This window comes from Lepidochelys kempii, chromosome 22, assembly GCF_965140285.1.
Source record: "Lepidochelys kempii isolate rLepKem1 chromosome 22, rLepKem1.hap1, whole genome shotgun sequence".
In the NCBI taxonomy this organism is placed as follows: domain Eukaryota; kingdom Metazoa; phylum Chordata; order Testudines; family Cheloniidae; genus Lepidochelys; species Lepidochelys kempii.
The window spans coordinates 4,214,501-4,358,679 of NC_136401.1; the positions used below are offsets into that span (position 1 = coordinate 4,214,501).

General features: G+C 48.9%; 2 protein-coding genes and 1 long non-coding RNA gene across 3 annotated transcripts; all 3 read right to left on the bottom strand.

The window, feature by feature from the left end:
- Positions 1 to 16,803: 16,803 nt before the first annotated feature.
- On the bottom strand, positions 16,804 to 53,087 carry LOC140901673 (uncharacterized). The gene is made up of 4 exons (XM_073320917.2): positions 52,918 to 53,087; positions 45,802 to 45,919; positions 22,851 to 22,956; positions 16,804 to 22,479 (listed from the first exon to the last, which is right to left on the bottom strand). The coding sequence occupies exons 3-4, from the start codon at positions 22,933 to 22,935 to the stop codon at positions 21,371 to 21,373; spliced, it is 1,194 nt and encodes a 397-aa protein (XP_073177018.1). The 5' UTR covers positions 22,936 to 22,956; positions 45,802 to 45,919; positions 52,918 to 53,087; the 3' UTR covers positions 16,804 to 21,370.
- A 13,638-nt stretch (positions 53,088 to 66,725) lies between these two features.
- Positions 66,726 to 110,710, bottom strand: LOC140901671 (uncharacterized). Its single transcript, XM_073320916.1, has 6 exons — positions 110,629 to 110,710; positions 105,798 to 105,937; positions 104,266 to 104,354; positions 103,434 to 103,560; positions 70,531 to 70,644; positions 66,726 to 68,067 (listed from the first exon to the last, which is right to left on the bottom strand). Exons 3-6 carry the CDS (start codon positions 104,335 to 104,337, stop codon positions 67,106 to 67,108), a joined length of 1,275 nt encoding a protein of 424 aa, XP_073177017.1. The 5' UTR covers positions 104,338 to 104,354; positions 105,798 to 105,937; positions 110,629 to 110,710; the 3' UTR covers positions 66,726 to 67,105.
- Positions 90,358 to 102,050, bottom strand: LOC140901674 (uncharacterized). Its single transcript, XR_012155925.2, has 2 exons — positions 98,085 to 102,050; positions 90,358 to 90,761 (listed from the first exon to the last, which is right to left on the bottom strand). It is a non-coding gene; the product is annotated as an uncharacterized LOC140901674 (long non-coding RNA).
- Positions 110,711 to 144,179: the final 33,469 nt, after the last annotated feature.

Genomic DNA, 144,179 nt, shown 5'->3' on the forward strand with positions numbered 1-144,179 from the left:
CCTGGAGTTGAGAGCAGGCTTCCCCCAGGCCCTGTCCAGTGTTTCTGGCCTCAGCAGTCTGGGAGCGGCATAAGGGGCCGTGTGTGCTGGGGTCTGAGCAGAGGCCTGAGGGCAGGGAGTTGCTGGGTGGCTTAGCCAAGTCCCTGCCCTGCTCTGGCCTCTGCAGCCCATTTCCGGGCTGGACTTGGCAATGGGTCCCCAGTGTCTGGGCTTTGCAGCGCCTTCGCCAAGGAAAGACCAAGCCCCTGTTTGCCTGGGTCTGAGCTCTGAGAGCCGGGGGGCAGGGCCCTGCCCCTGAGCTGCCTGCACATGGGGGTGGGGGTAGATTTCCCCACCTACCTGCTCCTTGTCATGCCCCCATGAGATCCCTAGGGAGGGTCCGGCTAAGAGCAGGGTAAGTTTTGTCCCTGCCCAGGGATCATGGTGGGGCTGTCTGCTGCCTGTCTGGGAGAGCTCACCTGCACCCAGTGCAGGCAGGCCAGGGTGGGTACCCACCAATCCCTGGGTAAGGCCAGCTCTCCAGCTCTCAGGCAGCTGCTGTCTCCTGCCCCTGGCACTGCAGCCCTTGGGGGAACAGCACAGGGCTCCCGTCACAGAACATGGCTCAGAAATTCATACAGCATGGGACAACACAGCCCCTGTGAGTGTATCCCTGCTACTGCCACTGGGGGGATCCCCCATGCAGACTCTGCCCCCTGTACTACCACGGGGGGGACCCACTGTACTGACACCAGAGGAGGGACAGGACCCTTGTGCAGACCCCACTCCCCTGCACTCACACTGGGAAGGGGATGGTATGCCCATGCAAAATCCCAGAGGGCAGGAGATGGAATCTCAGGTGCAGGGTGGAGTATGCTGGGAACTCCTTGCTGCTTTGTTTCCAGTGACACAGAGCAACTCATCGGACCAGCGCTCCCAGCATGGCCCCACTGCAGAGCTCCCCCTAGACACACCCTGGCAGAATGGCACAAAGCACTCTGGGAGCCATAGGGGTTGGGGACTCTCTGAGACCCGCAATCTAGTTCCAGTTCTGCCTCTCCACCCCCGCCCACCTTTGTCTAGGTCTCCCCCTCGGGAGGTTCTTGCCCTGTGATTGGTCTGTGGCAATTTTCTGGTGAATGTTTGTAAAGGGCTCATGGATGAAAGCCACACTGTGATTGGCATGGATCAATAACAGGGTCTCAGTTCATTGCCCAGTGGTGACAGTTTACAGGGCACTGCCCGGCTGTTGCAGCGTCCCTGATCTTGTGTCTTAGCCTGGTAGGGACGCTGGCACCAGTGTTAACTCTGGCACTACCTGATTGAGCTTCCCATTACAACCTGGGACCTGAGCCCCACCCCTGCACCCGGTGAGGGGTCAAACGTTACTGGATCCATTTGCCCCAGGGTAAGAGCTTCTGGGTTATGGAGGATCGGGTCCTTGGGCTCGGGCCCAGCCCCCTGCCTCATGTGGGGCTTCAACAGTCCCATCTGGGCAGGCTGCCACCTTCAGCCCCATTTCTCTAGGGTACTGGTCTGTGCTGCTGCCCGCTGGCCTCATGCACTCGGGCTTGGGGCCCTCTCAATCTCCATGGCACAGGATGATGGACAGTCATTCCTCATCCCTGCCCTTGGGCCTGAAATCAAGAAACGGCAGAGCAGGCTTCACGTGGCAGGGAGCCAGTGACACACAATGCTGGCTGGGCCAGGCGCAGGGCAGCCAGGGCCTGAGTGAGCTGAACATGCACCTAGACCTGCCGATTCCCCTCAATCCCGACCCACCGTCACCGTGTTATCCCAGCCCTGCCGATGCCCCTGAATCCTGACCCGCAGTCCCTCCCTCCCTGATAACATCTATTAACCAGCTTTCCATCTCTGGACAGTCATTCGTTCTGGACCATTCAGCTGGGATCCGAGTCAAATCCTGTGTTGGGAGCCAGAGATGCTTTGGGAGGCCACAGATCCTGCAGGGGATGGTTTTGGTCTGATAGAACTGGATAACCCAGGGATCTGTGGTGCCCCTTTGGTATGGGGCTAATTATGGCAAATACCAAAGGGTCGGCCCTGCTCTCCATTCCAGGAGGGGCTGAAGGGGAGGTGAATCTCCCCAGAGCCTCCACTGCCTCTGGCTACTGGAACAGCCTTCCCTGGTGCTGCAAGCCCCAGATGCCCCTCCCGCAGTGCCCAGCTCCCATCTTCCCCCAATAGCTCCTATAAGGCAGCTGCCCCTCAGTTGTGACATGCATCCAGCGCCCAGCACAACAGGGCCCTGATCCCTGTGTGAGGCCCAGTTGTGCCCCTGCAATTCCCATAACAAGGATACCCACCACACCAAGCATCATGGCACTTGGGGGCAGCGCAAAAGAAATCAAATCTACTGTCACCCTGCAGTTACCCAGCACTGATGTCCCCAGACCTGCTCCCTCTTCCCCCCAGTTTATCTGCTAGGTGGTATAAAAGTGCCGCCTAGAACACCTGATCTGAGGAAATCATTTCACCCACTCCCACAATGCAGCCACCTTTGGGGTAGAAGACAGCAGCTGCTTCCCAGAACATGACAACATGTCGCAGCAAGTTAGAACAGAGGAGGAAGGGGAATCCCACGAAGCTGCCGGGGGTGGTTATGGAGGCTGAATGTATTTGGCTGAGCTGGACCCATGGCCTGGACCCAGTAGCTAATGCTCCCGCTGTTATGGAAAGGACCCTGCCCATGAGCACAAGTGGTCCAGAAGCCCTCTCTCTTCAAAGAGACAGCACCCCTAGTGGCAGGCTGGGAAGCTGCACTCAGCACAACATGGGTCGCGGAAGCTACTAGATCGCACGCCCTGGTTCTCATGGGTGACTTTAATTTTCCTGATATCTGCTAGGAGAGCAATACAGCGGTGCACAGACAATCCAGGAAGTTTTTGGAAACTGTAGGGGACAATTTCCTGGTGCAAGTGCTAGAGGAGCCAACTAGGGGGGGCGCTTTTCTTGACCTGCTGCTCACAAACCGGGTAGAATTAGTGGGGGAAGCAAAAGTGGATGGAAATCTGGGAGGCAGTGACCATGAGTTGGTTGAGTTCAGGATCCTGACACAGGGAAGAAAGGTAAGCAGCAGGATACGGACCCTGGACTTCAGGAAAGCAGACTTCGACTCCCTCAGGGAACGGATGGGTAGGATCCCCTGGGGGACTAACATGAAGGGGAAAGGAGTCCAGGAGAGCTGTCTGTATTTCAAGGAATCCCTGTTGATGTTACAGGGACAAACCATCCCGATGTGTCAAAAGAATAATAAATATGGCAGGCGACCAGCTTGGCTTAACGGTGAAATCCTAGCGGATCTTAAGCATAAAAAAGAAGCTTACAAGAAGTGGAAGGTTGGACATATGACCAGGGAAGAGTATAAAAATATTGCTCGAGCACGTAGGAATGAAATTAGGAGGGCCAAATCGCACCTGGAGCTGCAGCTAGCCAGAGATGTTAAGAGTAACAAGAAGGGTTTCTTCAGGTATGTTGGCAACAAGAAGAAAGCCAAGGAAAGTGTGGGCCCCTTAATGAATGAGGGAGGCAACCTAGTGAGAGAGGATGTGGAAAAAGCTAATGTACTCAATGCTTTTTTTGCCTCTGTCTTCACAAACAAGGTCAGCTCCCAGACTGCTGCGCTGGGCATCACAACATGGGGAATAGGTGGCCAGCCCTCTGTGGAGAAAGAGGTGGTTAGGGACTATTTAGAAAAGCTGGACGTGCACAAGTCCATGGGGCCAGACGAGTTGCATCCGAGCGTGCTAAAGGAACTGGCAGCTGTGATTGCAGAGCCATTGGCCATTATCTTTGAAAACTCGTGGCGAACGGGGGAAGTCCCGGATGACTGGAAAAAGGCTAATGTAGTGCCAATCTTTAAAAAAGGGAAGAAGGAGGATCCTGGGAACTACAGACCAGTCAGCCTCACTTCAGTCCCTGGAAAAATCATGGAGCAGGTCCTCAAAGAATCAATCCTGAAGCACTTACATGAGAGGAAAGTGATCAGGAACAGTCAGCATGGATTCACCAAGGGAAGGTCATGCCTGACTAATCTAATCGCCTTCTATGATGAGATTACTGGTTCTGTGGATGAAGGGAAAGCAGTGGATGTACTGTTTCTTGACTTTAGCAAAGCTTTTGAAACGGTCTCCCACAGTATTCTTGTCAGCAAGTTAAAGAAGTATGGGCTGGATGATTGCACTATAAGGTGGGTAGAAAGTTGGCTAGATTGTCGGGCTCAACGGGTAGTGATCAATGGCTCCATGTCTAGTTGGCAGCCGGTGTCAAGTGGAGTGCCCCAAGGGTCGGTCCTGGGGCCGGTTTTGTTCAATATCTTCATAAATGATCTGGAGGATGGTGTGGACTGCACTCTCAGCACATTTGTGGATGATACTAAACTGGGAGGAGTGGTAGATACGCTGGAGGGCAGGGATAGGATACAGAGGGACCTAGACAAATTGGAGGATTGGGCCAAAAGAAATCTGATGAGGTTCAATAAGGATAAGTGCAGGGTCCTGCACTTAGGACGGAAGAACCCAATGCACAGCTACAGACTAGGGACCGAATGGCTAGGCAGCAGTTCTGCGGAAAAGGACCTAGGGGTGACAGTGGACGAGAAGCTGGATATGAGTCAGCAGTGTGCCCTTGTTGCCAAGAAGGCCAATGGCATTTTGGGATGTATAAGTAGGGGCATAGCGAGCAGATCGAGGGACGTGATCGTCCCCCTCTATTCGACATTGGTGAGGCCTCATCTGGAGTACTGTGTCCAGTTTTGGGCCCCACACTACAAGAAGGATGTGGATAAATTGGAGAGAGTCCAGCGAAGGGCAACAAAAATGATTAGGGGTCTGGAACACATGACTTATGAGGAGAGGCTGAGGGAACTGGGATTGTTTAGTCTGCAGAAGAGAAGAATGAGGGGGGATTTCATAGCTGCTTTCAACTACCTGAGAGGTGGTTCCAGAGAGGATGGTTCTAGACTATTCTCAGTGGTAGAAGAGGACAGGACAAGGAGTAATGGTCTCAAGTTACAGTGTGGGAGGTTTAGGTTGGATATTAGGAAAAACTTTTTCACTAGGAGGGTGGTGAAACACTGGAATGTGATACCTAGGGAGGTGGTAGAATCTCCTTCCTTAGAAGTTTTTAAGGTCAGGCTTGACAAAGCCCTGGCTGGGATGATTTAATTGGGGATTGGTCCTGCTTTGAGCAGGGGGTTGGACTAGATGACCTCCTGAGGTCCCTTCCAACCCTGATATTCTATGATTCTATGACTCTATGATTCTCAGCAATGGAACACCTTGCTGATCCCCCCATATCCAGAGGAAGTCCAGCATGCCATCCCATCACCCAGACAAAAAAATCACAAGGCTCCAGGCCCAGATGGCATGCCAGCTGAGGTTTTTAAAGCTGGTAGAACTATGCTCCAGCACAAACTTTGCCAACTCCTCAAAAAATCTGGACCTGCAAAGAAATTCCACCTGACTTTAAGAACACTAACATTATTACAATATTCAAGAAAGGGGACAAATCTTTGTGCAGGAACTATAGAGATATAGCTCTCCTCTCCATCGCAGGGAAGATTCTTGCCCGGATCCTACAAAACCACCTCCTCTCCTTTGCTGAGGAACTCCTCCCTGAATCACAGGGTGGCTTCAGGCCATCCATGGCACAACTGACATGATCTTTGTGGCGTGACAGATTCAGGAGAAATGCAGAGAGCAACACCAGGAATTGTTCATGGTATTCATAGACCTAACCAAGGCCTTTGACTCTTATCAATCATGATGTCCTATGGAAGGTGTTGTATCTGTCCACAGAAATTCATTTCCATCATCAGATGACTCCATGATGGGATGACTGCCACCATTTTGTGCAACTGCTCAGAGACAGAATCATTCACCGTTTGAACCAGTGTCAAGCAGGGCTGTGTCACTGCTCCAACACTCTTCTCCATTTACCTTGCCACAACCCTGATTCTCATCCGTGACCGCCTTCCTGACGGAATTGGGATTGAGTGTCATATGGATGGTCAACTCCTCAATCTCCGTCTCTTATGAACAAACTCTAAGACCATGAGAATTAGATCACATTGTCATTCTTGCACAGTCAGTGGCCAACCTGCAAACCCCCCTAAATCTTTGTGCAGATGCCTATCACAGCCTGGGTCTCTCTCTCAACATCAGGAAAACCAAGGTACTCTACAAGCCCTCACCTGCACAAAGTACTCATCATACTCCAAAATCACTATCAGTGGAGAACCCTTGTAAAATGTGGACCATTTTCCATACCTTGGCAGCCACCTCTCCCAAACAACCAGCATTGACACAGAAATTGAATACAGGATCTGCTGTGCCAGGACATCTTTTGGAAGTTATTCAAACGAGTCTTCAATGATAGGGACCTACAAACAGGTATCAAGATTTTGGTTCACAAGGCAGTTGTCATCCCCACCCTTCCCCATGGCTGTGACACCTACAGACGTCATCTGAAGCAGCTGGAGTGGTTCCAGCAGCGCTGCCTTAGGAGGCTTCTCAGGATCAGCTGGGGAGACCAATGAACTAACATCAGCGTTATCTCTGCAGCCAACATCAGCAATATAGAAGCGCAGGTCATGAAAGACCAACTCTGCTGGGCTGGCCACTGTGTACATAGGCCTGGCACTCAGCCCCCGAAGCAAGTAGTATTCTCTCAGTTAAGTCAGACTCAGTTAGGTGGAGGTGGGAAGGGAATGAAACATGCCTGGTGGAAAGTTTTACGCTCAGCCTTGAGGATTAAGCCCGAGCCTCCAGCATGGGTGCTGGTTTTCTCACTCTCATGCAGCACACTCTTCAGGCCTTAGCTGAAACCACTGATTCCAAGGGGGATGGTTTTGAGGTTCTCATCAGGTTCTGAGGAACAAGAGGTTACCACCATCCCTGGGAGGGCTCAAACCACCATCTTTTTTGGTTAACAGCCAAATGCACTGACCCATTGCACCACAGAGATACAAGTCCACTGTTACCAAGGCTGCTCCCCAGCAGCCTGGGGCTAGAGCTTGCAAGGCACTAGTGTGGATGCTGGAGACTGGGTGCTGGATGCTGTAGGGGAAGAGCCAGCAGCGTGGTGCAGCAGAAGCATGCTGGGCCCAGAGGTCGGTGGATCGAAACCATCTTCCGCTATGCATGTGATCTTTTCTTTTTGCTTTGGGCCTTCAAGTGAGGCGGCAACCAGCAGAGCACCAAGAGCCTAAGCCAGTCGTTCCCAACGCAGTGCCTGAGGGTGCCTTTTTGTGCGTCTGCAGGACACCCCGCCACCGAAATGCCACCAAGAAGCATTGCTGTTTCTCAGTGGTATTTTGGCAGCAACACTTCTTCCTGCTGCAGCTTTTGGCAGCACTCGGCAGTGGCATTTTGCCAGCAGGGTGTCCAGTGCCCACCACAGTCTTCCGAGAATAGCAATATGCTATTTCCACAGAAAGGTTGGGGACCACTGGCCTAAGCCAAGAGGTGGCTGAGGTGTCAGACTGCCAGGAAGCTCCCCGGGACATCTGGCTGCCTGGGCTGAAGGAAGAGGCAGGCCCATGTGTGATGAGGGCCTCCTGTCCTGGCTTTAGGCAGCAGTGCTTCCTCGTCTCCTTTTCCCACCCACACCAGCAGGCGGCTGCTGCGGGAGAACACGAGGGAGGCTTTCGGGACACTAGGCATCTCTGTGTAGCTGTCAGGGGAAAGAGCCGAGGTTCCTGACTCGACCTGCCGTTGACTTGCGTGGCTCTGCGCTCCATCATCAGGGGCGGGCCAGGCTGCAGACGTGACTCAGGTTTGGGCAGCATGGCCGCACTTCCCTGATGATGCATGAGGCAAGCCAAGAGCTTTGCGCAGCTGTAACGTTGCTGCCTTTGTTGGGACACTTCTGAGAATATCAATTCAGGACAAATTGCTTAAAGCAGGGCAGTTACAGCCCAAGGCTGGGGTTTCTATGCACACCATGGCAAACCAAACCAGCCAAACAGAGAAGACTTAGGTTTTACCCCACTGGCTAACCACAAGTCACACAAGCAATTTCCTTAGACACTCCAGTTTCCCAGTATCACCACCAGTGCCACTCGTTATGGGGATGACTGGTTATGAAAACCAATACCCCAATAAAAGAAAAAAAAGATTCTCCCAATCCCAAAGGACCAAGCCAGGTCAATGTACAAGTCAGATCTCACCCACAAATCATGCTGATGCCAATCCCTTAGAATCTAAAATCTAAAGGTTTATTCATAAAAGGAAAAAGATATAGAGGAGAGCTAAAATGTGTTAAATGGAATCAATTACATACAGTAATGACAAAGTTCTTGGTTCAGGCTTGTCGCAGTGATGGAATGAACTGCAAGTTCAAATCAAGTCTCTGGAGTACATCCACAGCTGGGATGGGTCATTCAGACCATTGTTTACATGTTAGTTTGAATGTTCCCAGGAAAGCTCAGCTGTGGTTTGGCATCTCCCAAAGTCTAATGTCAGTTAAGTGTTTCTTGATTGGGCACCTACTGAGAATAGTCCTTTCTCAAGAAGCTGACCAAATGCATCAAGGAGGCTACTTGGAATAAAATAAATTTGAGATACAAGTACATAGCCCATATTCATAACTTCAAATTCAAAAATGGTACACACTTACAGGCAGCATAATTATAACCAGCAAATCATAACCTTGTCATCGACACCTCACACGACAACCTTTGTACAATATTTGCTGCAAATATATAACGGTGGTGTCAACAATGATATATACTGTTCCAGTTCATATTAATAACATCACAGCAGCCTACAGAGACGTCGTATGGAGGCAGTCTTCAAGCCCGTGTGTCTCGTCTGTTTCTCCCTTGTCACTTGGGCAGAGGTGGGAAGGGAGTGAAACGTGCCCAACTGAATATTTTGCACTTGGATTAAGCCGAAGTCCCCAGCGTGACTGCTCAGAAACGGGGTTTTGTGGCACGGCCCCCACACTCTTTCAGCCAGCACATGAACCCACTGGGTCCAAGAGGGAGCCTTTGAGGTGGCAAAAGGTGGACTTCATGGCTCCCAGCAGACTTTGAGGAACCCGCCTTCAGTGGCATCCCTGGGGGAGCATAAACCACCCTCCTTTCGATTAACAGCCAAACTCACTGATCCATGATACCACAGAGACACCTACCAGGGGCTGGTTTGCCAGGGCCACTGCCCAGCACCCTGCACCACTTCCTGCCAGTGCCAGAGTTCACAAGGCACTAGCCTGGACCCAGGGCTGCTAGGTGCTGCTTACAAAAAGCCAGCAGAGTGACACAGTGGAAGTGTGCTGTGCCCATAACATAGAGATTAATGAATCAAAACCCTCTTCTGCTAGCACCGGGCCTCCTTCTTCTTACACTGGGCCTTCAAGCGAGGGGGCGGCTGGAAGAACCGCAAGAATCTAACCTGTGAGGTAGGAGGTGGCTGACGCCCGCAGCCTGCTGGGGAGCTCCAGGAAGTTATTAAGGGACAGAGACTCCTAAATGCCCTGAGTAACAAGGGTCTGGGGTTCACCGAGGCAAGTAAGGGGTTCACTATTTCAGCCTTATAACCCTGGGTGTCAGGTTGCTGTGCAGCTTTGATCTAGAGTTCAGATCCCAACAACCAACCAGCAGCCCACAGCCTCACCCTGGGTATGACCCACATAGTTACTTCTTACAGGCTTACCTTACCTGCCTTCCAGCCCTGGATTCGCCCCCTAATCATCCTACTGCCACTCAGAGCCACAGTCGTGGAGGTGCTGCAGGAGGGAGGTGTGACTCTAGGGTGGGATTCTTCTCTAAAGATGGCTGGCAGAAATGTGGTGCTCAGCTCTGTCAGCGACCTGTCCAGTTGCCTCGCTGACAGGGGATGCAGACAGTTATGTAAAGCACATAAAGGGGGTATTTAGATTCCAGGTGAATGTGAGCAATGTGCAATTATGAGAGGAAATTTCCATCCCTCCACCAGTTGAACAGCAGGGCCCCAGTGGACTAATGGATAAGGCATTGGCTTCCGGATTCTGGGTTCAAGTCCCACCTGGGGTGAAAAACTACTTTCCTCCTGTATATTGAAAGGAAATCGTGGTCTTATTTTCACCAAGGAAGCTGGGAGATGTTTGAACACAAAGTACCGGATCTTGGGAACAATCCCCCAGCAATGTCATCTTCCACTTGAAAAATACTTTCTAAATCCATCAGAATCAAAAAGTTAATACTAGTGTTTGTTTGAGAATAGAGTGAAGGGGAGTGTTTACTCCGATATGTCAATGAGTGAAACAGACAGAAAGAGCAAGGCGGTTCTGAAAGAGAATGGATCTGTCTGGAGACAAAGCAGACCCTGAGAATGAGCAACGGTGTGAAAAGAACAGCTTCAAATGTGTTAGATGTTAGTTAGTTTGGTCTGGCAAATTTAAAGAAAATACCAGTGTCCTTAACATGATGCAAACATTGGCTGTTTTTGATCTTTTATTGAGGGTTCATTGAGAAATATTTTCCTTAATTATGTTATGGAATAAAGGGTGGGCTATGAAGGCACCATTCTTCCTGCTTTCACCCTTCGAGACAACATGGCTACATGGCATTGTACACTTCCCAGTCAATTGTACACTTCCCAATGCACACTTCCCAGTCAACCGCTAGAGAAGACAACAGCAACATAGCCAGGGATGGCAGCAGGGCAGTTTGGAGCTCCAGGAATACGGTGGTACCAGGTCTCATCAATGGGGAGATGGCCACCCCAGCATGCACCAGGATGAGCCAGCAAGTGTGGTGTGTGCTGCAGTGAGCCACTACTCACTTTTGCAACTGTGTTGCCCTGAGGACACTCATATGTCTCCTCGTTCTGTCATCTGCTACCACTGAGAACAGTCTAGATCCATACTCTTTGGAACCCCCTTTCACGTAGTTGAAAGCAGCTATCAAATCCCCCCTCATTCTTCTCTTCTGCAGACTAAACAATCCCAGTTCCCTCAGCCTCTCCTCAAAAGTCATGTGTTCCAGTCCCCTAACCATTTTTGTTGCCCCCTGCTGGATGCTTTCCAATTTTTCCACCTCCTTCTTGTAGTGTGGGACCCAAAACTGGACACAGTACTCCAGATGAGGCCTCACCAATGACAAATAGAGGGGAACGATCACGTCCCTCGATCTGCTGGCAATGCCCCTACTTATACATCCCAAAATGCCATTGGCCTTCTTGGCAACAAGGGCACACTGTTGACTCATATCCAGCTTCTCATCCACTGCAACCCCTAGATCCTTTTCTGCAGAACTGCTGCCTAGCCATTCGGTCCCCAGTCTGTAGCGATACATTGGGTTCTTCCATCCTAAGTGCAGGACTCTGCACTTGTCCTTGTTGATCCACACCAGAATTCTCTTGGCCCAATCCTCTAATTTGTCTAGGTCCCTCTGTAACCTATCCCTACCCTCCAGCGTATCTATCTCTCCTCCCAGTTTAGTGTCATCTGCAAACTTGCTGAGGGTGCAATCCATGCCATCCTCCAGATCATTAATGAAGATGTTGAACAAAACTGGCCCAAGGACCGACCCTTGGGGCACTCCACTTGATGCCAGCTGCCAACTAGACATGGAGCCATTGATCACTACCCATTGAGTCCAACAATCTAGCCAGCTTTCTATCCACCTTATAGTCCATTCATCCAGCCCATACTTCTTTCACTTGCTGGCAAGAATAGTGTGGGAGACCGTGTCAAAAGCTTTGCTAAAGTCAAGGAACAACACGTCCACTGCTTTCCCACTTAGAGGAGAGGAAAGTGATCAGGAACAGTCAGCATGGATTCACCAAGGGCATCATAGAACCATAGAATCATATTCTATGATTCTATGATTCCGCTCATCCACAGAGCCAGTTATCTCATCATAGAAGGCAATTAGATTAGTCAGGCATGACTTGCCCTTGATGAATCCATGCTGACTGTTCCTGATCACTTTCCTTTCCTCTAAGTGCTTCAGAATTGATTCCTTGGCTGGGATGATTTAGTTGGGGATTGGTTCTGCTTTGAGCAGGGGGTTGGACTAGATGACCTCCTGAGGTCCCTTCCAACCCTGCAAGTCCTCAATAAATCAATTTAAGTGGTAAAACACTGGAATGCATTATCTAGGGAGGTGGTGGAATCTCCTTCCTTAGAAGTTTTTAAGGTCAGGCTTGACAAAGCCCTGGCTGGGATGGTTTAGTTGGGGATTGGTCCTGCTTTGAGCAGGGGATTGGACTAGATGACCTCCTGAGGTCCCTTCCAACCCTTATAGTTTATGATTCCCAGATCCATGAGGGGGATGCCGTCCTCTGCCAGAAGTCAGGTGACATGCTTCTTAGCCCCCACCACCACCCTCTTTTTCTCCAGGGCGTAGAAGAAGCAGGAGCCGTGGTCCATCTCCCAAAGGAGGTGGATGCAGGATTGAACAAAGGCACCCCGGACCCAATGGTTCTCAAGGGCCCGGAGCTCCTCCCACTTCTTCCAGCATGCTCCACCAAAGGATGGATCCACAGGGCTGGTGGCCAGATGCCTCTTCTACTCTAAGACCTCCCATTCCAACTGTTCTATCACCGTATCCCTCCACCGGCTGGTGTGCCAGGTGTAGTCATGACAGAAGAGCAGGCGTTCACCTTCCCCACATCCCACCACCACTGCGCCAAGGGAAAGGCACACCTCTGCCCTCACCAGGCCAGCCAGAACTCCTGGAGGGAATCCACAAAGCCCACATCCTCCAACAAGCTGTTATTAAAGTGCCAATAGGCTGGCCCCTGCCTCTCTGCGCTAAGAGAGGCCGTCACAGTTGCCAGATGGAGATCTGAGAATGGGGTTGGCTGGATGCTGGAGGAGTGGGCCTGTGAAAGGTGACAGCATGATAAATAAATAAAATAAATAAAACTTTTTCACTAAGAGGGTGGTGAAACACTGGAATGCGTTACCTAGGGAGGTGGTAGAATCTCCTTCCTTAGAGGTTTTTAAGGTCAGGCTTGACAAAGCCCTGGCTGGGATGATTTAACTGGGAATTGGTCCTGCTTTGAGCAGGGGGTTGGACTAGATGACCTTCTGGGGTCCCTTCCAACCCTGATATTCTATGATTCTATGATTCTATGAAATGTGGTCCCACCAGGAGTGGCATGACTGATGGGCCTCCACCCGGACAAAGGTGAACGTCAACCCGTCATCCAGGTGGTGGTCGCGCCAGACATCCACCAGGGAGTGATGGTCCACAATTTCCCAGAAGATGTCCACAAGAGCCGGGAACTGCTTGGTCCCCAAGCAGTCCTGTTCCTCGAGGACGGTGTTAAGTCCCTGTTCAGGACCAGGCACTCGTGAGGATCCAAGGAGCTGAGGAGGGCAGACGCCAGTTAAAAAAGGTGTACCTGCACTGGGCCCGATGTTGGGGCATAAACATTGATGAGATTGACCACCAGGCCTTCCATGCAGACCCAGAGGTGCAGCAGGTGGTCCGGCACAGCCTCAGTAACCCCCAGTATCTCGGGCCATAGGTCAGGGGAGAACAGGGTAACCACTCTAGCTGTATGAGCTGTGAGATGGCTAAAATGAACCCTGTCCCCCCACTCCAGCCACCAACTTGCTTCAGCTGTTGGATCCATATGGGTCTCCTGCAGGAAAACCACAGAGTACCCCCCCCCAAAAAAGGAGAGCATCTGGCACCCACCCTACAGCCCCAGGTGTTTAATGTAGTGAAGGTAATGGGCATCATAGGGAGGGCTGCGGGGGAATCCTTGCTGGCAGGGACACTGTTGGGCCATGCAGTAATAAGTGACCAATCCCTTATGTAAGCTGGGAGTCACAGAAGCAGTGGGCCCTCTGGTAGGCCGAAGCAGCCAGCCTCTCTGTCCCTTTACTCTCCCCCAAAATGGTCCTCATGGCCTGGAGGATTTGATAAAATTCCCCTCAGAGCTGGAGAGCAAGCTGCACCTTGTTCCAGGACTGACAGGCATCCTGAGAAACTCTTGCAGCTCCTCTCGCAACCTATCAGGGGGTGGGGTCACAGGCCCCTGGCTGTCCTCTGGTGGGGCCCCTGTCAAAGCCCCATGGCCTACCACAATGGGCAGGCAGGGAGAAGACCTCCAGCATGGTGCCCAACGGGCCGGCCCCACACAGCCCTCCTCAGACCCTGGCTCAGTGGGCAGGAGGGAAAATAGCAGCCCTTAGGAGATCAGGACCAGGGAACATGAAGGCCATGCCCTGGGGGTCATCCACTGGTCAACCCCAGGGGCAGCAGCAGCTCGGGAGATGGAGGGGGACAGGATCAGCATCAGGGGTCGGGGCAGAGATCAGGAACGGGGTCAGGGAGAGGGGTGGAAATGGGACCATGAGCCCCAGCAGCCGGGCAACCCAGGGAGGCATCTCTTGGCTGGGCTCAGGTGTTAGGGGAATGGGAATGGGGCCCTCGGTGATGCCAGGCTCTTTCTCCATGGTGGGTGCTGCAGCCATGGCATCGATGGATGGAGAATTGGCAGCGGGGTCCCCACCCAGAAAGGAGGTTGGTTGCCCTGCAACAGCAAGAGGTGCCCCTGGTGACTCAGGGCCTGGCCACATGGCATGGGCTGTTGCCTCGATGGGCTTGGTGGCCTTCAGTGAGGTGTGCACGACTGGGCAGGTGGAAGGGTCCAGGGGCTCCCCAGAAGTGAGAGTGGGAGCAGTGGTCATGGGGAGGGGAGGGTGGTGTAAAGTTACCAAGAGCGAGGCCTGCTGGCAGAGAATCATTCTTCCCCTGTGTGACTAGGGTCAGACCCTGGGCCTCAATCTCCTTGAATATGGAGGAGACGTCTCCCACCTCCCCAGGGACCTCCCCACCGGCACTTGAAGCGATACTTGCCTTGGAGCTTGCAGGGGGCTTAGGTAGCAAGAGGGTGGGAGGGGGACCACCAGAGGTCCCCTCAAGGAGGGACCCCAAAGGAGGAGCAGCGCTGCCCCCTATTGCTGCCACATCTTCCCCAGCCAGCTCCGGTGGAAGGAGGGCAAGGCAGAAGGTTTGGCATCTATGGCCTCCTTCCTGTTCTTACAGGAGCAGCAGAGGGGAGGAACTGAGCCTGAACCTTCCATTTGCCCTGCTTCCCCTGTACAAGGGCCCCAGCCCTCCATGTGTCATCTGTGGGCTGGCTAGCAGTGGCCAGGCCGGGGACAAGGGCGATGGCACAGGGACTCGGGGAGCTAGCAGTGGGATGGCACGAGGGAGGGAAAACTCTTCCTGGGGCAGGCCTTCTCTCATGCCCAGCTGCACCCTCACCGCACCCTCCTTCACAGGCCCTGCCAGACTGCACGCAGCAGAGGCAGGGCTCTCCCACTCATCTGGCAAGATTTTCCACTCCTCAGCTGGACAAAGACACCCCTCCTGAGGCCTCTCTTTTATGCACTGATATTAACAAGTTACAGATTGCCCTTCTCATGTGGTCAGTTACCACCCTTTACCTTGTACATGTTGGTTCAATCAAAACATCTCTATCCATCACGCTATCACCCTGACCTTTTCTTTAAGAGGGGCCAAATGTGTCTCTGTATCATCTTCGGGGAGTGTGTTTACACCATAACTTTGCATCAGCGTATTCTGATACTACACCTCTGGAACATTTATGTGAATACTTAGGCTCGGAGTCCTTGTGTTTTTGCAATACCAGCCCTGTTTCTGCTGTAGGCCAAAAGCCTAATGGGAAGAAATTGTCTCATGTAAAATTGTACTCCATTTTGCTAATTTTGCTAAAATAAATTGTCACCTTGAATTAGTAAGAAGAAATTGTTTTGAGTTTATTTTTTGCTGATTGGGTTAACATCTGTTCTTAGATGGATAGAAGTTTTATGGCTGTAATTGCCTTATCTATTGTTTGGTGTGAGTAAAAAATGTAAGGTAATTAACTAAGAAAGAACAACTGGGTCAGATGATCAAGAAGGGAGTGGAGGAGTCAAGAGACACCATCTTTATTATCAATCACCCGGATGGCAAATTGACAACCCTAAAGGCATACACCCCAAGGACAAGAGAAGGAGTTGAGCCATAAGGACAAGATAAGAAACAGTTGTGGATCTTCCTGGTAACAACTCAAAATAATGCTAATTAAGAGCAACCTTGAATACCTCATGATTGACAGCTCTGGTATGACACAGCAAGGTCCAGAGACTTGTATGGGAACTTATCACCATAAAAGAAAGGTGTATTGCTGTGGGACTTTGGGTTCATTCTGCATCAACATTGGAGCTTTGAATGTGTTTGACAGAAGTCCAGCTCCCCTCCCTCGTGTGCAGTTTCAGCTGGCCACTGGAACTGACCAAGCAACACTATGGACTGGTAACTATAAGATCCAGTTGCAGAACCTTTTGGTGTGTGTGCATGTATGAAAGCATATGCTGATTTTAATGCTTAAACTGTACTCTCAATAAATGTGGCATATTGCCTTACCCTCTTTTTAAAAAATTGTGTATGCTTCTTATAAGCATAACACTGCTAGGTCCTGTGAACTTCCACATAAGCATGTTTTGTAACAGGGCCTGACTGCTGCTCATACCTTGACTCTTGCTAACTTTGCTTTCTCTCAGCAGGGCCTGAATTTAGTAGCAGCCTTAGGCCTTACACCAGGCCCCTTTTACCACACCTCATGTCTTAGGCTCTCTTTCTACTACACTTTATAGTGAGCCCTAACACACACACCCCAGTCCCAGATTTTCCCCAGAAATGTATGTCTTGTACTGCCCAGTACTCTCCTGGACACTACAAAATATTTGAAGTCCAATATACCTTTAAAAGAATAATATACCATCTTATTATTTCAAATAGCTATTCAGAAACTTCAGTTTAAACACACTGTATTTAACACAGAAAACAAGTTTAACAACTACAAAGATTTTATGAGAGTACAGGTAATGTGGCTTAAAAGTCATAAATGGTTACAAAAAATAAAGATAAAATGCTTCCTAACACATACTTAAGAAATTCTTAGTTTCAAAGCAAATTTTTCTCAGCATGTGCTTCAGTAGTCTTACTCCTGAAGCACGTGCTGAGTAGAACACCTCAATCAAAGCTTAAGGGCTGTGTCATTTTGTCTTCACAGGTGCAGAGAATCCAATGAGCAGGGAGAGAAAAGGGGTGTTGGGGGGGGGGTCTGCCCCTTTGTTTTATAGTCCTGCTCCCACTTTGAGAAGCATTCCCAGCTGGGAGCAAGACTACAGGTAATCTGTGTGAACAGGAACTCCATGTTTCTTTGCTAAAATGTAGAATTTTTTTGCCCAGCCCCTTTCCTGGCAAAGAATGGTCAATTCGCAGGCAATGGTCCATCACCCTTGTTTACACTTGGGTGAGGCATCAGCTGCCCTTTGCCTCTGAGGAATTGGTTTTGGCCACTCCCCAGCTTTATATGGATAACATACTATTAGTCATGATTGCAGCTTGTGTTTACTACTTCACATATAACACTGCAGTTGTCAGATGTCTACATGTGTGTGTTCTCTCTGTGTTGCACTGGCTCTGGCCAGATAGCCCATACATCAGGTTCTGATCAAACTGCCCCATCACCACAGACCTGTTTAGTAGCAAAGGCACCCAGCCAACTTTATTAATGAAGCACAGTCCTAGTATCCTGTAGACTCTACAGGACCACTACCACATGTATGCTTGTCACAATGGACCAGCTCAGTCAGTGGTGGGACTTTCCACTTCCCCTAGGCTAGCCAAAGACACTTCCTCCAAGACTCTATTTTGTACACTGATACAAACAAATTTCATATTGCCCCTCTGATATGGTCAGTAACCACCCTTTACCTTGTACATGTTGGTATGATCAAAACATCTCTATCCATCACACTGTCATCCTGACCCCATCTTTAAGAGAAGCCAGGGGGTTCTGATACCATCCTTCTGGAATGTGTTTCTGTGAATGTCCTGAGCCTAACACTTCTCAGGAATGTGAATGTTTTTGCAATATGAGCCCTGTTGACAGATTCTGTGAGCCTGCATGCAGGCAGAGCTTGACTTCTGCTCACAGCCTGTCTTTTGCAAGGTTTCACCACTGTGACACTGCACCCCATATTCATCATACTGGTATCATTATGATATGATTATGACATAGCTATAATGCATCTTGTACAAATGTGTCATGTAAGGTGTCCATTGAAAAGTTATGATTTGCTAAATATGATTATCCTATTTGTATGCATGTATCATTTTTGTATCTGGAGGTATGAATATTGACTAGGTATCTGTATTTCAAATGTGCTTACTCTGGGTAACATCCAGAACTAGCCTTTCAGGTACAACAATGTAGAAGCTAGACAAGTGGTGATGGCTCATCAACAAAGACAATGGAGCATGGAAGAGCTCAGCCTTCTTGAGAACGCACCAGACAATCTGAGTAATGGCTGCTATGACTCAGCAAGGCAGGCAAGGGCATGTGACCAGACCACATGACACTGAGCTCCAGTTTGGTACCTAGATCTTTCCACAAACTGGGCTGTGAACTTAGCTTGAAACAAAGGGTTCCCATCACATGGAAAAACTACATAAAATGAGGAGTGACATCATCTCTGGGCCTCACTCCCCACCCAAGAGAACTCCTAGAAATATCTGAGGAACAAAGACTGAACTGGGGAAGTGCTGGTCCCAGGCTAAAGAGATTTCGAACCTGTGTATGGAAACTTGGTGGACTGCTTGTATTATCAGTCAGGGTGAGAAATTGCTAATTCAAATCCTATTTACCTAGTATAGTAGGCTTAGTTTGCAGTTTCTTGTTTATTTGTTAGATCATAGCAGATTACCTGTTTGCTATCACTTAGTCACTTTATTAACTACAGAAAAATTGTGAGTATAAAACAGATCAAAGCAGATTACTAAGCAAATAAAACAAAACACACAAACTAAGCTTGATTCACTAAAGATACAGAATACCGAATGTAGTTTCTTACCCTAAATGTTGAATTAGGCAGAATGAAGAGTTTCTGTTGCTCGAAGTCCCAGTTATTTCTTCTTGCAGACCAGAACCCTGCCTCGGTCTGGACTCTCCCCTGCCTTTCCCTTCAGGTTAGTTCCTCTGTTCCTCCAGGTACTTTCAGCAGTCCTTCTTCTTGGGAAGACAATGGAGGAAAGTCTCGATTGCCCTCCTCCCCACCCTTCCCTAAGATTTACATAAGCTAGGAATCTTTTGCTTCCCAAACTTGACACTCCTTCTCCTTGTAGTGGAAAGTTACAAGAAGTCCAAGATAATGTTTAGTATCAGGAGACAAGACCACCTGATGTAGCTGTGACACTGCTAGATCCCAGGAAGGAGAGAGATTAGTATCTTTCCAGTCTTGTTGTGTCTTTCTGATAGGCCATCAGATTTGATGGCCTATCATCTGGTGGGTATCTTCCCAATACACTCCGAGTTGTAATTGTTACATAGTTGATATTCCAACTTTAGCTAAAGAAATTATACATGCAAATACATTGGATAATCACATTCAGTAAATCATAACCTGTCCAATGATATCTTACATGAGCCATCTTGCAGAAAGGATTTCTATTATGTCATATCCATACCATAAGCATATTTTCATAAAGGATATGGAGTGTAATCTCTCAATGCCTTGCACTAAAATTACTGCAAATGTGTGTAGGGTGTGAACACTGGAATATCGTCTGTCACAAGAGTCTGGGTCACAATTGCCTTGGGAAACAAACACATGCACCTTTTGCTTAGTTCCTAGTCACTTACTGTGGAATTCTCTCCCTGGATCATGTGATACAATATTGACCTAAACAACTGAACAACACTCTGATTGATTATCCAGTTTATTTCAGTTAGTTGTGCAATTTGGGGTGGGCTGCTGTTGACCATTTCAGATGCGAGACGTAAAAACAGTAACTTTGGAGTATTCTCTCCTGTTTGATTAAACTGCACTTGAAGTTTCTCCATCTCATCATGGAGGGGGCACGGAAAAGCAAAAATAAAATATGAAAAGACTAACTAGAACGGGGTCCCCAACGCCCGCAGGACACTATGCTGCTGAAATGCCACCGCCGGGCACAGCCACCTGAGAATGGCCTGCCGAAATGCCATCGAGAAGCATTGCCATTTCTCGGCGGTGAGGCTTCTTTCCACTGCCACTTCTCAGCAGCATTTCGGAGGTGGGGTGTTTGCTATTCCCAACAGACTGTGGCGGGCGCCAATGTGCTATTCCCACAGAAAGGTTGGGGACCGCTGAACTAGAAATTCCAGAGCAAGTTAAAGGTGATGACTCAGAATCAAAACAAGATATTCTCCCATTATGTTCTCTTCTGACTCATTGAAACCTGCTTCACTCATTACTATTGAGTGGTATCATTTACAAAACTTCTAGCATCATCGTAACTGGAAAAAATCCCAGCCTCTCCATCTCCAAACAATCCCATCTCAATAGGAAAAATCCTAGAAAAGGCTTTCCAATAGTTGGAAACTGAGATTTGAACTCCAAATTATTATACTGCAGTTGAGATTAATTAAATTCCCCTTCCAGGTATTTGACACTTTCATCTCAGGCCCTGAATTACTATGGTTTAGGATCAAATCCAAGTGTTATTCCCACGCAGAGGGCTGATAACACTGAATCATAAGACAACAGTGAGAGATGGAGGTATAGAAAGTGGAAAACTAATTCTACATAAATTCTGGATCAAAGAGAGAAACACTGCTGGAGTAATCCCTGTGACTCACCACTTCTTTTTCAGGTGTCACAGAGGTTGAAAAAACTTGTATTTTCCTATCCCTAATCCTGCTCCTTCTCTTTGTTATCTTTATATGTATTTAAAATGGTATAAAAACATTCAGCAGAACCCAGTGCAATGTGAAAACAACTGGGAATGAGACAATCTGTCCATAGCGAGGGAATGTGGTAACCAACAATTGCTTTGCAGTGGGAGGAAAAGTATAAATGTGATGCTCTGAATTTGTTTACACTAGGAAAAATGATGGATGTTATCTCAGGTCTTCACAAAATTTGATAGTCCATTGATAGTGGCCATGGTAATTTTTTTTTTTAAATTGAAAAAAACCTTGTCTTTACATCAAGATCGCTAATTGAAGCTAGGTAAATCCTAGTGGAATCAAGGCTCAAGTACATTAAACCTCTGGAGTTGATGGACATTCTTGTTTGAGAGACACACTTCCATGACATAGAACAAAGCAGTTGATCATAAAGACTCTGGGATTCTCCCTAAGGGAAGATGTGCTACAGAAGGGAAAAGCAGACAACTCATCTAGGGGAACTGAAATATCACAGGGACACAAATGATGCCTTTAATTTCATTATGTGGGAATTAGCAAAAGGAAAACATTCTTTTCTAGACAGGGTTTGTATGGTCTCTAACTCCCTTGCAGCATCTCTAATGATAAAGAAAGGCTGAGTTCGGATATAAGAACTTGCCATATTCATAAAATTCATAGGGTCACTCTCTTGTGTGGATCTTCTGATGTCTAATAAGTTTTGAGCTCTGAGCAAAGGTTTTCCCGCACTCACAACATGCATAGGGTTTCTCCCCTGTGTGGATTCTTTGATGTTGAATAAGGGCTGAGCTCTGAGAAAAGGTTTTCCTGCACTCACAGCATTCATAGGGTTTCTCCCCTGTGTGGATTCTCTGATGTTGAATAAGAGCTGAGCTCCAAGAGAAAGTTTTCCCACATTCACAGCATCGATAGGGTTTCTCTCTGGTGTGGATTCTCTGGTGACTAATAAGGGTTGAGCTATCAGTGAACGTTTTCCCACACTCACAGCATTCATAGGGTTTTTCCCCTGTGTGGATTCTCTGATGGCTAATAAGGTTTGAACTACCAGTGAAGGTTTTCCCGCATTCACAGCATTCATAGGGTTTCTCCCCTGTGTGGATCCGCTGATGTCTAATAAGCTGTGAGCTCTGAGCGAAGGTTTGCCCGCATTCACAGCATTCATAGGGTTTCTCCCCTGTGTGGATTCTCTGATGCTGAATAAGGTGTAAGCTCCGAGAGAAGCATTTCCCACAGTCACAGCATTCATAGGGTTTCTCCCCTGTGTGGATTCTCTGGTGACTAATAAGGGTTGAGTGATCAGTGAAGGATTTTCGACACTCACAGCATTCATAGGGTTTCTCTCCTGTGTGGATTCTCTGATGCGTAGTAAGGTTTGATCTCTGAGCGAAGGTTTTCCCACACTCACAGCATTCATAGGGTTTATCCCCTGTGTGGCTTCTCTGATGGATAATAAGGTGTGCTCGCTTACTGAACTTTTTCCCACACTCAATGCATGTTTTATTTCTTTCTCCCATGAGGATAATCTGCTGGGCCATGGTTTTCTTGTTGTCTTTCTGAGTTCCCTGATAATTAACAGATTGACCAGCTTTCTGTGTTGGCTGGTTTCTCTGCTGCTTCTCTGGCCTGTACTGATTCTCACAGGCTTTTTCCTGCTCACTACTCCTGGACACACTCCCTTTGCATCTTTGCAGTAACACCCCATGTGGTTCCACTTCCTCATCACCTTCCTGCTGAGGATCCTGCGCCATGGTCTCATTCACCATCCCATCACCTGGTGGTACAGAGAAAGAAAAACCCTCAGAAACCAGAATGGGAAAGGGGAGAACAAACCAAAAGAAGAGCTGGAGATGGGAAAAAATCAGGGACTGAATTTCCCCAAACTCTTCCCTAAATGGGAGAGAGTAGGGGATCAATTCTGCATCCAGCTCCCATCCAAACACTCAGGGAGAAGGAAGTTCAGGGAGGGAGCTACTGCCATGAGTTAGTCAGGGTGGGTAGGAAGCCATGAGCAATATTTGCCCTGAGCATAGGACACCTGCTGGGGACATTCCTGAATTCAGACAGCTCACAGGTCTTTGTTGGGAATCCCAGCTGTTTCCTTCAGGAACTGACAGTATTTGAATTGGTTTAATGATCACTCACCCGTACAGCAGCCTCTCAGAATCTCACTTTCCTCTGAGATCTGGCGAAAACGGCTCTTCCCTTTGCTCCTTCTGGGAGATGACATCAGGTTTGGAAACTGGAAACCCTGATCAAGTGAGACAAGTGAGATAAGGTAAATTCATGGGACATTTTGTCACACACACAAAAACTTCTGTTATTTTAACCCCAGCCCATTTTCAAGCAGTAAAATCATGGGGCCAGCTCCCAGTGTTCTCAAAGGTGCAGACACTCTTCTTATGAGGGGTTCAACTGTGCCCATGCCTACTGGGAACACACAGCCAGACAGTCACGATCAAAGAGCACCTAACTCCATGTCACAGAAAGGGAAGACTCCAGGCAGAGGGTAAATCCCCCTGGAACTGCTTTTTTCTGACAGAGAGAAGCCCAGAGACAGTGCAGGAGGAGGAAAGGCACAAGGCCTGACAGCTGAGGGGAGACAGAGAGACAAAGAAGGGCACAGAGAAGGAGCTAGCCCTGCCAATCACTAGGACCTCCACGCACCATTCTCCAATTAATTTTGCCCTTCGCTGCCTCCTGGGACCCAAGGAACAGCCACTCCTTATGTTCTCCTCCCCTCCCATTACGCACAGCCCTCCTTGTTATCAGTACTCCCAAAGTCTCTGCTCCCCAACCATTTTCACCCCATAATCCCACTGTCTCAATTGTTCCATGGTCCTGATTCCCAAGAGATCCTGCCAAAAATGTGTACCATTTCTCCCTCCCGTTGCTAGCACCCCTTTTTCCTGGAGCACCCACTACCCAGCACCCATGCTCCCATTACTCTAATCAGCAGCAACCCTTCCAGATCCTTGAGTTCCATTTCTTCCAGCCCTCCATAGCATCCTAACTCCCTACAGCAGCTGTTCCATGGGATCTCCACCACTACCCCCTCCAGCACTCCTGGCTCACAGGAGCTCTTTGCCCAAAGCCTTCCTCTCCCTACTTTCTGACACACACACCACTAACCACAACCTCCCCATTATTATCATTTATGATTTCTATTATCATAATACCTAGTAGTGCAAATAATGGACCAGGATCTTCTGGACATTCTACAAACACAGAACAAAAAACTCTTTGCCCCAAAATATGAGAATCTAAGAACAAGACAAGAGAAGGATGGATACAAATAGACATGGGTTTGACAGTGATGACAATTTTCTGCAATATCCTGGACTATCATTACTGAATTAACTCAAACCTTATTGAATTAAGTTTTCAGTATCCTAGCAGTTTATTGTATTAAAAATAAGAGTGTGTATGTATTACTGTAGGATGGTCTGTAACATCTCTGGGGAGGGGACCTGGCTAACAAAAGTCCAAGAAAGTGTATGAGCTTCAAAGGACTCTTTGAAACAATGTGCTAGACAAAGTTAAGTGGCATAGATCCCTAGGAAATACACAGTGGGAGAAGGCGGCAATGTCTCACCTCCACATCAAACCTATGGAAGCTTCACCCTGAGGAGAAACCATTGCCTGCTGATCACCTGTTACATGAACGTAAGTTCTACTCCTGGGAGCATTCTGTGCCAAAAAATTAAAAATTCTGCTCACAATATTTTAGAATTCTTTATATTTTATTTGTCAAAATAACACATTATAATCACACCAGTTTCAATTATTTTGGTAATTTATTTCAAAATACCTGTCAACAAGTATTTCTGTATCAATACAGAGCACAAAAAAGATTAAGGAAATGGTTTTTGACAAAAAGATTCATTACCGGGGATATTAATATAAAACTGAGTAATAATACATTTAAACTACAATACAGAACTGTATTTCCAGCATGCCCAAAGCAGTGCAAAGGCTTGTGCGAGTCAGGGGTAACAGAGGAGAGGATGGAAGTAATTGCTGGGAAGGGGGCTGGATGTTAATCTGGAGGGTTTTTGGGGGTGGGTGGGAGAAGTATAGAACAGTTGTTGATGGGGAGGGCTGTTAGGGAGCCTCCCCAATGCAGACTCCGGCTGACCCCTAGCCTCTCTCTCATTCAGTCAGGCACATCTGCCTCTGTCCCCATGGGTCTCTGCACCCCCACTCAGCCACCCTCTCCCACACAGCCACCCTCTCCTTTACCCTAGGTGTCCCTGCACTCCCTCCCCCTTCCCCATATAGCCCCACTCAGCAACCCCATCCTCCCATCCCCACGTGTCCCTACACCCCCACTCAGCTACCCCTTCTCCTCCATTCCTATATGTCCCTGCAACCCCTCTGCCCTGTCCCCATGTGTCCCTAAACCCCTTCTCCCATTGAGACCCCACACCAATCTGTCCCTCCCCACTAGCTCTTCTGAACCTCAGTCTGACCACCCAGCAGCCCCATGTGCCCATGCTGTCCATCCCCTCATAGCCAGTGCCTCCTGACCTGGTCCCATGGTTAGGGCAGCATGATGAAACCAGCCTCTTCTCTTCCTTATCTGCAGCAGGAGCCGGTCGTGCCTGAGAGCAGCTGCTCTCTGTTCTGGCACCACAACAGACCCAGGTGGGCAAAAGGTACAACTGCAGCACATCTCTGGCAGAATGCATTTTCTGCCGAGAAAAAAAATTCTGCACAGCACATGAATTCTGCACGTCTGCAGAATTCATCCAGGAGTAAAGTTTAGAGGCCCAAACTGGACAAAAGAGTGACTCTTAGATGCATGGGCATGTTTGTTCTGAGCTAAGAATTATTAGCTTGCGACCACAGAAAAAAAACAACCTCTTGGTGGGGTTTGAAGTCTGTTCACCTGCCTCAGCCCTTGGTGGGGCTGGGGTGATCTCTGGTAAGCTTATTAGCATGCATATAGGTTCTATAATTCTTTTTAAAATATTTGTTCTGTAATCTTTTAACTTGAGAATCATTGTTTGCTGGGAAATGGCTGTGTGGTAAGTTAAGCAAGGGCAGTTACACTGTTCATAGCCTCTGAGGAAGAAAGGCAAAGCAGGCCTGCTGAGGGGATCTGCCTTGCTGGGAAATTCACAGGATAGGCAGGGAGCTGTACAGCCTGGATATACATCTCTCTCCCTCCTGACTGCTGTGGGTTTCTACCCAATAGAGGTACCGGCTGGGCAGCCTGAGAGGACAGCCTTGCTGGACTATAGAGGGGGAATACAGGTCCAATGAATACAGGACCTGAATAGTGACGGGGGAGCACAAGGAAACAATAAGACAGAATTTGTCACCCTGATAAACGGTGGGCTCAGCTCAACAGCAGCCTAACCATTGTCATATGTTTGAAGGCTTCATGGAACAGGGGAGTTGTACGGAGGGATGGGAAGGATGATAACGAGATAGGTCTGGGGATGCTTATGGGGAGTTCCTCCAAAAAGCAAGCAGCAGCATGAAGAAAGCACAGAACCATAGAAATGTCAGGCTGGAAGGGAGCTCAAGAAGTCATCAAGTCCAGACCCATGTACTATGACAGGACCCAGTAAACCTAGACCATCCCGCACAAACATTTATTTGTCCAATCTGTTTTTTAAAATTTTCAATTATTATTAGCCTTATTAAAATAAAGCTATGTCACATCTACTGCTTCCCCCCATCCACTAGGCCAGTAACCCATTCAAAGACTGAAGTTAGGTTGGGTTGGCATGATTTCTTCTTGACAAATCCATGTTGACTATAACTTATGACACTATTATTCTCTAGATGCTAACAAACTGATTTTTTAATAATTTGTTTCAGAATCCTTCCAGGTATTGAAGTAAGGGTGGACTAGTCACAAAGTCCTTTTTGTTCCTGTTTTTAAAGACAGGTACTAAGTTTTCCTCCTCCGGGAGTACTTAGAGATAATTGCTAACAATTCCCAGATTGCTTCAGCAAGTTTCTTAAGTATCCTAAGATGAATTTCATCACATCTGATAAGTTGAATGTATTCAAGTCATCTAAATATTCTTTAATCTGTTCTTTCCCTATTTTGGCTTGTCTTCCTTCCTCTTCATTGTTAATATTCATTGTGTTAAGTATCTGCTCACCATTTACCTTTTTAGTAAAGATGGAAGCAAAACAGGAATGAAATACCTGAGCTTTCTTGATGTTATTAGTTTTTCTTCCCTGCTAAGCAGAGGAGCTACACCTTCCTCCGTCTTTCTCTAGCTCAGTGGTTCTCAAACTTTTGTACTGGTGACCCCTTTCACATAGCAAGCCTCTGACAGCGACCCCGCCTTATAAATTAAAAACACTTTTTAATATATTTAACACCATTATAAATGCTGGAGGCAACGTGGGGTTTAGGGTGAAGGCTGACAGCTCGTGACTTCCCTGTAATAACTTTGTGACCCCCCTAAAGTGTCCCGACCCCCAGTTTGAGAACCCCTGCTCTAGCTCCTAATGTATTTATAAAACCTTTTCTTGTTGCCTTTTCTATCCCTTGCTAGTTCCTTACCCTTTCTGATTTGTCCCTACATGTTTGTGCCCTCCTCCTATACTCGTCCCCACAATTTGTCCATGTTTCTATTTTTTGTAGGGTTCCATTTTGATATTCAGGTCATTAAAACACTCCTGTGGTACTATCTTGGCCTCTTACTATTCTCCCTTTCTTTCCTTCTGTAACGAGGCTGGTTCTGGTGGGACCCAACTGAGAGTGCCAATTCAGGACAAATTGCATAAAGCAGGGCAGTTACAGCCCAAGGCTGGGGTTTCTATGCACACCAAGGCAAACCAAACCAGCCAAACCAGAGAAGACTTTGGTTTTACCCCACTGGCTAACCACAAGTAACACAAGCAATTCCCTTAGACACTCCAGTTTCCCAGTATCACCACCAGTGCCCCTCATTATGGGGACAAATGGTTATGAAAATCAATACCCCAGAAAAAGAAAAAAGGTTCTCTCAATCCCAAAGGACCAAGCCCCAGACCCAGGTCAATATACAAATCAGATCTTACCCACAAATCACGCTGTTGCCAATCCTTTAAAATCTAAAAGTTTATTCATAAAAGGAAAGAAATATAGATGAGAGCTAGAATTGGTTAAATGGAATTAATTACACACAGTAAAGGCAAGTTCTTGGTTCAGGCTTGCAGCAGTGATAGAATAAACTGCAGGTTCAAATAAAGTCTCTGGAGTATATCCACAGCTGGGATGGGTCGTTCAGTCCTTTGTTCAAAGCTTCAGTGTAGCAAAGTTCTTCCAGAGGTAGGAAGCAGATTGAAGACAAGATGGAGAAGCTACAGCAGCTTTTTATACTCTCTTGCCAGGTGGTCTGTCTGTCTTTGTTCCAAAGACAAGCTGCCCATCACAGGGCCTGGAAAAACCTCAGAGTTCTGTCCCTAGGCATGTCCCTGCATACCTTGCTGAGTCCCAAGGCATGTCTGCCTTCTCTTAATGGGTCAGTTGTATAGCTGATGATCCTTAACGGGCCATCAAGCAGGCTAGGCAGAGCTGACACCAATTTATCTGGCGTGTCCCCCAGAAGCATAGCACAGGTTTGAACTACAGACAGTATAGAGCCAATATTCATAACTTCAACTACAAAATTATACGCACATATAGACAGCATAATCATAATCAGCAAATCACCACCTTGTCTTAGACACCTCATTTGACCCCCTTTATATAAAGATTTGGTGCCACTACAGGACTTTGGTTGCAACAATGATCTATACGGTCCTAGATTATGTCAATAACGGCACACCTTCATATCAGGTTAGTTTGCAGTTATGCCGTGTTTCCTTGACAAACTGTCAGCTCTCCTGTACTCATTTTTCCCTTAGATTTTCTTCCCATGACTGTAGTTACCAGTTCTCTTAGTTTGTTGAAGTCTGAAGTCCTTATTCTGCTGCTCTCACTTTTTTTTTTCCCTCAGAATCACAAAAATTTATCATTTCATGTTCACTTTCACCCAATTGCCTTCCACCTTCAGATTCGCTGCCAATTCCTTCATCTTGGCTATAAACAAATCTGAAATGGCTATCCTTCTGGTTACTTCTGCCATTTTTTGGAATAAAAGGGTTGTCCCCAAATCACTCCAAGAACTTATTGGACATTTTGTGTTTTGCTGTATTACTTGTCCAACAGATGTTGGGGTAGTTAAAATCAGGCATGGCTACTAGGTCTTGTCTTTTGATAGTTCTTTTATTTGCTCTAGAAATGCCTTGTCCACATTCTCTTCCTGATATCATGATCTATAGTAGACTCTGACCAGGAGCTCACCCCTATTTTTTTCTCCTGTTATCTTTATCTAATGAACTTCATTTGGTCTGCCTCCCACTTTGTTCTGGACCTGAGAACAAGAATATATATATTTTTGATCTAGAATGCAACATCTCCTCCCTTTTTACCCTGCTTGTCCTGCCTGAACAAGCTAGACTCCTCTATACCAATATTCCAGTTATGAGACTTGTTCAACCAAATCTTTGTGATGCTAATTAAGTCATAATTTAGGTTATGTATTAATTCTTCCATCTTTTCCTCCTTCTTCCCCATACTCCTTGCATTTGTGTACAGATAACCAAGATGTTGAGCAGATTTCCCCATTGATTTTCCTCTTGTTGCTCCTTTGACTTTACTGTAATTTTCCTGTCCATGAAAAGGCTTGTCTGAAAACTTAGCATGATGGGCTGATCAAAAGTGGGATGAGAATGAGAGGTGACTGTGGCATTATCAGATTAAAATATGACCAAAATCATTGTTGCCTCCACTGTTATATAATTGTAACAAATCCTATAAAAAGTATGTCAAGTAAGATGTCATTAGAAAAGTTATAATTTGCTGAATATGATCCTGCTATTTGTATATATGTATCATTTTTGTATCTGAAGTTATTAATATTAACTGTGTACCTGTATTTCAAATGTTTGCTCATGTGGTAACACCCACAAGGTATTTAGCCTGCACATCCTGAAGGGACTATTCATGTTAAATGGCCCATCCAGGAACTCAAAATGGACCATGGGATGTGCCTATCTATACTTAAAGGACTTTCCTGTGAACATTCTAACTAGAGTATGGGTGATGGCCTGTCCTATGACTAAGCAAAGCATGCATAGACATGTGACTTGCTCATGTGACTCCAAACACCATCTTGTTACCTGTAATTTTCCTCAATGAGAACAATGAGTTTCACTTCACTTGGCAAAAGCTATAAAAAGGACCTGGAAATATCTCCATTTGGCCTCTTTCCTGCTCAAACCTCTGCACTATGGACTTATACTAATGGGAGCATTCTAACCAAGGGTCTCAGGCCCTTCCAATGATTTGAAAGCAACCAGAGACTTAACAAGCCAGAAGTTTATTCCATCACTGCTACAAGCCTCATCTAAGAACTTTGCATTTATTGTATGTATTTGATTCCTTTAACCAATTTTAACTCTCACGTGCCTTTCTTTTTATAAATAAACCTTTAGATATTGGATACTAAAGGATTGGCAATAGCATGATTATTGGGTAAGATCTGAGTTATATATTGACCTTGGTATGTGACTGGTCCTTTAGGATCAGAAGAAAGATGAAACTGGTTTTAAATAACCACTCCTCATTAAGTCTAGCATCTGGGTGTTGAATCCAGGACTGGAATACCTAAGGAGGCTGCATTTCTGACTTCTTGTTAGCCAGTGTGGTGAGACAGAAGTTTACTTTTGTTGCTGGATTGGTATATCTCATGGAAGAATAACCACCAGTTTTGGGGTGTGTCTGCACTTTTTCCCAGCAGCTTGTCCTGAATTTGGTATTCTATGTTGTGATGCACGGAGACAGTGACATGTAAGGTAGTGATAGGCCATGAAAGACCTCGACAGTGAAGATAAGCGGCTTACACTTGATATGATGGAGATGGGGGATACAGGCTCTCCTGGCTCCACTCCTGTTAGAGTATGTCTGCACAACATCAGCCGGGGTCCACACACTTGTTGTAGGCATGGCCGGCCGAGGTTGGTCACTCTCCGGGCCGGCGGGGAACCAGACCGCCTCGCTACTTCTGTCAGGTGTGTCAGGGAATTAGCCTGTCTGAGCAAAGAGTTCAATAGCAAGGCCCAGGCTCTGAGTCAGGGCAGGGCAACAAACAGTCAGTAGCTCAGGGCCCTCAGGCAGGGGCTGAGCAAAGGCAGAGCTCAATAGCAAACCCAGGCTTCTGGCTCCTAGTAGCCTGGGAGAGGGGGAGACTGCCACCTGCAAGGTGGGTGGCAGGGGGGACGCAGGCCCTCTCACTCCCCTGCATCCCAGCCTGGGGCCCTAGCAGCAGCAGAAGACCCGCTGCTGGGTCAGTGGGGATCCTGGCCTCAACATACTGACATTGGCTCTGGCAGTGTTGCAGCCTGACTACGGTCGGCTGCCCCAGGCTACTTCCTACCTCTCCCTCTAAAGGTACCTTGGTCTGGCCGGCATCCTCCAAGGGGTCACACACCATGGGCTCCTCAGGTAACTGGCACTCGGTTGGCTTGGAGGCTCCTCGGGGTAACTAGTGAACAGCAAGCTTGGCAGCATCTCTGGGCTCGGGCTAGCATCAGGCATTGGCTGGTCTGACCAGTCCTCGGGTTGGCCGTCGTGGTCTCATGGCTGGGAGCTCTGCCACAGGCGTCTGGCCTCTCCGGTGGCTGTGTTTCAACTGAGCTCTGGGGTGGGGCTTTTATACTTCCGGTCCTACACCTTGACCTCTGAGGGGCGGGTGCAGGGTTTGCTGGCTCTGCCCACTTTGGCATCCAGAGAGGCTCGTCCCTCTCCGGGGTGGCGGGAAACCAGACCACCTCGCTACACTTGTGTTAATGATGCTCAGGCTAGCACATTAAAAATAGCTGTGTAGACATTGCAGCTCAGACTGGAGGCTCAGGCTCCCAAGCCTACCCCTGGTTTGAGAGACCAAGCTCAGCCCAACATCTACACAGTTACAAAAAGCCCATGAGCACAAGTGTGCAGACCCAGCCTGGGAGGATCTCTCCCAGAGGCAGTGTAGACATACCCATCATGTGCTACTTAGAGTAGTGGAGCTGTGGGGATCAGCCTTGGTAAAAGCAGAGCCTGAGACAGACCTTCTGGAGACAGTACCCCTTTGTGTCATGATGGCACTTCAGTGAATCCAAATGATTTGAGACTCCTCCTAAACACCATCTCCTCTGGGGTGCTGAAGCCATAAAAAATGGTTACCTAGCTTTCGTAACTATTGTTCTTCAAGATGAATTGCTCATGTCCATTCCATTTTAGGTGTGCATGGTTGGAGATTATTGCCTTAGTGGTACCTGTAGAGTCAGCTGTAGTGCCCTCTGGAGTGCCGCACTCATGCAGCGGAATCAGGCGCAATCAGCCCTATGCCCTCTGAGTTCCTTCTTGCCGACAACTCCGACAGAGGGGCAGGAGGGAGGGTAATGGAATGGACATGAGGTACATATCTCGAAGAACAGTTATGAAAGGTAGGTAACCATTTTTCTTCTTTGAGTGCTTATTCAGATCGATTCCACTCTTGGTGACTCATGAGAAGTATCCTCAGAGGCAGGCTTGGAGTTCACAGTCTTGCAGCTTTCAGTATTGCCCTGCCACGCTTGCTGGGTAAGAGCGTAATGAAATGCAAACATGTAGACATACAACCAGGTTGCAGCTAGACAGATTTCTTGGATCAGCACATGCGCCAGGAAGGCTGCTGATGACACCTGTGCCCTAGTAGAGTGAGCTATCATGATAGTCGGCAGGGGCATCTTTGCCAGTTCATAAGATTAGTGGATGCAGGCCGTGATCCAAGACAAGATTCTCTGGGCAGACACTGGGCAACCCTTCATCCTGTCTGTTACAGCAACCAACAACTGCGTTGACTTTCAGAACTGCTTTGTTCTATCTATGTAGAAGGCCTGAGCCCATCTGACGTCCAGGGTATGCAGCCTGCATTCCTCATCCATCGCATGAGGCTTTGGACAAAAGACCGGTAAGTATATGTCTTGACCAGTATGAAACCGGGAGATGACCTTGGGCAGAAAAGCTGGGTGCGGATGCAGCTGGACCTTGTCTTTATAGAAGACTGTATAAGCTGCCTCCCACGTGAGCATGCTGATCTTAGACACCCTACGGGCCAAAGTTATAGCAACCAAGAAGGAGACCTTCCAGGAGAGAACCAGGAGTGAGCAGGAAGCAAAAGGTTCAAAAGCGGACCCATGAGCCTTGACAGCACAAGATTCAGGTCCCAAGGGGAGACCGGATCCCAGACATGAGGGTAGAGGTGCTCCAAACTTTTCAAGAACTGTGCCATCATGGTATGGGCGAAGACCGTCCTGCTTTGAAATGGAGGGTGGAACGATAAAATGGCCACCAGGTGTACCCTGAACAAAAGATAGCGACAGACCCTGGAGCTTAAGATGCAGCAAAAAGTCCAGGATGTGCTGCAGTGAGGCCTCTTCAGCAAAAATGTGTTGATCAAGACCCAACACGTGAACCGCTTCCACTTTGCCACGTAGGTAGCCATGGTGGAGGGTTTCCTGCTGCCCAGCGGGACCTGCTAGACACCAGCAGAGCACTCCCATTCATCCGTACTTAACCACACAGAAGCCAAGCTTTCAGGTGCAGTGTTGCCAGGTACAGATGCAGCAGATTGCCATGGTTCTGGGACAGCAGATCTAGCTGAAGAGGCAGTTGCAGCGGGATGGCTGCCAAAAGAGTCAACAGCATGCCAAAACAGTGTTGGCAAGGCTATGCGGGGGATACGAGGATGACATTCACTTTGTCTTGCCTCCTCTTTAGCAGGACCTTGTGGATTAAAGGCACCAACGTGAAGGCATACATCAGCGCTCCTGACCACTGAATCGAGACGGCGTCTCACAGGGAGCTTTTATCCCTTCCCTGCAGGGAACAGAACACGTGGTACTTTCTGTTCTGCCTGGATGCAAACAGGTCCACCTGCAGCATCCCCCACCTGTGGGGGATTAGGTTGTCCACCTCTGGATGGAGTGACCATTCATGGTGAGATGAGAAGGTCCTGCTGAGGTGATCTGCCAGGACTTTCTTGGTTCCAGGCAGGTGGGCGGCTACCAGATGAATGGCACGCCACACACAAAAGTCCCAGAGGCTGAGTGTCTCCCAACAAAGGGCTGAAGACCTGGCACTTCCCTGCCTGTTGATGTAATATATTGCAATGGTATTGTCCATCAGGACCTGCATGTCCGAGACCAGGATGAGTGACGGGGACAGGGTGATTAAGGGAACTCCTTGCAGCACCAATTTGGGATCCAGTCACCAGTCCAGGGATAAGAGGATGTGGCTCGGCACCATGACCACTCGGTCCAGGGCATGCCTGCTGGGGATATAGACTGAGGCCAGCCACGCTTGCAGAGGCCACAGATGAAATAGAGTATGGCTGACCACGTAAGTGCATGTGGCCATGTGGCCCATAGAATCATAGAATATCAGGGTTGGAAGGGACCCCAGAAGGTCATCTAGTCCAACCCCCTGCTCGAAGCAGGACCAATTCCCAGTTAAATCATCCCAGCCAGGGCTTTGTCAAGCCTGACCTTAAAAACCTCTAAGGAAGGAGATTCTACCACCTCCCTAGGTAACGCATTCCAGTGTTTCACCACCCTCTTAGTGAAAAAGTTTTTCCTAATATCCAATCTAAACCTCCCCCACTGCAACTTGAGACCATTACTCCTCGTTCTGTCATCTGCTACCATTGAGAACAGTCTAGAGCCATCCTCTTTGGAACCCCCTTTCAGGTAGTTGAAAGCAGCTATCAAATCCCCCCTCATTCTTCTCTTCTGCAGGCTAAACAATCCCAGCTCCCTCAGCCTCTCCTCATAACTCATGTGTTCCAGACCCCTAATCATTTTTGTTGCCCTTCGCTGGACTCTCTCCAATTTATCCACATCCTTCTTGAAGTGTGGGGCCCAAAACTGGACACAGTACTCCAGATGAGGCCTCACCAATGTCGAATAGAGGGGAACGATCACGTCCCTCGATCTGCTCGCTATGCCCCTACTTATACATCCCAAAATGCCATTGGCCTTCTTGGCAACAAGGGCACACTGCTGACTCATATCCAGCTTCTCGTCCACTGTCACCCCTAGGTCCTTTTCCGCAGAACTGCTGCTGAGCCATTCGGTCCCTAGTCTGTAGCTGTGCATTGGGTTCTTCCGTCCTAAGTGCAGGACCCTGCACTTATCCTTATTGAACCTCATCAGATTCCTTTTGGCCCAATCTTCCAATTGGTCTAGGTCCTTCTGTATCCTATCCCTCCCCTCCAGCGTATCTACCACTCCTCCCAGTTTAGTATCATCCGCAAATTTGCTGAGAGTGCAATCCACACCATCCTCCAGATCATTTATGAAGATATTGAATAAAACCGGCCCCAGGACCGACCCTTGGGGCACTCCACTTGATACCGGCTGCCAACTAGACATGGAGCCATTGATCACTACCCGTTGAGCCCAACAATCTAGCCAGCTTTCTACCCACCTTATAGTGCATTCATCCAGCCCATACTTCCTTAACTTGCTGACAAGAATACTTTGGGAGACCGTGTCAAAAGCTTTGCTAAAGTCAAGAAACAATACATCCACTGCTTTCCCTTCATCCACAGAACCAGTAATCTCATCATAAAAGGCGATTAGATTAGTCAGGCATGACCTTCCCTTGGTGAATCCATGCTGGCTGTTCCTGATCACTTTCCTCTCATGCAAGTGCTTCAGGATTGATTCTTTGAGGACCTGCTCCATGATTTTTCCAGGGACTGAGGTGAGGCTGACTGGCCTGTAGTTCCCAGGATCTTCCTTCTTCCCTTTTTTAAAGATTGGCACTACATTAGCCTTTTTCCAGTCATCCGGGACTTCCCCGGTTCGCCACGAGTTTTCAAAGATAATGGCCAGTGGCTCTGCAATCACAGCCGCCATCAGTCACAGACATGTATTGGCCATGGTGAGCAGATGGTTCTTTATGTGGGAAATCAGGTCCAACATGGCCCAAAAATGCACCTCCAGAAGGCAGGCCCTGGCCCACAAGGAATCAAGAACTGCTCCAATAAATTCTATGCATTGGATTGGCATCAACATGACTTTTCTGTTTTTATTAGCAGGCCCAGGTCACTGCAGGTGGAGCACACCAGATTGAGGCTCCTTTGCACAAGTCCTGGAGACTTGCCTTTGATGAGCCAGTCGTTGAGACACGGGAAGATCTGGGCTGCTTGACGTGTCAGGTAAGCTGCCACTGGCATCACACCGAAGGGCAGCACTGTGAACTGGAAGTGGCGCCTGGCCACCATGAAACATAGGAAATGCCTGTGTCCCAGGAATATGTGGACATGAAAATCTACATATCCACGCATATGTCTAAGACCTTTTATCTAGACCAACAGACAATGGAAGAATGACATATGGGGGTTTTCAATTTGTACCCACAGACTTAACAGGTACACCACAAGGAAACTTATGTGCAAATATACATGTCATCAATACACACAAACATACTAGCCTATGGAGTAAGCATACCCTAACATTTTGTGGGTGAGGAATGAAATTTGGGCATAGAAGGAAAGATTTCCAGCATTTGTGCCCTATAAAAGAGGTAACCCACCTCACTAGGGTATTCTTTTTCTATTCCTCTTCCATCTCCTATCTACTATTAGTAGGCTACTCTTGTTCTTCTTAAACTTTAAGTTTCAAGGGAACTAGGCTAAGCCTGGTTTCCCTAAGTTTTATTCTTAGTTTGTTCATTAGGTTCTGATTTTAAGTTTGTCAAGTAAACCCTAAGTTAGTTTTGATAGATCTTAGTATTAGTTTTTCTAAGCAAGGCATCCATCACTCAAGAACTGAGAAACCTGAACCACAAGGCTGGTCCTGTATCTGTTACAACCAGGTTATCAAGGAAGGGTGTGAGTATATTAACCAAAGCTTTGTTGCATATAATACGATATTATCATATGTATCTTTTGAATAGCAGTAATGCAATTGTAACTTTGTAACTCTGAGTATTTTACCATTTACTATTATTAATTTTAATAAAAAGTCTTTAAGGCTCTATCTGCCTCAGTGTGAGCTTCCTGTCATACCTCCGAGGGTCCTTTGTTAATTCTGTGGAGCCTGATTCGGGACAAGAACTTTTATCTTCTCAACAGACTGGCAAGTCTAAACCCCATAATATTAATAATTAATTATTAATATTATTAATTAAATTAAAATAACATTAATTTAAATTGATGAATTAAATTAATATTAGTACACCCTAAATCAGGTTACAAAACCCAGGAGACTGCAGAATGCCCCACCTGGGACAAAGTTCCTGCTGGGACCCTAACGACTAACTAACGAACACTTTACTACTAAACTACTTAACCACTATTGTATACAAACTATGGACAAAGGCCTTAAGACACAAAGTTCATAAAAGGAAAAAAATGCTAGCTCTTGCTAAGCAAGGAAGGCACTCCAACTAATCACCACGGGTGGTAAGAAAGAACTGAGAGGCCATAGAGCCAGCAGCACCTGATAGACCGCTGCATGAGTGTGGCCCTCCAGAGGGCATGACAGACGACCCTACGGGTACCGCTAAGGCAAAAATCTCTGACGACCATGCATGTGGGCACGCACACACCTAGAAAGGAATCGACATGAGCAAGCTCTCGAAGAACACAGGATTTACAGATCCCATGGTTAGTTTGGTAAAGCAAAACTGAACTCCGAATTCATTTTGGCAGTCATCTGCCCAGCTTTTCCAAAGCCTCCTGGACTTCATTTCCTTCCCTCTCAGTCTCCTTGTCTAACTCTTTTTGCCCTTTGTCATAAATATAAAGGGAAGGGTAACCACCTTTCTGTCCACAGTGCTATAAAATCCCTCCTGGTCAGAGGAAAACCCTTTCACCTGTAAAGGGTTAAGAAGATAAGATAACCTCGCTGGCACCTGACCAAAATGACCAATGAGGAGACAAGATACTTTCAAAGCTGGAGGGGGGGGGGGGGGGAAAGGGTCTGTCTGTCTGGGTGATGCTTTTGCTGGGAACAGATCAGGAATGCAGCTTAGAACTCCTGTAAAAAGTTAGTAAGTAATCTAGCTAGAAATGTGTTAGATTTCCTTTTGTTTAATGGCTGGTAAAATAGCTGTGCTGAATGGCATGTATATTCCTGTTTGTGTGTCTTTTTGTAATTTAAGGTTTTGCCTAGAGCGATTCTCTATGTTTTGAATCCAATTACCCTGTAAGGTATTTACCATCCTGATTTTTACAGAGGTGATTCTTTTACCTTTTCTTAATAAAATTCTTCTTTTAAGAACCTGATTGATTTTTCATTGTTCTTAAGATCCAAGGGTTTGGGTCTGTGTTCACCTGTACAAATTGGTGAGGATTTTTATCAAGCCTTCCCCAGGAAAGGGGGTGAAGGGCTTGGGGGAATATTTTGGGGGAAGACATCTCCAAGTGGGCTCTTTCCCTGTTCTTTGTTTAACACACTTGGTGGTGGCAGCATAGGGTTCAAGGACAAGGCAAAGTTTGTACCTTGGGGAAGTTTTTAACCAAAACTGGTAAGAATAAGCTCAGGGGGTCTTTCATGCAGGTCCCCACATCTGTACCTTAGAGTTCAGAGTGGGGAAGGAACCTTAACACCCTTGATGACAGCAAACTTATGGCTGACAGATATTTGTCTAACTAGTTTTTTAAAACCTCCAGTGACTGGGATTCCACAACCTCTCTAGTGACCGATTCCAGTATTTATCTATTCTCAAGGTTGGAAAGGTTTTTCTAATATCCAACCTAAGCACCCCTTGCTGTAAATCAAGCCAATTACTTCTCCTACCCCAGTGCACATGGAGAAAAATTTATCACCATCCTCTGTATAGCAGTCTTTAACATAGCTGAAGACCAGCCCCCAAGTCATCTTTTCTCAAAACTAAACATGACCAATTCTTTTAACCTTTCCTCACAGGTCACAATTTAGAATAGTAAGGTAGCTTTGTGGATGTTGATTCTCAATGGATATGAGCAGGGCATGATTGCATTTGTCAAGGGAGAGAAAAGAATGGTGCATTAATTCAGACAGGAGATGATGAGAGCCTGGATAAGGGTTTTAGCTGTGTTGATGGATAGGAAAGCCTGTATCTTAGGGAGGTTATTGCAGAAAGAAAATACAAGATATAAGCTGCACGGGAGGACCTAGAAAGAGTCCTGTGTTGCAGCATATGTGCAGTGTACAGACGTAAGTGACAGAAAGGATGGTGGAGGTGTCTGCAGTGATACAGAAAGGAGGTGCGAGGTGGCTTGGGGGAATATCAAGAGCTGTATTCTGGCCATTTTAGCTTTTGAACTTGAGCTGATAGCCAGACATCTCTGAGGAAGTGTCAGAGAGACAGGCTGAGGTTTCAGTTTGGGGAGAAAGACAGGTCTGGAGCAGAGAGTTACATCTGTGAGTTGCCAGCAGAGATGGTAGCCAAATTTGTGTTTGTGGATGAGATTACCAGAGATCAAGTACACAGGAAAAAGAGAAGCGGACCAAGGACAGAGCTTGTGTAAGGCCTGTACTGGAGTGGGGATGAGGAGGATTGTCCAAGGACACACTGAAGGAGAGATCAGAGAAGTAGGAGGAGAAGCAGAAGAGGATAAGGGAAGATCATATTTCAAGAAGATGACCATGGTCAATAGTGTCAAAGACAGCCGACGGGTCAAGGAGGAGGATGAAGTACTGGCTGAGCTTCATTAGAGACTTTGGCAAAAGCAGCCTCAGTGAAGTGCTACAATCTCCGGCTCCCTGAAACCTGTAGTTCCTACCCCCACCAGACCTTCCTACTTCCTAGACCAACCACTCTCCAACCCCGTCACTCCCCTGTCCCTCTAACTGCAGTGTTCCCCACTCCCAGTTAACCCACTCCCTACCCAACCCTCCCTCAACAACAGCACAACTGCTGGGCCCTCCACCCCCTTTTCCCCATTCCCAGTCCCCCATTTGCCCAGCTCACATCATTACCAGCTCAAGGGAACTCCTCTCCCTGACACCCTCCATCCACCTCCTTCCATTGTGTTGGGATATTTTAGGGTTAAGTATAAAAATAAGCTGCTAATGTGCTAACATGACATTGGGGACAAAGGCATATGTAGGCAGTATTTCTTTGTCTAATACATAAGTTGCAGATTCTTCCCTTCTCTGTTGCTTGTAAGCACTGATAAGGATAGGTTTCAGAGTAACAGCCGTGTTAGTCTGTCTTCGCAAAAAGAAAAGGAGTACTTGTGGCACCTTAGAGACTAACCAATTTATTTGAGCATGAGCTTTCGTGAGCTACGAAGTGAGCTGTAGCTCACGAAAGCTCATGCTCAAATAAATTGGTTAGTCTCTAAGGTGCCACAAGTACTCCTTTTCTTTTTACTGATAAGGATGCAGCTGCAAGAGAAATGTCCTTTGTGTAAATGAAGGTAACATTCCTTTTATCTTCCCCTCCCTCCCTTTCCCAGCTACATAAACAAGCCCTGGCTCATGGCCTCTTCCTCCCTCCCTCTCCTAAGAACTGTTAATTAAGGAAATTTGTAGCAACAATCACTGCAAAGAAATGTATTTTCAAGGTAAAAATGTGTGTATAATATGCGTAATGCTGTAATCAGTCAATGGGGTGGGTATAATCATAGTATGGGTGTTTCTATTACTTAATACGGGTTTTTGGGGTGTTGTAACAGACGTAGGTGTGTATTTACTAACAAACAAAAAGAGTGTGTTGTAACTAATTCAGTGCTTACTGGACAATTGGGTATCACAATAAAGGATTCCATCTACTCAATCCACCTCTGGGGCAACCTGCTCTTTTTCTTCTAACACATTGTACCCAAACATCCCTGATTTTCTCTAATGTTAGTCCTCCACACCCCATTCCCCTTCATCCCCTCTGCTCTCAGCCCTCCCACCTACATGTCACTCCATGAACACCAGCTCCCCATCATCTTTCTCCCCTCCTCATCCTCTCCCTTGTCTCAAAGACTCCTGAATGAGACCCTCACACTGTCTCCAGTCCACAGATGGGTGCACCTGATTGCCACATTCTCCATGCATTTAGAAAGTTATCATAACAGACCACCAGCGGCACTAGATTTAAGGTTCAGCATTACTTTCTGTTTAAAGGCCAACTATTCTAATTTCTCTAAAATGTACATGCTTACTCACATTGGCCTGAAATACACTGCTCATCATGTGGGTGCAGGACAGGGTTAGTATTCCAAAGATGGGGTTAATTGCTCCAGAGGTTCCTGAGCTACAGCCCTCTGAAAACAAGGTTTTGACCAAAATCACCTTGCTCTGATAACATTCTCTTGCACACAACTGAGGCTCAGAACTGTGGTTCTGATTATCCCCCAACTGCTAGACAGTTGGCAACTAGCTCAGCTGGTCTATGGTGCAAAATGCCTGTTTGGGGGAGCAGTACCAAACAAGTTAATAACTATAATGCTTGGAGCTTCAGATCAGCAAAAGCCAAATGGATAAGAACGTAAGAGGCCACACTGGGTCAGAACAATTGCCCATCTAGTACAGTATCCTGTCTTCCGGTAGTAGCCAATGCCAGATGCTTCAGAGGGAATGAACAGAAGGAGCTTTTCAAGTGATCCATCTCCTGTCATCCACTCACAGCACGTGGCAGTTAGAGGCTTAGGGCCACCCAGAGCATAGGGTTGCATCTCTGACCATCTTGGCTAGTAGCAGTCGATGGACCTATCCTGCATGAATTTATCTAACTCTTTTTAACCCAGTTATAATTACAGACTTCACAACATCCCCTGGCAATGAGTTCCACAGGATGACTGTGCACTGTGTGAAGAAATACTTCCTTTTGTTTGTTATCAATCTGCTGCCTATTAACTTCATCACGTGACCCCTGACTCTTGTGCTATGCAAAGGGGTAAATAACACTTCCTTATCCATTTTCTCCACACCATAGTTCCACCCACCCACACCCCATCACATGAGAGCAGACAGGAAGCATCAGGGTGAGGGGAGAAAAAAGCCCCCCCTCCCCCAGCAGAGTGAGGGGGCAGGAGTCTTCACATTCATCACTCATCTACCAGCCAGAGGCTGATACAGGAGATGGAGCCCCCAGCAGGGTCCAGGGACAACTCCCTGGTGTGAATCGCAACACCCTCCTCATTGCCAGCAGCTGGATAGGAGGGGATGGGGTGTCTTCCCTGAGCTTCACTGGTGGGTGCCCCTTTATATCTCACAGCAGCCTCTGGCCAGTAGGCTTCAATACTGGAGCCTGAACCTAGTAAATTTCCCTAACCCAGTCCAGGGGGTTGTTTCCTGCTTGGCCAATTAGGGAATTCCCACCCACAAACCATAGGGGTCTGTTGCCGAGATCTAGGCATCACAGTAAATAAATCTCTGCAGATTTATCATACCGTGTCCCACTCCCTTTCTCCACCCTGTGTATTTCCTGACCCCTCCCACTTCCAGACTAGCCCCCTCAGAAGTGCCCACCTCTTCTGTATTTACTGCCCTTCTCCCTCCAAAGAGAACCCACCAGCAACTCCCTGACAATCCCTACCTCAAATGGCTCCACTGCAGCCATTTCTTTTCCCTGGCCCCCAGGACAGAATGAGCTGGAGCAAAACATGGATGTTACGCTGCAGCCTGCTAGCGCAAAAAGGGCAATTGGGGACACGTCAGAACAGGAAATAATTTCACAGCACAATTCACTCCAGGCTCTTTCCCTGCACAGGGATGGGGCACAGAGCAGGGGCGGGCAAACATTTTGGCCTGAGGGACGCATCAGGTTTCTGAAATTGTATGGAGGGCCGGTTAGGGGAGGCTGTGCCTCCCCAAACAGCCAGGCATGGCATGGCCCCCACCCCCTATCCCCACCTGCTTCTTGACCCCAGATGCCCCCCCGGAACTCCTGCCCTATCCAACCCTCCCTGTTCCTGACGGCCCCCCGGGGACCCCTGCCCCATCCACCCCCACTGCTCTCAGTTCCCTGACCCCCGGCCCACCAGGGACCCCTGCCCCATCCACCCCCACTGCTCTCAGTTCCCTGACCCCCTGCCCCTAACTGCCCCCCCTCCGCCCCATCCAACCCCCTGATACTTCCTGATTGCCCCCCCTGGACCCCTGCCCCATCCAACCACCCCTTCTTCCTTACCGCCCCCAGACCCTTCGCCTCTAACTGCACCCCACCCCTAACTGTCCCCCACCATCCCATTCAACCCCACCTCTCCTTCCTGACTGCCCCCCTGGGACCCCTGCCCCCATTGAACCCCCCTGTTCCCCACCCTCCAACCACCCCATCCCATCCATACCCTTGACCACCCCCTAAATTCCCCTGCCCTCTATCCAAACCCCCCCACTCCCTGCCCCTTACCATACTGCCTGGAGCACCAGTGGCTGGCACCGTGGCTGCACCAGGACAGGTGGCGTGGCTTTGTGGGAGGGGGGACAGCAGGGGAGGGGCCGTGGGCTAGCCACCCAGACCAGGAGCTCAGGGCCCAGGCCAGATGTGGCCTGTGGGCTGTAGTTTGTCCACCTCTGGTCTAGAGTGTCATGCAAATAGAACAATTCAAAACACAGTGGGGGGGGGGGGCTGTTATCTACCCAGACATCTGTTACAAAAGGAATTCAACCAGACATAAAGTGTCCAATAACTTCTTGGAATGTACAGGGGACACCTGTTTTCTTTGAGAGGATGGAAGCAGTAACTGGAGGATGAAGGAATGCGTTAGGAAACTGAAGGGTAAAGTAATATAGGCAAAAGTGATGAGAAAATGATCAATGTCATGGTTCTATGAGAAGGAAGGCATGAGAGCAGCAGAATAAGGACAGTGGACATCCAAAAGGCAGACTACAACCGACACAAAGAACTGGTAGGTGAGGTCCCATGGGAATAAAATCTCAGAGGGAGAAAAGAGTTCAGGAGAGCTGGCTGGCAGTTCCTCAGAGACAATATTAAAGGAGCAGCAGCAAAGGATGTGAAGGAAAGACAGAAAGAGTAAGTGGCCAATATGGTTCTACCATAAGTTCTTTCATGACCAGAAAATAAAAAGGAATCCTATAAAAAGTGGAATCATGGAGAAATTTCTATGGATGAGTACAAAAGAATTGCACAAGCCTGAGGAGACAAAACTGGAAACATTAACTCACAAAATGAGTTAGACCTTGGAAGTGACACAAAGAAAGCAATAAGATAAATGTTCTATGAATATATTAGACAGAGGAAGGAAAATGTAGGTCTTCTACTTACCAGAGAAGAAGAAGAAGAAGAAGAGATGACATCAACAAGATGAAGATGTTTAATGCCTTTTTAAATGTAATTATCTAAAAAATGTAATTGTGACTGGACACTTAATTATTTTTAACCAAGAGGGGGAAGGAACAGAAACCACAATGGGGAAATAAGAGGTTGAAAAAATATGTACATAAGTTAAATTTATTAAAGTCAGCAGGGCCTAATGCAATTCATCCTGGGGTACCTATGGAATTAGCTGAACTAATCTTGGAACAGTTAACAATGAACTTGAACAACTCCAGGAGGATGGTTAGGTCCCACAAGACTGGAAAAGAGCAAGAATGAAGACCTGGGGAATAAAGGCCAGTCAAGCCTAATTAAGATACCCAGAAAGAAAACTGTATTAAACAATCAATGTATAAGCACCTAGAGGATAGTAAAGTGATAAATTATAGCCAGCATAGATTATCAAATACAAACAATGCCAAACCAATCTAATTTCCTGTTTTAACAGGGGTAACAGGCCTTATGAATCTGGGACACACTGTAGACATGACATATCTTTATTTTTGTAAGGCTTTTGATAGAAAATCCCATGACATTCTCATCAGCAAACTAGGGAAATGTAGTGTACTTGAAAGTCTGTACTCAAAGAGTAATTACTAATGGCTCACTGACAAACTGGGAGGAAGTACCTAATGCTGTCCCACAGGAGCCAATCCTCGATCTGGTACTACTCAATATTTTCATTAATGACTTGGATAATGGAGAGGAGAGTGCACTTATTAAATTTTCAGATGACACCAGGCTGGGAAGAGTTGCAAACACTTTGGAGAACAGGATTAGAATTAAAAATGACCTTTATAAATTAGAGAATTGATCTGAATGAAGAAGATGAAATTTAATAAAGACAACTGCAAAGTACTACATTTTAGGAAAGGAAAATCCAATGCATGACTACAAATTGGGGACTAACTGGCTAGGGGGCAATACTACTGAAAAGGATCTGGGGGTTATAATGGATCACAAATTGAATCTGAGCCAGCCATGTGATTCAGTTGTGACAAAGACTAGTTCAGTACTGGAATAGGTTACCGAGGAAGGTTGTGGAATTGCCATCATTGGAGGTTTTTAAGGACAGGTTGATCAAACACCCCAGTGTTGGGGGCTAGAATGGATGATCTCTCATGGTTCATTCCAGCCCTACAGTTCTCTGATTCTATTCCGAGGAAATGTTTGGCCATTTTATTACACCACTGACCCGGCCCACCCCACTAGTACTAAACAGCCAAGACATTTTGAAACCCTCCCAGTAACAAAGTCTAGGAACCAAATACAAGACAAGAGCAGAACAAAAGGAGTGACTGGGGGATTTCCTGACATTGTCCCCAGGGCAGCACACTCCCACAGCAGGGGGCACAGGCAGAGTCAGGAATTGGCTTTTCCTCTCCCTGCACTTCACCTTATTCACTGGAAAGTGAATTTTCCCAGGGATGCTGTGCTAAGTCTGTGTGGGCACTTTAGAGATCTGGGAATCTCTCTCCCCAATTATTTCTCCCACTGCCCCTATCAATCTCTCTCTCCTTTTTCTCTTTGTGTTTCACATCTCCTGTCTCTCCCCCTCTTGCAGACAGACAGCCATTCCTGGGTGTTCACTCTCCTATGGCTTGACCGGCTCCTGAAATTGCTAAGGGGAGGAGAGATGTTGGGTAAGGAGGGGCTGTTTGTGCACAGTCACTTTCATGCCTATCCCCAGCACATTCCCTGAGGTCTCTATCAATCACCTGGAGTCTCCGACTCAGATGTTGGTGTGGGCAGAGCCTAGGGCTGGCCCATGGAGCTAATTACAGCTGGAGAAAGTCCTCACCTTACCTAGGCACAGAGGAAGCTTCACTCCAAGTCATTCCCAAGCCCAGACCCCATCAGGGGAACAGCAGCTGCTCAGTCTGGGCTCCCAGATCACAGTGTGTCTGACCCAGGAAGCTCAACCCTGAGAAGAGGGAGACACACAGTCAGACAGGGCCTGAGGGCTCCCCCCCTCCTTTAGCAACAATTGAACCCCCACCCCCACAGGGACATATCCTGATTTTATTTGCCCCCATGTTAATCTGGAGTCACTCCAGGTTCTTCCTTGAGGTGTCTCTTGATTAACTCTAGTCTCAGTGAGATCAGAAACATGGCTCAGGAGGGATGAAGCCAGAATCCTTTCCTGCTCCCTCATTCCTTCCCCTTCTTCTGAGAAGGATTCATAGCAACAGTTTTCCCTCCAAAACCTGATGTTCCTCCAGTTTTGAAAATGGGGAGAGAAGCAAAGTCTGTCTTGATTTCATATCAGTAATTGATAAATGGATAGGGAGTTATCAGCAGCCCCTGCCAGCCATTCACATGGGGGGGAGCCCTGAGTGAGGCTTCTTTAACAGGAGAATGGATGGCATGGAGGAGCCAGATTTTGTAAGAAATTTCCATGCCCGGTGATTGACAGAAAATGGCCAATAGGAACCCACTCCAGAGACAACTACATCTCAGCACTGGGCGAAGCAACCCGTCATGGAGACCATTTGTCATGGGGGTTTGGGATACTGCTGGTGAACATGATAAGGGGAAAGTGAGAGGCTAATACAGTAGCATGGAGATTTTCAGCCACTCTGGGTACAGCCAGGGCAGCAAGGAGGCAGTCCTAGAGTGAGTGCCCATCATGTGCCCCCTGAGGAAAAGAAGAGGTTCCAACCAACTGTCCTGTGAGCAGCTGGGAGACACCATTCCCCCAAACAGGGGGAGATCTCTGGCTTTGGTGTATATTAAATATGGGGCGAGTCACTTTCATCAGCAAACACTTTAATGAAGATAAAGAGGAAAAGAAATGAGTCTAAAATGAGAGGAGAAAGTTGACCATTTAACTACCCGCAACTGCCAGTATGGAGAATGACTAAGGCAACAAATTCCCTCCAAAACATGAGGACTTGATGCAACTAAACATGGGAACGTCTCCAAACACGAGATGCTTTTTAACAGATATTTAATAATTACATGGAAAATGACAATATCTGACAGCTGATGTCTATGTTAAGTCATTAAAGAGAAAAGGGTGGAAATCTGGGGAATTTTGGATCAATTTTCACAAAGTAGAGCAGAAAGTGGAAAAAAATGTGAAGATTTTATATCGATAGTCAATAGTAGGTAAAGAGGTAAAATGAGAGTGAATTTCATATTGTTACTTGACAAATTGAGAGGAAAATGGGAAACATCTGCAAAACTTTTCTACATAGATTCAAATATTTGAGAAAAGGTCAAAATCTGAGGATATTTTATGTTAATATTTTAATATTAGTGAGACATGGAAAAAATCTCAGGGAATATTAAATTAGAAATAGATAACTAGAGAGAAAGGAGGGCAAGATTTTAGGATATTCTCCGGAAGAAGAGATCTGTGTGTAACTCAGAAATGTATCTCTCTCACCAATTGAAGTGGACCCAATAAAAGATATTACCTCACTCACCTTCTCTTTCTAAATGCAAAGCAATGCACATTGGAGAGAGAAACTAGAGCTACTTATGAACTTGACAGTATCAAATGTAGCCCATATAGCTAGCTTTAGCATTTATTTTATGCAGCAGTAATGCAAGGAACCCACAGACCTGTCTCCTGCACAACATTGGCATCAGCAGTTAGCATAAGGCTTGAGGTCTATGAACTCTGGCACAGATAAATGGCCTAAGGGTCAGCCTTAATGTTTGGGGAACTGGAAATAAGAGTGTTTAAGGGGCAATTTCATCTGTAAAGACACCAGCAGACCAGAGAAACATGAGCTAACACCAGCTTTAGGATAGAACATCCACAGATGTCTGACCACAGGAGAGCCATGGCAACATACTGACACAAATGACACCAAGATAAGATCATTAATACACTAACCTACGGGAGCACACCCCAACATTAGTAGGGAGAGGAAATACAAATGAGGAAGAGAGGAGAAACCCCTACTGAACATGCATTACACCTAGCGACATCAGTAGAACATATTATAGGCTACACAACCCAAGAAAAGGATCTGCATGTTGCTGTAGACAGGTCAATTAAAAGCTCCATTCAATGCACAGCTGCCAGCAAAAAAGCTAACAACATGTTAGGATTCATAAGGAATTGGATGGAGAATAACTCCAAACATTTGTATATAAATCAAGGGAATTAAAACCAATAGTAAAAGGTTCTATAGCCATATGAATAAGAAGAAAACAAAGAAAGAAGAAGTGGGACTGCTAAACACTGAGGATGGAGTGCAGGTTAAGGATAATCTAGGCATGGCCCAATATCTAAACAAATACTTTGCCTCAGTCTTTAATGAGACTAATGAGGAGCTTAGGGATAATTGTAGGATGACAACTGGGAAGGAGGATATGGAGGTAGATATTACCACATCCGAGGAGAAGCGAAACTCGAACAGCTTAATAGGACTGTCATAAATATAAAGGAAAGGGTAAACACCTTTAAAATCCCTCCTGGCCAGAGGAAAAATCCTCTCACCTGTAAAGAGTTAAGAAGCTAGGATAACCTCGCTGGCACCTGACCAAAATGACCAATGAGGAGACAAGATACTTTCAAAAGCTGGGAGGAGGAAGAAAAACAAAGGGTCTGTGGCTGTCTGGGTGATGCTTTTTACCGGGGACAGAACAGGAATGGAGTCTTAGAATTTAGTAAGTAATCTAGCTAGGTATGCGTTAGATTATGATTTCTTTAAATGGCTGAGAAAATAAGCTGTGCTGAATAGAATGGATATTCCTGTCTGTGTGTCTTTTTGTAACTTAAGGTTTTGCCTCGAGGGATTCTCTATGTTTTGAATCTAATTACCCTGTAAGGTATTTACCATCGTGATTTTACAGAGGTGATTCCTTTTTACTGTTTCTTCTATTAAAATTCTTCCTTTCAAGAACTGAATGTTTTTTTCATGGTTCTTAAGATCCAAGGGTTTGAGTCTGTGGTCACCTATGCAAATTGGTGAGGATTTTTACCAAACCTTCCCCAGGAAGTGGGGTACAAGGGTTGGGAGGATTTTGGGGGGAAAAAAGTTTCCAAACAATGCTTTCCTAATAAAATAAACGCGGACAAATGTTTGGTGGTGGCAGCAGAAGTCCAAGGGTAAAATAGTTTGTACCTTGGGGAAATTTTAACCTAAGCTGGTAAAAGTAAGCTTTTAGGAGGTTTTCATGCAGGTCCCCACATCTGTACCCTAGAGTTCAGAGTGGGGAAGGAACCTTGACAGGGACCAAATCCGGGGGCTTAGTAATCTTAATCCAAGAAGATTAAAGGAACTAGCACATGAAATTGCAAGCCCATTAGCAAAGATTTTTAATGAATCTGTATACTGGGGGGTTGTACAGTATGACTGGAGAATTACTAACATAGTTCCTATTTTTAAGAAAAGGGGGGAAAAGTGATCAGGGTAACTACAGGTCTGTTAGTTTGACAAGTAGTATCTGTCTGTAGTATGCAAGGTCTTGGAAAAAATTTTGAAGGAGAAAGTAGTTAAGGACACTGAGGTCAATGGTAATTGGGGGGGAAAAAATACAACATGGTTTTACAAAAGGTAGATCATGCCAAACCAACCTAATCTCCTCCTTTGAGAAGGTAACAGATTTTTTAGACAAAGGAAACACAATGGACCTAATTTACCTCCTTTTCGGGGGGAATTATTAGCTAAGCTGGAAAAGATGGGGATCAATATGAAAATTGAAAGGTGGATAAGGAACTGGTTAAAGGGAAGACTACAACAGGTCACACTGAAAGGAGGTTACTAGTTCCTCAGGGATCGGTTTTGGGACCAATCTTATTTGATCTTTTTATTACTGACCTTGGCACAAAAAGTGGGAATGTGCTAATAAAGTTTGTGGATGACACAAAGCTGGGAGGTATTGCCAATACAGTGAAGGACTTGGGGGGGAGGGATAGCTCAGTGGTTTGAGCTTTGGCCTGCTAAACCCAGGGTTGTGAGTTCAATCCTTGAGGGGGCCATTTAGGGATCAGGGGCAAAAATTGGGGTTGGTCCTGCTTTGAGCAGGGGGTTGGACTAGATGACCTCCTGAGGTCCCTTCCAACCCTGATATTCTATGATTCTATGATCATACAGGAAGATCTGGATAACCCTGTAAACTGGAATAATAGTAACAGTAACAGGATGAAATTTAATAGTGAAAAGTGCAAGGTCATGCATTTAGGGATTAATAACAAGAAGTTTTGTTATAAACTGGGGACACATCACTTGGAAGTAACAGGAGGAGAAGGACCTCAGAGTATTGGTTGATCATGAGATGACTATGAGCTGCCAATGTGAAATGGCTGTGAAAAAAGCGAATGCAGTCTTGGGATGCATCAGGTGAGGTATTTCCAGTAGAGATAAGGAGGTATTAGTACCATTATACAAGGCACAGGTGAGACCTCATCTGGAATATTGTGTGCAGTTCTGGTCTCCCATGTTTAAGAAGGATGAATTCAAACAGGTACAGAGAAGGGCTACTAAGATGATGCGAGGAATGGAAAACCTGTCTTATGAAAGGAGACTCAAAAAGCTTGGCTTGTTTAGCCTAACCAAAAGAAGGCTGAGGGGAGATATGATGCTCCCTATAAACATATCAGAGGGATAAATACCACGGACGGAGAAGAATTATTTAAGCTCAGTACCAATGTGGACACAAGATCAAATGGATATAAACTGGCCATCAAGAAGTTTCGACTTGAAATTAGACAAAGGTTTCTAACCATCAGAGGAGCAAAGTTCTGGAACAGCCTTCCAAGGGAAGCAATGTGGGCAAAAGACCCATCTGGCTTCAAGACTAAGCTTGATAAGTTTATGGAAGGGATGATATGATGGGATAGCCTAATTGTGGCAATTAATTGATCTTCAACTATTAGCGGTAGATATGACCAATAGCCTGTGATGGGATGTTAGATGGGGTGGGATCTGAGTTACTACAGAGACTTCTTTCCTGGGTGTCTGGCTGGTGAGTCTTGCCCACATGTTCAGGGTTTAGCCGATCGCCATATTTGGGATCAGGAAGGAATTTTCCTCCAGGGCAAATTGGCAGAGGCCCTGGTGGTTTTTCGCCTTCCTCCACAGCGTGGGGCACGGGTCACTTGCTGGAGGATTCTCTGCACCTCAAAGTCTTTAAACCACAATTTGAGGACTTCCATAGCTCAGACATAGATTAGAGGTTTGTTACAGGAGTGGGTGGGTGAGATTCTGTGGCCTGCATTGTGCAGGAGGTCAGACTAGATGATCATAATGGTCCTTTCTGACCTTAAAGTCTATGATTCTATGATTCAAAGGGGACAGCCTCTAATATCCTGGGACCACCATGGCTACTACAGCACTGCACACAGAATATTTTATATCTATCTTTGAGAACTGGGGAAGAAATAGGTCTGAAAAGAAATATTTGATAATGAGAGAAAAACACCTGGATCTGAAGAGTTTATAGTAAGTGAGTGAGAGTAGTTGGACAGTTTGACTGGATTGTATATGGAAGCTCAATAAACAGAGAGTAATAATTTCCCCCACACACCCACACCATTCACATGGCAGCAGGGAGCCCCTTGGGGAGGTGCTTTAAGAGAGTATGTGAGGGTAATATGGAGCAGGAAAACTCCCTGGCAGTAGGGAGGAGGCAGCAGCAGGGGCAGGCAGGTGACTGGCTCCTGGGGGGAGCTGTGTTGGGCAGTTGGGGGTAGCAGTAGCCAGAACTGTGTAACCTTGGGCTGGACAGTCTCCACTGGGGACTTTTTCCTCCCATCCCCTTCCTTACCTTGTTGCTGGCAGAGAATGGCCACCCCATCCCACCCCAGAGGCAGCTGTGTCTCAGGGCTCTGCAAGCTGCACCCATTAAGCCCCTTCTCGTTTGGGGAATGATTCAGGACAATTTCCCAAAGAAAGAAAGAAAAATTGCTGCAGGTCATACGGGTGGGAAAATATCCCAAATCTGAGATTGTTAAATTAACATTGGAGAATTAAAGAGAAAATGGGGCAAACTCTGAAAAGGAGAACAGAGAAAGTGTCGATAATTGCTCCATCAGCACTGACCCTTCATGGAGCCATTGCTGCTTTTACACCTGAAAGAAGACTTCCTTTCTCTGACTCCTGCCCATGGGGCCACGGTCGGACGTGGTGACCCAGAGAAGCTGACTGGGGGCTGATGCAAGGTAAGCAAAACCGAACCAGCCTCCCAGGGTATTGGGTTGGAAGCCGAGGGGTGGGGGGGCTGGGTTCCCCTACATGAGTGGTTCTCAACCTGGGGTACACGTACACCTGGGGGTACACAGAGGTCTTCCCGGGGGTCCTTTAACTCATCTAGATAAATGCCTAATTTTACCACAGGCTCCAGAAAAAGCACCCGTGAAGTCAGTACAAACTACATGCCCACACAGACAGCGACTTGGGCGCACGGCTCCATGCTGCGGGCCCTGACAGGGACTCGGGGGGGTTCATTCCCCGTTGATGTATTTGCTAGTTCTCGGGTATAAGGAGACAGGCCCCAGCCAGGCGCAGTCCCAGGGCGCAGGGACACGCGGCTGTTTCTGGGTCGGACCCGCCAGTGGTCCGCTGCCCGACACCAGCCCCTGAAGTCGCCCTTGGGCACGAGAACCCCCCCCCCCGACCCCTCCCTCCGATTGCCCGAGGCGAGAAGGAGGGGGCTGGTCTGGGTCTCCCTGGTTACGGGGAGGGGGGCAGTCGGAGCCGGGGGGCAGTTCCCAGGGACGCTGCCCGGACCACGGGGAGCAGCAGGGCCGGGCCGAGGCTGCCCCGCAGCGCAGCGGCCCGGCCGAGAGGCGGGGCCCCCACGGACCAAGCCGCGGCTCCGGGACACGAGAGTTCGCGTTCGGAGCCCTGGAGGCCGGCGCCGGCCGGGGCGGGGCGCAGGGCCTGGGGGGGTCTCTGGGTGGCAGGGGAGAGGGGACGAGAAGTTGCGTGTGTGGGAGGGGGTGTCAGGCTGACCCCTTACCTGAGCTGGAGACGACGGAAGCGCCCCGGGGCAGGCTGGGACTTGTAGTTCCTGACTCTTCTCGGAGCGGAAGGAAGGAGCCGGTTCCTCAGGCACGGCGCGCGCCCATAGCGCGGGAAGCGGAAGTGGGCCATCTGCCCACGCGCCCCCTGCCTATCCACACCGGGAAGCGCAGTCTCTCTCTCGAGCTCGGCCTTCTATTGGAGGAAGGACCGTAAACGCGTCAATTCGCTGCCCCCTCCCCGCTTCCTGATTGGCGGAGAGACGGCGGGGCAGCGCCGGGCGGGCAGGTCAGAGGTGCCGCCCGGACTCGGGGGCTGCGGGCCTCGCCGCCCTTGGGATCCGCTGCGGGGCGGGGCGGTCTGCGGGTCCTGTCGCGGCGCGCGCTGCGGCCGTTGGGCTGGAGCCGTTGGGCTCCGCGGCGCAGCTTGGAACCCTGCTGGCCCCCGCCCCGCGCCTGGCCCCCGCCCGCGCCCCGCCCCCGCCCCGCGGGCCCCGGGGGGCGGGGACTCGCGCCCCGGCGCTGCTGCGGGTGGCGGCCGACGGCGAAGGGCGGGTCCCAGCTGCACGGACAGCGGGGCAGCCAGCGCCGAGCTCGCAGGGCCGCGGCAGGGCCGGGTCTCGGTGCAGCAGGCGGCGGGGGCGGTGCGTTTGGGATGCTGGTGCTGGCCAGTGGAAATGCTGCGGTCAGTGGGCGGTGAGGGGCAGCCCCGCACAGGGCCGGGGTGTTCAGGCACCCAGTTCTAGGCACCCTGGAGCATGTTAGAGACAAAAGGCAAACAAGGACCCAGCCCCCTGCAATGTCCCTCTCCTGGGATCAGACCCCCTGGGCACACAGGAGCCAAGTTGGGCATGGGGTGGCGGGTCCCACAAGGCCGAGGCAGCTGAAGTCCCTCCCAGTTTTGGAAACTAGGCAATGCGGAGTGAAAGGGCTTCACGCACCACCCAGCTCGGCCTCGGGGGCATCAGCAGCAAGTGGGGTCTGGGACTGAGCTGCATGGGCACCACAAAAGGCAGGCTGTTACCAAGGGGCCTGGGGAATATCTCAACCCCTCTTTTGTAGATACAGTGAATGCAGCCTCCATTCCTGGGTCTTCCCCAGGGACAGAATATTTATTTGAAAACTAAATCTTTTAGTTGTAAGGCAGTGGTCTCCAACCTTTTTATTCAAAAGGCCACTTTTTGAACTTAAGATCAACCCAGGATCTACCTAGCCTCTTCCCCAAGGCCCCGCCCTGCTCACTCCATTCCCGTCTCCCTCTGTCACTTGCTCTCCCGCACCCTCACTCTCTTTCACCAGGCTGGGGCAGAGGTTTGGGGTGCTGGAGTGAGGGGGTGCAGGTGTGACAGATTTTTGTTACCAATCTGCCTGAGGTATCAGGTGATCAGGCTGAGGCCACAGGATCATTGGGGGTGGGGAGAAGATGACGGAGCACATCAAGCAACTGAGTTTTAAAGCTTTATTGATCAAATAATAAAATAACAGCAGAGAGTGCTGGGGGGGGGTGTTCCCCACATCACTCAGAGGAAGGAAAAAAGCCCCAAACCCTAACCCACTTTCATACTCACACACGCACTCCCCAAAGCTGGCCAGGCCTGGGTGTAACGTAAGAAGAAGAGGGGGAAGGGTGGATGGGAGTTCTGTCCTGTGTGCACAAGTCATCCAGGGTTCATTGTGATCTCTGAATTATTCCAGCTCTCAGGAGGGTTTTAAGTCCTGGGGTCCTTTGGGGGTGTTCCATGCCATGACCTCTGTTTCTGGTGCTCTTTGTGCCAGTCCAAACCGGCTTTCTGTGGTCTTCTTCAATTTCCCAAAGCACAACAGCTACAGGGACACGAAACTCTGTTCCCCCCTTGTCATTTTGCCTGTGTTTTCCATCTCTGCAGCCCTGGTTTTCTCTACCCTGGCTGTGGCTAGGTGAGAGAGAAACTTCTTGTCTAGCGCTGTGACCTTGGACTGGGGCCAGCATCTTATCATTGGACTGAGCTTGCTAACTGCAGTGTTGCGTTAACCTGTTCTCTGCTCTCTTTCTCCTTCCCCCTTTGGCCTCTTGCAGCCTGCAAAAGAATTTTCCACTCCCCACTCACACCTTTGACCCTCCTCAAAATGCTTTGCAATGCTTACAACAGTGTTAGCAACATGCAGTGCTGATCTGCCTTTCCCAGGGGAATTCCTGGGGTTGTGACACAGGCTCTGGGAGGGAGTTTGGGTGCAGGCATCATATGGTCACACTACACCTAATCTCACAGCATCCACTGGACATTTAATGAGTTTTACTTTTTATTAGTGTCATCTGTGATTTATAGATACAAAATCCTTCAGGGATTGTCACAAATCAGTGTAACATTCTCAGCTGTGGGTGTGTATTGGCTGAGCCTGGAACAGGGGGTTGGGGTGCAGGAGTGAGGGGTGCAAGTTCTGGGAAGGCGTTTGGTGCAGGAGGGGGCTCTGGGCTGCTGCAGGGGATTGGGGTGCAGGAGGGGATTAGGGGTGCAGGCTCTGAGGGGGAATTTGGATGCAAGAAGGGGATCCAAGCTGGGGCAGAGTGTTGGGGTGTGGGAGGGGATGCAGGGTCTGGGAGGGAGCTCCAGGCTGGGGGTTGGAATAGCTCAGTGGTTTGAGCATTGGCCTGTTAAACCCAGGGTTGTGAGTTCAATCCTTGAAGGGGCCATTTAGGGATCAGGGGCAAAAATTGGGGTTGGTCCTGCTTTGAGCAGGGGGTTGGACTAGATGACCTCCTGAGGTCCCTTCCAACCCTGATGTTCTATGATTCTATAGGCTCTGGCTGGGAGGTGTTTACTACAGGCAGCTCCCAGTCAATGGCTGGCTGTTGGCACATCTGTGCATGCAGCCCCTGGGAGGCAGAGGGGCAGTGGGGACAGTTCTGTGGGTGGGGGAAATACATGGAGCTGCCTCATGCCCCATCCCTTCCCCCAGGGGCCACAGAGATGTGCCAGCAGCCAGCCGCTTCTCAAGTGGCATGGGGCCATGTGAGGCAGACAACCTCTGAGCCCCACTATGCCACTGGACTTTTAGCAGCCCAAAGATCATGATCAACTGGCCAAGGCTCCAGGATAGACCAGTGATCGCAATCGACAAGTTGGTGACCACTGTTGTAAGGAGTAAAATTAAATGGCCACACAATTGTGCCAGAGTCTAGACATGAAAAGCTCCATGATACCTCAGTCCTCATTGACTCTGAAAAGGGATTTATTTCAAATCCATTTATTTCTGTGGCTGGTAAACTATAAGGACCAAGTGATTTCAGTAGTTGTGACACTGGGGTTGTGGATGCTGTAACCATATTTCAGATTGAATAATGATTTTATATCTGATTCAAGGCAGGAGGGCTGTCCCTAGCTATTTTGGTGTCCTCTGCAGCCCCCCCCCCCCGTGGGGGAGCTGTGTGGAGCCCCACCTCAGACCTCCACAGGAGTGGGGGTTGGCCCCAGACCTCTGTGGGGGATGGGGGGGCTGCCCACTTCCTGCAGAAAGTGGAATGACCCAGCCCCAGCCTGCTCTGCTCCCCTGGTTCCCAGGCTTGGGGGAGGGGGGAACCACTCCCCAGCACTCACTGGCAGCGCGGCTGGGAGCAAGGGGAGCAGAGCAGGCTGGGTCCAAGTCGCTCTACTTACCGGTGAGTGCAGGCCCGACCGCTTCTGGAGTCCTCAGGGGAGTGGGGGCAGGGCTGGGGCAGAGCAGGGGTTGAGGCCCTGGGGAAGAGCAGGGGCTGGAGCAGCACACAGCTGTGCAGGGCACCAGGAAATTTGGTGCCAATTTCCTGGTGCCCTACGCAGCTGCGTACTTTGCGTATGGGTAAGGACAGCCCTGCAAGGCAGTTTCCCAAAAGCAATGCTTCTTCCCTAAAATTGGTGAAAATGGGCAGTAGGGGATCTCCTTAATCTGCTTGGGAACCTCTCTGGGTCACATTGTCAGTTCTCCTCTGTTTTCCATTGCTTCAAGTGCTTCTGACTCCTTGAGGAGGTTTTCCTTGCAAGGTCTGTGTGTGAATCTTTGTGTGGATGTAAGCAGAGTCAGGATGAGCTCCACCCTGACATCCGGTGGTGAGGTGTGGCAAGTTGTGGAAAAGAACTTCAGGGGCTGATCTCATTTGCATAGGCACACCCACCCCGCCTAGAATGAGGCCATAACTGCACAAATGGTCACTTTGGCTGTTGTGGGATCCCCAGTGTCTCTGTTATTGGAGCGGGAAGAATAAATTGTTATTACCCTGATTATGGGAACTGTGCTTGGAACTGTACTTATTATGATGGAGGGACTCACCATCAACTTAGTAGCACTCGATAGGCAAGGGACATGGGTTCCAAAACTCTGTGAATTGAGAGAGGCTTGAGACAGGTATTAGTACCTGGTGGTGTGGGTCCGAAACACCAATTGCACCTCTGTCTGTCTCCACTGTGGAACGTCAGAGCTAATTTTGGGTCTATTAAGAGTCTTGCTACAGGTACTGTGCTGAATTCGCTTTGGCCTTATGGTGCACCAGCCCTAAGGCTCCCACTACTATGAGCTGAAATCACTGAGCACTGTGTCAAGTAGTGGGGAGCTGGAAGATCTAATGTGCAGTGGTGCTGTTTGTGGATAGGCTGGCGGAGCGTTCGTGAGATGGCGAGGTGAGCTGTGCAGAGCGGTGCCATTTGTGAGACAGCAGAGCATTCGTAAGATGGCAAGGCGAGCTGTGCAGAGCAGAGCGGAGCTGTTCGTGAGATGGTGGAGTGGAGCATTTGTGAGATGGTGAGCTGTGCAGAGCGGAGCCCTGTGGGGCAGTCAGCTTCAGGACACGTAAGGTGCCCCTTACCTCTTTCCCCACACACAGGCACGTTTTAGCCAGACTGGGGAGTAACACTATGCAGATGAACTTTTGAACTCTGGGGCTGGACTTTTTGGACTTTGCGTGATTTGTGGATTGCTGGACTCAAGAGACGTTTGGATTCTGGGACTCAAGAACCCGAGGGAAAGGATGTGACCCACTATGCTGGAGTGGGTCTTTGCTCATGGTTTGGTTAATGAACACTAGTTGTGGTGTTTCCCCAATTTAATGCTGATGTCGTTTACCTCATGTTATTAAAGATTCTCTGCTACACCGAGACTCTGTGCTTGCGAGAGGGGAAGTATTGCCTCTTTGAGGCGCCCAGGAGGTGTGTAAGATTTTCCCAGGTCACTGTGTAGGGGCTCGAGCCAGTTTTGCATTTGCTTTGAGGAGAGGGAACCCCTGTGTACTGAACCCAGCCCTTGCTGTTATCAACTTGGCCTGGCAGAAGGGTTACATGTAGAAAGGAAAGGGCTGTCCTGAGCTGAAGGAGTGAAATGGTTTGTTGAGAGAGATGGGGGAAGAATAAAATAGTCCCAGAATCAGGGAGGCAGAGAGGCCTGGCCCCCAACTTTTAAAGATGGGGGGACTATGCCCTCCAACTCTCTACCGGCCCTAAGGGCAAGGGATTGTGGGAGAGGAGCAAGCAGGGGGCAGGTTCTTGAGGAGATGGGGCAGTGCAGGGTTGGGATCTTGGGGGAAGGGTGGAAGCTCAGGGTGGTGTGGTGGGGCAGAGCCTCAGGGGGCAGCATGAGGGGAGGGGCCATAGTTTGGGTGCCTGTGGCCCACAACCTTTTAGGGGGCTTCCATCGCTCCTGCCCACAAGGATGAGAAAAGATTAGCAGGCTATTGTTTTAACTACTTGGCCACTTTGTCTGGTGGGCTTGTTGTTACTTAACCGTTTCTAAGGTCTCTGTTGTCTGTAACCTTTTCCTTAGTTCATTGGCTGACTGAGGATGGTGTGGGGATGGTTTGGCTTTTGAAAAAAACTTTCTCTGTGGTATTATAAAGGAAAGCCCCACATCATTCTTGGCGCAGGGAGCCAGGTTTCCTGTTCAAATTCTGTATTTCACAAATGTCCAGGTCTGGAAATGTCCAACAAGGGCAATTCTAATGGGAAGATGGACACAGGGCACTTAACCTACACAGACATCCTATGGAGGTGGGGTGGGAATTAAGAATATTTTGAGGATCTTTGGGGAAAAGAGACTTTACTGACAAGGTTTGTCTCTGTTCCTGTTTCACCTTGTGGTGTTGTGTCAAGGAATCACTATTTATATTTCTATTATATTAATTAAACCCTAAACATTATTTAAATCAATCATAAACATTAGTGTCACTTGAATTTCCCCTCTGCTAGCAAGAATGAACTGAATTTTATGACTTTCTGAGAAGGGCAGAGATATTAAATTGGGGGATTTCAATTGCTGCATTTGTGAGTGGATGTTTTACACTCATATCTCTATCTTCAATCACTTCAATGAGAGAACCTGGATTTGTGCAGGAAATGGCCCACCTTGATTATCATACACACTGTGAAGAGAGTGGTCACTTTGGATGGGCTATTACCAGCAGGAGAGTGAGTTTGTGTGTGGTGGAGCGGAGGGTGAGAAAACCTGGATTTGTGCTGGAAATGGCCCAACTTGATGATCACTTTAGATAAGCTATTACCAGCAGGACAGTGGGGTGGGAGGAGGTATTGTTTCATGGTCTCTGTGTGTATATAATGTCTTCTGCAGTTTCCACGGTATGCATCCGATGAAGTGAGCTGTACCTCACGAAAGCTCATGCTCAAATAAATTGGTTAGTCTCTAAGGTGCCACAAGTACTCCTTTTCTTCTTGAGGGTGAAGAGGCTCTCTCTTTAGCCAGCTGAAGACCAAAATGGAGGGGTCTCCCAGAGGTTTAAATAGACTTTCTCTTATGGGTGGAGACTAGGATTACCACATTCGAACATTCAAAAAAAGAGGACACTCCACAGGGCGGGTATTTGCTCATGCCTCCCAGCCCCGGCCCAACTCCACCCCTTCCCCGCCCCCATTGCAAACCCTTCCCCAAAGTCTCCACCCCAACTCTGCCCCCTCCCTGCCCCATTGGACCCCTTCCCCAAATCCCTGCCCCGGCCCCGCCTCCTCCCCTGAGCATGCCATATTTCCCCTCCCCCCTCCCTCCCAGCCATGCAAAACAGCTGTTTAATGGCGCAAGCACTGGGAGCTAGGAGGAAAGAGTGAGCACTCTCTCGAGTGATCAACATTCACTTCCATAGAATCATAGAATATCAGGGTTGGAAGGGACCTCAGGAGGTCATCTAGTCCAACCCCCTGCTCAAAAGCAGGACCCATCCCCAATTAAATCATCCCAGCCAGGGCTTTGTCAAGACTGACCTTAAAAACTTCTAAGGAAGGAGATTCCACCACCTCCCTAGGCAATGCATTCCAGTGTTTCACCACCCTCCTAGTGAAATAGTTTTTCCTAATATCCAACCTAAACCTCCCCCACTGCAACTTGAGACCATTACTCCTTGTCCTGTCCTCTTCCACCACTGAGAATAGTCTAGAACCATCCTCTCTGGAACCACCTCTCAGGTAGTTGAAAGCAGCTATCAAATCCCCCCTCATTCTTCTCTTCTGCAGACTAAACAATCCCAGTTCCCTCAGCATCTCCTCATAAGTCATGTGTTCCAGACCCCTAATCATTTTTGTTGCCCTTCGCTGGACTCTCTCCAATTTATCCACATCCTTCTTGTAGTGTGGGGCCCAAAACTGGACACAGTACTCCAGATGAGGCCTCACCAATGTCGAATAGAGGGGGACGATCACGTCCCTCGATCTGCTCGCTATGCCCCTACTTATACATCCCAAAATGCCATTGGCCTTCTCAGCAACAAGGGCACACTGCTGACTCATATCCAGCTTCTCGTCCACTGTCACCCCTAGGTCCTTTTCCGCAGAACTGCTGCCTAGCCATTCGGTCCCTAGTCTGTAGCTGTGCATTGGGTTCTTCCGTCCTAAGTGCAGGACCCTGCACTTATCCTTATTGAACCTCATCAGATTTCTTTTGGCCCAATCCTCCAATTTGTCTAGGTCCCTCTGTATCCTATTCCTGCCCTCCAGCGTATCTACCACTCCTCCCAGTTTAGTATCATCCGCAAATTTGCTGAGAGTGCAATCCACACCATCCTCCAGATCATTTATGGAGATATTGAACAAAACCAGCCCCAGGACCGACCCCTGGGGCACTCCACTTGACACCGGCTGCCAACTAGACATGGAGCCATTGATCACTACCCGTTGAGCCCGACAATCTAGCCAACTTTCTACTCACCTTATAGTGCATTCATCCAGCCCATACTTCTTTCATTTGCTGACAAGAATACTGTGGGAGACCATGACAAAAGCTTTGCTAAAGTCAAGATACAATACATCCACTGCTTTCCCTTCATCCACAGAACCAGTAATCTCATCATAGAAGGCGATTAGATTAGTCAGGCATGACCTTCCCTTGGTGAATCCATGCTGACTGTTCTTGATCACTTTCCTCTCACGTAAGTGCTTCAGGATTGATTCTTTGAGGACCTGCTCCATGATTTTTCCGGGGACTGAAGTGAGGCTGACTGACCTGTAGTTCCCAGGATCCTCCTTCTTCCCTTTTTTAAAGATTGGCACTACATTAGCCTTTTTCCAGTCATCCGGGACTTCCCCCGATCGCCACGAGTTTTCAAAGATAATGGCGAATGGCTCTGCAATCACAGCCGCCAGTTCCTTTACTTTCTTTCTCAAATGATCAACATTCACTCTCTTTCTTGAATGATCAACTATTCTTTGGAGAAAAATAATAATGGCAAAATCCCAAACATTTTTAGATATTTAAAAATTCCTCCCGGATGGCGATTTAAGAACCAAAAAGCTGGACATGTCCAGGAAAATTTGGATGTATGGTAACCTTAGTGGAGACCCCCTCCTCTCTCCTATGCAAAGCCCAGCTACAAAATGGAGTTCTGGAGTCACTGGGCAGTCCATGCATGACAGTTCCTTACCAGCCAAGCCACATTCCTGGGAAAGCTCAGATGTGGATTGGCATTTCCAAGTTCATTGTTGGCTTAAGGGCTTCTTGGTTGGTCCCTTACTGAAAATAGTTTTTTCTCAGGAAGCTGACCAACTGTTTCACTAAAACCTACTTAGAATCAGACAAGTATACAGCCAATATTCATAACTTCGAATACAAAAATGATATATGTATGCAAATAGGATGAATAGATTCAGTAGACCATAACCTTTACAGAGATATGTTACATGACACATGTAACATAAAACATATTCCAGTTATGTCATATGCCCATAAAGCATCATGGGTTACAATGTCACAATGTCATATGCAAACTTGCTGAGGGTGCAATCCACACCATCCTCCAAATCATTAATGAAGCTATTGAACAAAACTGGCCCCAGGACCGACCCTTGGGACACTCCACTTGATACCGGTTGCCAACTAGACATGGAGCCATTGATCACTACTCGTTGAGCCCTATGATCTAGCCAGATTTCTATTCACCTTATAGCCCATTCATACAGCCCATATTTCTTTAACTTGCTGGCAAGAATACTGTGGGAGACTGTATCAAAAGCTTTGCTAAAGGTAAGGAATAACACATCCACTGTTTTCCCCTCATCTAGAGCCAGTTATTTCATCACAGAAGGCAATTAGGTTAGCCAGGCATAACTTGCCCTTGGTGAATCCATGCTGACTGTTCCTGATCACTTTCCTGTCCACGAAGTGCTTCAAAATTAATTCCTTGAGGACCTGTTCCATGATTTTTCCAGGGACTGAGTTGAGGCTGACTGGCCTGTAGTTCCCAGGATCCTCCTTCTTCCCTTTTTTAAAGATGGGCACTACATTCACCTTTTTCCAGTCGTCCAGGATCTCCCCCAGTCGCCATGAGTTTTCAAAGATAATGGCCAATGGCTCTGCAAACACATTCGCCAACTCCTTTAGTAACCCTCGGATACAGTGCATCCAGCCCCAGAGACTTGTGCTCATCCAGCTTTTCTAAATAGTCCTGAACCACTTCTTTCTCCACAGAGCGCTGGTCACCTCCTCCCCATGCTGTGCTGCCCAGTGCAGTAGACTGGGAGCTGACCTTGTTTGTGAAGACAAAGGCAAAAAAAAAAGCATTGAGTACATTAGCTTTTTCCACATCCTCTGTCAGTAGGTTGCCTCCCTGTAGCGAGGCAGTGTGATGCCCCACCACCCCGCAGAGGGAAAAACCTCCCCAGATACCAAAGTGGGCAGAGCCAGTGGATCCTGTGCCCGCCCCCCCAAAACTCTAGGCTTAGGACAGGAAGTATAAAAGCCCAACCCCAGAGCTCACTTGGGCAGCAGCTGCTGGAGAGGCCAGACGCCTGTGGCCTGGTTCTGGCTTGGGAGACCCTGGCAATTAATGGCCAACCAGAGGACTGGCCAGACTGGCCAATGCCTAATGCCGACCGGTGAACGGAGGAGCTGCCAAGCCTACCCGTCGCCACTTACCCAGAGGAGCTGCCAAGCTTACCCCTTGCCAGCTACTAGGAGGAACCCATGGTGCTGGAATCCTCTGAGGACACCACGCTGACCCAGGTATCCTACGAGGGGGAGTCCGGAAGTAGCCTGGGGGCAGCTGACCCTCGTCTGGCTGCAGCACCGCCAGAGCCCATGTCAGTGTGTTGCAGCCGGGATCCCACTGACCCAGCAGTAAGTCTTCTGCTGCTGCTAGGATGCAGTGGAGTGGGTGGGCCTGCAGTCCCCCGCCACCCACCTGGCGGATGGCAGTCTCCCCCTCTCCCTGGTTGCTCAAAGCCAAGAGCCTGGGGTTTGCTGTTGAACTATTTGCTCAGTCCCTGCCTGAGCTTCTGATGTTTGCAGGCCTTGCCCTGTCTCAGGGCACAGGCTTCTCTTGAACTATTTGCTCAGTCCCAGTCTCAGGGCCTGAGCCTGTGACTATTTGTTGCTCCCCATTCTGACCCAGAGCATGGTCTTATATTGTACTGCTTTTGGGGCCCTGCCTGAAGGTCTGGGCCAAAGATGAGTATTCCCCAACTCCGCAGAAAGGGTGTAGTGAGGCGGGGTGGTGCCCCACCACCCTGCAGAGGGCCAAGTCCCCTTACACTCTCCCATTCAGTAAGGGGCCCACACTGTCCTTGACCACCTTCTTGTTGCTAATATACCTGTAGAAACCCTTCTTGATACTCTTAACATCCCTTGCTAGCTGCAACTCCAAGTGTGATTTGGCCTTCCTGATTTCACTCCTGCATGCCTGAGCAATATTTATACCCCTCCCTGGTCATTTGGTTGACCTGGTGGCTGGCAGGGACTTAAGCCTGGACCCCAGAGGGCCTGAGAGGGCTTGGCAAGGCAGGTCCTGCCACCCCCTTTCCTCTTCCCTCTTTGGGGCTCTGGGTTGACCTGGTGACCCGGGTGCCTCACCAACAGGTCAACTCATTGTACACTATGGGTTGACCAGGTGGCTGGTTTGCTTTCCAGCTCATGTGTCACCCCCCCCCCTCCAAGGGCAGTGCAGTAGTGACTGTGAGGATCACAGAGGGGTCTTAATAGTAGAGATGGAGCAGGTCTCGGGGAGGCTTAATAGTTGTACCCTGGGCAGTCGGGGGGAGGCTTAATAATTATCCCCTGGGTGATGAGGGGGTCAGTTGTCCCCTGGAAAGTTGGATTGTCAGCGGGAGGGGATCAGGTTTTATAATTAGTGTCCAGAGGGTCCCTGGACCTGCTACTGCCACCGCTGAGAGGCAGCCTCCAAGGCTAGGAACACAGCACTGAGGTCGGGGAGAGAGAAGGAGGAGCAGCTGCTGGGGGGGGGGGGGCACAGGGGGTCCCTGGACCACATCCTGCCACCGGTTAGAAGCTTGTGTCCCAAGCTGAGAAGGGAGCACCCAGGTTGGGTAGAGAGGAGCAGTAGGAGCACCTTTCCACAGTTCTTGTAGGGTTGAAGGATTCCCTCCAGCGACTTGGTCTGGGGCCCCTGCGGAGGAAGCCAGGGAGTGGTGGGGAGTTAGAACATGACTCTCCAGCCCCGGGTGCCTGTCAGGCTCAGCTAGGCATGAGGGGCCGGGCCCTTATGTTCGATTTAGGTTAGGCCTGGCATCAGGTCAAGATCTGGGGAAAAGGACTAGAAATTTTTCTTAGTCCCCACTTGGCCACCAGGTCAACCCCAGTCTAGCAAACAGGTTGACCTGATGCCCGGTAATATTGTGGTACTATCATGGATGTCCACAGGAGGGAAGAACCCAGGCAGGCCTGGCCTGGCGTAGGTGGCCATGGCTGATTCTGGGGTGGTGCCTGCTCCCAGCAGCAAGGTCCAGGGGGGCTGAGCAACACCGGACAAGGCCTCCCCAGGGCTTGGGGCGCCTCCTGCAGTTTTGGGTGCTCTGGGTCCCACATGGAGGAGGCTGCACACTCACTATCCAGGCCAGCCAAGCCAGGCTAGGCCTCACCTGGGTAGCCGCTGGAGGATTTGGGGTGGCTCTGTGGGCCAGCAGCTGGGTGCAGGGGGTTTGAGCAACTCCAGGTGAGTCTGCCCCAGGACAAGAGATGCCTCCTGCAACTTCGGGGGCCATGGGTACCCACTGGAGGAAGCCCAGGGGAGCTGGACACCCAGTGCCCAGCCTGCTAGGCCAGGCCTTGCCTGGGTAGGCGCTGGAGGATTTGGGGTGGTTCTGTGGGCTGGTGGCTCGGTGCAGGGGGGGTCCAAGCAACTGATACTGCTGGATACTGATCAGATCCAGCAGCTCTGAAATGCTCCAAATAGGATAGACTTCCAAGCACGAGGCCCCAGTGGTCAACTGGGAGGATATGATGTGAGCACTTCATGCCAAGCAAACAGGAAGAGGAATTTCAACAATTCCTGGGCCTTTAAAGGGAGGGGGTTTACCTAGCTACAGGGTAGTGGAGTTGAAACTGTTGACCAGAGGGGTCAGGATAGGCATTGTGAGACACCTTCCAAAGCCTAATCACAGCACTAAAATCAAGCACAGTGTCTACACTAGCACTTCGGTGACAAAACTTTTGCGTAAAAACCCTTAGAACTCTCATAGAAGTGGTTTTATTATGTCGGTGAAACAGAGGAGTTCCATTGCCAAAAGTGCCTTTGCAGCATGTATACCTCTCTAGACAAGGCCTTAGGTACAGCATGGGAGAATGATGTTTGTTTTCTGGCCAATAGAGGTCTGAGTTTTATAGCCTAAAAAATTCAGACACCAAGCAGTGTGTAGTGTGGAAATTGGGGGGGGGGTCTTTTGTTTTGTTTTTCTCATTTTAAATGTCCTTGAGCATTTTGATGGGGGAAATGTTTGTACAAAGCCAAGGACACATAAGAAAAATTAAAAATTTCCACAGGAGTGAACAGGTTTCCAAATGCCAAGGCAGGGGCGGAGATTTACATGAAGTGGGTTTAGGGAATAAGTGAGAGGCTTTTGTTGCAGCACAGAGGTTTTGCAGTGTCATTTTTCCCAAGTGACAAGTCCCGCACATTGGCCCCTTGTGCTGCTGCCCCAGATCAGCCCCCACTGTCACGCCTAGCTGTCACACCTCCCGCTGACAAACACCCCTGTACATCAGAGACAAACTCTCTTAATCTGCCCCTTCTCCTAGCTAAACCCCCATCCTGCAGAGCCCCAGAACAACTCCCACCTAGTTGGATCTCCTAGGTCTCTGTGCAGGGGAAGCAGCAAGTTCCTTCCACATTAGTATCATGATATGCCCACTTATCACAGGGGAGATTGGGGCATGATTCCCTGATGGGAAAGCTGCAATTTTGACACTAAGGGTATGTATACACTGCAATTAAAATGGGTGTCTGGTCTAGGCCAGCTGACTTGGGGTTACAGGGCTTGTCTGGAATGGTGGCTGAACATCCAAAATATTTAAATAAATGGTATTCTATTATTAACGGTGTGATTAAAAATGCAATTCATTTTTTTTAATTTCAGGATTAAGTGCAATTAATTTTATTTGATTCACAGCCATAGTTTTTAATATCAGGATAGTGAACTGAAGCTAGCTAACTCCATGGAAAATCCTAGTAGAGTCAAGGTCCAGGTAAATTTAACTTCCATGTACCTAGTTGAAGTCACTCCTAGTTACCCCACCTGGGGCTGATGGACATTCCTATTGGAGAGACACACACCTCCATGACATAGCACAAAGGAGTTGATAAAAAGAGTGTGGGATTCATCCCAAGGAAAGGTGAGCTGCAAAAGGGAAAAGCAGACAACTCAAGTGGAGGAGTTGAGAGACCACAGTGACACAAATGCTGCTTTAAAGTTCAGTATGTGGAAATTAGCAAATGGAAAACAAAATCTTTTCTTAGCCCTAGACAATGTTTTTATGGTCTTTAACTCCCTTGCAGATTCTCTGATGACAAATAAGGGCTGAGCTCTGACGGAAGAATTTCCCACACTTGGAGCATTCATAGGGTCTCTCTCCTGTGTGTATCCTCTGATGTCTAATAAGGTGTGAGCGCCGAGTGAAAGTTTTCCCACACTGGCAGCATTCATAGGGCCGTTCCCCTTTGTGGATTCTCTGATGCTTAATAAGGGTTGAGCACCGAGTGAAGGTTTTCCCACACTCACAACATTCATAGGGTTTCTCCCCTGCATGGATCCTCTGATGTTGAATAAGGTTTGAGCGCTCAGTGAAGGTTTTCCCACACTTACAGCATTCATGAGGTCTCTCCCCTTTGTGGATTCTCTGATGTCTAATAAGATGAGAGCTGTGCGTGAAGGTTTTCCCACATTCACAACATTCATAGGGTTTCTCTCCTGTGTGGATCCTCTGATGTTGAATAAGGTTTGAGCGCTCAGTGAAGGTTTTCCCACACTTACAGCATCCGTAGGGTTTCTCCCCTGTGTGGATCCGCTGATGATTATTAAGGGTTGAGATTCGAGCAAAGGTTTTCCTACACTCACAGCATTCATAGGGTCGCTCCCCTGTGTGGATTTTCTGATGTCTAATAAGGTGTGAGCGCCTACTGAACTTTTTCCCACACTCAACACATGTGGTGTTTCTCTCTCCCATGGGGATTCTCTGCAGGGCCGTAGTTTCCCTGAGACATTTGTGAGTTCCCCGATAATAACCAGATTGACCAACTTTCTGTGTTGGCTGGTTTCCCTGCCACGTCTCTGGAATGTGCTGACTCTCACAGGCTTTTCCCTGATCACAACTCCTGGACACAATCCCTTTGCATCTTTGCAATAATGCACCATGTGATTCCACTTCCTCATCATCTTCCTGCTGAGGATTCTGCTCCACGATCTCACTCCCTAGTCCAGCACCTGTAGGGACAGAGAAAGAAAAACCATCAGAAACAGGAATGGAAAAGGGGAGAAAAAACTGGAAGAACACCTGGAGATGGGGAGGGGAAAAAAAAAAAGGAATAGGCACTGAATTTCCCCAAACTCTTCCCCAAAGGGGAGACAGGAAGGGATGAATTCTTCATCCAGTCCCCACCCAACTACTCAGAGAAGGGAGTGCAGGGAGGGATCTACTGGCAGGAGTTAGTCTGAATGGTAGGAAGTAGGGCTATCAATTCACTGCAGTTAAGTCAAGTGATTAACGCAAAACAAATTAACTAGATTGAAAAAAACAAAAAAAAAAGTCACAATTAATGGCAGTTTTAATCCCGTGGTTAAAAAATAATAGAATACCGATTGAAAATTATAAATATTTTTGGATTTTTCTTCTATATTTTCAAATATATTGATTTCAATTACAATACAGAATATTAAGTGTATAGTGTTCACTTCACATTATTTTTTATTATATTTGAACTGTAATAAAGATCAACAAAAAAGTGTGATGTGAATTGAAAAATACTAGTACTGTATTACAAGCTCTTGATCACACCAGTGCACCTTACAAATGTAGAATTGTGTGTGTGTATTTTGTTAATTATGTGTATTTATTGAAAACCAAAATAATGTAAAATCTTAGAACCTATAAGTCCACTCAGTCCTACCTCTTGTTCAGCCAACCGCTAAGACAAACAAGTTTGTTCACATTTATAGGAAATAATGCTGCCCACTTCTTATTAACAATGTCACCTGAAAGTGAGAATAGGCATTCACACTTTGTTCACACTTATGTTGTAACTGGTGTTGCAAGGTGTGACAGGTTGTCATCCCCAGGGTGCAGTCTGGTAGCTGTGGGAATCACTTTGCCCCCATAACCATTAAGCTGGGCTGGTCTCTCTCACGCTGCTCTGCTGGTGATTCAGCCAGCCTCTCCGGGCCCTGTTATCGCCCAACATGACAGCAGGTGGTGCCACACACTCAACGGAGCTACCTGAGTACTTTACCTGAGCCACTCAAGGATAGACAGAAGACAACAGCCAATTCCCTAGCACTGCACCCTTACTGGAGTATAAATGCAGTATTATACTGTCTTGCACTGCACAGGGATCAATAAAATGTAAGCTCATCAATATAGGTCACTTTCCCCTTGACGTTGGAAAGATATGCAACAGCCTTTGTTTACAGAGCTGAGATTTTTCAGACACTTCACTTAAAACACATTGGGTAAGGTAAGATAAACAAGTTTATTCACTATAGAAAGATAGATTTTAAGTGAGTATGTGTGACAGCAAAGAAATCAAAGCATATTAAACAAAAATGCAAACTAAGCCTAATGTGCCAGATAGATAGGATGCTAATTAGCAATTTCTCACCCTGACTGATGACACAAGCAGGCTTACAGATTCTTAAGGCACAGACTGCAATTGCTGTGCAGCATGGGTTCCCCCTTCCCCATTTTAAGTCCTTTGTCTTTCAGAGCTTGTTTCAGGAGTTGAGTTCTGGGGGAGTGAAGACCAGTCATAATGTCACTCCCTACCTTATATAGTCACTTTATACGGCGGGAACCCTTTGTTTCAAGCTAAATTCCCAGCCCAGTTTGTGGAAAAATACAGGTAACAAAATGAAGTTCAACTCTCATGTGGTCTGGTCACATGCCCTTGCATGCCTTGCTGAGTCACAGCAGTCATTACTCATAGGCTGGCTGAAACATTCACAGGAAGGCTAAGTTATTCCATGGTCCATCCTCTTTGCTGATGTGCCATCAGCACTGTCTAGCTTCTTCATTGTTGTACCTGAAAAGCTAGTTGTGGATGTTACCCAGAGCAAGCACATTTGAAATACAGATACCTAGTCAGTATTCAAAACTCCAGATACAAAATTGATACATGCATACAAATAGGATATTCATATTCAGAAAACCATAACTTTTCCATAGACACCTCACAAGACACATCTTGTACCAGATACACCATAATTATGTCACAATCATATCCTAATTATACCACTACGATGAATATGGGGTGCAGTGTCACACAAGGTATTTAGTGCCAGAGATGCAAAACATTCGTATGCCCCTTCAGGTTTTGACTTTTTATCTATTTTACCATAATAAAAATATAAAGTGAGCAACTGTACACTGTGTTATCATTGAAATCAAAAAGTAGGAAAATGTACAAAAACATCCAAAATATTTATAATAAATTTAAATTGGTATTCTATTATTGTTTAAATGTGATTAAAACAATTGCAACTTTTTTTTAATCCCGCGATTCATTGCAATTATTTTTTTAATCCTTTGAAAGCCCAAGTAGGAAGTCATGAGCAATATCTGCCCTAAGGATATGACACCTGCTGGGGACAATCCTGAACCCAGAGATCTCACAAGGTCTTTGTTGGGAATCCCAGCAGTTTCCTTCAGGGACTAACAGTTTAACAACCCCTCACCTGTGCAGATGCCTCTCAGGATCTCTTTTTCCTCTGAGCCCTGGAGATCTGGGGACAACGGCTCTTTCCCTTGTTCCAGCTGGGAAGTGAAATCAGGTTTGGAAACTGGAAACCCTGCTCAGGGGAAAGAAGACAAGGAAGATCAGGTGAATTAATGGGACTTATGTCCCACACAAAAACTGTTATTTCAATCCCAGCCCATTTTAAATTAATAAAATCTTGGAGTCAGCTCCCCAGATGCTCAAAAGTGCAGGACACTCTTTTTATGAGGGATGTAACTGATCCCATATCTACTGGGAACGCACACAGCCAAACCTTCATGATCAAAGGGACTCCTAAAACCCAGAGCAGCTAACTCCATGTCCCAGAAAGGGAAGACTCTAGACAGAGAGGAAGTCCCCTGGACCTGCTTCTTACTGACAGAGGCAGGCCCACAGACAGTGCAGGAGGGGGAAAGGCATGAGGCCTGACAGCTGAGGGAGTTGGCACTCGAAGAGACGAGGAAGGCCACAGAGAGGCAGCTTGCCCTGCTAATCACTATGACTCCCTACACACCTTCCTTTAGCTGCTCTCACCCTTCCATACCTCTTAGGACCCGAGGAGAAACCACTACTTGTGTTCTCTCCTCCCCTCCCCTCTCACTGTCCATAGCACTCCTTGCTACCAGTTTCCCCAAATTTCCTGCTCCCCAACCATTTCCACCCCATCATCCCAACATCTCAGTTGTTCCTTGGTCCTGATTCCCCAAGAGCTGCTACCAGAAATGTGTCCCTTTGCTCCCTCCCATTGCTAGCACCCCTATTTCCTGGGGCACCTGCTACCCAGCACCCATGCTCCCTTTTCTCTAACCAGCACCAACCCTTCCAGATCCTTGAGTTCCAGTTCTCTCAGCCCTCCACAGCATCCTAACTTCTTATAGCAGCTGTTCAATGGTATCCCAACCCCTTACCACTGCTCTCAGCCGTCCAGGCTCACAGAAGCGCTTTGCCCCAAACCTTCCCATGCCCGGCTTTCTAACACCCTCCCTCCGACTGCCCAGAACCTCCCCATTATTATTTCCTATTACTGTAGTGCCAGTCATGGACCAGTATCCAATTCTGATGGACATTCTACAAACAGAGAACAAAAAACTGTCTCTGTCCCAAAGATCTGACAATCTAGGAAAAAAACAAGGGACAGATGGATACACACAGACACCGGAGCAATTTTCTGGACCATCCTTACTAAATTAAGTCAAACCTTACTGAATAAATTTCACTATCGTAGGAGTTCACTGCATTAACAATATGTGTGCACACTTATTACTGTGGGATAGTCTATAACATCTCCAGGCAGAAGACCTGGCAAACATGAACCCTAGGAAGTGTTATGAGCTTCAAAGGACCATTTGAAATAATGTCCTAGACAAGTTAAGTGGGATACCTAGAAAATCCTTGAGGGGAGGGGAAGGCAACTTCTCACCTCCACATCAAACCGATGGAAGCTGCACCCTCAGGAAGACGAGTTCAGAGGCCCAAACTGGATAAAAGGGTGACTTACAGATGCATGGGCATGCTTGTTCTGAGCTAACAACCAGTACCTTTTGACCACAGAAAACTCTTGGTGAGGTTTGAAGGTCTGTTCACCTGCCTGAGCCATTGATGGGGTTGGGGTGATCTCTGGTAAGCTTATTAGCATGAGTATATGTTCTTTTATTTTTTTTAATATATTCTCTCTGTAATGACTTTGCCTTGACAATCATTGTTTGCTGGGAAAGGGCTGTTTGATAACTTAACTAGGGGTATTTATGCTGTTCATAGCCTCTGAGGAAGGAAGACAAAGCAGGCCTGCTGAGGAAGAGGATCTGCCTTAGTGGGGAATTCACACTGTAGGCAGGGAGCAGTGCAGCCTGGAGATACAACAGTTAGTAGGCAGAGAGATGTGGGTTTCTACCCAAGAAAGGTGCCAGCTGGGCAGCTTGAGAGTGGGTGCCCTTGCTGGATCAGAGAGAGGAAATACAGGTGCGATGGCCCTCAATAGTGAGAGCAGAAGCACAAGGAAACAGTAAGACAACATTTGTAATCCTGATAGTGATCTTAGCACACAACCTGCCAAACCTTTGTTATGTGTTTCTAGGCTTCATAGAACAAGGGAGTTGTATGGAGGGATGGGAAGGAGGATAACCAGGTAGGCTTGGGGATGTTTATGAGGAGTTCCTCCAAAGAGCAAGGAACAGCATGTGAGAAAGCCCTGAACCACAGAAATGTAAGGGTAGAAGGGAGCTCAAGAAGTCATCAACTCCAGCCCCCTGGTCTATGACAGGGTTGTTTCAGATTTGAGGGGTGCATGTACCCCAGAACATGATCATAGAATCATAGAATATCAGGGTTGGAAGGGACCTCAGGAGGTCATCGAGTCCAACCCCCTGCTCAAAAGCAGGACCAATCCCCAATTAAATCATCCCAGCCAGGGCTTTGTCAAGCCTGACCTTAAAAACTTCTAAGGAAGGAGATTCCACCACCTCCCTAGGCAACACATTCCAGTGTTTCACCACCCTCCTAGTGAAAAAGTTTTTCCTAATATCCAACCTAAACCTCCCCCACTGCAACTTGAGACCATTACTCCTTGTCCTGTCCTCTTCTACCACTGAGAATAGTCTAGAACCATCCTCTCTGGAACCACCTCTCAGGTAGTTGAAAGCAGCTATCAAATCCCCCGTCATTCTTCTCTTCTGCAGACTAAACAATACCAATTCCCTCAGCCTCTCCTCATAAGTCATGTGTTCCAGACCCCTAATCATTTTTGTTGCCCTTCGCTGGACTCTTTCCAATTTATCCACATCCTGCTTGTAGTGTGGGGCCCAAAACTGGACACAGTACTCCAGATGAGGCCTCACCAATGTCGAATGGGGGGGACGATCATGTCCCTTGATCTGCTCGCTATGTCCCTACTTATACATCCCAAAATGCCATTGGTCTTCTCAGCAACAAGGGCACACTGCTGACTCATATCCAGCTTCTCATCCACTGTCACCCCTAGGTCCTTTTCCGCAGAACTGCTGCCTAGCCATTCGGTCCCTAGTCTGTAGCTGTGCATTGGGTTCTTCCGTCCTAAGTGCAGGACCCTGCACTTATCCTCATTGAACCTCATCAGATTTCTTTTGGCCCAATCCTCCAATTTGTTTAGGTCCCTCTGTATCCTATCCCTGCCCTCCAGCGTATCTATCACTCCTCCCAGTTTAGTATCATCCGCAAATTTGCTGAGAGTGCAATCCACACCATCCTCCAGATCATTTATGAAGATATTGAAGAAAACTGGCCCCAGGACCGACCCCTGGGGCACTCCACTTGACACCGGCTGCCAACTAGACATGGAGCCATTGATCACTACCCGTTGAGCCCGACAATCTAGCCAACTTTCTACCCACCTTATAGTGCATTCATCCAGCCCGTACTTCTTTAACTTGCTGGCAAGAATACTGTGGGAGACCGTGTCAAAAGCTTTGCTAAAGTCAAGAAACAATACATCCACTGCTTTCCCTTCATCCACAGAACCAGTAATCTCATCATAGAAGGCAATTAGATTAGTCAGGCATGACCTTCCCTTGGTGAATCCATGCTGACTGTTCCTGATCACTTTCCTCTCCTCTAAGTGCTTCAGAATTGATTCCTTGAGGACCTGCTCCATGATTTTTCCAGGGACTGAGGTGAGGCTGACTGGCCTGTAGTTCCCAGGATCCTCCTTCTTCCCTTTTATAAAGATGGGCACTACATTAGCCTTTTTCCAGTTGTCCGGGACTTCCCCTGATCGCCATGAGTTTTCAAAGACAATGGCCAATGGCTCTGCAATCACATCCACCAACTGCTTTAGCAGTCTCGGATGCAGTGCATCCGGCCCCATGGACTTGTGCTTGTCCAACTTTTCTAAATAGTCCCGAACCACTTCTTTCTCCACAGAGGGCTGGTCACCTCCTCCCCATGCTGTGCTGCCCAGTGCAGTAGTCAGGGAGCTGACCTTGTTCGTGAAGACGGAGGCAAAAAAAAGCATTGAGTACATTAGCTTTTTCCACATCCTCTGTCACTAGGTTGCCTCCCTCATTCAGTATGGGGCCAACACTTTCCTTGACTTTCTTCTTGTTGCTAACATACCTGAAGAAACCCTTCTTGTTACTCGTAACATCTCTTGCTAGCTGCAACTCCAGTTGTGATATGGCGTTCCTGATTTCACTCCTGCATGCCTGTGCAATATTTTTATACTCTTCCCTGGTCATTTGTCCAATCTTCCACTTCTTGTAAGCCTCTTTTTTGTGTTTAAGATCAGCAAGGATTTCACTATTAAGCCAAGCTGGTCGCCTGCCATATTTACTATTCTTTCTACACATCGAGATGATTTGTTCCTGCAACCTCAATAAGGATTCTTTAAAATACAGCCAGCTCTCCTGGACTCCTTTTTCCCCTCATGTTATTCTCCCAGGGGATCCTGCCCATCAGTTCCTTGAGGGAGTCAAAGTCTGCTTTTCTGAAGTCCAGGATCCATATTCTGCTGCTCTCCTTTCTTCCCTGTGTCAGGATCCTGAACTCGACCATCTCATGGTCACTGCCTCCCAGGTTCCCATCCACTTTTGCTTCCCCTACTAATTCTTCCCGGTTTGTGAGCAGCACGTCAAGAAGAGCTCTGCCCCTAGTTGGTTCCTCCAGCACTTGCACCAGGAAATTGTCCCCTACACTTTCCAAAAACTTCCTGGATTGTCTGTGCACCGCCATATTGCTCTCCCAGCAGATATCAGGGTGATTGAAGTCTCCCATGAGAACCAGGGCCTGCGATCTAGTAACTTCTGTGAGTTGCCGGAAGAAAGCTTCGTCCACCTCATCCCCCTGGTCCGGTGGTGTATAGCAGACTCCCACCACGACATCACCCTTGTTGCTCACACTTCTAAACTTAATCCAGAGACTCTCAGGTTTTTCTGTAGTTTCATACTTGAAAGTCATACTGCTCCCTTACATACAATGCAACTCCCCCACCTTTTCTGCCCTGCTTGTCCTTCCTGAACAGTTTATATCCATCCATGACAGTACTCCAGTCATGTGAGTTATCCCACCAAGTCTCTGTTATTCTAATCACATCATCTTTCCTTGACTGTGCCAGAACTTCCAGTTCTCCCTGCTTGTTTCCCAGGCTTCTTGCATTTGTGTATAGGCACTTGAGATAACTTGCTGATCGTCCCTCTTTCTCAGTATGAGGCAGGAGCCCTCCCCTCTCACGCGCTCCTGCTCGTGCTTTCTCCCGGTATCCCACTTCCCCACTTAACTCAGGGCTTTGGGCTCCTTCCCCCGGTGAACCTAGTTTAAAGCCCTCCTCACTAGGTTAGCCAGCCTGCTTGCGAAGATGCTCTTCCCTCTCTTTGTTAGGTGGAGCCCGTCTCTGCCTAGTACTCCTCCTTTTCCTGATACCCTTTCTCCCCGGTGGGTGAGCAACTGGCCATTGTGAATCTGCTGTTAATTATTCAATACTGTTCTAGATGTTAGGTGAATATCTGGGATGTTCTAAACTTATTGCTTATGTCTGTGTGTCCTTAAATCTAATAAACTGCAGTGTTAGACAAGAACATGCTTACTTGCATTTAATTCTTGATCAGACAGAATTGCTCTGTTCCTATTGATTTATTACTGACACCACATAGAGTGAAATAGTTAAGTTGCCCCTGCTGTGGGTTCTGAAAAGCCCGGATAACAACGGGACCAAGTAAACCTAGACCATCCCTCACAGGTGTTTGTGAAATCTGCTTTTTAAAACTTCCAATGATGGGGAATCCACATCTTCACTTAGAAGCCTATTCCACAGCATAACTATCCTTATAGATTCAGGTTAGACATTAGGAAAAAGTTTCAATCCCCATTGCTGCATAGTTAGCTCATTAAGGACCCGGCTGAAGAGACAGGAGAAGTAGTAATGGGTTTGAATTGCAGCAAGGGAGATTTAGGCTAGACATTAGTAAAAACTTCCTCACTAAGAGTAGTTAAGCAGTGGACCAAATTACCCCAGCACAGAGGAATGAACTTGATGACCTTCAAGGTCTCTTTCAGTCCTTCATTACTATTAGGGCTGTTGATTAATCACCGATAACTTATGTGATTAACTCAAAAAAACTGTGACTAAAATAATCACGATTAATGGCAGTTTTAATCACACTGTTAAAGAACAGAATACCAATTGAAATTTGTTAAATATTTTGATGTTTTTCTACATTTTCAAATACATTGATTTCAATTACAACACAGAATACGAAATGTACAGTGTTCACTTTATATTATTTTTATTACAAATGTTTGCACTGAAAAAAGGATAAACAAAAGTAGTAATATTTTTAATTCACTTTATACAAGTGCTGTAGTGCAATCTCTTTATCATGAAAGTGCAACTTACAAATATAGATTCTTTTTATTACGTAACAGCACTCACAAACAAAACAATGTAAAACTTTAGAGCCTACAAGTCCACTCAGTCCTACTTCTTGTTCAGCCAATTGCTAAGAAAAACAAGTTTGTTTACATTTATGGGAGATATTACTGCTGGCTTCTTATTTACAATGTCACCTGAAAGTGAGAACAGGCATTTTTGGCAGTTTTGTAGCCGGCATTGCAAGGTATTTATGTGCCAGATATGCTAAACATTTGCATGCCCTTTCAAGCTTCAGCTATCATTCCAGAGGACATGCTTCCATTCTGATGATGCTCATTAAAAAAAATATGTTAATTAAATTTGTGACTGTATTCTTCAGGGGAGAACTATATGTGTTCTGCTCTGTTTTACCCACATTCTGCCATATATTTCATGTTATAGCGCTCTTGGATTATGACCAAGCACATGTTCAACGTTTTAAGAACATTTTCACTGCAGATTGACAAAACGCAAAGAAGGTACTGTGACAGGGTCAGGCCAGATGGCTACAGGGGAGTGATCCTGTTGGTATCCAGGAGGTGAGCGGGCTTCTGCCCACCCACTACTAAAGGACCTCCCCCACAACCTAAGGAGAGGATCCACAAGTCCGGGATTCCAAATAAGTGCGGGAGACAACTAATGAGATAACAGGAACGGGACTGAAGTCATAGGGCTAAATGAATGGAACCTGATGGGGACACCGAGCAGAGAACCCTGGACAGCGCCCACTGCTCCTTGAAGGCGTCCAGAAGCCAGCTGACGCCACCTAGAGGAACTCTGCCCAGATGCATGAATGGACTGAGGAACGGAAATAGGTCCCACAGTCGCAGGAAACCGCATTGGCCAACCTCCTCTCCCTGGTTTTGTAGATGGCCATTTTGGCCAGGGCTAGGAGAAGGTTGTCAAGGAGGTCCCGTGACTTTGTGGAGCCACGGATAGGGAGGGCAGAGATGAACAGATGAGGGGAAAAGTGTAGCCAGAAACATAACAAAATATCTAGGAGGAGCCGGAATGGGGGCTGCAAGCTGGAGCACTCCAAGTAAACGTGCACCAGGGTCTCCCTCACACCGCAGAAGGGACAGGTGTCTGGGACAGGGTAAACTGTGCCAAATACATGCCCGTGCTCATGGCCCCGTAAAGGAGCCACCAACTGATATCCCCACCAGGTCTGGGGACCAGGGTAGAGTATAGGCTGGCCCACCAGGGTTCCTCACCCTCTAAAGGTGGCAGGAGGTCCTGCCATTTTGTGTCAGGGCGAGATACGAGGGTGAGGAAGTGAAGGGTGTGGAGCACGAACGTGTATAGATGTTTTCTTGGTGCAGTCTGGAAACAAACCGGCTGCAAGTTGTGCAGCCAGCTCACAGTGAAGGGGCGGGGGGGGGGGCAGTTGAGTCCATGGGGCTGGGGCCCAATGAAAAGGTCCAGAGGGCCTGGGGTGGAGGGTGGATGGGGGGTGCCCTTTCGCAGGACCTGGTTGAGGTAGGCCTGAGCAGTGGGCAGTAAAGCGGCCCTCACCTCCTGAAGTATGCGCTGGGGAGTATGAGGTCTGGAGAGCCCCATGCGCCAAGCGAGCATCAGGGATCCAGCCTTTCTCCCTGGTCGTAATCCAGGAGGTCTCCAACTCTGGGGACTTCTGTCAGGACCAACCTCTGGTGCACCCAGGGGGACTCTGCCACCTGCACACAGAGCTGGGGGTTGTGTAGCAGGGGCTCTGCAAGATCTGCCCCCTCGGTGGCTGCCACAGACCTGGTCACTGAGAAGAGTTTCCAGGCCTGGTAGAAGACCGGCAGCCCAGAGAAGTCTCGCGGAAGAACTCTCGGATTGAGATAAAGGAGCTCCGATCCTATCGGAGCCCTTGGAAGCGGCGCAGGAAGGCGTGGGCCAGTACTCTCCACACCAGAATACCTGCACCATAAAGGAGCCTCTGCAGGGCCTGGAGGCAGAAGTCATGGACCTGACTGCATAGAAACTTCGGGCTCTGCCCTCCCTCCTCCAGGGGCAAATGGAGGACCCCTGCAGAGACCCAGTGCACTCCTGGCCAAAAGAATTCCAGAATCGATGTCCGGAGGTTGGCCAGGAAGCCCGGGGATGGGACTAGGGTGTTGAGCCGGTACCAGAGCATGGACAGGACTAGTTGATTGAGCACCAATGCCCTCCCTCGAAGGGAAAGGCACCGGAGTAGTCCTGTCCATTTCTGGAGCCGCTCTATCACCCTGCCCTCTAAACCGTGCCAGTTCTCTGGCAGAGACGGATGTGTGGCAGAAAAGTAAATGCCCAGATAGAACAGCAGACCCGCGTTCAGGATGGCCTGAAGCATGGGTGGGAGGGAGCTCGCCTGCCACCCGTCCCCGACCACCCTGACCCAGTTGACCAGGGCAGAGGAGGCTGCCACGTAGACTGCCTGGCAAGCCTCCACCCATGCCAAGTCGCCCAGGTCCTGGACCACGAGGAGCACATTGGCAGCCTATGCCAACAGGACCAGCCACAGCTCCAGCTCTCGCAGCACCAACCCCGTCAACCTCCAATGGAGGAGACAAAGGAAGGGCTCGATCGTCAGAGAGTACAGCTGGCCCGAGAGGGGGCATCCCTGCCATACTCTCTGCCTGAAGCTGACCGGCTCGGTCAGGATCAAGTTGAGCCTGACCAGACACTCTGCAAAGGCATGCAGCACCTGGAGAAAGCCCACAAACTGGGGTCTGAAGCCTAACGCTTGCAGAGTGCCCAGGAGATACCCGTGGTCCACCCTGTCCAACGCCTTCTCCTGATCCAGGGACAGGAGGGCGAATGACAGACCATCCCTACACCCAAGCTCCAAGAGATCCCGGACCAGATACAGGTTATCAAAGATGGTATGGCCCAGGACAGTGTAGGTCTAGTCTGGGTGGACCATGTTCACCAGCACAGACCCCAGCCGCAGCGAGATGGCCTTCGCTATGACTTTGTAGTCCGTGCTGAGGAGCAAGACGGGATGCCAATTCCGTAAGTCGTGGAGGTCCCTTCTTCGGTAATAAGGTGAGCATGGCTCACCTGCATGAGAGAGGGAGGACCCTGCTCTGCAAGGACTCGGCCCAGACGGTGACTAGGTCCGGGCCAAGAACATCCCAGAACACATGGTAGAACTCCATGGTCAGCCCATCCATGCCTGGAGATTTATTGGTGGGCATGCGGCGGAAGGCTTCCAAGAACTCGGCCTGAGTGAGAAGCAGCTCTAGCCGGTCTCGGTCGCCCGCACTGACCATCGGAAGCCTATCCCAGAGCACTCTGCAAGCGTTAGGATCGGTCAGATCCGGGGAGAAAAGGCCTGCATCGAAGGATCTGGCCCTCCCACACATCTCTGCCGCATCCATGAGGGGGGTGCTGTCTTCTACCAGAAGGCAGGTGACATGCTTCTTGACCCCCCTCCTTTTCTCCAAGGCATAGAAGAAGCGGGAGCCGTGATCCATCTCCCAAAGGAGGCAGATGAGGGATCAAACAAAGGCACTCTGGGCCCAATGGTCTTTGAGGGCCTGGAGCTCCTCCTGCTTCTCCCGTCACGCTCCACAGAGGGATGGATCCTCGGGGCTGGCAGCCAGACGCCTCTCCAGCTCTAAGACCTCCCGTTCCAACTGCTCTATGGCCGCATCCCTCCGTTGGCTGGCACCCCGGGTGTAATCGCAGCAGAAGAGCAGGGTGCGCACCTTCCCAATATCCCGCCACTGCCGTGCTGAGGGAAAAGCATGCCTGTGCCCTCACCAGGCCAGCTAGAGCTCCTGGAAGGATGCCACGAAGCCCACATCCTCCAACAAGCTGTTGTTGAAATACCAATAGGTCGGCCCTGGCCTCTCCACGCAGAGAGAGGCTGTCATGGTGGCTAGTTGGTGATCCAAAAACAGGGCTGGCCGGATACTGGAGGAGTGGGCCCATGAAAGGTGGAAGCGTGACAAGTAGATGCAGTCCAACTGGGAGTGGTGCAACTGATGGGCCTCCACCCGGACAAAGGTGAATGTCAAGACGTTGTCCAGGTGGTGGTCGCACCAGATGTCCACCAGGGAGTGATGGTTGACAATCTCCTGGAGGACATCCATGATGGCCAGGCACTGCTCACGAGCGGTCCCGCTCCTCGAGGGTGGTGTTAGAGTCCCCACCCAGGACAAGGCACTCGCAAGGATCCAAGGAGCCGAAGAAGGCAGATGCCTGCTAATAGAAACGCAGCCGCTCCAGTCCTGATGTTCGGGCATAAACATTAATGAGGCTGACCATGAGCCCCTCCATGCAGACCTGGAGTTGCAGCAGGTGGCCCGGCACAGCCTCGGTCACCCCCAGCACCTTGGGCCATAGGTCAGGGGAGAACAGGGTAGACACTCCAGCTGTACGAACCGTGAGATGGCTAAAGTAGACCCTGTCCCCCCACTCCAGCCGCCAGCTATCTTCAGCAGCCAGATCCGTATAGGTCTCCTGCAGGAAAACCACAGAGTAACCCCGTCCTGAAGGAAGGAGAGCACCTGGCACCTGTGGAGACCCATCCTACAGCCTCAGGTGTTCAATGTTGCAAAGATGATGGGTGCTGTGAGGAGGGCTGGGGGGGGGATCCTCGCCTGCAGGGACGCTCATGGTCCCCCTTGGGCTGTGCAGCAAACCGTGACCTACCCTGTAGGTGAGCCAGGAGTCATGGAAGCCGAAGACCCGCTGGTAGGCTGCAGTGGCCTGCTTCCCAGTCCTTTTACCCTCCCCCATAAGGGCCCTTGTGGCCCGAAGGATTTGGTGAAGAGCTGGAGAGCGAGCTGCACCTTGTTGTGGGAGCCACAGACGTCTTCAAGAAACTCCCACAGCTCTTCTCTCAGTGTATGGGGGGCCCCCGGCCTTTCTCCGGAGGGGCAGCCCTGTGGCCCACCAAGACAGGCAGGCAAGGGGCGGACTCCCGACATGGCACCTGATAGGTTGGTGCCACTTAGCCCACCTCAGACCCGGCTCAATTGGGGGCAGCAGAGGGAAGATAGCAGCCCCTAGTGGGTCAGGACAGGGGAACATAAAGGCTGCTCCCTGGGGGCCATCCTCTGGGAAATGGAAGGAGATGGCCCTAGGGGCGGCAATGGCATCACGGGAAGTGGAGAGGATAGGCACAGGTTGGCATCAGAGGCAGGGGAGGGGTGAGGAACAAGTCGGGGAGAGGGGCAGAGGCAGGATCCTGGGCCCAAGTAGTTGGGCCGTTGGGAGGTGGCCCCTCTCGGTCAGGCTCAGGGGTCTGGGGAGTGTGAAGAGGGTCCCCAGTGATGCTGGACTCAGGCTCTGCGGCGGGTGTGATAGCCATGGCATCACGAGGTGGATGATCTTTGGTGGGGCCCCCAACCGGGAAGGAGGTCAGTTGCCCTGCACCAATGAGGGGTGCCCTGGTGACTTGGGTCCTGGCCGCGAGGCACTGGCCGTCGCCTCAGTAGGCTCGGCAGCCATCAGCAGGGCGCTACCTGTGGCTGGGAAGATGGAAGACTCCAGGGGACCCTTGGAGGTTGGACCAGAAGCAGTGGTTAGGAGAAGGGAGCATGGGGAAAGGGAGGGCGGGGTGAGGTTGCCTAGATCGAGGCCTGCTGGCAGATGGTCGTCTTCCCCCTGGGCGACCAGGGTCAGACCCAGGGCCTTGATCTCCTCGTAGATGGAAGGGAGATCAACTTCCACCACCCTAGAGTTCTCCCTGCCAGCGCCTGAAGCGACGCTCGCCTCGAGGCTCCAGAAGTTAAGGGGGCAGGAGGGGCTCCATTGGGAGCCTCCGTAGGAAGGGACTCCAGTGGAGGGGTGACGCTTCTCCCCGGTGCTGCCACATCTTCCCCAGCCAGTGCATGGAATACACCCGTGGGCAAGGCAGAAAGCTCGACATCGGTGCCCCCCTTCCTGGTCTTCCGGGGGGCCTCCGCATCTGATGGAAGGAGCGGAGCTTGAGTCTTCTGCTTGCCCCGCTTCCCCTGTACTAGGGCCCAGCCCTCCATGGCATCATCTAGGGGCTGGCTAACAGGAGTTGGGTCAGGGAGGTAATGGTGAGGCAGCACAAGGGAGGAAAGATTCCCCCTGGGGTGGGCCCTCTCCTATGCCTGCCAGTATCCCCACCGCACCCTCCTCCACAGGTCCCACCAGATTGCAGGCAGCAGAGGTGGGGCGCTCCCACTCATCTGGGCGTACTGGGGGAGGTGCTCCTTGGGCCTGAGGGGGAGCAGCGGTGGGCTGGGAAGGAGGAGGGGTGGCTCCAGGCAGCCAGGGGCACTGGCGATGACGGGGCCAGCGACCTGCCAGGGCTCGGGGGTCCCAGACACTCCTCCATTCCGGGCCAAGGGGCAGTCCCTCTGGATGTGCCCCATTGCCCAGCAGAGGTAGCACTGGGCCTCCCCCATTGAATAATGTACCTGGTAGCTGGCCCCCTAGTAGGGGACCAGGAAGGACCCCTCGAGCGCCTCTCCATCATGCGCCAGCAGCGGCAGTTGAAGCTGCACCTGCCCATGGAACATGAGGATGTGATGGAGAGTGGGGTCTTTGCAGCCCAGTGGGAGAGGGCTAACAATGGAGATCGGTTTCCCAGGGTAGAGAGGGCCGGTAACAGGGCAGCATCGGAAAGGAAGGAAAGGACAGAAGTCAGGACTATTCAGATGCCCAGGTCCTCTAGCGGCTGTAGGGGGATGAACACCCCCCCTCTACCTACCACCAGGCCCTTTTCCACTGCCTCCTGGGAGGCGGCCTCTGATGCTGGGAAGATGACAACCTTTCAGTACATTTTGGAGGCCACCACGATGGCCGTGGACCCCACCACCTCGCCAATGCCCGTATGTAGGTTTCTACATGGAGTGAAGTGGGTACCAGGAGACAACAGACACCGTGCTTCCTGGTCAAGCTGGGGAAGGGGCCCCGGCCGCTATAGATGGTAGCAGAGGTGGTGGTCAGAGATGACGTAGCGGCAGGTGGCTGCCACCACCTGGGCGTATGCCCTGGGGGCAAGGAGAGGGGCACCCACAGAGCTGGTGGAGGGAGCAGCGGGGAGGGACACCGTGGCCAGTGGCAGGGCTGCGGCAGTGGGGGCAGCCCCTGCCATGGAGGGCTTGGTTTTTTTGGTGGGGCCCTTACCCTTCTTTTTGCCCTGGCCCTTCCCGCCAGTTGCGGGGGGCTCCCCTAAGAGTCAGAGGGGGCAAGGGATGTGGCAGCAGCGGAGGTCACCCTGTTGCCCACCGGTGCCCCAGCGGGGGCAATACCAGGAGGTTCGGCAGCTGAGGTAAAGGCTAGGGGGGATGACAGGGGGGCAGGCGGTGGCTGGGTCTGCTGAAGGGGCCCCACCCACCATAATGAATGGTGAGGGAGAACGGAGTAGAAACAAGAAGATGGAGGAGGGATAAGGAGAAGCAGGTCAATACTCCTCCCCAGTAGGCTGCGGGCAGGGGAGGAGGGTGCCAGAAGGGGAGGGCTGGATGCAGTGGGGGCTATCAAGGACTTGGGAGGGAGGGGTGTTAGTCACCGACTCGGAATGGGATTCCAGCTCCTCTAACTGCACTAGGGGATCGGGGAATATAACAGCATGGGGGGAGTGCAGTGAGATAGGGGTCAAACTCAAAACAGGGGAGGGGCATGGGAGGGGGCATGGGCGCACGAAGGGAGGGGCTAATCATGGCAAGGGCAGAGCCACAGGGGGAGGGAAACAACCAGGATGGGAGTGGGGCAGAGAAACCAAGGGGTTAGCTTCAGGACTGGGGCAGGGCAAACAAAGGCTGCAGAGGGAAAAGGGTGAGCTGGCAAACAAACCGGAGCTAGCAGGGGGCTGGGGCAAAAAAAAAAGGGGGGGGGAGGAGCAAATGGCTGCAAGGGGAGAGGGGGAGACTACTGCAGGGGTAGCTGTGGGTAGTCCGGGGAGGGTGCATGTGCGCCTGTACAAAAGAGTCTGTTTAGGCTGGCTACTGCTTCTGGCCCACATGGTGGAAGTAGGGTGTGGCAAGCCAAGCAAGCAGTTGAGTCCCAGAGGCAGGAACCGAGGCAGATAGTAAGCAGCCAGTGGGGAGGAGCGCAGGTGAGGGAAGGGACAGTGGTGATGGCAGGGGTTGGGGGGACACACAGATGGACCAGGGGCAGGCTCCACGCCACACCCCCGAAAGTCCCCACAAATACAGTCAAAACCCCCACCACAAGAGCACAGTTCAAAAGTTACTCAATCCTTGATGGCCCCCTCCACAGTGGTCTGCAGAGTCTCTGCGTGCTTCCCCAACAGCAGAAGATCCTCTTTGTGTTCCTCCTCTAGGGTCCAGCAGCTCCCAGGCAGCAAAGGCAGCAGCAGCTCCAGCAACTCCAGGTAGCAGTCCATTGGACAGGCAGGCAGAAAGGACCCCTCACAGGTGGTGGAGTCCACAGCCGTAGCAATGGCTGGGGCAGGGGTCCCTCACTCCCCTCCTCCGGGGAGCGGGCCAGCAGGTCCTCCCAAGGGACTGCAGCAGGAACAGCAACAGAGGTTTGGGGGGGGGGGGCGCAGGGTCCACCAGCCAGCCAGCAACCAGGTAGCAGAGAAGGGGTGTTGGTGTCTGGCCCAGCCAGGGGAGCAGCTGTAGCAGCAGCTGCAGCAGAGAGAGCTCAGGGTCTAGCAGCATCAAGCCCGAAGGCTAAAGGAGAGTGACAGAAGGTAGGTGTATTAGCCCCAGATTAAGCAGGTCCTTTTCTCTGAGTAAGAAAACAGGCTGTTCCAGAACAATCAGGAAGTTGCTAGAATCAATTAGGACAGGCAGGCTAATCAGGGCACCTGCTTTAAAAAGGACCCCACTTCAGTTGGTGAGGTGCGTGCGAGGAGCTGGGAGCAAGAGGCGCACAAGGAGCTGAGAGCGGGAACGTGTACTGCTGCAGGACAGACGAGTATAAGTGTCATCAGGAGGAAGGTCCTGCAGCGACGACAAAGAACGTGTTCGGAGGCGGCCATGGGGAAGTAGCCCAGGGAGTTGTAGCTGTCACGCAGCTGTTACAGAAAACACTGTAGATAGCTGCGATCCACGGGGCTCTGGGCTGGAACCCGGAGTAGAGGGCGGGCCCGGGTTCCCCCCAACTTCCTATTTGATACAAGAGGAGTTGACCTGGACTGTGAGTCCCACCAGAGGGGAAGGTCCCTGGCCTGTCCCATGACCCACTAGGTGGACCAGTAGAGACTGCAGGGATTGTTCTCCTCTCTTTCCCCATGCTGGCCAGTGATGAGGTTAGCTGAGTGAACGGCAGGTTTGAGCCACTAGCAAAAGTGGCCAAACTGAGGGCTGCCATAAATCTCTGAGGCGAGCAAATCCGCCAATAAGCGCAGGACCCACCAAGGCAGAATAGGAACTTTGTCACAGTACCAATGTGAGATTTCTAAAGATAGCTACAGCACTTGACCCAAGGTTTAAGGATCTGAAGTGCCTTCCAAAATCTGAGAGGGACAAGATGTGGAGCATGCTTTCAGAAGTCTTAAAAGAGCAACACTCCAATGCGGAAACTACAGAACCCAAACCACCAAAAAAAGAAAATCAACCTTCTGCTGGGAGCATCTTACTCATAATGGAAATGAACATGCATTGGTCCTGTCATAAATATAAAGGGAAGGGTAAACACCTTTAAAATCCCTCCTGGCCAGAGGAAAACCCTTTCACCTGTAAAGGGTTAAGAAGCTAGGATAACCTCGCTGGCACCTGACCAAAATGATCAATGAGGAGACAAGACACTTTCAAAGCAGGAGGGGGGAGAAACAAATATTCTCTCTGTCTGTGTGATGCTTTTGCCGGGAACAGAACAGAAATGGAGTCTTAGAACTTAGTAATCTAGCTAGATATATGTTAGATTCTGTTTGTTTAAATGGCTGAGAAAATAAGCTGTGCTAAATGGAATGTATATTCCTGGTTTTGTGTCTTTTTGTAACTTAAGGTTTTGCCTAGAGGGATTCTCTATGTTTTGAATCTAATTACCCTTAAGGTATTTACCATCCTGATTTTACAGAGGTGATTCTTTTTACTTTTTCTTCTATTAAAATTCTTCTTGTAAGAAACTGAATGCTTTTTTTCATCGTTCTTAAGATCCAAGGGTTTGGGTCTGTGGTCACCTATGCAAATTGGTGAGAATATTTATCAAGCCTTCCCCAGGAAAGGGGGTGTAGGGTTTGGGAGGATTTTTTGGGGGAAAGACTTTCCAAGCGGGCTCTTTCCCAGTTATATACCTGTTAGACGCTTGGTAGTGGCAGCAACAAAGTCCAAGGGAAAAAGGAAAATAGTTTGTACCTTGGAAGTTTTAACCTAAGCTGGTAAAAGTAAGCTTAGGAGGTTTTCATGCAGGTCCCCACATCTGTACCCTAGAGTTCAGAGTGCGGAAGGAACCTTGACAGGTCCACACTGCTTTGGATAGTTATTAAGCAGAACACGTCTTCAGCGTGGATGCATGTCCTCTGGAATGGTGGCCGAAGCATGAAGGGACATATGAATCTTCAGCGCTTCTGGTATGTAAATATGTTGCGATGCTGGCTACAACAGTGGCATGTGAATGCCTGTTCTCACTGTCAGGTGACATTGTAAACAAGCAGCAAACGTAAACAAACTTGTTTGTCTGAGCGATTGGCTGAACAAGAAGTAGGACTGAGTGGACTTGTAGGCGCTAAAGTTTTTCATTGTTCTGTACTTGAATGCAGTTATTTTTTGTACATAGTTCTACATTTGTAATTTCAACTTTTATGATAGAGATTGCACTACAGTCAATTAGGTGAATTGAAAAATACTATTTGTTTTTTTACAGTGCAAATATTTGTAATAAAAAATATAAAGTGAGCACTTTACACTTTTTATTCTGTCTTGTAATTTAAATCAATATGTTTGAAAATGTAGAAAACATTCAAAATATTTAAATTGTTTAACAGAGCAATTAATTGTACGATTGCCATTAATTTTTTTAATTTCTTGACAGACCTAATTACTATGATTACTTATTCTACTAACTTCAGTGGACAAAGATCAATTGACCACTGTACTCTTAAGAATTGCCATTAACATATATGAAGACTATTTTCAGGTCCCCCCCTTAGTCTTCTTTCCTCAAGACTAAACGTGCCAGGTTTTTTTAACCTTTCCATTTGTGTAAGGTTCTCTAATCCTTTCATCATTTTTGTTGTTCTCCTTTGGATTATTTTGAATTTCTCCACATCATTCCTAAAGTATGGCACAAAAAATGGACATAGTACTCCAACTGAGGCCTCACCAGGGTTGAGTAGAGTGGGAAAATTACAGTGTCTTACAAATCAAATCACAGTTAGTAGACCCCAGAACACTATCTTTTTTGCAGTTGCATCATATTGTTGACTCGTATTCAGATTGTAATCCACTATAAGACCTACATCCTTTTCAGCAGTTCTACTTAACCAGTTATTCCCCATTTTATAGCTGTGTATTTGATTTTTCCTTCCGAAGTGAAACACTTCTCACTTGCCTTCATTGAAATTAATCTTGTTCATTCAGACCAATTCTCCAATTTGTAAAGGTAATTTTGAATTCTAATTTTGTCCACCGATGTGCTTGCAACCCCTCTCAGCTTGGTGTCATATGCAAACTTTAGAAGCATACTCTCAACTCCAATATCCAGGTCATTAATGAAAACATTGAATAGTACTAGACACAGAACTTATCCTTGTGGGACCCCACAAGATACACCCTCTAAGCTGAACAGTAAACCATTGATAACTAGTTTAAAGACTGTACTGAAAGAGTAGTTGTGATCTACCTAGATCATATTTTTCTAGCTTGCTTAGGAGAATATCACATGGGGCTATGTCAAAGCCTTACTAAAATCAAGATATATCAAATCTACTGCTTTCCCCCCCCATCCACAGACCCACAAAGCACAACCACTAATTGTAACATATAAGTAATGTAATAGAATAGTAAATGTTATGTAATGTTACCACAAAAGTGTAACAGATAACCTTGACCCTATCTTCTTGGGTCCATTATTACAGGGGATCTGAAATACTACTTGAAATATATGTGGTAAGTTTGTATGAGGGAAGGTGCAGGGCACTTATACTGCACAGGGGGCAGTGGGGCAAATGGAGCACCAACACATTTCCTCTTTATGCCTGGCCCTATCAGGAAATGTGCCACAATATGTCCTATGCTTTTCCAGGATTCCAGGACAGGAGGATCCCAAAGAAAAAAAAGGGGTGGAGTGTTAGTCCTGAAATAGGCAAACAAAACCCAAAATTCTGTTTGAATTTTGAGGTCTTTAACATACAATTGTGTCTTATATCTTTGTTCACATATGTGAACAAGGAACAAAGATACTGTGTGTTGCTTCTGCCTACAGCCACATACAGTTTTTTAGTATAATGAGAAAAGATAAGAAATAAAATTAAAGTGTTGCTAGATACGGTGGGAGTTTGATATGTGAGTGTGTAATTGACGGCCGCCCAACTCCTCTCCCATGACAAGGTCAAGCAACCAGTTGGGAGGGGCAACAGGCACTGGGAAGGACAGGGGAACTATAAGACACACAAAAAACCAAAGAAAAGGTAACCCTGGCTGGTACATAACCTCACTCCCTACCCCTCCCACGGGGTACAAAAGAGGTGGTACCAAAGCCCTCAGACTCAAGATCCTTCAAAATGGAACTTGACTGTAGATGGCCAGGGGTGGTGCCAAGGGCGTGCACTACAGGTATAATTAAGCCTACTAAAAAGGAGGGGGGTAGGAAGGGGAAGGAAAAGCTCTTCTGGTGTACAGAACTATGGTTATGCTGCTTTTTAACCCCAATAAACATCACATTGCCTGCACCTTGGACTCTGGCCTTCTGCCTGGGTGACAAGAACCAAGAGGGGGATGGAGGGGAGCCCTAGCATAACCCATTCAAAGAACAAAGTTAGGTTGGCTTGGCATGATTTGTTCTTGACAAATCCATGCTGGCTATAACTTTTGACACTATTATTCTCTAGGTGCTTACATATGGATTGGTTAATATGTTTCAATAGCTATCCAGGTATTGAAGTAGGAGTTGACTGGTCTTGACTTCACTAAGTCCTTTCTGTTCCTGTTTTTAAAGATACATATTAAAGATACGTGTCCTTCTCCGGGCTTTTGGGACCTCATCCCTTCCCCAGGAGTACTTAGAGATAATTGCTAATGGTTCCAAGATTGCTTCAGCTGGTTTCTTAAGGATCCTAAAATGAATTTAATCAGGCCCTATGACTTGAATACATTCAACTTATCTAAATATTCTTTGACCTGTTCTTTCCCTATTTTGGCTTGTCTTCCTTCCCCTTCACGGTTAATATTGTGTTAAGTATCTGGTCAAAATTTACCCTTTTAGTAAAGACTGGAGTAAAATAGGCATTAAATAACTTATGACATCAAGAAAGCTCAGATACTAGTTTTTGCACCCTCCTAAGTAGAGGAGCTACACCTTCCTTTGTCTTTCTCTAGCTCCTAATGTATTTATAGAAATTTTTCTTATTACCTTTCTGTGCTTGCTAGGCATAACTCATTTGTGCCTTAGCCTTTCTGATTTTCTCACTACTTACTTGTGCTCTCCTTCTATACTCCTCCACCACATTTTTGTCCACGTTTCCACTTTTTGTAGGATTCCATTTTGATTTTCAAGTCATTGAAGAGCTAATGTGGTGCTATCTTGGCCTCTTACTATTCTTTCTTTCCCTCACATCAGGTTAGTTTGCAGTTATGACTTTGATATTGACTCCTTGACAAACTGCCAGGCTCCTGAAGACATTTTTCCTTTAGATTTTCTTCCCATAAGATTGTACCTACCAGTTCTCTTAGTTTGTTGAAGTCTGCTTTTTAGAAGTCCTTATTCTGCTGCTCTCACTCCTTTCTTTCCTTGGGATAAAAAAAGCTATCATTTCATGTTCACTGTTAGGATATAGATATTCAGGCCTGTCTGTAAAGGCCTAGACTCTAAGAATTTAGGTGTATTCTTATCACTTGGCTAGTTAGAGGTATAAAAGGAAGAATCAAAATCACTGTCTGCCGGTGTAAGGTCCTTCTCTTACTGTGACAGTCTGAGGCCCTGTTCTTAGGCTGAGGCCTTTGGCTAAGCAACAGAAGCAGCCATAAGCTGGGAAGCAACCGGTCACATCCTCACATCCCAAACTAGTCACTTTGAAAGAAGGTGCTATTGGGCTGTTAGGAATACAATCCTATCCTGATAATGCCTATCACCCCCAGAGAAAGGGAAGTGCCTAGAAGATGTAAAAGGAAACTTCGTTTGATAGCATCCTGTGTGGCAAGAACTCATTGATCAATACCTGGGATGTGAAATCCTCACTTCTGTATTGTTCTGTCATTATAGTTCCCACTTTGCTATTGTTTGTCTGTATAATCTCTGCCTGATTCTGTGATTGTTCCTGTCTGCTGTATAATTAATTTTGCTGGGTGTAAACTAATTAAGGTGGTGGGATATAACTGGTTACATAATCATGTTACAATATGTTAGGATTGGTTACTTAAATTTCAGGAAAATGATCGGTTTCAGAGTAGCAGCCGTGTTAGTCTGTATCGCAAAAAGAAAAGGAGTACTTGTAGCACCTAAAGGTGCCACAAGCACTCCTTTTCTTTTTGAGAAAAATGATTGGTTAAGGTGTAGCTAAGCAGAACTCAAGTTTTACTATAGTCTGTGGTTAATCAGGAAGTGGGTGGGGGAAATGGGAACAGGGAATGGGGGTGGGGAAATTGGAATCATGTTTGGCTAAGGGCAGGAATGGGAACAGGGACATAGGTGTAAGGCTCTGTGGTGGCTGGGAAGGAGGACACTAAGGAAGGAAACTGGAATCATGGTTGCTGGAAGTTCACCCCAATAAACATCAAATTGTTTGCACCTTTGGACTTCGGGTATTGTTGATCTCTGTTCATGCGAGAAGGACCAGGGAAGTAAGTGGGTGAAGGAATGAGCCCCCTAACATTCACTTTCACCCAAATTGCCTTCCACCTTCAGATTTCCTGCCAATTCCTTCCTTCTAGCCCTACAGAAGTCTGAAATAGCTGTCCCCATGGTTACTTCTGCCACTCTCTTGAGCAAAAAGGCTGTCCCCAGTACACTCCAATAACTTACTAGACATTTCGTTTTTTGCTGTATTACTTTTCCAACAGATATTGGGGTAGTTTTAAGTCCCTGTAGCAAGGCGAGACTCACTGGCACAGAACCTCCTGCTGGTTGTCTCAGGAATTAGCTCTTTCCAGCCTTCAGAGCGCCCTCGGCAGGTCAGCGGCTCGCCTGCTACTGGCCCCCCATGTCCCTCCCGGACCCCAGTGCTCTTTTACCTTGGGGCCCTGCCCCCTGGCAATGCCCCCACACTCTGGGTCTCCCCTCCCAGGGGAACCCCCAATCCTCTAAACCCACCTTCCCTCAGTGGCTACTGCCCGTCATCATCTACCCCCACTTATTGGGGCAGACTGCAGTCCATTAAGACCACTCATCATTGGCAAGGAAGTTAAGACCTGCTGCCTTTACCTATCCTCAGGCTGCCCCTCCGCAGCCCCAGTACCTTTTTAGGCCTTTAACAAGGCCTGCAGGCTAGAGCTCCCTGTGCCCTTCCCCAGCACTTCTCCGCTTCAGGAACCTTGCTCCCAGGCAGCTAGCCCTTCCCACTCCAGGGTTAGAATAAGACTCCTACAGTTTCTAGCCCACAGCCCTCTTATAAGGGCCAGCCGGGCCCCAATTAAGCCATCCAGGCCCCAATTAAGCCAGCCACACCTGTGGTCAGCTACATTGTCAGCTTCCCCTAGCTGTTCTCACTCCTCTTCTCCTAGCCAGAGCCCTCTCCAGGGCTGCTTTTACTATTGGCTCCCCAGGGCAGCCCTCTCCCAGGGCTGTTTTAACCCCTTCAGAGCCAGAGCGGGGTGACCACCCCGCTACAGTCCCATTTGACTACCCCAGGTCTTGTGTTTTGGATATTTCTATTACTTGCTTTAGAAATGCCTCATCCACCTTCTCATCCTGATTTCATGATCTATAGTAGACCCCGACCATGAGGTCGCCCCTATTTTTTATTCCTGTTATCTTTACCTAGAAAACTCAGCTGGTCTGCTTCTCACCCTTTTCTGGACCTGAGAACAAGCATATATATATTTTAACATATAATACAGCACCTCCTCCCTTTTTACCCAGCTTCTGCTCTCCTGAATAAGCTAGACTCCTCTATACCAGTGGCTCTCAAGCTTTCCAGACTACTGTACCCCTGTGACAGGGTGTGCATACCCCCACTAGGCAGAAAAGGATTAATCCCACATTATGGGCACAGGAAGTCCTGCCCCTCAGACTGCTATGCTAGTATAAAGGACAGCAACCCAGCTCAGTCTGCACTGACTGCTAAGGAGGAAGGACACTTGGTGGAGGCTCCAGCCCAGAAACTGTTATAGCCCTTGTCTGCAGTAGCCAGAGATCTCTAGACATAGGCTGGAGACCTGCTGCCTACAGCTTAACGTCTGGAGTCAAAGTCCCAGGGAGTTACTTGCTCTGAGGAGCCCAGAGACCCCAACATCATACGGACTGCAGATTCAGGAAACTCGGTAGGAAGTGACCCATGGAGGTAGAGTGAGTGGTATCTCCCACCCATGTAAGGTCAGCATGTTGCGACTGGATTCCACACTGACCCAGTGGTGGACCACACTGCCACTGTTAGGGCTCTGGGCCAGGACTCAGTGCAGTTGGGTGGGCCTGGGTCTCTTCTTTCTCTCTTCCTTCCCCACACAGCTGCCAGTGCAAGTCTGGGGATTCAGGCTGAGAGGATGTCTCCCAGAAGCAGTGCAGTCAAACATAATGTGCTACTGCCAAGGCTTTGCCTTTTGTAGTGTGGTCCCCACAGCTCCACTTCACTGAAACAGGTCCTGCTAGAGGCAGCATCCCTTGTATTATGATGGCACTTCAGTCAGTCCAAATGATTTCAGACTGCTTGTAAACACTATCTCTTCTGGGGTACTGTAGCCAATTGGTATTTGCAGCAACCCAAGACAGACTTTTTAGAACAAGACCGCGTTGCTTTGGCAACTGGAACACAGGATTTACAGATCTCTTCAGTCCAGTAGAACAAAACTGAATTCTATATTCATTTTGGCAGAGTCATCTGCCCAGCTTTTCCAAAGCCTCCTCGATTTCATCTCTCTCTCTGTATCTCCTTGTCTCAGTCTTTTTGCCCTGGATAGCAGCAAGCTTAAAGTCCAGTTGGTTTGTACACTAGTTCCTGTGACCCAAAAGTGCAGTGCAGTTGTGTTCCCAGGTTCTGCTTCCCTTGGATCCCAGTCATTACAAATTAATGCCCAGTCTGAGACTTCCATTATCCAGTGTGCTTCATTCACATGTGGACTGTTCTTGATTAGTGTATCCATATAAATGGAGTCAGGCCTACCGTGACACATGGCCAGCAAGGGTTAAGCCCCTCACAGGCTAACTGACCCAGATTCAATCTTTTGAAACATGTTAGAAAGGGAATGGCCCTAATTACCATGTTAGATAGGCTAGAACTTTGAAATGCAAACCTGTATTGTTAGAGAATTAGAGGCGATACTAATTGTATGTGTTTACTTTTATCTTGTTAGATGTTAGCCATTCAAACAGACAGTTCCTGTCTATTACCATAACTATAGAGTCAGAGATCAAACAGGAATATTAACATTTAGATGAATCTTGAGTGAAATAATGTCATTGTCTGTATGTCTCAAGTTTGATAAACTACACCTTTAACCTGATATAATGCAGTCCTCAGGAGCCAAAAAAATCTTACCGCGTTATAGGTGAAACCATGTTATACCAAACTTGCTTTGGCCTCGAGCATTTCCGTAAATAGTCACTTCCTGCCCCCTGACTGACCCCTCAGAACCCCCGACCCATCCAACTCCCTCCGCTCCTTGTCCCCTGACCGCCCCCTCCAGAGACCCCCCCCCCTTCCTAACCCACCCCGGACCCCACACCATACCCAACCCGCCTGACTGCCCCGACCCCATCCACACCCCCGCCCCGACAGGCCCCCCGGGACTCCCACGCCCTATCCAATGACCCTGTTCCCTATCCCTGACTGCCCTGCCCCCAGAACCTCTGAACAATCCAACCCCCCCTGCTCCCTGTCCCCTGACCACCACCGCGAGACCCTTTGCCCCTTATCCAACCCCTCAGCCCTGGCCCGCCACCCTTAACACACCGCTCAGAGCAGTATGTCTGAGCCAGACATGCTGACGCACTGATCTGCCGGAGTGCGGAGTCCCGCCCCCCAGAGCGCTGCTTTACTGTGTTATAGCTGAATTCATGTTCTATTGGGGCGCATTACCTCAGGGTAGAGGTGTACCTTATGTTAATCCATGTGGTTAGTTACCAGTGATGCTAAGGAAATAGGTTTCTTCAAAGGCCTATTGTTCACCCAGGACTGTATGGTCAAGAGGCTGCCAGAAAACTGTATTTAAAAACTCTTGGGACCTGATATTTTCATCTCAGATCCGCTTGATGCTTTATGTAGGGGAAGCTTGGATCTCCAGTCTTACCTGGATCACCCTGGATATGAACATTGGACTATGGTCTAATTCTGAAAGAACTCTTTGCAACTACAAAGCTCATCATCAAAACTGATCTCAAAACTGTACTCATGTCTTTGTGTATACTGATCTTTTAACCAATAGTCTTTTTCTTTTTTAAATAAATGTTGGTTTACTTCCAAAGAATTGGCTGAGAGTGTATTTGGGCCTGTGGCAGAGCCAGGGGTTGAGCAGCGAGCAGCCTGTTATATTGGAAAGCGGGCACCTACAGCTCCAGCCCCGGAGTCGGTGCCTAGACAAGGAGCCGCGTATTCACCTCTGAAGAGCCGCACGTGGCTCTGGAGCCCCAGGCTGGCCACCCCTGCCCTAAAGAAAGGCCTGTGTTGCAGCTTATGTGCAGTGCATAGACGTGAGTTACAGTAAGGGTGGCGTCTGCAATGATACAGAAAGGGGTCGGGGATGGCTTGGGGGAAATATGAAGAGCTGTGTTTGTGACCGGGATCCCAGGGGAGCCAGATGAGGTCACTCAATTAGGGTGAACTGCAAAGAATGGGGCAGGCAATGGTGGATATTCAATACTTAGATTTACCAGGCCAGCACAAAACAGCTTCTATTATACCTCACTGGTTACTCAGAAGTCAACAACACAGTTCCGTTAAAGTAACCCAGCCTCTGGCCTCCACCTAGACACCCAAGTCAAATATGGTGAGGATTAATGATAATCTTATTCATCATATAAAAAAGTTCTACCAATCCCAAAGAATCTGACACCTAACATCCCAAGTTAATGAATATTCCAGATCTTACCCAAATACACACTTACAGCCAATTCTTACTAACTGAACTAAAAAATTTTTAAAAAGAAAGAGTATAGGTTAAAAGATCAGCATACAAACAAACATGAGTACAATCTTGAAATTCAGATTCATAGAGATGGTGAGCTTTGTGGGTGCAAAATGTTCTTTTATAATTTAGTCAATAGGTTATTGTCAAATATCATATTCAGGGTGTTCCAGCTTAGGACTGGGATCTCAATCCTTATGTTTTAAGCTTCCCCTGAATGAAACCTCAAGCAGATCTGAGATGACAGGATCAGGACCCAAGGGTCTTTTATACAATTTTCTAGCATCCACTTGACCATACAGTCCTGGGTAAACAATAGGCTTTTGATGTAACCTTCTGTTTCCTAATCCACACTGGTAATTAACTACATGGATTAACATAAGAAACTGCTTAATGGATAAGTAGTTATCACAAACTTTAAAAAGACACATCGACAATGACATTATTTCACCCAAGATTCATCTAAACGTTAATATTCCCCTTTGATCTCTGAATCAATAGCTATAGTGATCGACAGGAATTGTCTGTTTACATGGCTAGCATCTATAAGTAAACACACTTAGTATCACTTCTAACAACATAGGTTTGCATTTCAAAGTTCTAGCCTATTTAGCATAGAATGGCCCTAATTACCATTTGCATACTTTCTAACATGTCCTTAAAGGATGGCTCTGGGTTATTTAACCTGCAGCTGTTTAACCCTTTCCGGCCATGTGTGACACTTTGTATAAGATTGGTTGCAATTATTTAACAGTGGTAGCAATAATGATTTGCATGATTATATTTTAATTAGATAATGTCACATGTGTTTTGGCCATTTTAGCTGTTGAGCTTGAGCTGATGGCTAGATGACCATGAGTAGTGTCAGGCTGAGATTTCAGTTTGGAAAGGAAAGACAGGTCGGGACCAGAGAGTTAGACGTGTCAGTCGCCAGCATAGAGATAGTAGCTGAATTTGTGTTTGTCGATGAGATTCCCAGTGATAAGGTACAGAGGAAGAAGAGAAGTGGACCAAGGACACAGCCTGTGTAATCCCCACAGAAAGTTGGAGTGGGGATGAGGAGGATTGTCCAAGGACACACTGAAGGAGAGATTAGAGAAGCAGGAGAGGACAAAAGAACATCAGAATTCAAGAAGACAACCATGGTCAGTGGTGTCAAAGGCAGCTGATAGGTCAAGGAGGAGAATGATAGAGTACTGGCCCTGAGCTTTGCATAGGGAAAGGTCATTAGAGACTTTCACAAAAGCAGCCTCAGTGGAGTGCTCCATATGCCATCTTGAAATCTTCCCACTCCACCAGACCCTTCCTAGAGTAACCACTCCCCTACCCCTTCATTCCACCTGTCCCTCTACCCTAGTATTCCTCACTTCCAGCTAACCCAGATCACCCACCCCTCCCTCCCTCTACAACAGCACCACTGCTGGGCCCTCCACCCCTTTTTCACCATTCCCAGTCCCCCACTTGCCCAGCTCACACCATTACCAGTTCCCAGGAGCTCCTCTCCCTGACTCCCGTCATCCTCCTCCTTCCACTGTACTCAACCATCCCTGATTCCCTCTAATCCTCCACACCTCTCCCTGCCTTGTGGCACCCCACAAACTCCAGCTGTCCATCTTCTCCCCTCCTCATGCTCCCTCCCCTCCTTTGTCTCAAGGACTCCTGAATGAGACTCTCACACTGTCTCCTCGCCTCAGGTGGCTTTACATGATTGCAACACCCTACAGGCATTTAGAAAGTTATCACAGCAGGCCACCAGCTCCACTAGATTTAGGATTCAGCATTACTTTTTGTTTAAAGGCCAACTATTCTAATTTCTCTAAAATGTACATGCTTACTCACATTGCCATGAAATATACTGCTCATCATGTGGGTGCAGGACAGGATTAGTGGCCCAAAGACGGGGTTAATTGCTCCAGAGATTCCTGAAATACAGCCCTTCCAACACAAGCTCTTGACAAAAATCACCTTGTTCTTATAACAGTTTCTTGCACACATCTGAGGCTCAAACTATGGTTTTGATTATCCCCTGACTAAAGTCAGTCACTTGGTATCTATCTCAGCTGGTGTACAGAGCATACTGCCTCTTTGGGAAAGTGGTATTAAATAAGTTAATTATTGTACAACTTTGAACTTCAGATCAGCAAAAGCCAAACTAATAAGAACAACCACACAGGATCAGCACAATGGTCTGTCTATCCCAGTACTGTATTCTGACAGTAATCAATACCAGATGCCTCAGAGGGAATGAACAGAAGGGGGTAATTATCGAGTAATCAATCTGCTGTTGTCCACACACAGCATGTGGCAATCAGAGGCAGAGCATGGGACTGCATTTTTGACCATCTTGGCTAATAGCAGTTGATGGACCTATCCTCCATGAATTTATCAAACTTTTTTTAACCCAGTTATAATTACAGACTTCACAACATCCCCTGGCAATGAGTTCCACAGGATGACTGTTCACTGTGTGAAGTAGTATTTCCTTTTGTTTACTATAAATTTGCTGCCTATTAATTTCATCACGTGATCCCTGGTTCTCCTGTTATGTGAAAGGGGTAAATAGCACTTCCTTATCCACTTCCCCACACCATTCATTTTCTATTCCTGTATCATATCCCCACATTGTTCATCTTGGAAAAGAGATAACTGTCTTATTATTCTCTCCTCCTATGGATGGTATTCCATACCCCAATCATGTATGTATTTATGTATGTTTGTTTGTCCTTCTCTGTACTTTTTCCAATTCTAATATTTTTTTTTGGACAGGGTGACTAGAACTGCATATAGTATTTAAGGTGTAGCATATCATGGATTTATACGGTGGCATTATATTTTCTGTCTTATCACCTATTGCTTTCCCAATGGTTCCTAATATTCTGTTATCTTTTTTGTTTGCCACTGCACATTTTGTGGATTTTTTTTATGAACTATCCACAATGATCCACAATGATTCCAAGATTGCTTTCTTGAATGGCAACAGCTAATTTACACCCCATCATTTTGTATCTATAGTTGGGATATTTTTTCCAATGTCAGGTTTCAGAGTAACAGCCGTGTTAGTCTGTATTCGCAAAAAGAAAAGGAGTACTTGTGGCACCTTGGAGACTAACCAATTTATTTGATGAAGTGAGCTATAGTTCACGAAAGCTTATGCTCAGATAAATTGGTTAGTCTCTAAGGTGCCACAAGTACTCCTTTTCTCTTTTCCAGTGTGTTACTTTGCATTTATCGACACTGAAGTTCATCTGCCATTTTGCTGCCACGTCACCCAGTTTCATGAGATCTCTTTGTAACTCATCACAGTTTGCTTTGGCTTAACTATCTTCAGTAATTTTGCATCATCTCCAAACTTTGCCATCTCGTTTCCATATTTTTCCAGTTCATTTATGAATCTGCTGAACAACACTGTACAGATCCCTTAGGGACCCAACTATTTACCTTTCTCCATTGTGAATACTGACCATATATTCCTACCCGTTGTTTCCTATCTCTTAACCAGTTACTGATCCATGACTTCCCTTTTATCCCATGACTTCTTACTTTCCTTATGAGTAATGCTATGATTTAGTCACGGAATCCATGACTTTCCGAGACCTTCATGACTTCAGTCTGCAGCGGTGGAGAGCTGCGACTGTATGGAGTACCCCACAGCTCCTGGTTGCCGCAAGCAGCGGGAACCCCGGCAGCTCTGACGCAACCCGTGGTGGGGGACCCCTGGAGCTCCTAACCCCCCCACCCAGCTGCCTGATGCAGCCTGTGTGGGCACCCACAGATCCTCACAAATATTTTTAGTAAAACTCAGGGACAGGTCACATTGTCAAAGGCGTTCTGCAAGTCCAAGTACACTATATCTACAGGACTACCCTTGACCACAAGTTTGTTGACCCCCCTCCCCCCCCCCGAGAATTCTAATAGATGTAGCATGATTTCCTTTAACAAAATCCACGTTAACTTCCACAACAAATTGTGTTCATCTAGGTGTCTGATAATTCTGTGCTTTCCTATAGCTTCAACCAATGTCCCTGGTACTAAAGTTAAGTTTACTGGTTGCTAGTTGCCAGGATTGCTGCTGAAGCTTTTTAAAAATAAATTGGTATTACATTAGCTATCCCAAGTCATCTGGTATAAAGACCAATTTAAGTGGTAGGTTACATACCGCAGTAAGTAGTTCTGCACTTTTCATATACGGGTTCCTTCAGTACTATTGGGTGAATGCCATCTAGCCCTGGTGACTTATGTTTAAATTTTCAATTTATTTGAAAACCTCCTTTACTGACATTTGTTTAGCACCTCAATCACCGAGCAGCCCCACCAATTGTCTGGCAGGCTCCCTGCTGCTGATGTACTTCAAACAATTGGTGTTCATGTCAGTGACTTTTCCTAGTTGCTCTTCAAAAGTCTTTTTTTGGACTGCCTAATTATATTTTTACACTTGACTTGGCAGAATTTTCCTCAGTAGGGTTTGACTTTCAATTTTTAAAGGATGCCTTTTTGCCTCTAATTGCCTTATTTACTCTGCTGTTTCATCTTGGTGATATTGTTTTAATCCTCTTACTGTTTGGGGTTTTTTTCCCCTTAGGAGTACACTTATTTTGAGCCTCTGACCGTGTTTTGAATAAGTTTCCATGCAGCTTGCAGGCATTTCACTTTTGTGAGCGTTCCTTTTAATTTCCATGTCACTAGCTTTCTTTTGTGTAGTTCCCCTTTCTCAAATTAAATGCTACCATGATGTTCTTCGTATTCCTACTCTCCCCCCCCCCCGGATTTTAAATTTAATTACATTATGGTCTCTATTACAGAGGTGGGCAAACTACCAGCCCGCGGGACCGTCCTGCCCAGCCCTTGAGCTCCCAGCCAGGAAGGCTAGCCCCTGGCTCCTCCCCTGCTGTCCCTCCTCCCCTGCAGTCTTAGCTCACTATGCCACCAGTGCTCTGGGCGGTGGGGTTGCGAGCTCCTGCGGGGCAGCACGTTGTTGTAAGCAAGACACGAGAAGTAATTCTTCCACTGTACTCTGCGCTGATTAGGCCTCAAGTACAGTATTGTGTCCAGTTCTGGGTGCCACATTTCAGGGAAGATATGACCAAATTGGAGAAAGTCCAGAGCAGAGCAACAAAAATGATTAAAGGTCTAGAAAACATGACCTATGAAGGAAGATTTGAAAAATTGGGTTTGTTTCTTCTGGAGAAGAGAAGAATGAGAGGGAACATAAGTTTAAGTACATAAAAGATTGTTACAAGGAGGAGGGAGAAAAATTGTTCTTAATCTCAGAGGATAGGACAAGAAGCAATGGGTTTAAATTGCAGCAAGGCAGGTTTAGGTTGGTCAGTAGGAAAAACCTCCTAAGTGTTAGGGTGGTTAAGCACTGGAACAAATTGCCTAGGGAGATTGTAGAATCTCCATCATTGGGGATTTTTAAGAGGTTAGACAAACACCTGTTAGGAATGGTCTAGATCAGGGGTCTCAAACTCATGGCCCGCGAACCTCCCCAATGTGGCCTGTGGGGCTCCAGTAGTTTTGGCCCCACCTGCCTCCCCCAGGCAATTTAAAATAGCCTGGGGCCCCAGCAGCACAGCGCAGCTGAGCAGCATCTGCCTGCTTGCCCCACATGTCTGACCCCTCCCACTTCCAGACTAGCCTCCTCCCTGCGGCACCGGGGCAGGGCTATGTTTCCACGCACTGCCCCAACCCCAAGCGTCCCTACGGCCAATGGGAAGCTGTGCGGGTCATGCCTGGGGGCAGCAGTGTGCGGAGGCCCCCCAGCCCACCCTGTCTTGGGAGCCCCAGGTAAGCACCACACCCCAACCCCTCCTCCCACAGCCTGCACCCCCACCCCCTTCCCAATCCCCTACCCTAGACCTCCTCCCCCACTCAAACTCGCTCCCAGAGCCTTAGGCAGGTGGGGGGCAGAGTTTTGGGGGATGTGTTCTAGGTGGCATGAGTGACATTATTGGCCCGCTGGGAGGATGAGAAGACTGGCACTGGCCCTAAGGCAAACTGAGTTTAAGACCCTTGGTCTAGAGAATACTTAGTCCTGCCATGAGTGCAGGGGACTGGACTAGATGACCTCTCAAGATCCCTTCCAGTCCTATGGTTCTATAAACTATATTAAAGCAGAGTTAAGTGTTGCCTCATGCCCTTCCAGCATGTGGAGAGTGGTGAAAGTTAGTACATCTGAAAACCAGTAAATTAAGAACTACACACCACACCTGCAAAACGAAGCTCTGCTCCTACTCCCTAACCTTGGAGCTAGCAAATGTGACTGGGAATAGGTCAGTAAGGAAGGAGCACAGGTTTACCAACTAACCAGGGAAGTGGCAAATTTTCCATCTCTTGAAGTCTTCAACTGAACATTGGATGCTTTTCTGGAAGATATTTTCATCAAAACACAAAGTATTCAGCTCACTTCAATGGTAACTCGAAACTGTATGGCTTGTATGATACAGAAGGTCAGACTAGATGACCTAATAGTATCTCCTGGCCTTAAAATGTATTGATCAATAGAAGGAAAGACTAAGAACATGCCATTGTTTGTGTTGTGTTCGACAGATTTGAATACCACCACTTATCTCCATGCACTTCAGCTATGCACACTGTGTCAGCTGTAGCTTTACATGAACAGTGGAGGGAACAGTTGGAGCAGCTTGGCAGAACTGTGACTGTGATAAGAAGAGAGGTGCATGTGACTCTTGAAGGAACAGGTATTCCTCACATCAGTGCTAAGTGTTGTAGGCTGTGTCAATGAAGGTGCACAAGGGTGTGTTCTTGCCACGAGGGTTGTCAGCAGTCTGGTGGCATATGTGCTAATGGTCTCCAATGCTCAGTGAGGATAAGTGAAGGAATCCAGAGTGCAAGGGTAAAGGGGTGGTGACAATCTGAAAGTTTAAGATGGATAGTGTGCAGTGGACTCAGTGTTTAAGTACAGGCCAGGGGTAGGTAGCTTCTGTTCCCTACACTGCAAAGGCAAAACTTGGTTAGGTCCAAAGAGAAGGTGTTGGACTTTGTGTTATCCTGCTCCCGTCCTCTGTTTCCAAAGTGTTCTGTAGCAGGGGAGGGCAAAGTGCTAATATAAGTGTCATGGGCCTGTTGGAGTGTTGCTGAAACAGGGCACAATTTGAGGTTGCATTGAGGGTGTTGTGAACCTTAGTTCTTCTTTCCCATTCTAATAACCGAGAGGACAGGAATCCTTACCCAGCGAGGTCACATTCTCATAGTTCTCCTGCATGACGTCTCTGTAGAGGGCTCTCTGAGCGGGGTCCAGCAGAGCCCATTCTTCTTCGGTGAAATACACAGCCACCTCCTCGAAAGCCATTGGCCCCTGAAAGAGCAACAGCCCCTCACTCAGTACCTGCTGCCTACTGACAACCCCACTACTCACAGGGGAGGAGGGCCAATCACTTGGGGTGTGGGTGGAACTATGCTGCCTGCCTCCCACAGCTTCCATCACATGACAGCAGCCAGAAAGCATCAAAGGGAAGGGAGGGGAAAAAGCACCCCCACTCCTCCCAGCAGAGAGACGGGGAAGGAGTCTTCACATTCATCACTCACTTACGAGCCAGAGGCTGATACAGGAGATGGAGCCCCCAGCAGGGTCCAGGGACAACCCCCTGATGCAAATTGCAACATCCTCCTCATTGCCAGCAGCTGGATAGGAGGGGAGGGAGTATATTCCCTAGGCCTCACTGGTAGGTGCCCCTTTACTTCTCACAGCAGCCACTGGCTAGTATTGAAGTCTGGTAAGTTTCCCTAGCCCAGTCTGGGGAGGTGGGCGGTTGTTTTCTGCATGCCTAATTAGGGAATTCCCACCCACAAATCACAGGGGTCTGTTGCTGAGATCTAGGCATCACGGTAAACAAATCTTAGCAGGTTTATCACAGCCTGGCCCCCTCCCTTTCTCCACTCTGTGTATTTCCTGACCCCTCCCACTTCCAGACTAGCCCCCTCCAAAGTGCCCACCTCCTCTGTATTTACTGCTCTTCTCCCTCCAAAGAGAACCCACCAGCAACTCCGTGATAATCCCTACCTCAAATGGCTCCACTGCAGCCATTTCCCTTCCCTGGTCCCTGGAAGGACAGAATGAGCTGGAGCAAAACATGGATGTTACGCTGCAGCCTGTTAAGGCAAAAAGGGCAATTGGGGACATGTCAGAACAGGAAATAACTTCACAGCACAATTTCCCCGAGGATCTTTCCCTGCACATGGATGAACAGAACAATTCAAAACAGTGATGGAGGAGGGGGGGCTTTATCTACCTAGATATCTGTTAGAAAAGGAATTCAAGCAAACGCAAAGTGTCCAATAAGTTCTTGGAATGTACAGGGGACACCTGTTTTCTTTGAGAGGATGGAAGCATAATCATAAGTGGTTCACTGACAAACTGGGAGGCTGTATCTAACGTGGTCCCACAGGAACCAATCCTTGATCTGCTACTACTCAATATCTTCCTTAATGACTTGGATAATGGAGGGGAAAGTGTGCTTATTAAATTTTCAGATGACACCCAACTGGGAGAGTTGTAAACATGTTGGAGAACAGGATTAGAATTCAAAATGACCTTTATAAATTAGAGAATCGATCTGAATGAACAAGATGAAATTCAATAAAGGCAAGTGCAAAGTACTACATTTTAGGGAAGGAAAATCCAATGCACGACTACAAAATAGGGGCTAACTGGCTAGGGGGCAGTACTACTCAAAAGGATCTGGAGGTTATAGTGAATCACAAATTGAATCTAAGCCAGCCATGTGACTCAGTTGTGACAAAGGCTAGTTCAGTACTGGAATAGGTTACCAAGGGAGGTTGTGGAATCGCCACCACTGAAGGTTTTTAAGGATTGGTTGGACAAACACTTCAGTGTTGGGGGCTGGACTAGATCATCTCATGGTTCATTTCAGCCCTACAGTTCTCAGATTCTATTCTGAGGAAATGTTTGGTTATTTTACTGACCTGGCCCATCCCACCAGCACTAAACAACAGAGACATTTTGAAATCCTACCAGTAACAAAGTCTGGGAACCAAATACAAGACAAGAGCAGAACAAAAGGAGTGACTTTGGGGGATTTCCCCTGATATTATCCCCAGGGAAGCACACTCCCACAGCCGGGGGCACAGTCAGAGTCAGGAATTGGCTTTTCCTCTCCCTGCATTTCACCTTGTTCACTGGAAAGTGAATCTGCCCAGGGATGCTGCAGTAAGTGTGTGTGGGAAAGTCAGAGATCTGGGAATCTCTCCCTAATTATTTCTCCCACTGCCCCTATCAATCTCTCTCTTTTTCTCCTTGTGTTTCCAATCTCCTGTCCTGCCCCCTCTGGCAGACAGCCAGACAGCCATTCCTGGGTGTTCACTCTCCTGTGGCTGGATTGGCTCCTGCAATTGCTAAGGGGAGGAGAGATGTGGGGTGAGGAGGGGCTGTTTGTACACCGTCACTTTCATACCCATCCCCAGCAGGTTCCCTGAGGTCTCTATCAATCACCTGGAGTCTCTGCTTCAGATGTCTGTGTGGGCAGAGCCTAGGGCTGGCCCGTGGAGCTAATTACAGCTGGAGAAAATCCTCACCTTGCCTGGGTATAGAGGAAGCTTCACTCCAAGTCACTTCCAAGCCCAGACCCCACCAGGGGAGCAGCAGCTGCTCAGTCTGGGCTCCCAGATCACAATGCAGGCAGCAGTGTCTGACCCAGGAAGCTCAACCCCAATATCTTAAGACGAGAGAGAGACACAGTCAGACAGAGACAGAGGGATCTTCCCCCCTCCCACTCCTTTAGAACAACTGATACCCCCACCCCCCAGGGACATATCCTGATTTTATTTGCCCCCATGTTAATCTGGAGTCACTCCATGTTCTTCCTTGAAGTGTCTCTTGATTAACACTGGTCTCAGTGAGACCAGAAACATGGCTCAGGAGGGATGAGGCCAGAGTCCTTTCCTCCTCCCTCATTCCCTCCTCTTCTTCTGAGAACAGCAACAGTTTTCCCTCCAAAACCTGAAATTCCTCCAGTTTTGAAAATGGGGAGAGAAGCAAAGTCTGTCGTGATTTCATATCAGTATTGGATAAATGGATAGGGAGTTATCAGCTGCGCCTCCCAGCCGTTCACAAGGGGTGGGGGGAGCCCTGGGTGAGGCTTCTTTAACAGGAAAATGGATGGCATGGAGGAGCCAAATTTTTTAAGGAATTTCCATGCTCAGTGACTGGCAGATAATGGCCAATAGGTACCTACTCCCGAGATGACTACGTCTCAGCGCTGGGCGAAGCAACCCGTCATGGAGACCATTTGTCATGGGGGTTTGGGATACTGCTGGTGAACATGATGAGGGGAAAGTGAGAGGCTAATACAGTAGCATGGAGATTCTCAGCCACTCTGGGTACAGCCTGGACAACAAGGAGCCAGGCACAGACTGAGCCATCGTCCTGTGCCCACTGAGGAAAAGAAAAGGGTCCAGCCAACTGTTCTGTGAGCAGCTGGGAAACCCCATTCCCCCAAACAGGGGGAGATCTCTGGCTTTGGTGTATATTAAATATGGGATAAGTCACTTTCATCAGCAAACACTGTAATGAAGATAGAGGGGGAAAGAAATGAGTCTCAAATGAGAGGAGAAAGTTGACCATTTAACTCCCTGTAACCGTCAGGATGGAGAATGACTAAGACAGGGGTGGGCAAATTACAGCATGTGGGCCAGATCCGGTCCCTCAGGGCTTTGGAGCCGGCCCACAGGATTGCCACCCCCGTGGCGCCGTGGGCCCCACACTGCTCCCAAAGCAGCCGGCACCACGCCCCTGCGACCCCTGGTGGGCGGGGGAGGGGAGAGGCAGGGGGCTCCAGGCACCACCCCCCACAGCTCCCATTGGCCGGGAACAGGGTACCACAGCCAATGGGAGCTTTTGGGGAGGTGCCTGGAGGCACAGCAAGCGCAACGCATGTGGAGCCCTCTGCCACCCCTCCCCCAGAGATGTGGTGTCGGCCGCTTCCGGAGTGGTGCAGGGAGCCTGCTCTGGCCCCGATGCGCACCGCTGCCAGCCGGCTCCACTCCAGGTAAGTGGCACCAGGCCAGAGCCTGAACCCCTCCTGCATCCCAACCCCGTGCCCTAAGCCCCCTCCCACACCCCTGCCCTGAGCCCCCTTGTGCACCCCAACCCCGTTCCCTGAGGCCCCTCATATGCCCCAAGCCCCTCCACTGTCCCAACCCCTTGCTCTGAGTCCATTCCTGCACACCGCACCCCCTCCCACCCCCTGCACTCCCTCCCGCACCCCAACCCCCTGCCCTGCATGCAAATTCCCCACCCAGATGTGGCCCTCAGGACAAAAAGTTTGTCCACCCCTGGACTAAGGCAACAAATTCCCTCCAAAATAGGAGAACTCGCTGCAACTAAACCTCGGAACGTCTCCTAACATGAGAGGCTTTTTAGCAGACATTTAATAATTACATGGAAAACGACAACATCTGACAGCTGATGTCTATGTTAAGTCATTAAAGAGAAAAGGGTGGAAATCTGGAGAATTTTGGATCAATTTTCACAAAGTAGAGCAAAAAGTGGAAAAATGTGAAGAATTTTATATCAATAGTTATTTGACAAATTGAGAGAAAATGGAAACCTTTTCTAAATATATTCAAAAATTTGAGAAAAGGTCAAAATCTGAGGATATTTTATGTTAATTTATTACTAATGAGACATGGAAAAAATCTCAGGGAATATTAAATTAGAAATAGATAACTAGAGAGAAAGGAGGGCAAGATTTTAGGATATTCTCCGGAAGAAGAGATCTGTGTGTAACTCAGAAATGTATCTCTCTCACCAATTGAAGTGGACCCAATAAAAGATATTACCTCACCCATCTTCTCTTTCTAAATGCAAAGCAATGCACATTGGAGAGAGAAACTAGAGCTACTTATAAACATTATTGCGTGGTAAATTAACTGTCACCTGTAGCCCATATAGCTAGCTTTAGCATTTATTTTATGCAGCAGTAATGCAAGGAACCCACAGGCCTGTCTCCTGTACAACACTGGCATCAGCAGTTAGCATAAGCCTTGAGGTCTATGAACTCTGGCACAGATAAATGGCCTAAAGGTCAGCCCTAAGGTTTGGGGAACTGGAAATAGAGTGTCTAAGGGGGGAATTTCATCAGTAAAGACACCAGCCGACCAAAGGAACATGAGCTAACACCGGCTTTCGGATAGAACATCCACAGACGTCTGACCACAGGAGTGCCATGGCAACGTATTGACATATATGACACTAAGATAAGATCATTAATACACTAACCTACAGGAGCACATCCCAACATTAGTAGGGAGAGGAAATACAAATGAGGAAGAGAGGAGAAACCCCTACTGAACATGCATTACACCTAGCAATGTCAGCATAACATATTCTAGGCTACACAACTCAGGAAAGGGATCTGCATGTTGCTGTAGACAGATCAATTAAAAGGTCCACTTAATGCACAGCTGCCAGCAAAAAAGTTAACACGTTAGGATTCATAAGGAATGGGATGGAGAATACCACCAAACATTTGTATATAAACCAAGGGAGCAACCTCTAATATCCTGGATCACCATGGCTACTACAGCACTGCACACAGGATATTTTATATCAATCTTTCAGAATTGGGGAAGAAATAGGTCTAAAAAGAAACATTTGATAATGAGAAAAACACATGTGGATCTGAAGAGAATTTATATTAAGTAATGACAGGTTTCAGAGTAACAGCCGATGCATCTGAGGAAGTGAGCTGTAGCTCACGAAAGCTTATGCTCTAATAAATTGGTTAGTCTCTAAGGTGCCACAAGTCCTCCTTTTCTTTTTATATTAAGTAAGTGAAAGTAGTTGGACAGTTTGACTGGATTGTATATGGAAGTTCAATAAACAGACAGTAATAATTTTCCCCCCACTCACACCATTCACATGGGCAGCAGGGAGCCCTTTGGGGAGGTGCTTTAAGAGGGTACGTGAGGGTAATATGGAGCAGGAAAACTCCCTGGCAGTAGGGAGGAGGCAGGGGCAGGCAGGTGACTGGCACCTGGCGGGAGCTGTGTTGGGCAGTTGGAAGTAGCAGTAACCTGGACTGTGTAACCTTGGGCTGGACAGTCTCCACTGGGGATTTTTTCCTCCTGTCCCCTTCCTTGCCTTGTTGCTGGCAGAGAATGGCCACCCCATCCCACCCCAGAGGCAGCTGTGTCTCAGGGCTCTGCAAGCTGCACCCATTAAGCCCCTTCTCGTTTGGGGAATGATTCAGGACAATTTCCCAAAGAAAGAAAGGAAGAAAAATTGCTGCAGGTCATACGGGTGGGAAAATATCCCAAATCTGAGATTGTTAAATTAACATTGGAGAATTAAAGAGAAAATGGGGCAAACTCTGAAAAGGAGAACAGAGAAAGTGTTGATAATTGCTCCATCAGCACTGACCCTTCATGGAGCCATTGCTGCTTTTACACCTGAAAGAAGACTTCCTTTCTCTGACTCCTGCCCATGGGGCCACGGTCGGACGTGGTGACCCAGAGAAGCTGACTGGGGGCTGATGCAAGGTAAGCAAAACCGAACCAGCCTCCCAGGGCATTGGGTTGGAAGCCGGTACGGGCAGTGGGCCTGGATTCCCCTACACCAGTGGTTCTCAACAAGGGGTATATGTACACCTGGGAGTACGCAGAGGTCTTCCAAGGGGTCTGTCAACTCATCTAGATAACTGTCTAGTTTTACAACAGGCTACACCAGTGGTTCTCAAATTTTTGTACTAGTGACCCCTTTCACATGGAAAGCCTCTGAGTGTGACCCCTTCTTATAAATTAAAAGCACTTTTTATATCTTTAACACCATTATAAATGCTGGCGGCAAAGCAGGCTTGGGGCGGAGGCTGACAGCTCGCGACCCCCCTCCCCTTGTAAGAGCCCTGCGGGGTCCCAACCCCCAGCTCGAGAACCCCGGGCTCCATAAAAGCACTGGGGAAGTCAGGACAAACTAAACGTCCCCACAGACCAGGGCCTGTCCTGCTCTGCACACCCTGCACTGAAACGCAGGCGCAGCGTGCGCATCCCCGGGGCGTATTTTACAATGAGGTGATAAAAAGGAGGAAGAGGCCAGCCGCGTTCAGCCAGAGCGCGCTGTGACAGGCGGCGATTTCCAGCCCGGAGACCTGGGCTCCGCCCTGGGCTCGCCCCTTCGGCGGGAGACCCCCCCCGCCGCCGCCGCCGCCCCGACTGCCGGGGGTGGGACGCGGCCCCAGGCCCCTGGGCGCAGCCGGGCCCGGCCCGGAGATCTCGGGACACGAGAGGTCGCGTTAGCAGCCTGAGGGCCGGGCGCCGGCCGGCCGGGCCTGGGGGCGGCGGGGGCAGGAGGAGACGCGAGGTTATGGCGGGGGGGGGGGGGCAGGCTGATCGCGAGACCCCTCCTTACCTGGGCTCGAGAGGGCGGAAGAGCCCCGGGGCACGCTGGGAGCTGTAATTCCTGGCTCCTCTCACAGCGGAAGTGACGAGCCAGTTGCTTAGGCAACGCGCGCGCCCCGTCCTGCGGGAAGCGGAAGTGCGCCGTCTGCCCACGCGCCCCCTCCCGATGCACACTGGGAAGCGTAGTTCTCTCTCTCAAGTGGTCAGTTTGGATGAGCCACTGCCAGCAGGAGAGTGAGTTGGGGGGGGCGAGAAAACCTGGATTTGTGCTGGAAATGGCCCGACTTGATTGTCATACGCGTTGTAGGGAGAAAGAACAGGAGGACGTGTGGCACCTTAGAGACTGACCAGTTTATTTGAGCATGAGCTTTCCTGAGCTACAGCTCGCTTTAGATTGGTCAGTCTCTAAGGTGCCACACGTCCGCCTTTTCTCTTTGCGAATACAGACTAACACGGCTGCTGCTCTGAGACCTGTCATGAGGGAGAGTGGTCACTTTGGATGGGCTATTGCCAGCAGGAGAGTGAGTTTGGGGGGGGGGAGGGGAGTGAGAAAACCTGGATTTGTGCTGGAAATGGCCCGACTTGATTATCATACGCATTGTAGGGAGAGTGGTCACTTTGGATGAGCTATTACCAGCAGGAGAGTGGGGCGGGAGGAGGTATTGTTTCATGGTCTCTGTGTGTATATAATGTTTTCTGCAGTTTCCACAGTATGCATCCGATGAAGTGAGCTGTAGCTCAGGAAAGCTCATGCTCAAATAAATGGGTTAGTCTCTAAGGTGCCACAAGTCCTCCTGTTCTTTTTGCGAATACAGACTAACACGGCTGTTACTCTGAAATCTCTCAAGCTCGGCCTTCTATGGGAGGAGAGGCCACATGCGCCGGGCGGGCAGGACAGAGGCTGCGCCTCGCGGCCCCCGGGGATCTGCTTCCGGGCGGAGCGCGCACCTGGGCGGGGCCGGAGCCGCTGCCTTCACGCTAGTGCTGCCGCTGGGGTCAGTCTCCGGCGCCTTTCCGCGAGGCTGTTGCGGGCGCGCGCTGCGGCCGTTGGGCTCCACGGCGCAGCTTGGAACCCTGCTGGCACCCGGAGGCAGCCCCAGCCCCGGGGGGGGGGGGTGCTGATCAGTCCCCGGCCCGAGGGAGAATCGCGCCCCAGCGCTGCTGCAGGTGGCGGCCGACGATGAAGGGAGGGTCCCATCTGCACAGACTCGGTTAATGATTTATTGTTGAGTCCGATTTTGGTGGCTGAAGTGAGGGAGGCCCTGAGAGTGTTTCCTAAAGAACAGGAGGACTTGTGGCACCTTGCAGACTAACCCTCCTGTTCTTTTTGCGAATACAGACTAACACGGCTGCTCCTCTGAAACCTTTCCTAAAGATAGTGCCCCAGGCCCGGTAAGGTTACAGTGAATGATTTATGGGATATTTTTAACTTAGACACTTTAATCCACACTAAGATTTTTAATATATGGTTTTTAAATTGGCAACTCCTGGATATTTTTTAAAGAAAATAGAACTATTTTAATCCCAAAAGTGCAAAAGGAGAAAGAATTTATGAAACTATCCTCATGGAAACGGTGAATAGGACCTGTGTGGAGAAGGCTGTATACGAGTATTTTAGCTAAAAGATTGTCAATTACAGTTAAAATTTGCAAAAAGGGTGCTCCAGGATGTGAAGAAAATATTTCAATTTTAGATAATAAGGGGAGCAAAGTGGAATGGAGATGAATTAGCTATAGTATTTGTTGGTTTGGCTAAGGCTTTTGATTCGGTGGGACATGGGCATATCATGTCTCTAAGGGGGGAGGGATAGCTCAGTGGTTTGAGCATTGGCCTGCTAAACCCAGGATTGTGAGTTCAATCCTTGAGGGGGCCAATTAGGGATCTGGGGCAAAAATTGGGGATTGGTCCTGCTTTGAGCAGGGGGTTGGACTAGATGACCTCCTCAGGTCCCTTCCAACCCTGATACTCTATGACTCTACTCTATGATTCATGTCCGGCCTGAAAAGATTTGGGATTGATGAACACTTTATAGAAATTCTAAGGGACCTATATGATAATTACACTGCTGGGGTTTGAGTGGGTGATAAAAGTACTGAGTCCATTTTAATAAGGAGTGGGGTTGAACAAGCTGACTCTTTATCTCCAATTTTATTTAATATAGCCATGGATCCCTTGTTACCTAAATTGGAATCTGAGGGCTCGAGGTTTTATATTCAAGGGAATAGTGTCACGTCATTGGCATTTGCCGATGATGTGGCAATTTTAAGTGGCTCTTATCGGGATGGCTAAAAATCTAGGGATTTTAGACTGCTTTTTAGAAATACTAATCTATGGCTTAATGTGAAAAAGACTAAAGGGTTTCACGTATTAGCAAAATATAAGAACTATGTGATCAACCCCAAGGATAATTGGAAATTGGGTACTGAAATTATTGACTATGTATATCTAGGAAAATTTTAAAAATACTTGGGGGTGAGGATAGACCCTTGAATAGGGTTTGGAGGAATGTCTCTTAAGGGTAAATTGATTGAATGGAGTGAGAGCTTGATGAAGGCTCCTCTTAAACCCACTCAAAAATTGATGATTTTACAAACATATTTTACCAAGGTTGTTTTGTAATTGAGCCTCCTTCTTATATTTTATGCGAACTTGATGTTTTAGTTAGGAAAGTAGTTAAACAGATTTTACACCTCCCACAGAGTACCACTGATGGGTTATTTTATGCAAGGGGAAGAGATGGAGGGCTTGCACTAACTAAGTTTAGTGTACAAATATCTAATATGCTCATTCATAAATGGAGAAGGCATACTGTGTCTAGGGACGATTGGATAGATTTATCCTTTGTGTATACCTGTGAAATTTAATTTGATAAAATATTGATTCTTAGTGCAGCTACAGCAAATCTTAAGAAGCGGAGAGAGGAGGAATATATTAGATGGTGTAACGAGATGTCAGGGGATAGGTATCATGTATTTTAGAAACAATACAATTAATAATTCAATTTTGAAAAGATCTTGTATGATTAAATCTTCCTCGCTGATTGCCGGATTACAGTTAAGGGCTAATCTTTATCCAACAAGGGAGATATTGGCAAAAGGTAGAGAGGGACTAAATGCCATGTGCAGATGGTGCAGAAAGGTTAGGAAAACAGTACCACATATATCTGGGCAATATTTTAAAACTAAGGATGCTCGGATAAGAAGACACAATAGGGTAGTCTCTGTGGTAATTGATAACATTTGCAAATTAGGGTGGAAATCAATAGTAGAACCTTATTGGAGAAATAGAGAAGGAAATTTGCAAAAGCCAGATATTGTTTTCGTAGAAGGGGATACTGCAGTGGTGGTTGATGTAACAGTTCATTAGGAAGATAATGCCAGGAGTTTGGAAAGAGCCCACAGGGAGAAGGTTGCCTATTACTCCAAGTTGGAGGACGTCATTAAGAAGATATTGGGAGTCAGAAATGTTCACTTCTTTGGCCTTGTAATTGGGGCTCATGGCCAGTGGAGCAAACTAAATGACTTTTATAGATTCATAGATATTAAGGTCAGAAGGGACCATTATGATCATCTATTTTGACCTCCTGCACAATGCAGGCCACAGAATCTCACCCACCCACTCCTGTGATAAACCTCTCACCTATGTCTGAGCTATTGAAGTCCTCAAATCGTGGTTTAAAGACTTCAAGGAGCAGAGAATCCTCCAGCAAGTGACCCGTGCCCCATGCTACAGAAGGAGGCGAAAAACCTCCAGGGCCTCTGCCAATCTGCCCTGGAGGAAAATTCCTTCCCCACCCCAAATATGGTGATCAACTGAACCCTGAGCATATGGGCAAGATTCAACAGCCAGATACCCAGGAAATAATTCTCTGTAGTAACTCAGATCCCACCCCATCTAACATCCCATCACAGGCCATTGGGCATATTTACCATGAATATGTAAAGATCAATTAATTGCCAAAATTATGTTATCCCATCATACCACCTCCTCCATAAACTTATCGAGTTTAATCTTAAAGCCAGATAGGTCATTTGCCCCCACTGCTTCCCTTGGAAGGCTATTCCAAAACTTCACTCCTCTGATGGTTTGCAGACTTGTTTTATATGCCACTGCAGATATGATGGCTATGTTCAGTGACAAGTAGTGATCCTGGAGGTCCATTCGGTGTATCCTACTATTATTTAAACTTTAGTCATTTCTCCATATTTTAATTTTAATGGATTATTGGTTGTCCGTACCTCTATATCCATTTGCTACTTACTCACCAGTTCCTTAATATAAAAAGAAAAGGAGTACTTGTGGCACCTTAAAGACTAACACATTTATTTGAGCATAAGCTTTCGTGAGCTACAGCTCACTTCATCAAATGCATAATTCGATAGCTGTAGCTCACGAAAGCTTATGCTCAAATAAATGTGTTAGTCTCTAAGGTGCCACAAGTCCTCCTTTTCTTTTTGCGAATACAGACTAACACGGCTGCTACTCTGAAACCTTCCTTAATATAGTGGTTTTAATTCATTAATAAATACTGATGCAAGCATAGTCAGGATGAGCTCTACCCTGACATCTGATGGTGAGTTGTGGTAGGTTGTGGAAAATAACTTCAGAGGCTGATCTCATTTGCATAGGCAAACCCACCCTGCCCAGATGGTCACTTTGGCTGCTGTAGGAGCCCCAGTTTCTCTTACTGGGGCAGGAAGAATAAACTGTTATTATCCTGATTGTGTGAATTAAGGACAGTGAAACTGTACTTGGCCTTTTGTTATGGTGGAGGGACTTGCCATCAACTAAGCAGCACTCGCTAGGCAGGGTCATGGGTTCTAAAACCCAGTGAATTGAGAGAGAGAGGTGCAGGTATTGGTATTAATACCTGGTGGTATGGGGCTCTCAGGGAGGGCCTTACATGCCAATTGTACTGTCTCCTCTCTCCACTGTGGAATATCAGAGCTAATTTTGACTCCATTAGGAGTCTGGTTACAGGCTGCTGAGCTGAATTCACTTTGGGCCAATGATGCACCAGCACTGAGGCCCCCTACCACAAGCTGAAATCACTGAGTACTGTGTTAAGTGGGGGTGGGGGCTGAAGCTGTATTGAGGAGCAGTTCGTCGGACAGCTGAGGCAGCTACGGGACAACTGGTGAAGCGGAGCAGTCTGCGGGACGGCTGGAGCGGCTCACGGGATGGCTGGCAGAGCAGAGTGGCTGGCGGAGTGGAGCGGTTTGCGGGATGGTTGGTGGAGCAGAGTAGAGTGGAGCCCCACGGAGAGGCAGGGTAGTTGGCTTTGGACCACGTAAGGTGCCCCTTACCCCCGCCCCTTTCCACCCAGGCTGGGAGGTAAAACTCTGCAAATAAACTAGAACTCTGGGGCTGCCCTGACCAGGGTCAGAGACTTTTGGGTTGTTGGACTTTTGGGACTTTGGGTGACTTTTGGGTTGCTGGACTCCAGAACCAAAGGGAAAGGACACAGCCCAGTTTGCTTGCGGTGGATTATGAACCCTGTTGGTGGTGTTTCCCCAACGTAATGCCACATTGTTTCTCTCTGTTAAAAAAAGGCTTTTGCTACACGCAGACTCTGTGCTTGCAAGAGGGGAAGTATTGCCTCCTAGAGGCACCTGGGGGAGTGAAATATGTATTTGTCCCGGGTCACTGGGTGAGGGCTCGAGCTGGTTTTGCATTGTGTTATTGGAACGGAACCCCTAGATACTGAACCCGGCCCCTGTTGCTGCCAACTCTGATGGGCAGAAGGGTTATACTTATAAATTTGGATTGATATCCTATTTAAAAAATTGTTTTAACTGGATTTGGATACAGACTGGCTGTGTATAGTAACCAGGAAAGGGCAGGTAGTCACACCTGTACATAAGTAGCCAAATGCCTCATCATCTTATTAGTGACACGCATGAATGGATGAACAAGATTCCCACTGTCCCTACCTACTATCTAGCAAAACCACAGCCAAGGGAATGAGCTTGGCAGAATCAGTGGGGAAAGAAGACCCTGTTGAGCTTGACCCTAGTCTGGCACTGTGAAGAGACATGAGAGGTGTAGAATAAGTGGGAGGCCTTTGGTGAAATACCACTACTCTTATCGTTTTTTCACTTACCCAGGGCAGCGAGCCCCAAGGGGCTCTTGCTTCTGGCTCCAAGTGCCCAGCATGTGCCAGTTGCGACCTGCTCCGGGGACAGTGTCAGGTGGGGAGTTTGACTGGGGTGATACACCTGTCAAACCATAATGCAGGTGTCCTAAGGTGAGCTCAGGGAGGACAGAAACCTGTGGAGCAGAAGGGCAAAAGCTCACTTGGTCTTGATTTTCAGTATGAATACAGACCATAAAAGCTTAATAGTCGAGACAGAGCAGGTCCGGGCGGAGGCTTAATAGTCGTCTCCCAGGGGGTCTGGGGGGAGGCCTAGTAGTCATCCCCTGGGGGTAGGCTTACTAGTTGTCCCCTAGAAAGCTGAGAAGGGAGTACCCAGGTCTGGCAGAGAGCGGAAGCACCATCCCACAGTTCTCGTGGGGTCGAAGAGCTCCCTCTGGCAGCTTGGTCTGGGGCCCCTGCAGAGGAAGCCAGGGAGAGGTGGGGAGCCGGAGCCCGACTCCCCAGCCCTGGGTGCCCCTCAGGCTTGGCTAGGCGTGAGTGGCCAAGCCCTGATGGTCAGTCTAGGTCAGGCCAGGCATCGGTTCAAGACCCCAGGGAAAAGGGCTGGAAATTTTTCTAAATCCCCACTTGGCCACCAGGTCGACCCCAGTCTAGCAAACAGGTTGACCTGATGGCTGGAAGTTTTGTGGTACTATCACGGATGTTCACAGGAGGGGAGAACCCCGGCAGCCCTGGCCTGGCTTGGTTGGCCACGGCTGATTCTGGGGTGGTGCCTGCTCCCAGTGGCAAGGCGCAGGGGGGCTGAGTGACACCACGCGAGTCCGCCCCAGGGCCGGGTGTGCCATTTTAGGTGCTGTGGGTCCCCCTTGGAGGAGGCTGCACACCCGCTATCCCGGCCTCGCTTGGGTGGCTGCTGGAGGATTTGTGGTGGTTTTGCAGGCCAGCGGCTGGGTGCAAGAGGGGGCAAGCGACTCCGGGCGAGTCCACCCAGGGCCGGGGAGTCTTCTGCAACTTTGGGAGCTGTGGGTCCCCGGTGGAGGAAGCCGTGGGGAGGGAGCCATACACCCACTGCCCAGACCCATGACCTCCAGCTGTGACCTCTGACTTAGCGGAACCAGGGGCTGAGGAGCGATGAGGAGCTTTCTGGGGCCCCTGTCCTTCCTCCCCAGGCGAATTCACATCCTCTTGGTGAGGCGTTGGCCTTCACTGGGGTGGACCGAGGGGCCAGACGTGTGGGAAGGAACAAAGAAAATGCTGAAACCACAGTGGACAGAAAAAAAGAAAACGAGAGAGCTGGCTCAGATCGGGAAAAGCTGCCTACAGCACCTGGGATTCCCATGCTGTGGTTGGGTGGGGTGGGGTGGGGGTGCTGGGGAAAGTCATGCTTCCAGGGGCCTGATTGTGTCCTGCGGGAGCCACCCCCCATCGCTGCAGCTGGAAATGTTGAGCCCCGGTCGCATTGCCGTGTAGCAGGTCCCCCGTCTCTCATCGGCCCAATCCTTTTTCCCTTTCAGGCTCCGGGGCTGGGCCTGGCTGGGAGGTGGAGATTGGAGCTGCCTTTGGCCACAGAACCTCCTCTGCAAATCCTCCCTGCACAGCCCTCCTCGGAGGCATTGGGGAAATTTCTTTTTCAGACTTCCAGGGGCCCAATCCTGTGCGCGGGGAGGGGGAGAAGCAGTCCCTCGCTGCCGCTGGGGACAGTGAGCCCCGAGCTGCTTGCCTGGCTGCCGGGTCCCAGGCTTGGTGGGCCTGATCCTTTTTTCCCCCACAACGGTTCCAGCGGCTCCCTCAGCTGGTTCGGACCCTGACCGTCGGGCTGAGTCTGGTCTGCCCCGAGGAAACGGTCTAAGTCCCCACCTGGACACCAGGTCAATCCCAGCTCCCAGCGGCCACCTCATTAACCCCGGGACAGTTCAGCCACCTTGTCAACCCTAGCTGTCACCTGGCCACCAGGTCAACTCCGGCTCCTACCCTGCCCCCAGGTCAACGCGGAGCTCCCTTCGGCCATCAGAGCCCCCTCCCTGGGTAGCCTTTCTCAGAGTGGGAGAAAGGAAAAGAAAAATATTTTGGATTTCCGGGGGCCCGATTCTGTCCACGGTGGGGAGCAGCCCCTCGCTGCGGCCAGGGTTGGTGAGCCCTGGGAGACTTGCCTGGCGGCCGGGTCCCAGGCTTGGTGGGCCTGATCCTTTTTTCCCACAATGGTTCCAGCAGTTCCCCAGCCTGGTTCAGACCCTGACCGTAGGGCCAAGTCTGGTCTATCCTGGGAAAATGTTCACCCGGACACCAGGTCAACCCCCGGGAAGGGGCTGGAAATTTTTCTAAGTCCTCACTCGGCCTCCAGGTCAACCCCATTCAAGGGAATGGGGTTGACCTGATGGCCGGTTATTTCACGGATGTCCAGAAGGGGTCGCCCTAAGGCACCTCACCAACCGAGAGAATCAGGAGGTCAGACACAATTCCAGGTTTGTCTTGCTGATGGGGCCGGTGGCTTTTTGACTTTGTCCTTTCAGAAACGTGCGTGGAGATTTGTGAGAACAGGGTTTTCAGGAAGTTTGAGAACGAGAGATGAGCCTAGGGGACCAACCCAAGTGTTGTGCCCGACCTCTTTGCAGGGGGCAAGGCGCATGTTTGAAGGGAGGCACCCAGCCCTCCGAGTCAGCCTCCTTTCCCGGCTCTGAGCCTCTGGGGACCCGGGCATCCCTGGCACCCGCAGCCATGGCACAGGCCCAGTGGCCGGGATGCAAGATCTGACTGTCGGCACCCCCCACAGGAAGGAGGACCCGCTCCTCTCTCACCTTCCAATCAATGTGGCGCTCATGTTCGTGACGGGAAGGGCCCTTCGCAAGCTGGCACCCCAACCGCGGGGGAGTCTGGTGTTAGGCGGATTGCGACCCTTCTCCTTTTCGCGCACCCAGATCCAGGGACCAATTGGGGCTTCCCTTGGGGGCCCGGGCATGTGCCCGACCCTTCCTGTCGGGGCCAGTCTGGTGGAAATCTATGCCAAGCGAGGTCGAGCAGCTCTGTCAGCCCACCCAGGGGTCTGAAAACCCAGAGATCTGCGAGGCTCAGCAGGGCCAAACACGGTCGCGAGAGCAAGCAGGGGCGCGCTGCGGTCCCCACCGCACCTGATGAGCCTACTCCATGCACACACCTGGCGCGGGCCACGGGAGGTGGAGTGCATCAACGTCATCAAAAGCTTCTATTTCAATTTTACGTGCAGCATTGATCACAGTGAGCTCAGTTTTGAAGTCAAAACAGGAGTACTTTGGGGTGTGTCATGTCTGCAATCCTCTTCAACATTGCCATTGATTGGGTAATGTAGCGTGCAACAGAAGACATGCCAAGAGGCATTAAATGGGACACTCTTCTCATCCCTTGAAGACCTGGACTTTGCAGATGCTGCTGCTTCCCTATCACATATCCAACACCATATACAAGAAAAAACAACAACTTGACTCAACGCATTCAGCCAGAAAATTGGACTGAAAATCAACTGCAATAAGACACATATCATGACCTTTAATATTGCCTCACCATCACCAGTACAGATAGAGGATTATGTTCTCACCAATGTAGAAACATTCACATACTTGGGTAGCACCATCAGCCAGGATGGTGGGCTAAGCCAGGACATCTGGAACAAAATCGGTAAAGCCAGGAACACCTTCAGGAGCTTAAATACAGTCTGGAAATCATCAAAATACAAACACCAAAAGCAAACTCAAGATTTATCAGAGTGGTGTACTTTCAACATTACTTTATAGTACAGAATGCTGGGAAATGAGAAAGTATGATATGTCCAAACTGTCTTCATTCCATACAACCTGCCTCAGAAAAATCCTCCATATCTTTTGGCCCAGAACAATCTCAAACCAAGATCTATTGACACAGTGCAGCCAAGAGGATCTGAGCACCATCGTTGCCTGGAGGCATTGGAGATGGATTAGTCATGTGCTTTGGATGGAAACTGATTCCGTCACCAGAGTAGCAATAAGATGGACACCTGAAGGCAAGCAAAAACAAGGCCGCCCGAAGACAACATGGTGAAGAGCTGTGGAAGCCGAGCTGAAAAACCTGGGGCACAGCTGGGGAACCATTGACAGATTTGCCAGAAACAGACAGGAGTGGAGGAGATTTGTCACTGCCCTAAATGCCAGTGGCGTAAAGGAACATGAATGAATGAAATGAATGTAATTGATGCCAATCAATATGGTTTAAGGAAATTAGAGCCTGTCAAACTAACTTGATATCTTTTTTGATGAGATTACAAGTCTGGTTGATAAAGATAATAGTGTTGACATAATAGACGTAGACTTCTGTAAGGTGTTTGATTTAGTTCCACATGATAGTTTGATTTTAAACAAAACAAAACAAAACAAAAACCTAGAACACTATAAATTTAAGAGAGCCAGTTTTTTAGTCCATTTAATGGGTGCTAACTGATAGGTCACAACATGTAACTGTAAATGGGGAATCCTTATCAAGCAGGTGTGTTTCCAGTGGGATCCCCCACAGATCAGTTCTTGGCCCAATGCTATGTAACATTTTTATCAATGACCTGGAAAACCTAAAAATCATCACAGATAAAGCTTGCTGATGACACAAACCCTGGGGAGTGGTAAATGATGAAGTCAGGTCACGGATTCAGAGTCCTCTGGATCCCTTGGTAAACTGGGCGCAAGCAAACAATATGCATTTTAATACAGCTTAAGGTAAATGTATACATCAAGGAACAAAGAATATAGGCCACACTTACAACGTGGGGACTCTCTCCTGGGAAACAACGACTTTGACAAGATTTGGGGGTCACGGTGGATAACCAGCTGAACATGAGCTCCCACTGTGAGGCTGTGCCCAAGAGAGCTGAGGCACTGCTGGGATGCAATAAATGGGAATCTTGCGTGGGAGGGAGCAGAGAGGTTATTTTACCTCTGTGTTTGGCACTGGCGTGGCTGCTACTGGAATCCTGTGTCCAGTTCTGGTGTCCACAATTCAAGAAGGATGTTGATAAATTGGAGAGGATCCCCACAGTTCCTCTGTGCACTGACAGTGGCAAAGGAAGTGAATGATCTCCTTCAGCAGCACACAGGAGAACAGAGGTTCTGCTATAATTAAGCAATCACTTGTTTGTCTTTTGCTGCACTAAGACCTGTCCTGCTGCCATCTGTGCATATCCCAGGACAGCTTCTTGCTCAGGCTGCTCCAGGGGGACATGCACTGTCAGCCATAATTAAACACGACAGTATTCGGCAGTGCTGCCCTAGAACCCAACAGCTCGCAGCAGGCTGTGGGGGTCACAGGAATCCATAGGATTGTTCCGCTTAATAGGGGATGGGGCAGAGCCTGCCATCCTGACAGTTACACTTGTCAGACAGACCTTTGCAAGGAAGGTGGTGTCAGAGCTGGAGAAAGCAGGGGAAGAAGGAAAGGAAACAATGTGAAAGAGCCTGACATGCCCAGAGAAAACAATGTACATGGACCTCCTGTCTTTGCAAAAGCAAGTCTATGGAAACCATTCTGCCTGGCAAGGTAGACCTGACTCCGAAACCCACATGTTCCCCATCCACCACAACTTCCTTTAACCCTTCTCTGACTGCTTTGCACAGGCAGGCACCCCCTGCAGCTGGGTGTATTGCCTCCAGGAGCAGCGGAAGCTTCCTATGGGCGGAGGTGGGGGGGGGGAAATGAGCGCCTGAACCCTGGCCTCACCCCCTGCACTACCCCTACTTCCTGAGACCCCATTCTCACACCACCCCTCTGTAGCCAGACAGCCAGCCCCCCCCCCCACCCTCAGACCAGCATTGCTGGAAACACAAGGAAGCCAAAACAACAGGGCACTTAACATCAATTCCAGCACAGCCTTTGAAGCTGTGAGAAGCACAGGTGTGCTGCTCCAATGTGCCTCTGGGAACATATACAACGATTAGGCTCCCAGCAGACAGAGAAGCTGTGACAGACATGGCTCTTAGCCCCTACTAAATAGCATGATGCACACACCCCAACATCCTCGGTGGGAAAATATTTACCCTAATAAAAGGAATGTCCAGTAGTCGAAACTTATTGTTTCTCTCCCTTGCAAGTGTAAACTACTCTTGAGAAAGCTGGCATTGCCCAGACAGACCAGCCCCAATTTGGCATAAGAAAGGAGAAAGAGAATAAAGGAGTACAGAGGTATAAGTATGGGACCTACAGCACCATGATTTTTGAGTGCTTTACACTATCTATCTGCTGGTCAGATAAGTGACAGCCTCCCAAGGCTTCGGCAGCTAAGAGGGTCCCTAAGCCTTGTCCCTTATTCGTCTTTCCGCGGAATTGAGTGACCGATCCTGGCTTGGCACCGCTGGAATCGAGAGATGCAAGGAGGGTAAGAAGCACCCACACCTGATCTCCTATCTTTAGTGTACACATATTTTGAAATAGAGCTCTATACTTTGTTTTCTTTCTTTGGGATTGTGGCTTCAGTTTTGTAACTTGTTTGTGTGTGTAACATCTCTACATTTAAATAAGTAGGCACTAGCAATTTTGTAACCACATGATTAGAATCTAGTTTAATAAATTTTGGTAACCATTTGTGCATAAGCCTGACTTGATTCTCTGGTTTACTGTAAAGCAGCCAACACAATTAAAGAACCTCAGCCGTTTTGGCTCTAAAGCCTGGCCATTAGGTGAGAGTACTAAGAGCCTAGCGTTGAGTTGTGCCGCCTCCACGGGGCAAACTCTTGGGGCGCCTGTCAGTCAATCCTGACTGCCCACTGCGAAGGAGTTCTGAGCTCTAGCAGTTAAAGTCACGGGTGTTTAGGACCTTGGGGCATCCGTCAGCCTAGCCCGGGCTGCCCGCCGCGAAGGGACAGTGCGTCCTAGCAGTTAAAGTCACGGATGATATAAAACGGGCATAGCTGGCACCTCACCAAACATCCTTGGCCATCAGCTAACAGATTTGGCGTCATGAACAGGATTGTGATATAGGCTGCACTACAGTAACAAAATGAAACCAGTCATGATAAACATCACAGAATTCCCTGAGCTAGAGAAAAGTTTGACCCAAGAGGGATGGGGAAATCCTCTGTGGAGCAAAGAACCGCTGGAGAAATATTGGGGAAAACCAGCAGAGATCTGGCAGCATTTCTGTAACTGGAGAACTGCCTGCAAGATGAAGAAAGGGAAAGGAAAAGGTGCTTGTATATGGCTGCTTACTAACATTTGGCAAGCTGCCTGTAAGGATTATCATAGTCTGGCAATAGAATTTAATAGGCTACAACAGGAAAGGGACACACTGCGCAAGGAATGCCAGAATTTAGATACCAGAGTAAGAACACTGAATAGGGATATGGAACATCTTCAGAAAAGATTACTTCCCTTAATTGAGAAAGAAGGGATAGAACGAAGGGAAAAGCTGGAGACTAAAACATGCAGAATCAACCGAGCTAAAGTTGAGACTGCTCTCTGGCTAGACCCTGAGGAATGGGATGTACACATTTGGGATTCAGCAGATGAGTCCCCCTCCTCTGAGGAGGAAGGTACCTCTGTAAAATTAAGACCAGCTATCACACATCACAAATCAGAAGAACATGAGGGAAATTTGAGTGGGGCAGAGCTGGATGAAGAAGGGGATGACAATGATCCATCCACCTTTTCAAAAACAAAGAAGGGAGGTAAAAAGGGAAAAGGGAGTAAAGCTCCAACTCACTTTACCAAAATTACCACCCGCCAATATACTCCCATGGAGTTAAAAACAATCCAGGGAGATTTTGCTAAAAAGTCTGAGGAAGGTATAATAGAGTGGCTGGTCCGCCTCTGGGACACTGGGGGTGGATATATACGCCTGACAGCCCAAGAAACTGAGCGCCTTAACTTAGGTGCAGGAATATTCCTGGAACATTCAGAGGGGAACACCCCTAAAACACTTTGGTCTCTGGCTTGTCGATGGGCAAGAGGAATTTACCCAGCAGACCGAGATGAACCCACAGTAATGCACTGGACCAACATAGATGAGGTAAAAACAGCTCTATTAACTGTGGCTGTCATTAGCATGCTTGGCCAAAACCCTCAAGAGTTAGCCTATGAAAGTCCATGGGAGGGTCAGGTAGATGTAGATGATCTCAGACCCCTGCTTAAGGGAGTTCCGAGTAACCACAGGGCTATGGCACTGTCCCTTAGATCAGAAGCTGCAGCACATAACAGTACCTTTCGGGCACTGCTAAACCTTCTGGTGTCATACTTTAGAGAATTCGGAGACATCAGAGCAGTGACAGGCAAAACTAAGATGCGTTCCCTTCAGGAAAACAAGGGGGCACCATCTAAAGGACATAAAAACAAGCGAGAGCCAACCCAGGAGGAAAAGGAGCTTAGAGCCAAGTTGTGGAGACAATGTCTGGCTTTAGGTTATCCCAGAGATGTGATAAATGGACTGCCCACAGAGCGGCTAAAATTATTCACCACCTTTAAAAGAGCTGACTGGGAGACAACTAATGCTACTCCCAGTGCACCTCTGCAGCTCTCTCCTCTTCCCCACCTGCAGACACCCGGTATACTCCATTGCTGCGGCAACTGCAAGAGTTACCAGAGCAGGGAAACTAGCTTGCGGAGGTCAATCTCCTTTCCTAATAAACCAGCTTAAATCCAAAGAGGAGAAAACAACAGCAAAAGACCCCCGGATACACGTAACTGTAAATGACAAACACATTATTCCTTTCTTAATGGACACAGGGGCTCAAAGGTCCATGATTAAGCGAGAAAGTTTTCAGGGCTCGCCACCTACTGGCGGAAAGCAGGTACTTGTTACAGGGGTAAATGGCAGTACCATAACTTACCCATTAGTTAAGATAAAACTGGATATCCCCTTGCAACCCCACCATCAGCCCCGAAGATATGAGGTGATTTTGGGCAATGCCAACATACTGGGCATGGACGTTTTAAGAGGAAAGAAGGGAAGGATTAATGGGGAAAGATGGGCTTTTGGAGTCAGTTCTGTTCCTCATGCCACCCACCTGGAAGAGGAAAGCCCTCCCCACTATTCTGTAAACTTACTTAGCAGCGCACCTGCTCTCCCGCCCTCAACAGTAACAAACACAAAGCAGTATAATGTCCCAGCTGAGGCCATAAGCCCTGTTACTGACCTGATCAAAGATTTGGAACAGCGAGGAATGTTAATTCGTACCCACTCTCGCTTTAATTCTCCTGTGTGGCCCATCAAGAAACCAAATGGCAAATGGAGACTCACTATAGACTATAGGAAGCTAAACAGTAACACTGGACCATTAACTGCAGCAGTCCCTAGCATAACAGATATTGTAAACACCATACAAACCTGGGATAAACCCTGGCTAGCAGTATTAGATGTAAAGGATATGTTCTTCATGGTCCCTTTGCAACCAGCTGACCAGGAAAGATTTGCTTTTACTTGGAGAGGTGTACAATAAACTTTTACCCGAATGCCACAAGGGTTTAAACACTCACCCACTATTTGCCATGGGGCACTGGCAAAGGTCCTAGATGACCTTATACTGCCACCCAATGTACAAACTGTGCAATACATTGATGACATCTTAATATGTGGGAAAACCTCAGAAGAGGTACAGGAGGCTATGAATCAAATCAAAGGAGCACTAGAAGCCCTTAATTTAGAGTTACCAGCTGAGAAATGCCAAGGTCCCTCCCAAGAGATAAAATTCTTAGGTACTGTATGGATGGGAGGTAGGAGGTCTGTGCCTAATGACACTGTGCAAGAGCTAAATCAGGCACCCTCCCCTGAAAGTAAAGATCAATTGAGACAGATTTTGGGAACCCTGGGGTTTTGGAGAAAACATGTACCTGGCTTTGCCATTATAGCCAGACCATTGTACAATTTGTTAAAGAAAAGTGCTGCCTGGGAATGGGCTCCTGCCCATGAGGAAGCCCTCAGGCAACTGATAGGGGAGATACACACCTATCAGGCTCTGGGTCCCATACATCCTGAAGCCCCATTCCATTTGTACCTAACTGTGGGAGCCACTGGAATGTCTTATGCTCTCTGGCAAGAAAGTGACAGTGCTCCCAGACGACCAATTCAGTTTGGTTCCAAGTCATGGCAAGGGTCACAGGCTAACTACACGCCTTATGAGAAGGTGCTTCTGGCAGCTTACACAGCCTTGAGAGAAACTGAGGAATTAACTCAGGATAAGGACATCACAATTCACACTCCTCTTCCAATCATTACACCTATATTGGAAGGGAAAGAGTTACCACCTGGTGTAGCACAAAAGATGACTATCCAAAGATGGGCACTTTACATACACCACAGGGTAGGGAGTGCAGACACTGCACAGAACCCCACTATGATTCAGGAATCCCTATGGAAAGTAGGAATGCCTGATGAATACCGCCTACCTCCACAGCAGTCTCCCATTAAGGATGCTGCCCCATTTGATCCTTCTAAGCCTGAGGGAGTATGGTTCACTGATGGCAGTGCCAGGCTGGTTAAAGGAAAATGGAAGGGAAAAGCTGCAGCAGTGCCTGCAGACACCTCTGAAGCACCCCTAACTGCTGAAATTGATGGGTCAGCACAACTTGCAGAATTAGCTGCAATTAAACTGGCCTGTGAAGCAGGAGCCACCGCAGTATATACGGACTCCTATGCAGTATGGGCAGGTGCCACTCAGTGGATCGCTAACTGGAAAAATAACCACTGGGAAATAGGAGGTAAACCAGTCTGGGGACTGGAATACTGGAAGTGGTTATATCAGTATGGCCTGCAACAACCCCTGTCTATAGGACATGTCTCAGCTCATCAGAGGAATAATACCCCAGCTGCACAGTTAAACGATTTAGCCGATGCAGCTGCCCAGCTCTTTACCACACAAGTAGAATGGGAACGCTTATATTCATGGTTACATGATAATTTAGGACACACAGGAAGTGATGAGTTAGTGCGGCAAGCACATATCAGGGGGTGGCCTATCACCCACAGACAGGCTAGAGACCTGGTGCAAGCCTGCACTATTTGTGCTGAGACTAGAAAACATATAGCAGAAGGACAAAGGTTTGCCAGGCTAAGAGATGGAAAAACACTATGGGCAACCTGGCAGGTCGACTATGTCGGACCACTGCCCACTACAAGGCAGAGGTGGAAATACATCTTGACTGGGGTAGAAATTGTTTCAGGGATTGGTTTTGCATATCCAACCCGATTGGCAACAGGATTGTCCACAGCTATGGGACTAAACCGCTTAACAGCAATTGTCCCAATGCCTCAAGAAATCCAATCAGATAATGGTTCGCATTTTAAGAATAAACTTGTAAGGGAATGAACCCTTAACCATGGAGTCCAATGGACCTTCCACCTTTCATATCAACCTCAATCTAATGGCATGGTCGAGCGCTGGAATGGGTTGCTAAAGAATCACTTGAAGCCTACTGATGGCACATGGGGAGACAGACTGGACGAAGTGGTGCAGAGATTAAACAACAGACAGACTCCTACAGGAAGTCCAATCAGCAGAGGATTCTTCCCTACAGGGGAAGCTATCTCCCCTGCCAGAACACCGCTGCACAGTTCCAAGTATGCTCCCGGAGACACTGTTGTGATTAAACACCCAGCCCTGGGAACCTTTACCTGCGTTTTGCACGCCTATAAAGAGAAAGGTGTATGGAGTGCCTTAAAAGGCTAATAACCATTACAGAGGCTTGGATCGCATCCAAGACCGGCTGACCATGTGATTTATTGCAGGAATGGTCCCATGGTTCCGAGCAACCTGCCAGCTAACCTGTCAGCAAAATGGACCATGCAGCAGACCTGTTTGATCACTCGAGACTACTATGGACTGTTGATATATTTGCCATTACTTATAATAGCAGGTGTAATTTTTGCTTTTGGTTTTAAAATAAGTTTTTTAGCTAGAACACGACCCACCAGAGATATGTTCCTGCAAGCCCTCACGATCCTTCTGTTGGCTCCAGTCACCTTGGCAATACCAGAACATCCTCTTTGGGGAGCAATCCAAACCATCGCCTCAGCTGCTGGTGCTACAAATTGCTGGATGTGCACCTTGCTAGATTCAACCAATGGACTGGGACTTGAATTTGTACCACTCAGCCTAAATGATTGGTGGAACAAAAGTGACATCTTTCGGTGGGGACCAGCATGGTACACCAACAACCCTCGCATTGACTCGAGGGGTGGGGTGGGACAATGGCATCGCACTGTTTGGGGACGGCTTGTGGAATATGTAACGGGATCATCTAAAGAAGTATACCCTATTTGTTTTGAAACTCAGGGTGACATACAAATGGGTAGTCTAGATAAGCAGCAATGTGCCCATAGAATTGTATTTGATAAAAGAAGTGGGGATTGGACTACCTACCCACCCATGAACGACAAAAGGACTTTAAAATGTTGGAAAGGTCCCATCAACGGCACACTTGAACATAGACCCCTTTTTAGAATATATAATGCCACAATTGTTCCCCTGAATATGAGTAGATACCCTGAAAGCAGAGATTGGTATGACCAATCACTGTTCTTTATTCCCAGTTCCAGACACATTTATAACCCATTGCTAATCAAATCTATTAACTCCTTATTAGATCAGTGTAATGAAAATGGACTTTTTCGCTCAGATCAAATTTTAGAAGATTTGTTAATGGTTTTGCTCTGTACTAACATTAAGATGGGATATTGTGTTCCATATCACCAACCCATACCTAAACCTGAGGGGGGCAGGTGACACAGAGGACCTTATTCACCTATTCTTAGTAAAGAACCTGGCTCGTTCTTTTTTTGTGGGGACAAGGCATATAAATATCTGCCTGTAGGTTGGACTGGAAGGTGTTCATTGGGACATGCAGTACCCGAGAGACTAACAGTACACCCTCATGTTGATGCCCCCAGAATAACAAATCTGGGAAGTTTTATACACCGATACAAACGAAAGTTCACCTACAACCCCCTGATTGAACGGCCCTCTGGTTTTCACCGATTTACACGTGCACTTATACCTTGGTTAGGTATAACTGAGCTCGAGATGGCAATAGCAAACGTTTCTGGACAATTGGAAATTGCTCTTAATCATACTGCTGATGCATTAGGGCTTTTAAATGAACAACTTCAGTCTGTGGCCTGATATGCTCTGCAGAACAGAATAGCACTAGACGCTACCCTAGCCCAGCAAGGAGGAGTGTGTGCTGTCATCAACCAATCTTGTTGTTTTTATGTAAATCATTCAGGGCAAATAGAGCAAGATGTGGTTGCTATTAAAGGTGCAGTTAAAATTTTACATGCAGTGGCTGAGAATGGACAAACCTCATGGATGCAATGGTTAGCTCAACACTTGGGATTTTCCCTCTCCCTGTTTTTACATTCGGTTGTAAATACTGTTTTAACCATTTTAATTATTGTAATTGTTTTTTGTGTAACTTTATGTATTATGAAGCTTTTGATTCAAACTGCTCTTTCCTCCACACAAATCAGATACCTAGAGCTAAAAAGGGATCCTAACCAATTCCACGAACCCTCATCCTCTAATTTGTTTGATGGGTATTTCTAGATTTCCCCAAGGAGGGCAAGAGGTGCTGGCATCACCGCCACCTTGCAATCTGGGATGTAGTGTGGTGCATCGGGGGTGGAATGTAGCCAGACAGCCAGCCCCCCCCTCTCAGACCAGCATTGCTGGGAACACAAGGGAGCCAAAACAACAGGGCACTTAACATCAATTCCAGCACAGCCTTTGAAGCTGTGAGAAGCACAGGTGTGCTGCTCCAATGTGCCTCTGGGAACATATACAACGATTAGGCTCCCAGCAGACAGAGAAGCTGTGACAGACATGGCTCTTAGCCCCTACTAAATAGCGTGATGCACACACCCCAACATCCTCGGTGGGAAAATATTTACCCTAATAAAAGGAATGTCCAGTAGTCGAGACTTATTGTTTCTCTCCCTTGCAAGTGTAAACTACTCTTGAGAAAGCTGGCGTCACCCCGACAGACCAGCCTCAATTTGGCATAAGAAAGGAGAAAGAGAATAAAGGAGTACAGAGGTATAAGTATGGGACCTACAGCACCATGATTTTTGAGTGCTTTTCACTATCTATCTGCTGGTCAGATAAGTGACAGCCTCCCAAGGCTTCGGCAGCTAAGAGGGTCCCTAAGCCTTGTCCCTTATTCATCTTTCCGCGGAATTGAGTGACCGATCCTGGCCTGGCACCGCTGGAATCGAGAGACGCAAGGAGGGTAAGAAGCACCCACACCTGATCTCCTATCTTTAGTGTACACATATTTTGAAATAGAGCTCTATACTTTGTTTTCTTTCTTTGGGATTGTGGCTTCAGTTTTGTAACTTGCTTGTGTGTGTAACATCTCTACATTTAAATAAGTAGGCACTAGCAATTTTGTAACCACATGATTAGAATCTAGTTTAATAAATTTTGGTAACCATTTGTGCATAAGCCTGACTTGTTTTCTCTGGTTTACTGTAAAGCAGCCAACACAATTAAAGAACCTCAGCCGTTTTGGCTCTAAAGCCTGGCCATTAGGTGAGAGTACTAAGAGCCTAGCGTTGAATTGTGCCGCCTCCACGGGGCAAATTCTTGGGGCGCCTGTCAGTCAATCCTGACTGCCCACTGCGAAGGAGCTCTGAGCTCTAGCAGTTAAAGTCACGGGTGTTTAGGACATTGGGGCATCCGTCAGCCTCGCCCGGGCTGCCCGCCGCGAAGGGACAGTGCGTCCTAGCGGTTAAAGTCACGGATGATATAAAACGGGCATAGCTGGCACCTCACCAAACATCCTTGGCCATCGGCTAACACTGGCCCTGGCTGCAGGAAGCTGGGTCGTGGGCCAGCAGAGGGCACAGGACCCAGGGCGGCGCTAGGGGGCGCTGTGCTGGAGGGAGCTGGGTGGGGGCTCAGCAGGGAGGGCTGTGTTACATGGGTGGGCGGGGGCCTAGCAGGGGGTGCTATGCTCAGGGACCGGGGTGGAGGGGCAACCATGCTGCAGGGAGGGGGCTAACGAGGTGTGAGGCCTCCATAATCCAGCTGAGCCGTTGGCTTCACATGGTCGGGGTGCTGCCTGGAAGCTCAGCAGGGCTGGCTCCTCCACTGGGGTGGATGTAGCCAGCCTAGCCCAGAGGGCGCCCGCAAGAAACCCAGCTCCTGGAGGAATCTCTGTGGGTGGGGGGGGCCGGGTCCTGGCTCCATTTTGCTGTGGGACGGGGTGTCAGGCTGAAACCGGTTCTGAGCCCTCCTTATGGAGCAGTCTCCAGGGGCAGAACCCAGGAATCCTGACTCCCTGCCCCCGATCTAGCAGCCTAACCCGCTCGTGTCCCAGAGAACCCGTGCCGTCACCCCAGGGGAATCCACCCTCACCAGCCCCAAATCCCCATGGACCCATATGCTCCAGCCCCAGCAGCTACTCCTGGGTCCCTGCCAGGCAGGGCATGGTGCGGGGAGGGCAGAGGGGTCAGAGAAGAACCAGGGAAAGGATCAGAAAACCTGCAGAGGGAGAGACACGGGGGGGTCAGACGGTTCTGGGGTGACTTGACCCCCATCTGTCAGAACCTACCTGGGGAAACAATTTGATAACGGGCTTTTTGGTCTAGTAGAGGAGCATCCTCCACTGGCTGGAAGTTGAAGCTGGACGAATTCAGCCTGATCTAAGCTGGAGCTGGTCCCCGCTGTGGGGATTAATCCCCAGGGCTGGCCAAGGTGATAGGCGGATGAGCCTGTTTGCTCAGCGAGCAGCTCTGGAGCAAGCAGGAGGCTGTTCCGGGCCGAAATCTGGCCCGGGTGATATTGGAGGGTAACGGGGGTGTGATCACTGGGCCAGCAGGGCCTGGAAAGTGAGGATGCTGCAAAACCCAGGACTCCTGGATTCTCTCCCCAGCTCTGGGAGGGGAGTGAGGCATAGTGGGGCACAGTAGGTTAGAGCGGGGGGGGAGGGGGCAGGGACCCGGACTCCGGGGTTCTCTCCCCAACTCTGGGAGGGGAGTGGGGTCTAAGCAATGCTAATGGCCCAGGTGATGAATCCTCACTGGGTGGCAGTTGGAAATACCCATTACCCAGGCCCAGGGCCACTCTGCAGTGTCCGGGGAGCTGGGGTAACCCCCAGAAGCACACGAGGTATGTGTCAGCCAGACTCCAATGCCCAACACACACTGCAGAGGAAGAGCCTTGGGGTTTCAATATAAGCTGCAGGGGGAGGGCTCCTGGCTCCACCCAGAGGCATGGTGCTCCAGGGAGCAAAGGATGCTGGGTAATCTCCCAGGACATCATGGGGTACAGCAGCATAGACTCCATAGCTAACAGGAGGGAAAGGAGCCCTCAGGGCAAGGGCCCAGTGCATAGAATCATAGAATATCAGGGTTGGAAGGGACCTCAGGAGGTCATCTAGTCCAACCCCCTGCTCAAAGCAGGACCAACCCCCAACTAAATCATCCCAGCCAGGGCTTTGTCAAGCCTGACCTTAAAAACTTCTGAGGAAGGAGATTCCACCACCTCCCTAGGTAATGCATTCCAGTGTTTCACCACTGCCCTAGTGAAAAAGTTTTTCCTAATATCCAACCTAAACCTCCCCCACTGCAACTTGAGACCATTACTCCTCGTTCTGTCATCCGCTACCATTGAAAACAGACTAGATCCATCCTCTTTGGAACCCCCTTTCACGTAGTTGAAAGCAGCTATCAAATCCCCCCTCATTCTTCTCTTCTGCAGACTAAACAATCCCAGTTCCCTCAGCCTCTCCTCATAACTCATGTGTTCCAGTCCCCTAATCATTGTTGTTGCCCTTCGCTGGACTCTTTCCAATATTTCCACATCCTTCTTGTAGTGTGAGGCCCAGAACTGGACACAGTACTCCAGATGAGGCCTCACCAATGTCGAATAGAGGGGAACGATCACTTCCCTCGATCTGCTGGCAAGGCCCCTACTTATACATCCCAAAATGCCATTGGCCTTCTTGGCAACAAGGGCACACTGTTGACTCATATCCAGCTTCTCGTCCACTGTAACCCCTAGGTCCTTTTCTGCAGAACTGCTGCCGAGCCATTCGGTCCCTAGTCTGTAGCAGTGCATGGGATTCTTCCGTCCTAAGTGCAGGACTCTGCATTTGTCCTTGTTGAACCTCATCAGATTTCTTTTGGCCCAATCCTCTATTTTGTCTAGGTCCCTCTGTATCCTATCCCTACCCTCCAGCATATCTTCCTCTCCTCCCAGTTTAGTGTCATCTGCAAACTTGCTGAGGGTGCAATCCACACCATCCTCCAGATCATTAATGAAGATATTGAACAAAACTGGCCCGAGGACCGACCCTTGGGGCACTCTACTTGATACTGGCTGCCAACTAGACATGGAGCCATTGATCACTACCCGTGGAACCCGACAATCTAGCCAGCTTTCTATCCACCTTATAGTCCACTCATCTAACCCATACTTCTTTAACTTGCTGGAAAGAATACTGTAGGATACCATGTCAAAAGCTTTGCTAAATCAAGCAACAATGCGTCTACCGCTTTCCCCTCATCCACAGAGCCAGTTATCTCGTCATGCAAGGCAATTAGATTAGTCAGGCATGACTTGCCCTTGGTGAATCCATGCTGACTATTCCTGATCACTTTCCTCTCCTCTAAGTGCTTCAGAATTGATTCTTTGAGGACCTGCCCCATGATTTTTCCAGGGACTGAGGTGAAGCTGACTGGCCTGTAGTTCCCAGGATCCTCCTCCTTCCCTTTTTTAAAGATGGGCACTACATTAGCCTTTTTCCAGTTGTCCGGGACCTCACCCAGTCGCCATGAGTTTTCAAAGATAGTGGCCAATGGCTCTGCAATCACATCCGCCGACTCTTTTAGCACTCTCGGATGCAGTGCATCCGGCCCCATGGACTTGTGCTCGTCCAGCTTTTCTAAATGGTCCCGAACCACTTCTTTCTCCACAGAGGACTGGTCACCTCCTCCCCATGCTGTGCTGCCCAGTGCAGTAGTCTGGGAGCTGACCTTGTTCATGAAGACAGAGGCAAAAAAAGCATTGAGTACATTAACTTTTTCCACATCCTCTGTCACTAGGTTGCCTCCCTCTTTCAGTAAGGGCCCCACACTTTCCTTGACTTTCTTCTTGTTGCCAACATACCTGAAGAAACCCTTCTTGTTACTCTTAACATCTCTTGCTAGCTGCAACTCCAGGTGGGATTTGGCCTTCCTGATTTCACTCCTGCATCCCCGAGCAATATTTTTATACCCTTTCCTGGTCATTTGTCCAATCTTCCACTTCTTGTAAGCTTCTTTTTTGTGTTTAAGATCAGCAAGGATTTCACTGTTAAGCCAAGCTGGTCGCCTGCCATATTTACTATTTTTTCTACACATCGGAATGGTTTGTCCCTGTAACCTCAATAAGGATTCTTTAAAATACAGCCAACTCTCCTGGACTCCGTTCCCCCTCATGTTATTCTCCCAGGGGATCCTGCCCATCAGTTCCCGGAGGGAGTCAAAGTCTGCTTTTCTGAAGTCCAGGGTCCGTATTCTGCTGCTCTCCTTTCTTCCCTGTGTCAGGATCCTGAACTCAACCATGATGGGACAGGTCAAGGGAACCAGCTGAACCAGCCCTGCAGCCTGTGTGAGCAGGAGGGAGAGGGCTGGGGATGCGCACTGGGACAGTGGCTGGCCCCTTCTGACACCACGGCCCCAGGGCCAAAGCCAAGGTGGCCCTGGGCGTGAGAGCTCTGCCAGCCGGGGCACAGGAGAGCTGGCACTCAGCCCAGGCACCCCCTGCCCTGGGAGTTGGGCAGGCAGCCTTCTCCCTTCTACCCGGGAGAAAACGAGGCACAGGGTGCACCCATGGGCACAGAGTGAGTGAGTAACAGAGCCAGGAAGAGAAACCAGGAGTCCTAGCTCCCAGATCCCCCTGCTGTAACCCACCAGACCCCACTCCACTCACAGAGCCGGGGAGAGAACCCAGGAGTCCTGGCTCCCATCCCAGTCCCCCCGGCTCTAACCTCTTGACCATGCTACCTCTGCCTCCAGCCTACTGCCAATTACCCATCCAGTGACTAAGGCCCTGTCCTTGCGGGCACCCATAACAGGTGTGGCCTAAGCTCCGGCACACCTGGCCTTGTGCCATGGGCTGTGGCCAGCTGCCATCCTGTCCATTCACTGTGGCATCACCCGCACTGCTCCCCAGGCCACTGAGCCCCATGTGTGCCGTGGTGCTGTGGCCCTGGGGCCTGGGCATCTGCGACCCCACACTGACTGGGCATCATCCCCACTAGGAAGGGCTAGGAACCAGAAATCCTAGGTTCTCTTCCCTGCTGTGGGACAGGAGTGGGGTCTAGTGGTTAGAGCAGCAGGGCTGGGAGCCAGGACTCCTGGGTTCTCTCCCCGGCTATGGGAGGGGAGTGGGGTCTAGCGGTTAGAACAGCAGGGCTGGGAGCCAGGACTTCTGGGTTCTCTCCCATGCTCTGGGAGGGAGAGGGGTCTAGCGGGTTAGAGCAGGGGGGTTGCGTTCTCGCCCCAGCTTTGAGAAGGGAGCAGGATCCTGAGACTCAGCATCTGCTTGGGGAGACAGTGCCAAGACCTGGGGTCCCCTCAACCCCCACTTTTACCCTCCTCCTGCTTTGTGCTAGCAGGTTTGAGCAGCTGTCTTGGTCAGAACCTAAGGTCTGCAGTGCCCAGATTTGGGCGTGAAACACATCCCTCTTACCCTCAATCCTGCCTCCCAGAACCCTCACTCCTTCCCTCCCCCAATCCAACTCTCCTCCTCAACCCCTAACCCTTTCCAAACCTAATCCACACCCTAAACCTAACCCCCCTTATCCTCACCCGAACCCAATCCCTCGACCCTGACCCGCTAATCCCAACCCTGACCCCTGAAACCCCAATTTTCCCCCTGCATGGGCGGCACCATCCTCTTCCCGGTGGGGGGCTGACGTAGGCTAAACAGAAAATTAGGGGGCTACAGCCCCCCTTTGCTACAAGACACCACCCCGTCTATGGCTCTGCTCCCTGCTCCTCTTCAGTTTAGTGCCAGCCCTGCCACCTCCCCCACCCCTGGACTGCCCTCCTCCTGGCCATGTTGGAGGCTGGAGCCAGGCAGTGGGGAGTGACTGATGCACTGGCTGGTACCATGGTCTGTGGTGCACCCCCCGTTTCTTACTTCTGCTGCTCTGGGCCCCGGGGCTGTGGCTGCTCCTCAGCTCCCCACCCCCTTTGACTGCTTGCAGCCCCCAAGAGCCGCCGGGTGGGGGCACCTGGCTCTGGCAGAGCCCTTGGGGAGCCTCGACTGGTGGTGGCACTGTCTTCAGAGCTGGGCAGCCAGGGAACTTGGGCTAATGAACAGTGTGTGTTTCCCACGGAGCAATTTTGACACCTGGTGGCCAGCTGACATAATGCACCAAGCGTGTTTCCCATGGAGCAGCAGAGGCACCTGGTGCCTAATTAAGGTAATGCACAGAGCATCTCAGGGTTCAATACAGGGTTCGAAAAAGGACTAGATACGTTCATGGAGGACAGGGTCATCGATGGCTTCTAGTCAGGATGGGCAGGGATGGTGTCCCTAGCCTCTGTTGGCCAGAAGATGGGAATGGATCACTTGATGATTCCCTGTTCTGTCCATTCCCTCTGAGGCACCTGGCACTGGCCACTGTCAGAAGACAGGATACTGGACTAGATGGACCTTTCCTCTGACCCAGTCTGACCGTTCTTGCAGCCGTGACTCCCAGTGCCCAGTTAGGGTAATGCACAGAGCATGTTTCCCATGGAGCAGCAGTGACTCCCAGTGGCCAGCAGGGGTGGCATCAGCCTCTTCCTGTTTGGGGGCGCGGGGCTAAGGTGGGCTAGACAAAAAAATTGGGTAGGATGCGCCCCCCCCCATCACCTGACCCCACCCTTCATGGGGACCATGCCTCTGCCCCTTCTCAGTTAAAGGCCAGGCTCATCTCCTCTCCCCCCGCCAGGGCTTACAGCAATATGCCCTTTATTAAAATAAAATAGTAAACAGGGTTTACTCTAAATCCATCTAAATTTTAGTATTAAATCCAAAATCCTCTTAAATATCCCACCAGAAACCAAAACTGGAAACTGCAAACAATTCTTAATTTAAAACCCAAACATTAAGAAAAACTAGTTTTAAAAAAAATAAAACCTAACAAATGCCATAAATTATTAAAAGAGCACGCTACAGCAGGATGATAAAATAAATCAGCCCTACTCTTAAAACCACCTATAAAGCAATTGAATACTTGACTACTCACCAAATCTGTATAAAAATATGCAGAACTACGTCAAACCCGGTATTGCATGTCAGATATTCCCATCCAGCAAATATCAATTAAACACTCCACTTCAACTAAAAAACAAAAACAAAACAACCCAATAAACCAAAACAGTCAGACCGAAAAACACCTACACAGAAGCGAAATAAACCTGTACCAACATCGGAACAAACAAACAATCTAATTTTCTAATTCTAACTTCTTGTTTCACCCAGGAGGAAAGTGTTTTGCACCCCAGTAACCAGGCTTCTGTGGCTTTTCTTTCATTAAATAAGATTCTTACCAAATATAAATTGCCCTCATAATTGTCTCAGAGCAATTCTAATTGCATCTTTGCACTAATAGACCATGTGCAAGTCCGTCCCCTCAGAGCAGCATCACACTCCTCGCTCCCTAACCAAGGTGACCGCACATCCCATCAGGGCCAGGCTCTGCTCAGCCAGGCTCTCAACCGCTTGCACTAAATAGGTGGGTCCCAGCCCCAACACTTACTCACATTTCACCCCAATGGCCCCAAACTGCTGCTTTTAATATGCAAATAAGGAGCTGCCACGCTCAGGCCTCTCCCCAGCTCTCCAGGTGGCTGCAGGTGGCGCCGGAGAGCGCCGAGCTCGCTCACTTCCCTTTCTCGCGTTGGCTCAGCCCTGGGTTCAAGGCACCAGCCGGGCGGGATTCCAGCCTCAGAAGGTCCCTTCTCCCCGGGGCTCAGGGAGTGCAGAGCATGGGGCTGCTCTGCGGGGACGGACTTGCACACTTGGGATGTTAGTGCAAAGATGCAATTAGAATTTCTCTTAGACAATTATGAGGGCAATTTATATTTGGTAAAAACCTTATTTAGTGAAAGAAAAGCTGCAGTAGTTTAATTCCTTTTACTGACTTTTCAAAGCCATTAGTGTCATTACTCTTATAACACCTCCTGTGTTTTTATTGTGATGCAGTAAATTGCAGTTTTTAATCCTCAAGGTTTTGTGGGGGTTTTAATAATGTAAGGCTATTATTTGCGATCATATCACTTCATTGCTGCCTAGTGGGTTAGAGTGGAGTGTCACAGAGACCCCAGGTGATGCTCTGGAGCTGCTCCCTACGAAGCCAGGCAGGACTCTGGGGGAGCCTCCTCTCTGTGAGCAGACTGTCTGCTGGGAAAAAAGCTTTGACCTCCTCAGAGCATTCAGCATCCCCTTCCACACCGTGCGCTTCCCGCAGCGAGTCCGCCTGGACGTTGCTCCTGGGAACACCAGAGGGCCCTGCACCCCAACTCCACAGTCAGCTGTGACTCTCAGACAGCCGGTAAAACAGAAGATTTGTTAGTCAACAGGAACACAGCGTAGGGCAGAACTTGTTAGCACAGAAATCAGTGACTTTCAGCCAAGTCCATCTTGGGGGGAAGGGGAACCCAGAGCCAGGGCTCTGGCCCTCCCCTTGAGCCCCAAGCCAGCGGACACCGACCTGCTTCCAGCTGCCTGGCCCCTGCCCTGCCCGTTGCTCCTCCTCCGTCCTTTGCCTCACTTCCTGGGCCAAGAGTCACCTGGTCGCATCCCCCTCCTGGGTCTCAGATTATGAAGGGCTGGCCATAGCATTCGAGCAGGCAGCTGGAGCAACCCTTGCAAAAGTCACACACGCTTATTCCCACCACCTAGACATTGGTGCAATACACAGGGAAACTGAGGCACTCACTGCATTCATGCAAAACAGTAAGACTCCCACAGGCTCACATACAACATAACAAGGGAGAATCCCCACTTTGTCCCATCTCTCCCCCCTTCAAGACCGAACTGAGCAGGGTCACTTTAGCCAGTGACCTGTGGAAGATCAGGCCTCCCTTTTTGGGACAAAGCATCAGCTATAATATTTGCACTCCTCTTAACGTGGGCCACCCCCATCTCATAATCCTGGAAGGACAGACTCCACCTCAGGAGCTTGGCATTGGCCCCTCTAATCTGGTGCAGCCACGGCAGGGTGAATGGTCGGGGTACGCCATGAAGCACCACCCAAATAGATCCGGCTGCAGCCTTTTAAGAGCCCACTGCATGGCCAGGCACTCCTTCTCTATGGCTGCATAGCCCTGCTCCCAGGGCAGCAGCTTCCTGCTCAGGTACATGATGGGGTGTTTCTCCCCCTTTGCATTGGCCTGCCTCGGTACCACCCACAGCCCTCTGTGTGGGACATTGGTGAAAACCATAAAGGGCTTGTCAAAGTCTGGGTTTCCCAGCACCGGACCCTTGACCAGATCCTCCTTCAGCACGCAGAGAGCCCCCTGGCACTGCCTGGTTCAGAACAGCTTGTCTGGCTTCCCCTTCTTGCGTATCTCAGGGATGGGAGCTGACAGAGAGCTAAAGTGGAGCATAAGCCTCCAGTAGTGCCCCGCCGTACCAATAAAGGCCTGGGCCAGTTTCTTAGTCTGGGGAGCGGGCCAGTCTCTGATCGCTCCTGCCTTGGCTGGCTCTGGCTTTAGGCAGCCATTCCCCACCCTGTGGCCCAGGTACACCTCTGCCATCCCCACCTTGCACTTCCCAGCTTTTACAGTCAGCCCTGCATCCTGGAGGCTACTCAGCCCCCTCTTCACCTGGGACACCTGGTCCTCCCAGGTCTGCCTAATGGCACAAATATCATCAATGTACTCTAGGGTAAAATTCTGCATCCCCATCAGTAACTGATCCACCTGGCACTGGTAGGCGGTCGGCGCCTTCTTTGAGCCTGAAAGGTAGGACTAGGCTCTTGTACAGCCCCAAAGGGGTGACAAAAACAGGTTTCAACCTGGCATCTGGATCCAAAGGCATCTGCCAGTAGCCTTTGGTGAAATCCCTGGTCATGGGGTACCGAGTCCCTCCCAACTTGTCTAGGATCTCATCAGGCCTAGGTATGGGCAGGCACCAGACATGGTGGTGGCATTGGGCTTCCAATAGGCCACACAGAATCAGATCGACCCATCTTTCCTGGGGACCAGCACCACGGGAGAGATCCCCAGGGCTGATGGATGGCTGGATCACCCCTAAAGCCAGCATGTCTCTGACCTCTCCCTCCAGGACCTGGGCTGTGTTCCCTGTTTCTCTGAATGGGGAATACCTGACCGGGCTGGCTCCCGTCTCCACCCAGTGGTCAGCTCCGTTAGTGAGCCCAGGCCAGTTGGAAAACAGCTGTGGGTACGAATGCAGCATCTCTCTGATCCCTGCCTGCTGCACAGGGGTTAGCTGGTCAGAGAGGGGAACTGATTCCAGCAAGGGGCTGGCTCCAGTCTCAGGGAAGAGACTCACCAGGGGATCTTCCTCCTTCTCCCACTGGCCACAACGGCCAGCACCAGCCTCTCCCTGCCCCAGCATGGCTCCATCGTGTTGACTTGGTCCCCTTGGTGGCTGTGAACCCTGTTGGGCAGCTCCACCACATTGTTCGCCTCATTCAGCTGCTTGATGACCCTGTCTCAGGCAGTTTACAGCTCATTCTTCCTCACAAGAATGAGACCCCTCACCTGGTCCCCAGTGCCACAGGCTGAGCGGTCATACCAGACCTTCTGCCTCCCTTGGGCCCTGACTAGGTTCTCCCTGGCCAGACCTATGAGCTCAGTAAGCTTTTCCCGGAAAGTCAGTACATACTCCACCACTGATTCTCCACTGGGGGCGGCCTTCCCCTCCCATCCGTCCCTGACCAAGTCCAGAGCCACCTTCTGAAAAGACTCCTCTGTGACAGGCAGGTGTCCCAAGGCTGTTTTACCCTTGTTCCAGGCCTTTTGCACATCTGGACAAGGCAGCCCTGGTTGGGAGCTGTCCTGCCCTGGCTGTGGTTCCCCACACTCAGTTGCAGTCTCCGATCCCCCTGGGCTCAGCTGTCCCAGTGAGGGCAGGCAGGGAGCCCGCTGCTTTGCTCACAGCATCAGAGCCAGTGTGAGCCACCACCCAGGTGTGCAGGGGGGCGGGGAGTAACTCTCTGTCCCACTCAGATCCAGGGCTCTGGTTACAGACAGGCAGGTGTCCTGAGCCTAGCAACTCCTCCCCCTGCCAGCCAGGTCATTTGTATTTTCACTGACTCCTTCAGTCTCAGCCAATTGGTTCCCTGGATTCAAATTCAAATCCTCTGCCATTGCAGGAGCAGGGCCTGGGTCCTGTCCCAGAGAGACACAGTCATTCCCCAACAAGACATCACAGCCGATATCTTGAAGAACCCCAAGTACTAGCCAGCCCAATCCCTCCTGTGTCTGCAGAGGGATCAGGGCAGGGCGAGGGGCTTCATCGCCGGGACCTTAACCCAGCTCACACAGCCCCTCAGCATTTGGTGAGGCTGCACCACCCGGGGCCTGACAACAGTTCTCTCTGTCCCAAGATCTTGCCACCCCAGGAATGTCTCCCCATTGACCATCACCTTCCGCTCCCAGGAGAGTCCATGCAAACATACATGCTGGGACCAGGAGTGAGAGCCAGTCTGGCACCCCGCCCATCTGGCTAAACAGCTCTATGGCCTTGGGACACAGGAAGGGGGCTAGACACCAGAACCTTTCTGCAGGGCCAGCCTCGTTCCAACTGCCAGCCTTCCCAAAGGCCGTGAGACAGGCATCTATATCTCCCCCCTCCTTAACCGGGGGCAGCAATTTAGTGTCGAGGTTCCCTGTGGTATTGGCACCCCGGGGTCCATCCCCACTCACCCCTGGGCTGGTCCTTCTGCCCCTCAGCTCAGCCATCGCCAGTTCCTGCTGCCTCTGTCTCTTCTTCTGTTCTGCTTCATGCCTTCCCTGTCTCTCATGGTCCTCTGACTCCTTTGATCTCAGCTCCAATTCCATCCATCTCAGATCCACTGACAGGGAACCTGGTGGAGACCCCATGCTGGTCGGGGACATGGGTCTCCAAAACACCCGGCTGCTCCCAGCACCTCTCGCCGCCCCAGCTGGGTCAAGAACCAGTGCGGGCCCTGGGGCTGCCTGGCTGCTCCCAGCAGGGCTTTCCTTACCCATACGCAAACTACACAGCTGCATAGGGCACCAGGAAATGTAGGGCACCAAATTGCCCCAAATTTCCTGGTACCCTATGCAGCTGCATGCTGCTCCAGTGACCAGCCCGATCCCCTGACCTGCTGAGTGGGCCAGGAAAGCTGGCCCCGCCCCTACTCCACCCCAGCTCTGCCTCTTCCCCAAAGCCCCCACCCCTGCTCTGCCGCAGCCCCACCCCCACTCCACCCCTTCCCCTGAGCTACGTCCTGAGAGACTGCAGCAGGAGTCGGGCACGTCCTGCACTTACCAGGCGGTGGGAAGTGGTGTGACCCAGCCCCAGCCCTCTCCTGCCCCCCAAGCCTGCTCTTGCCCCCCCACAGACCTTGGGGGGGTGCTGCAGAGGGCACCACAATGTTTGGGACGGCCCTGGCTCCCAGCCTCTCTTGTGGCCCCAGCTGGGTCAGGAACCAGCTCCTTAGAGCAATCCTCCCCTCCCAACTGAGCAATCAGCTGTGCCTTAGTGAGCTTTCCAATGCCCGGCCCTCTCTCTCTGCACAGCTCTACACTGTCCTTCTTAAGGAGATAGTTATAGGCCATCTCCACGCTGTTCCCAAGTGGTCATGGACTCACCAGCCTGTGCTCTCTCTGCTCCCCATGGTCCCTGGGAGGAACCGCTTCAGTGCAACAGCCCTTCTCGGGGGTCCACTCTCTCTCGGGGTTAAGCCTGGAACCTCACCTCATAGAGCCTTCAGCACGCCCGTCTCTCACTAATCCCTCTTCATTTTACTGTTCCCCAGTTACTTACTGCAGGATGCTCGGTCCACGGGGTGCAGCATATCCCACCACTGCCACCAGTTGTCACGGAGTCACCGGGGAAATGCTCTGGAACTGCTCCCTATGAAGCCAGTCAGGACTCTGGGGGAGCCTCCTCTCTCTGAGCAGACTGTCTCCAGGGCAAGAAGCTTACACAGCGTCGACCTTCCTGGGTCTGACCTCGGAGCATTCAGGATCCCCTTCAACACTGTGCACTTCCCACAGCAAGTCCTGGGGAAGCCAGAGGGCCCTGCACCCCAACTCCGCAGTCAGACGTGACTCAGCCTGCTGGTAAAATAGAAGGTTTATTGGTTGACAGGAACACAGCATAGAACAGAACTTGTTAGCACAGAAATCAGAGACTTTCAGCCAAGTCCTTCTTGGGGGGAGGGCCCTGGTCCTCCCCCTGCACCCCAAGCCAGCCAAGACTGACTTGCTTCCAGCTGCCAGGGCCTGCCCATTGCTCCTCCTCTGGCTTTTGTCCGCTTCCAGGGGCAAGAGTCACCTGGTCACATCC

Excerpts from the sequence above, each read along its gene's own strand:
- LOC140901673 (XM_073320917.2), bottom strand. The coding sequence starts at position 22,935 with ATGTCATCTCCCAGAAGGAGCAAAGGGAAGAGCCGTTTTCGCCAGATC. Across the intron at positions 22,480-22,850 it reads TCTGAGAGGCTGCTGTACGG|GTGATGGGATGGTGAATGAG; the intron begins GTGAGTGATCAT and ends CTGTACCACCAG.
- LOC140901671 (XM_073320916.1), bottom strand. The coding sequence starts at position 104,337 with ATGTTTTGCTCCAGCTCATTCTGTCCTTCCAGGGACCAGGGAAGGGAA. Across the intron at positions 70,645-103,433 it reads TGAGAATGTGACCTCGCTGG|GGTTTCCAGTTTCCAAACCT; the intron begins GTAAGGATTCCT and ends TCCCCTGAGCAG. Across the intron at positions 68,068-70,530 it reads CCTGAGAGGCATCTGCACAG|GTGCTGGACTAGGGAGTGAG; the intron begins GTGAGGGGTTGT and ends CTGTCCCTACAG.